This window comes from Hippopotamus amphibius, chromosome 12, assembly GCF_030028045.1.
Source record: "Hippopotamus amphibius kiboko isolate mHipAmp2 chromosome 12, mHipAmp2.hap2, whole genome shotgun sequence".
NCBI lineage: Eukaryota > Metazoa > Chordata > Mammalia > Artiodactyla > Hippopotamidae > Hippopotamus > Hippopotamus amphibius.
The window spans coordinates 99311146-99433041 of record NC_080197.1 but is presented as its reverse complement, the minus strand read 5'-3'; the positions used below and the strand labels follow the sequence as shown (position 1 = coordinate 99433041).

The following is a 121896-nucleotide window of genomic DNA, read 5'->3' as shown; positions in this document are numbered from 1 at the left end:
CACATTAGAGTCACCCAAGGAGCTCTTTTTTTTAATATACTTTTTAAATTATTTATTTAATTTTTTATTTATTGGCTGCATTGGGTCTTCATTGCTGCGGGTTGGCTTTCTGTAGTTGCAGAGAGTGGGGGCTACTCTTCATTTCAGTGCTTGCGCTTCTTATTGCAGTGGCTTCTCTTGCTGTGGAGCACGGGCTCTAGGCGCATGGGCTTCAGTAGATGTGGCACGTGGGCTCAACAGTTGTGGCTTGTGGGCTCTAGAACGCAGGCTCAGTAGTTGTGGCACACAGGCTTAGTTGCTCCGAAGCACGTGGGATCCTCCCAGAACAGGGCTCGAACCCGTGTCCCCTGCATTGGCAGACGGATTCTTAACCACTGCACCACCAGGGAAGCCCCCTGAAGGCTTTTAAAATCCCAATGCTAACAAAAAAATTCCCAGTGCCAGAGAACTAGTACTACTTGACTTCAAGACTTGTAAGCTACAGTAATCAAGACAATACAGTGCTGGCATAAGGACTGACAGATCCATGAGATAGAACAGAGGGCCAGAAATAGGCTCACACTTAAAGGTCATTTAATTCTTTTAATATAAATTTATTTATTTATTTATTTATTTATTTATTTATTTATTTTTGACTGCGTTGGGTCTTTGTTGCTATGCAGGGCTTTCTCTGGTTGTGATGAGCAGGGACTACTCTTCTTTGTGGTACATGGGCTTCTCATTGCTGTGGCTTCTCTTGTTGCAGAGCATGGGCTCTAGGCTCGAGGGCTTCAGTAGCTGTGGCTCGCAGGCTTAGTTGCTCCGTGGCATGTGGGATATTCCCAGACCAGGGATTGAACCCGTGTCCCCTGCACTGGCAGGCGGATTCTTAACCACTGCACCACCATGGAAGTCCCACAGGTCATTTAATTTTGATGAAGATGTCAAAGCAACTCACTGGGGAAAGGAATATCTTTTCAATGAATTTTCTGGAACAATTGAATATCCATATGGGAGAAATAAGTGAATCATGATCCCTACCTCATACCATATGCAAAAATTGATTTGAGATTAATGTTAGACCTAAGCCATAAAAGCTAAAATCATAAAGTTTTTAGGTGAAAACACAGAATATCTTCACAACTTGGAAACAGGCAAAATTTTCTTATGTCATAGAAAGCAATAACCATAAGAGAAAAAAATTGATAAAAGAAACAACAAATTTGAAAACTTTTGCTCTTCAAAAGACACCATTAAGAAAATGAATAAGTAAGCCAAAAAGTAAGCAAAATATTGGTCTCACAAAGAACTGGTATCCAGGATACATAAAAAAGTTCCTATAACACAGTAATAAAAAAACACCCCATTTTTAGAAAATGGACAAAAGATTTGAACAGCTACATCACAAAAGAACATGTATGAATGCCTAATAAGCACAAGAAAAGTGCTCAATATCTGTAGTCATCAAGAAAATACAAATTAAAACCATAGTGAGGGACTTCCCTGGTGGTGCAGTGGTTAAGAATCTACCTGCTGATGCAGGGGACATGGGTTCAAGCCCTGGTCTGGGAAGATCCCACATGCTGCAACTAAACCCATGCACCACAACTATTGAGCCCGTGTGCTGCAACTACTGAAGCCCATGAGCCTACAGCCCGTGCTCCCCAACAAGAGAAGCCAGCGTGTTGCAACAAAGAGCAGCCCCTGCTTACCGCAACTAGAGAAAGCCCATATGCAGCAATGAACAGACCCAACACAGCCAATAAAATAAAATAAGTTTAAAAAAAAAAGGATAAACAAACTATGGCATATCTGTACCATGGGGTACCACTTAGTAATGCAAATGGACACATTATGGATACACACAACAACATGATAAATCTCAAGACATGGTGAGTAAAAGAAGCCAGACACAAAAGCACATGCTGGTGGTGTTTTTTTTTTTTTTAATTTTTTAAATTGGAATGTAGTTGATTTGCAATGTTCTGCCCATCTGTGCTATACAGCAGAGTGACTCAGTTATACACATATACACATTCTTTTTTATATTCTTTTCCATTATAGTTTATCAGAGGGTACTGAATATAGTCCCCTGTGCTACACATTAGGACCTTGTTTATCCATCCTAAATGTAACGGTTTGCATCTACCAACCCCAAACTCCCAGTCCATCCCTCTCCCTCCAAAGCACATCCTGTTTTATTCCATTTATATGAATTCTAGAACAGACAAAACAAATCTATGGTGGAAAAAATTAGAACAGTGGCTCCCCCAGGAGATGGGGTGAAGATACTAACCTACATCTTGATAGGGATGTAGATGTCATACAGCAACCAAGTGGTAGGACAAGGACTTGAACCCAGGTGGCCTGGCCCCAGAGGCCATGGCTTTAGCCACCATGTTACATTGCTTTGCCCTGCATATGCTGCAGCCTTGAGCGTGGATGAGATTACAAGGAAGGGTAGCCTGTGAAGACAGGAGGCTGGGAAGGAGCTCCCAGACAGGTAGGAGGAAGACTAGGAGAGAGGGACCATGAAAACCATTGGGGGGAGGAGCTTACTCAAGAGTGGCTAACCGTGCTGAATACTGCTGAGCGGTGCAGCGAGAAAAGGACAGGGGCAGGTCATCATTCTGAGACGGCACGTGTGACATGGGTCAGAACAGTTTCATTGGACTGGTGGGGGCAGTAGCCAGCTGGCAGTGTACTGAGGAGGTAAGGGAGGGAAGACAGGGAATGTGAATAACTTTCCCAAGAAGCTTGGCTATACCGGGGAAGAGAGAAAGGAAAGACAGTAATGAGACGGCTGGTTAGAAGGCTGGGATTTCCTTGCAGAGGCTCAGTCCTGACCGCAGCTGGCTCCATCCAGAGGTGCCTGCCTTCGCCCACTCACCAGGGCCCTCCTTGTCCTTCTGTGTGGTGAAGGTCTGCTGGCCACAGTAAGCGCCTGACAGCCACATGGCTTCATCTGGGACCTTGAGATCAGCTGACCCCACCATGGCTCACATCCTGTCATCCTTGGCAGGCCTAGTGGGTGTCCACCCTTCTCTGCTCAGCCTAGTGCTTCCTCTTCCTGACCACCCTCGCACGGCTCCCTTCCTTGCACAAGGCCCTAGGCCACCCTTGGCTCAGATTATCCTTGCCCCTCTTTGCTCGCCTGAAACATGGCTCTTCCCCGAGGACTCTTCTTTTTTAAAGAGGTATCACCTACTCTCCCAAGTGAACAAGTCAGGCGGTGGTGGGAGCGTGGCCAGCCCACCTGCTCTGTGCTCTCCCTTCCTCAGTCAGTGTGGCTCCACCCACGCCTCAGTTAGGGGGTGCATGTAACAAGACCCAATTAAAGTGGACTGAATAAAGCGTTCTAGAACAGATCCAGGGCTGGTTGATTCATGAAGAGGTTTTTTTTTTTTTTAAGATTTGTTTATTATTTATTTTTGGCTGCATTGGGTCTTCGTTGCGCGCCGGCTTTCTCTCGTTGTGGCGAGCAGGGGCTACTCTTCATTGTGGTGCACGGGCTTCTCATTACGGTGGCTTCTCTTGTTGTGGAGCACGGGCTCTAGGTGTGTGGGCTTCAGTAGTTGTGGAACGTGGGCTCAGTACTTGTGGCTCATGGGTTCTAGAGTGCAGGCTCTGTAGTTGTGGGGCACAGGCTTAGTTGCTCTGCGGCCTGTGGGATCTTCCCAGACCAGGGATTGAACCCGTGTCCCCTGCATTCGCAGGTGGATTCTTAACCAATGTGCCTACAGTGTGATTAAGACTCCATACTCCCAATGCAGGGGGCACAGGTTTGATCCCTGGTCAGGGAACTAAGATCCCATGTGCCGCATGGCACAGCCCCTCCAGAAATATTAAATAGTCACAAATGGCTAGTGACTACCGTATTGGGCACATAGTTCTATTTCATAGTATTGTTGTAGGATAAAATGTGCAGTACTTAGATTATTTAAAAAGTAGGAATGAAATTAACACATGAACCCTCACTAAAGGTTGTTACTTTCGCTGCCATCTGCTCATATCCTGGTCATTCACCCGCTCTCCTTCAAGAAAGACTGGCACCTGACTCACTGTCCTCCTGGCCACCTCAGGTCTTTAAGCAAACCCAAGTGGCTTCAGTGTTCGTGCAGGTAGCCCAGCGGCTCCCTGGCCTCTTGATTCTTGACCTCCTCAACTCCGATGCTCACCCCCACGTTGCCACGGCCACTCAGTCCCATCCCGCAACCTCTACCACGACCCCCCAGGGGAGCTCGTCGGAAATCTCACCCCCTTGTCTCCTACCAGCCCTTGAGTTCCTTCTTTCCCTTGCTCCCAGGAAGGCTGGTCTTTAGGTCAGCTGAGACTTCCAGTTCCTTGACTCTGTTCTTTCCCCTCCCGCTGGCTCCTCCCTCACGTCTTCACTTTTCCTTCTACCAGTCCCCAGCTCCACAAAGCTTCACTTCTCCTCCTCCACCAAATGATCTCCTTCATTATTAACCTCCTGAACAGTTCTCCCGGCTTCAGACTTACTCTTGAAATCCACCTTCCATGTTGCAGCCAGGGTGGTCTCTCTACTAAATCTCATCATGTTACTCACCTGCCCTAAATGCGCTAATGTTCCCCATCGCCAGCTACTACCCGTTTCCAGAAGATGCCATGCTCCCACAGTATCCATGCTTTTGCACATGCTAGATCCCCTTCCTGGTTTAACTCTCCTCTTGTTCTTTGCCTGAATAACTCCTGAATCTTAATTTCCTTTAAGATTCAGTTCCGGGATCACCTCCCTGATCTTTCCTAACCCCTACCGAGCTTAGGTGCTCCTCCCGCGAGCTCCCACAGCACCCTGTGCTTCCCTGGAATCACAGTCCCCGTTGTACTGCTGGATCACTGGTAACAAATCTGACTCCCCTCCTCAGCTATAAGAGCCTGAGAACAGACACTCAACGTTTTAATTGAATTAACGGGACATAGATTCCGGGAGAATTGCTTTTGTTTGCTTGCTATCGGTTTGATGCACTTTTCTAACGGTGGAGGGGTTTGAACATGTTTATATGCTGAGGGTAAAGAGCTGTAATAGGGAATTCCCTGGTGGCGCAGTGGTTAGGACTCGGTGCTTTCACTGTCGCGGCCCAGGTTCAGTCCCCGGTTGGGGAACTAAGATCCCGTGAGCCGTGTGGTGTGGCTGAAGAGGGGGGACATATGGAGACAGACTTGCATACGGGGAGAACACCATGTGAACAGGGAGATGGCCATCTACAAGCTGAAGAGAGAGGCCTGGAACGCATTCTCTCTCCCAGCCTTCAGAGGGGACCACCCCTGCTTGATCTTGGACTTCTAGTCTCTGGTACTGTGACACAATGAATTCCTTTCGTGGTTTAAACCTCCCCCCTCCCCCAGCTTGTGGTGCTTTGTTACGGCAGCCCTAGGAAACCAACACGCACCAAGTTGATTTTGTGGCTCACAACTGGGTTGCAACCTGCAGGTCACAGCCTACAAAGTTCTTTTTTCCTCTGCTTTCCCGCATGCAATCTTTAGAGCAGCTGGTGGGATGGCGGGGCCTGGAGGAGGGTGAGGCGAGCAAGGCACTCTCTCTCAGGGTCAAGCCGTTGGGGGCGTTATCACCAGTAGTCCAGCCAACCATGCACTTGTACAGCCTGAAGACCAGTGCCTCCTCCCATTCGGCACCCTCGACACCTCACCCTGACCTAGGCCCTGTCAAGTACGGATAACTCTTACCTCCGTTTGAGGGCTTGACCCACAGTCACAAAGCTTTTAAGTGGAGTCAGACCGATGTGAGATATGCCTCTGAATCCTTCGATGGCCTCACAGCACCCCACCAGTGCGATCCGTTAGAGAAGATGATACGTGTTATTTCACTACCGGTACGTGCTCCTCACCTTCCTACCCCCCAAAAGGAACCAAAGCTAGAGATGTGACGTCCCTCCTCCCCTCCTCTCGCCAAAGTTCCAGGGGACCTGGCCTCCCGGAGACCCTTAGATGGCGAAGCCCGAATTCAGCCACTGTCGGTGGATGTCTGCAGGCAGGGCGGGCGCCTGGGAGCACACACAAAGTGCGTGTGTCGTGAGCCCTTTGGCGCACACACTGCGATCCTAGCGTCGCCTGCTGTGTAAACCCGTGGACAGACTCCCTGCCTGCCTTCCCCACCCCGGCTCTCAGATTCCCTGCCTGCCTTCTCCACCCTGCCTCTCCCTCCTCTTCAATTGGCTGCCTTCCAGACACAATAAATACATAAACATACCTCCAATAGCCTCTGCCTTTGTGGCAGTAATATTACCCTCAAATCTGGGGAAACTATGTAGGATGGAGGCCCTTCTGTCTTCCTCCTGCCTGGCTAATTCTGGGGCATAAAAATAGTGCCTACCATTTACTATGTGCAGGGAATTGTTCTAAGCCTTCACATGTATTATCGCATTTCACTCTCACAACTTTATAAGTTACGACTATTATTTGCTGCATTTTACAGATGATGAAATTGAAGCACAAATAGTAAACTGCCCAGAGTTGCGTAGCTAGCAACGTTGGAAGGACCTGAACCCACGCAGCCTGTCTCCAGAGGCCAAGTTCTTAACTGCTACCCTCTGCTGCCTGGCTGGACCACACCAGCCCGTCCACATGGATGGGAGGGGGAGGAGCTGGGGGCTAGGAATCAGTTCAGACACCAGGGGGCAGCATAGGCCTGGCCGTGGCCCCCGAGCCCAGCTCTGTTTGGGGAGGAAGCAGGGGAGCAGAAACCTCTTCCCATCTCCCCCCTCCCCCCACCATAGACCACCTTTTCCCCATACCCCTCTCTCAGGTTTTGGGGCTTGCAGGGCTCTCTGGGTCCTTTGGCCTCCGCCAGCTCCTCCTCCAGCCAAAGCTGCAGAAACCATCCTCTAGTTACGATGATGACTCAGAAGCTGAGCCAGCCTTGTGTATGTGAGTGTGTGTATCCTTGTAACTGCCTGTGGCTCTGGGCACAGACACGTCTGTGAGCCTGCCGGCACATCTGTGGAAGCATGGGTGTGTGCAGGGGGTGTCCTTCGGGCCGGGGAAATTGTGTATGCGTGTGTTTCTTTCTGGGTGTGTCTCCCCCAGAAGCAGACAGGAACTTCGCCAAGGTTGCACAGCAGATTCACAGTCACACTTGCCCCTTGGGAATCTATAGGCAGCAACTCCAGCGTGTGCCGGCTCCCACTGGGGCCTGAGGAGTAGGACCCTGCGAGGGGGGCAGGAACGACTTTCGGTCCGAGGGACCCCTGGAGTCCTACAGAATCGTGAGCTTCAGGGTCCCCTCCCCCACACCCTCTCATCAGCGGTCACGAGACCTCTAAGGCGTTCCCCACCAAGAAGGGAGGGGGACCTAGGCGTTCCAGCTCCCTGGCCGCTTTCAGGGTCCTCCACTGGAGGGAGCACAGAGCCTAGAGGGATTTCTTTCTCCCGAGGCCCTGGGGGAGCCCAGTCCCTTGTGAGCCCCAACCCCTGCCCCTGCGAAAGTCTGAGCACGGGAGAGGCAGTGTGGCCCGGCACGTCTCTGCTTGATAGGAGGCGACTTTCTGGGGGAAAGCTGATCGCTTTCGAGGGGGCCAGGGAGTGGGGCATTAGCCTCCCCTCCAGCCTGGCCCCAGGGACCCCAAGCCCCAGTCCTGGCGCCCCCCGCACCCCATGCTCCCCTACCCGGTACCGGAGGCACACACGCTCACCCCACTTTCTTCCTCTTCCTCCTCCAGCCCACTTTCTCTTCTCTGTGTCGTCAGAGCTCCAGGGAGGGACCTGGGTAGTCGGAGAAGCCGGAAACAGAGGGCCGGGGCAGCCGCTGCTCATACTGAAGAGGAAGGACGGGAGAGGATTGTGTGTGTGTGTGTATGTGTGTGTGTGTGAGCGTGTGCGTGTATTTTTTTTCTTTTTGCTGGTGGTGGTGGAGGGGGCGGCTAGCAGGGCCAGCCCTGAACCCGCTGGACAGAGCTACAGACCCATGGGGCCTGGCAGTGCCCGCTGAGAGAGGGAGAAGACAGCAGAGGGGTTGCCAAGGTGAGGGGATGCCTCCAAGGAGGGGAGGGGGGGGGGCCTCTGACTAGGAGTGTGGGGGTGATGGGTTGGGGGGAGTGCCTCCCAGGACCCTCCCTGGGCAAAGTGGATGGTCGGCAAGACGTTGTTTCAGCTGGTGGTATTGCATTTTGGCAGTTTCGAAATCGCAGCGGCATCGGGGTGGGCGCAGGCCCAGCACTTCCTTCCCCCTCCCCACCGTGGGTCACTTTTCCCACACACCTCGCCCCCTGCACGGAAAGGCAGGCCAAGGAGGCCAAGGAGGTGCCCCTCTGCCCTCTGGACTGGGGGGAAGTGGCCGCTCCTCCCTAGAAGGCCGATGCCAGAGGGCAGCGGGTCCTGGACAGGCCCCTCTCTGGGCCCCCCCATCAAGGTTCCCGTTCAAGGGTGTGGCTAGGGGGTGAGAGAGCCCCAGATGCAGACCTCATGGTGCCCCAGAGGAGGGGGAATTTCCCCCTCAAAACTGCTCCACGCTTGGCCCGGCCGCGTCACGGAGTTAACCCTCCTCGTGCTGAACTGGCTCCGCCTCCCCGCCCCCACCCCCCCCCCTCGCCGCGCACACCACTGGGCAACTCAGAGACGCTCTCTCGACTTTTGATCCTGTGGTCCCGCGGTCAGAGGGCCCAGGAACGTGGGGGGTGAGCTTTAGGCCACGAAGCGGGCTGATGAAGATCCCGGACCTAGGGTTTCCCTTCCTAATCGGGAAGGGAACACGGGCCCCGCCCCCTCCGGCGGAGGCTCCTCCCCCCCTGCCCGGGTCCAGGGGGTTACAGCAGAAGGGGCCCCCGGCCTGGCGGGCGACTGACCCAGCCTGGTTTTTGGGTGGGGGTGGGGGAAGGGCTGAACCCCTGCTGTCTGAGGATGGAGTGGCGGAGATCTGAAGTCAGGGCCATGCCAGGAAGCTGGTCGCTCAGCAGGGGGCTATAGAGGAAAGGCGGGCTGCCTGTGGCTGAGGGATCACGTCAGTCCCCAATAGGGTAGGGGTAGAGGTCAAAGGTCAGAGCACAGTGAGAAACAGGAGAGGAAGAGGGAAGAGAGGAATGGAGTCGTCACAAACAAAAAGGTGCCTCACCCCAAGATGGGTGTAGAGAAAGGTCTGTTAGAGGACCCTGAGCAGGACGGGGGGAGGATCCTGCCTTTGGGAGAGAAGAGCTCAAGGGGATAGGGACTGGGGGGAGGGGCAGGAATCTCCAGAAAAAGGGGCCCCTCTGTCCTCCATCCCTCTGGGAGTCCTGGGAGAGGGGAAAGGCTGAGTGCAGCAGGAGAACTTGGGGTTATGGGGTTGGGGGAGCCCAGGGAGTTTCCACCCCATCCTTTCTGTCCTCTCTGGGAAGAGGAATATTTTGAGAAACATGAACTGAGAGACCCCTGGGAAACGACTGGTTTACCCACCCCAGCCTGCAGCCCACCCAGAAATGGGGAGGCAACGCTCCCCTACTCTCCCGTCTCCTTTCCTCTCCCCCACTTTTCTTCTCTTCCTTGTAGCCCTCTAGCCTCCTTGCCCCTCTTTTAGGCTTTTCCCTGCAGGCTTATTCACTCCACTTTTTCTCCAATCTCTCACCTTCTTCCTGAGTTCTCTCTACTTTTCCTTTTGTTCAATCTCCTTTTCTTCAGTTCTCCTCCCATCCCCCCCACCCTCCATTTAGGATTATGGGATTTGGATCTAGAAGGCATCCTAACAGCACAACATGGCGGTTAATCCCCTCTCAGGTTCAAATCGCTTGCTGAGTGGCCTTGGCAAGTTGGAGAACCTCCTTGAGTTCAGTTTCTCTACCTGTGAAAGGGGATAATTCTATATTTTAAACATTGTTGCGAGATTTTAGTGAGGTAATGAGCTCAGTGTCATGCCTCATGCGTGGTGTTTAATAATGGGTAGCTATTATCACCATACCACCCTCTTCATCGTCTAGCTGGGTAGTTTTCAGATTCTCTCACGGAGCTCTGAATTTTGAGGGGTTTCTTCAGGGACACCTTTGGGGTCAGGCGGTAGGGAGAGGGAAGTAAGAAGCAGGCCTACCACACTTACTTTCAACAGAGAAACTCCAATCTTATGTAAATGGGATTCCACAGGTTAAAACTAAAATTGTCTACTGCTTTAAAAAGCTTGGAAAGTTCTACACGCTTTCCAAGCCTTGTATTTTATAGATGAGAAGATCGAAGTCCACAGAGGGGAGGTTTCTTGCCCACAGAACCAGAGCCAGGCCTAGAACTACCGTCCACATCCTCTGCCTTCTCTCAGAGAGATCCCCCTACTGCCCCGTCACCCCTGTCTCCCACCCCACGTCTGTCTGCAGCTCCGCTCTTCCCAATCCATCACCCCTGTGTCTGCCCTTAAAGGAGTTACCTTCTCAGGCATTGGCCAGGGGTGTCTCTGGCTGCGCCCCAGCCAAGGCCAACTCTCTTGGGCACCTCTCAGAGTGCCTGAGTAGCCTTGTTCCTTTTTTCCAGGCACCCTCCAAATCCCAGATCATGTCTCTGTGGGGTCTGGTCTCCAAAATGCCCCCAGAAAAACTGCAGCGGCTCTATGTCGACTTTCCTCAACATCTGCGGCATCTCCTGGGTGACTGGCTGGAGAACCAGCCCTGGTGAGTCCTGGTTGCCCCATGTCGGTCACCCAGGTCCTCCCCCACCCACCTTCCCTCTCATTAGATTTTCTTCATCCCATTTCGAGACGTGGGACTTGTCATCCCGTGCGCGGTGGTCCAGATTTAGCTGGGAGTCTGTGCTGCGTGTGGACCGGACTATGCGTGTTGACACGTGGAGTCCTGCACCCCCTTAGGAGCCTGAGCCAAAGAGGGGGGAGGTCAGAGCCGGGGCAAGGGCACTACCCACAACAGCTGGAAAACTGGGGAACAAGGGACACCGCCGAGGGCTCCAGAGGGCTTGGATGGAGGATAAGAGGAGGAAGGAGCCGCTGAGCCGTCTGCTGTGGGGTAAAGGGGCAGTGAGGCTGAGGAGGCCCTGGCCCGAGGCTGCCACATCCTTGATCTTCCTGCAGGGAGTTCCTCGTCGGCTCGGATGCCTTCTGCTGCAACATGGCCAGCGCCTTACTTTCTGCCACTGTCCAGCGTCTTCAGGCCTCGGCTGGAGAGCAGGGGGAGGGGAGCACCATCTTGCAACACATCAGCACCCTGGAGGTGGGGGCAGGAGAGAGGGGACAAGGCTGGGTGGGGCCTGGAATGGAGCTGGGGTGAGCATTGGACGCTGGAAGCAAATTGGTGTTCATGTGGTTAGCTGTCAGCTAGCATGCAAATTAGATTTTAAAAGCATGTAAATGCATGAAAACTTCTGGAGTCTACAGCCGTGCTGCCTCTCGGTGCCTGGTGCCTGTGTGAATGGGGGTGGGGACTGGAGGGGGAGAATGACATGGATAAGAGTCAGGCTCACCCTGTCCACCGCCCTTCGTTTCTATAGAGCATATATCAGAGGGACCCCCTGAAGCTGGTGGCCACTTTCAGACACATACTTCAAGGGGAAAAAAAAGCTGTGATGGAACAGGTATTGTGATACCCACCTCCCACCCCAACTCAACTCCCTGGGGCTTTAGCTTGAACCATGAGAAACTGGAAGGAATTCGAACTTCAGGGAAAGTTCAGTGTTCTAGGCCCAGGATGACCAAAGGAAGTTCCTGGGGTCAGAGTGAGTCCCAAGTTAAGCTCAGAGAAGTGTCCCGTGAGGGACTGAGGGTAGTGAGGCCTGGGAAGGAGACAGCAAGTGATAAGGAGCTGATTCTGCCAGGAGAGAGGTCTTAGCGCCAGGAGATTCCAAAAGGTCAGGAAGAACTGTCGAAGGAGAGAAGGTGAGTGGTCTGCTTTCTGCAGAGCGCGGCCGTAGCACCGCTTTAGGGAGTGGAGGCTGAGTGGAAGGGGCTGGGCAGAGGGTTTCACTTCTTGGCGTCTGTCCCTCCGGTGCAGTTCCGCCACCTGCCGATGGCCTTCCACTGGAAGCAGGAGGAACTCAAGTTTAACACGGTCCTGCGGAGGCTGCAGCACCGAGTGGGGGAAACCCGCCTTCTTCGCGAAGCTCTGCAGCCCGGGGCTGAGAGTCGCCAAGGTGGGAGCCTAGGCCTGGAGCCCTACGAGGGTTCTGGGGCGTGTGGGGGAGTGACCCCTCTTGGATCTCAACCTTGACGGAACCTCACCTCTATCTGCACCCCTGATCTCTGCCCCTACCCTCAGTGTCTTTGCACAGCTTGATAGAAACGCCTGCCAATGGGACTGGGCCAAGTGAGGTGAGTAATGGACTGAGACGTGGAGACTGAACTCCAAGTGCAGACGGTGAGGGTCTCCGATCTGTGGAGGGACGGAGGTTAGACCGCAGAGAGGTGAGGACGAGAGCCTTGCGCTCCAGAGCGGGGTGAGGAGGAGGCGTGCGGCCCCGGCTTAGGCCCTTTCTGCCCGCAGGCCCTGGCCACGTTGCTGCAGGAGGCTGTTGGGGAGCTGGAGGCGGCCCAGGGCCTGGTGCTGAAGAGGATCCAGATCTGGAAACGGCAGCAGCAGCTGTCAGGGAACGGCGCACCCTTTGAGGAGAGCCTGGCCCCACTACAGGAGAGGTTGGGGCAGGGCTGACAGGGAAGGGCGGTGGGCTCAGGGTGGGCGCGTGCTGTCCCTGCTGCAGGGCCCGCAGGTGTGGGAGAGAAAAGCCAGGCCAGCGGGTCTTGGGGGTGGGCCGAGGCTCAGAGAAGCCGGTCCCAGCACAGCCACACACACCGCTGCTCAGCTCACGTCCTGTGTATGTGCGACCGGCCAACAAGGCACAGCGGCAACTCCTCCAACCCACACTTTTCTCCTCAAGCCCCATGCCCAGAGGAATGGGAAGTCTATTTGGTCTACTGGGCAGGGCACCTTTCGAAATGCACAAGAGCATTGTTTGTGCTGGCAGCTGACCTGGGTACCAGAGCCCTGGGGAAGAGGCGGCTGGGTTTCCACAGGGCCCCCGGGCACCGAGGAGGAACCGCCTCCCCACAGCCAAGGCGCGTCCCCCAACCCCTTCAGCCCAGGTGCCCACAGCCACACCCACTGCTCATCCCCCCCCCCCCCCACACACACACTGTCCTGCTTTCTTCCTGGGTTTCGGGATGGGGGGTCTAAATCCTGTGCCCCCTGACCACTGTCCTGGCCCCAGGTGTGAGAGCCTGGTGGACATTTATTCCCAGCTGCAGCAGGAGGTGGGGGCAGCTGGTGGGGAGCTTGAGCCCAAGACCCGGGCAGCACTGCTTAGCCGGCTGGATGAAGTCCTGCAAACCGTCGTCACCAGGTATGAGCCCCTAGCCGGGCTCAGAGCAGCCCCTGAGGAAGGGAGAGGGTCAGCGCTGTGGGGAGGGCGCCCGGAGGGACCCAGCTCTTAACTCCCCGTGTGTCCTCCTCACTCCTCCCAGCTCTTTCCTGGTGGAAAAGCAGCCCCCGCAGGTCCTGAAGACTCAGACCAAGTTCCAGGCCGGGGTTCGATTCCTCCTGGGCCTGCGGTTCCTGGGGGCCCCGGCCAAGCCTCCGCTGGTCAGGGCCGACATGGTAACGGAGAAGCAGGCGAGGGAGCTGGGCACGCCCCAGGGGCCCGGGGCCGGAGCGTAAGTGGGGCCGGAGAGGGCCGGGGGCGCGGGGGGGCAGAGGAGCCTGGGGCACCGGCCCCACCCCGAGCGGGGTGATGACGGGGCGGGCGGGCCGTGGATGTGGGCGCCCCACCTCACAGTCAAGGCAGAGGAAGGGGAGGGGCGCGGCAGCACTGGGAGGGGGCGGGGCGTCACGATCCGGCTGAGATGGGGGCTTCTCCCTGAAGACCCCAAGTGGGGAGACGGAGACTAGGGGCCGGCAGTGCAGGCCGTCACCTGTGGACTCGAGCTCCTGGCACTCCTGGCCCCGGCGGGGTGAGCCTCTCTCTGACTTGCCCCGGCAGAGACAGCACTGGGGAAATCATCAACAGCACCGTGCCCCTGGAGAACAGCGTTCCCGGGAACTGCTGCTCCGCCCTGTTCAAGAACCTGGTGAGGCCGGCGGGGGGCGGGGGCGGGGGTCCCCGGGCCAGGCGCTGCTCCTTACAGAGGGTGCTGGGGGCCCAGCAGAAGCCGTGTCTGCCCTCAGCCTCCTCTCCCTCGCCCCACCCCCAGCTTCTGAAGAAAATCAAGCGGTGTGAGCGGAAGGGCACCGAGTCCGTCACAGAGGAGAAGTGCGCCGTGCTCTTCTCCACCAGCTTCACGCTCGGCCCCAACAAACTCCCCATCCAGCTGCAGGTGAACCGAGGCCCCGGCCCCGCCCGAGGTGGGGCCCTGGGTGCCCCTCCAGGCCGCACACCGGGGTCCTGGGTCCTCACCCCTCATGACCGCCCCACACCCTGTGTGTCTGGGGTTTGCGCACGCCGGGGCAGTGGGGAGGCACAAGAACCGGAGCGCGCACGCCGGGGATGCCAGGGTGGGAGCGACTGGCACTCACGCACTTCCCACAGACCTGGGCACGGGTTTACGTCACACACACGCATACACACGCGTGGCTTTCACAATAACATTATGAGGTAGGTATTATTACTCGCGTCATTTTATAGAGGAGGACGTTGAGACTCAGAGAGATTGAGTCATTAGCCCAGGTCACACGGCTACTGGATATTGGAGCTGTCATTTGAAACCTGGAGGTCTGACTCCACAGCTCTGACGCGTAACCACTTCTTGGCAGTAAGGCCCTAACTGAGCTTCAGAAAGCACTAGGTAACACACCATGAATGTGTAACTATGTCGTGTGAGGCCAGTAGCTTCCCTGCACCCTCAGAGCCAGTCCTCTGCGGAAGCCCCTGACCCCACTAAGAAGAACCCCCTTTGCTCACCCCTCTTCAGGCCCTGTCTCTGCCCCTGGTCGTCATCGTCCATGGCAACCAAGACAACAATGCCAAAGCCACCATCCTGTGGGACAATGCCTTCTCTGAGATGGTGGGGAAAGACCTGGAGCTGGGGTGGAGAGCCTCTAATCTGGGGGGCGGGGTGCAGGCTGGCAGGGGAGTTCAAACGAGAGACTGTAATTCCTCCTCATAGCCCTCTTTTCATGCTTCTGACCTCTTTTCATGCCAACCTTAACAGCTAGGCTGCCTGCAGTCGCACCCTAGACTGCTGTCGGAAAGGCACCATCTTTGTTGAGCGAGCTCAGGGGGCAGGGCTGGGGAGGGGTCGCCTTGGGAGGTGGGAAGGATGAAGGCCCCCCTGAGGAGGAACGGGGATGTCAGCCCGAGGCTCCCTCCCCTCCTCCCCTTCCCCCCAGGATCGCGTGCCCTTTGTGGTGGCTGAGCGGGTGCCCTGGGAGAAGATGTGTGAAACGCTGAACCTCAAGTTCATGGCTGAGGTGGGGACCAACCGGGGGTTACTCCCAGAGCACTTCCTCTTCCTGGCTCAGAAGATCTTCAACGACAACAGCCTCAGCACAGAGGCCTTCCAGCACCGTTCTGTGTCCTGGTCCCAGTTCAACAAGGTCATTCCCCTGCCCTTCGGACCTCCCGCCCCCAAGCTCTTCATTCCTGGGGCACTCGGGGCCTCCCCAACCTCTGCCCAAGGGACCGACCGCTGGGATCGTCACAGTGTCCCACCATGTTCATTAGGAGGGCCTCTGCCGTGGCCCAGGCAGGAAAACCCCTCATCTCTCCGGCATCCCCCAGTTTTCGTCTGGGGGCCCTCTGTCCTCCCTCCTTGCCAGTGGTTTGCATGACTCACCCAGATGGTGTGTAAACACAGCTTTGATTCAAAGTGACTTTGACCCATTGGGAAAATAGTTCTTATTGCAAAAACCAACCGGGACGAAATACCACAGGGACACGTGCAATAATACCAGCGACCGTGTGTCGACAGCTTACTACATGCCAGGCACTGTGCTTTAGCACCTCATGTATGTTGTTTCATTTAATCACCCCAACATGCCTTTGAGGTAGGTACTACTACCCCCATTTCACAGAGGATGAACCACCTCAGAGGGGTTAAACAGGGGTTGACTGCTCAGGACTGGATCTGTTACAGGAACAGGGGAAAAAGAGGTCTGGGTGTCTTGGCTGAGGACCAGCGAGGTAAAAGCAGTCATGCCCTGATCTCTTGTTTACGAAAAGGAAGAAAGAAAAGCCCACACGCCCAAGGGATGTGTTAGCAAGAGGAGCAGGACACTCACAGCCCGCAAGCTGCCTTCCCTGGACACCACGTCCGCCAGGCCTCGTTCGGGCGGGGGTGGGGCACAGTGGTTACGAGGGACCCAGCCCACCCTTCCCGGGCTAAATCCCAGCTCTGCTTCTCATCAGCTGTGTCAGATGCAAGTTACTTGACCTTTCCAAGCTTCCATGTATTCACCCGTAATACGGGACACTCATAGGACCTACCTCCACAGGCTTGTAACAATCAGAGACCTTAATTTATGAAAAGAGCTTGGAATAGTTCCTGGCACGTGGTAAGCTTGAGAGGTGGCTATTGTCATGGATGGGGTCTCAGGTCCCGTGTGGTCCCTCAGTCCTGTGACTTTGTCGTGGAGGTACTCACAGCCCAGTGCCTGCCCTAACTAGGCTTCCTGTCCGACCCTCCTGTGCTCACATCAGCTCCCCTCTCCCTATAGGAGATCCTGCTGGGTCGTGGCTTCACCTTTTGGCAGTGGTTTGATGGTGTCCTGGACCTCACCAAACGCTGTCTCCGGAGCTACTGGTCAGATCGGTGAGTCCCTGCCCCGGGTGGCCTGAGCAGCTGTCCCTCCAGCTCCTGCTCCATACCCTGTGCCCCACCCACACCCTCTCCTCCGTCCCTGCCAGGCTGATCATTGGCTTCATCAGCAAACAGTACGTCACTAGCCTTCTCCTCAACGAGCCTGACGGAACCTTCCTCCTTCGGTTCAGTGACTCAGAGATTGGGGGAATCACCATTGCCCACGTCATCCGGGGCCAGGATGGTGAGGTCACCCCAGTCAGTGCTCTGCCTCTGGGCCTGTGCCCTCTGGGGTTTCTTCCAGGAAGGAAATGTCCTGGGCTTTCTTGGTGCCAAACTTGACCTTCAGGAAGTTATTCCTTAGGTTCAACGTCTCTTCTTCCTTCTATGGTCTTAACTTCTAGCTTCTCCCTGTGAGCTCTGTGGGAATGGAGACGGGTGGGTCTCCCTCTCTGAGGACCCTCACCCTAGCTCCTCTCCTCCTTACCTTGGTAGATTGAGAGTGAGTCCAACGGTGGTGGGAAGTCGGGGAAGGGGAAGAAAGTCTTGACAGAGGGGACTCAAGGCCTCATTCCTATTGTAGGCTCCCCACAGATAGAGAACATCCAGCCCTTCTCTGCCAAAGACCTGTCCATTCGCTCCCTGGGGGACCGAATCCGGGACCTTGCTCAGCTCAAAAACCTCTACCCCAAGAAACCCAAGGATGAGGCTTTCCGGAGCCACTACAAGCGTGAGCTGGGGCTGGCAGTTCTGACTGCTTCCTGTTGTCTACCTCCTCCCTGCTCCCCGCCGCCCCTCCTCACCCGCTGTGTGTCATCCCTGACTTCTCTCTCCGTTTCCGTCTCCCTGCTTCTGTTACCTGCCCGTCAGCCATGCCCACCTTTTCCACCTCCCTTCCTCCCTAACCCAGAAGCACTCCATGGCTCTCCTTTCCTTCCCACAACAGCTGAGCAGATGGGTAAGGATGGCAGGGGTTACGTCCCAGCTACAATCAAGATGACTGTGGAAAGGTAAGTGCGCTGGTGTGGACGGAGGGTGAGGCCCGGTACTTACTTGTAGCAGGAGGCGGTGGCATCGTCACCTGGTCAGTGACACGTGCCTCCTCCCCTTCTCCAGGGACCAGCCGCTGCCCACCCCAGAGCCCCAGATGCCTACCATGGTGCCCTCTTACGATCTTGGAATGGCCCCAGACACGTCCATGAGCATGCAGCTCGGCCCAGATATGGTGTAAGACGCTTGAGAGACGGGACTGGGAGGGGTCTGTGCCAGCAGGCGTTCAGCATGGGCAGCTGGGAGAGCTGGCACTGGGGGCTGAAGGAGCGAATTTCCTTTCCTTGAAAGGGATTCCCCATCTTGAGGCAGGGGGTGGGAGTGTCCGGGAGAAGGGCTGGCATGAGAGGTCTGCCTTCTTTCCCCAGCCCCCAGGTGTACCCTCCACGCTCTCACTCCATCCCCTCATATCCACCCCTCTCCCGGGAAGAATCAGTCCACGTGGTGTCAGCCTTCCAGGAGTAAGTGGGGGCACCTCTGGGGAATGGGGTGGGACACCCACCTGCAAGGGGGATGGGCACCGACATTTGGTAGGAGAGGCTCTTCTGCGAGAAAGGGGTGGCAGAAAGCCAACACCTTTGTCTCTTCCGTCCACTCCATTGAGGCGTGAGTGGTTAAGATCAAGGTTGGAATTCCAGCTCCACCACTTGCTGACTTTGGGCAAGTTACTTAACTCTGATGCATCACCTGTAAAATGGGGAACACGATAGTAATGATACCTGCCTTCTAGGATCATTGAGAAGGTTAATTGAGTTAATAGTATGTGTAAAGCTAAGCATAGTACCTGGCTCCTAGCAAGAGCTGTGTAACTATTAGTACCGTCTCTCCCGCCTCTGAAATCTACTGCCATGTGTCTGCTGTCTTGGTTTTTATTTATTTATCTTTTTGGCCCTGAAGTGGTACAGACATTTTTGTTCTCCAGGTAGCACGCAGGTGCCTATTAACTCTCAGTCAAGGCGTGACATCTCCCCTCCCAGAGTTGAGGCGGGGGTGGGGACCGGGGTACTTAGAGCCAGCAAAGCTCAGAGTCCAAAGAAACGTTAGAAAGTAGCTCCATCTTCCCTCCTCTCTGCCCGGCCCCCAGCCCCCAATGCATACACGTTTACACGGATAAGACCCAGCTCACAGGCAGAAGTGGTTTGCCCCATGCCTGCTGTCAGGATGAGGAGCTGGAAACACTGTTTCCTCGCTGGGTGGTCTTGACGTCACAACGCCCTGCCCTCCTCCAGCTTTCCTTTCTGACTGTGCCCTCCTTTCTGCTCCCAGACTTCACCTGCACATGGCCCCCGGCCTGAGTCAGATGGGCCTGCCCTTTGACCAGCCTCACCCGCAGTGAGTGACAAGCCCCACCGCATCCTGGGCTCATGCCCCACGTTCACTCCCAGCCTGGGCACCCCCGACTCCCACCGCCCCCTCATCTCCCTCTCCGGGCCTGGCAGGGGCCTGCTGCCGTGCCAGCCTCAGGAGCATGCCGTGTCCAGCCCTGAGCCCTTGCTCTGCTCCGACGTGACCATGGCGGAAGAGAGCTGCCTGAGCCAGCCGGTGGGAGGGTTCCCGCAAGGCCCCTGGTGAGTGTCAGCCGGGGCCTGAGGCTGGGTGGGGGCTGAGGAGCGGGTGCCACGCCTACCCCACTGCTTCCCCCTTCCTCCCTGCAGGGTCGGTGAAGACATGTTCCCGCCCTTGCTGCCTCCCACCGAACAGGACCTCACCAAGCTTCTCTTGGAGGGGCAAGGGGAGTCAGAGGGGGGGTCCTTGGGAGCCGCACCCCTGCTGCAACCCTCCCCTTATGGGCAGTCTGGGATCTCCATGTCCCACCTGGACCTAAGGGCTAACCCCAGTTGGTGATCCCAGCTGGAGGGGGAGCCCAGAGAGACAGCTCTCCTGCCCCCACGGACATGCTCTGGACACCTGCCCGTGCTCCTACCACGCAGCAGATGGGGAGGGCGCCCTCCTGTCCCCACCTACCCCCCCGGTCAGGAGGAAAGGACTTTGCCAGGAGAATGCACAGTGGGCAGAACGTATCTACTCCTCCCCTCCCACCACGCGACCCCGCCCTCCCACTTCCAAATACTGGAAGGAAAATTCAGGTGCCAAGTGAGACACGCTCCAACATGCCTGCACACGCAGCACACACACACACACGCAGCTCTCCTTGGAAGGCAGGGCTGAGCGGGGAGGGGCTGGGCAAGAGCACCGGTGAGGGCACAGGGGGCTTCTCTGCTTGCCCTGATCCAGGGCTCAAAACGCACATGTGGAGACACTCAGACATGTGTACACACCTGCTCCAGAGGCCGGGGGGGGGGTGGAGGGACGGGCTTGGGTCCCAGCCCTAGGGAGTTGGGAAGCAGTTCAGGAGACCCTGGGAGCAGGTGGGGGCCCTGGACATTTGGTTACCGATGTTGGGTTTTGCCCAGATTAAAAAACAAATCCCAAACAGCTCCAAATTCTTGTCAGTCAGATGGAGGCTTCTGGATACGTGTGTGAGACTGCGCGGAAGTACAGGGGTTGACTTTGTGTACAGCCGTGTGAACGTGTGTGTACCTGAGACATATGAATATATACACGTCACACACATTAGTTGTATGGCTACGTAGAACACGTACTTCTCTGATTTTGCCTGTACGACAACCCAAGTTTGGAAGTGTGAGACACGGCACAAGAGACACCAGCGCGCATGCTGGCCTCTCAGACGTACGTGAACGCAAATGTCCTCAGCTCTGAGCGTGACCGTGCCCAGGTGGGTCTCTGCGGCTGCGACAGCTGCACACGGCTGTGGCTTCGGTGGCTCACCGCCACCAGTCCGGCCCAGAGGCAGAGGGCGCGTCTCGGGTGCAGACGCGTGTGTGGTCCTCTCGGCGTGCTGGGGGCCCTGCCCGCTGCTTCTTTTCTATCTTCCCACCCCCACCAGCTTCCCTCCGTTCCTGCGTCTCATGCCACCCTTTCTCCATCTTGCAGGTCATAGATCCTAAGCCATAAAATAAATTTTATTCCAAAATAACAAAATAAATAATCTACTGTACACGATCTGAAAAGAAAGACGCTCTAACTGCTCGGACAGGTGCTGCGGCCCAGCCCCCAGCTGAGGGAGACCCTGAGTCCCCCCAGGCCTCCCGAGGGGGCCGGTGAAGGGGACCCCGCACCCCCCGAGAGAGGGCGCGAGGGGGAGGACCGCTGAGGACTTGGGGGGGAAGATGGCGATGGGTGGGCAGACTGCAGCACGTGTTAAATTAAAGAAACAAACTAGAAGCACAAAAATGGGGGAGGGGAGGAGCAGGTCCAGTGTTCCCAGGCCCCCAGAGCTGGGGGGAGATGTTTCCATGTTTAGCTGCTGGACCCTCCCAGGGAAGCTCCCCTTTCCCCCATGTCCAAACGGAGCCCAACTGCTCACATCACTGGTTCAAACTGGAGAGGATGGGAGTGTGCTGTGTAGGGGAGGGGAGAACCCCACGTGCCTGGAGGCGGACTTCTTGCCTCCCTGCTCTGGGCAAGGGGGAGGGGCACCACACACCCTTCTTGCGTCCTCTCGCCAGGCCCCTGCTCGTTATTGCTTGAAGCCCCATAGTTCTGTGCCCATGGGGCAGGTGGGGAGGCAGGAGAAGGGCGGCGGGAGGATCCAGGGCTGCGACGAGGTGCCAGGCGTGGAGAGTGTGGGGGTCTGCGGGAGCCAGAAGCCTGGGGCCCTGGGTCTGAGGACGCCCGTCCACCCCTCACTGCCGGCTGGCCTCGGCCTCCACTTTCACGCTGCTCCTTCGACCTTCCACCAGAGCGGGATGGGGTCCTGGGGCAGGGCAGCGGTCCAGCAGCCCCTCTTCAAACTCTGCAGGGAGACGCGGTAGGTTAGGGGGCTGGGGGTGGACGCCGCGGACACGGGCGGCGGAGAACACAGGCGAGGGTGGAGAAGGCTGCGAAGAGGAGCGCGACGGGCTGACTCCCGCCCACCTCCTGCCCAGGGCGGGTTCCGCACCAAGTGGGCGCCCCCTCCCCTAAAGGGCTGTGTGTAGCTCTCTGTCTCTGTACGTGTCTCTCCCTCTCTCTGTCTCTCCCGCCTCCGTTCTGCTGGAATTTCTGGTTCTGTCAGGAGCTGTGGGGGCGGCTTGGCTCTGACCTCTCCCCCTCCCCCCCTTCGCAGGCTCTGCCACCCCCACTCATCCCTGGCCCCCTCCCAGGCCCCGCCCGCCCTAACCATGTCCCCCAAGTTCCTTAGACGCCAAAACACGGGGGACACAGGAAGCCAGCCTCCCAGCTCCTCCCCCACGAAGAGCCCCCCTGTCAGTCCCCGCCCCCACTTCCCACCCACACACAGTTTAAAAATACCAAGCTAGGGCTGGTGGCTTTGTCTGCTGCGCCACTCTCAGCCCAGCCGATGCCCGGGCCTCTGTCGGCCTACGTGCCCACTCCCCCTTCCCCAGCCACACACCAAGCATCCCCCCTCGGGCTCCTCCAACTCCACGCTGGCAACCCCACCCCGACGCCTGGCCTGCCCCACCCTCCTGCACTGGCACAAGTTCTAGCCCAGCTTCCCTTCTTGGTGGCTCTCCTCTTCCTGTTCCTCTTCGCCACCCATTCTCTGCCCCCCAGCTCCCCCCACACATCGCCGTGAGGCATGGGACCCTCCCCGTCGAGAACAGCCCCCCCCCAACCGAAGGCCTGGTTGGCTGGAGCCCCACCACCCGACGGCCTTCTCTGGTGACGACAGCCCTCGTCCTCCCACCCGGCCCCAGGACACCAGGTGTGCTGTGTGGGGCCTGGGTGGCAGGGGTGCTCGGGGACAGCACTGCTGGCTGCCTCACCTGCGAGAGGTGGCTTTGCAGGCACACAGGGGCTGAGGCGGCCCACGCGGTCGTGGGAGACGAGGCGGGCTAGCCGCAGCCCCTCGTCCATCAGTGTCTGCTGCAGGATGTGGCGGCTCCACAGCCCCGGGGCTGGCAATGCCAGAGGCAGGTCAGCAGGGGGCGGCGTCAGCCTTGGGCATGACCCCACAGCTGTGGGCATGGGCACGGGTCAGGTAAGGGACCACGGTCAACAGAACCCCCACCCTCAACCACACAGCCAGTCCCACAGGCCCAGGCCCATCTGCCCCCATCCAGCCGGGCCTCCCAACCCTGTTTCAGGCAGGCGCCTCCTGGCGCCCTCCTCCCACGCCTTCCACCCCCGCAGTGAGAAGTGTTCTGGTGCACACTCACCCTGCAAGTGTCCATCCAGGCTCTCCCCGGACAGGCTGGCGCTGTCTTCCTCCAGGCTGGGGCGGTATGGGGTTGCGTAGGACTCAGGGCCTGGGGGAGGCTGCTGGATTTCAGAGTGACTTTGCTCTCCAACCTGTGGATGCCCCAGATGAGGAAATGAGGACTGGCAAGGGAGGGGCCTGCGGAAGGCTGCCCTAACCTCCATACGCACCCTGGAAAACCCACCTCTTGTTTCAGTTTCTTCAGTGGGGGACCTGCCAATTCTTCAGGGTGGAGTCTGCAAAGATGGAGAGGAACAAGGAGGGTGAGACTGAGGAGAGACACACGGTGGACAGGACACAGAACCTGGTGGAAAGCATGCATTATTTCCAGAATCTAGAAAGATGCTAGCTAAGCAGGAGTCTGCAGCTTAGGCACTATTGCTGTGGGGGGCAGAGGGGACCTGAGCTGGATGCGAGGAGGGACCAGAACTCAGAGAAGTGGACTTGGCCAAAGGCAAGGACATGCAGGTGGGTGGGAAGCAGGTCTAGAGGCACCGGACGTGGAGGCTAGGACGTGACCCAGCTCCTTGGCAGGATACTGACCTAGGAAGAACGTGGAGAAGGGGGTCTCACCTGGAACCCTTCAAGGAGGACAAGTAGGTGCTCTCTCGGGCTACTTGGCGGGACAGGGAGAAGAGTTCCACCCTCCGCAGTAAGAGAGTGTTGTCCCTCATGCAGAACTGGGCAGCAGCCTCGTTGATGGTCAGCTGTGGAGAGGGCCCCAGAGCGGTGAGAATCCTAACGTGCGCTACCCTGCCCAGACCTCCCCACCCCCGACACCAGCAGACAAGTGAGCCCATCCATCAGATGTCCGCTTGGGTCTGCACTATGTGCAGGAGCCTCGAGGGAGGAAGACAGGTCCGCACCCGCAGCTTCCTAGGAATGCCTGGGGCCCCCGCCACTCCTGCTGGGTCCTAAGTGGCAGGGAGCCGGACAGCTGGGCTCCTGCCTGTGTGTCCGCGTCCCCCTCCGTGGAGCAGGGGAGCACGGCAGCAGCTCAGGTTGGTGGGAGAGGGGATGAGGGCCTGGGGTCCTGGTCATGGGGCCATGAAACAGACCTGGGGAGCGCAAGGAGTCTCAGAGGTGAGGAGGCCGAGGCCTGGGAGTCGGCAGCAATCCTGGGAGGTGGGGGTCCTCACCTCATGCAGGCTGAGCTGCTTGCCCTCCCGCCGCCTGGAGTCAAAGCGGCCATAGATGATGCTGTATTTGCGTATCTCCTCTTCCTTCTGGCTGTCGTTATCGTCCATCTCAAAGATGTGGCCCACGCTCCGTGCCAGCTTCTTGTTCAGCTTCAGCAGGGACGTCACCTCCCCAGCATCCCCCCTCGGGAAGCTTCGGAAGATCCTCTCCACGCTCTCCACCACCGTGCGCACCATCTCTGGCTCCAGGCGATCCGGACCCCCCCCAGCCCCAGCTGCTGCCAGGCCCCCAGCCCCAGTCCCCTCAGGGGCTCCTCCCCCTGCAGGTGGGGAGAACGGGGGTGAGCCAGCCTCCTCGTCTCCTCCTGCCCCAACGTCGGACTCTGGAGTGCTCCGGCCTGGCCAGATGCGGGGGTCCCCTGCCCCAGGTCCCCCAGACAATGGTGACAGCTTCTCTCCAAGTTCAAGGGGGCTCTTGGGGCTAAAACTGCGGGCACTGCCCGCCTTTTCTCCTGGGCTGCCATGCCCGTTGCTCATGCCCCCTTTCCGGGTCCCCGCAGTCTCAGAGATCTTGAAGAGCGGAATGCTGGAGACGGGCACGGCGGGCACGGGCTGGCTGAAGAGCCCTGGGTTGGTGGCCCACTCTCTCAGTGCCTTCTGTAGGCGACGGACATGGAGGGGCTTGGTGGCCATGCCCACGAGTGCCATAATCTCCAGGAACTCCTCCTCACCCGCCTCACACAGCTGCTGCACGTCGTCCCCTCCCTGCTGGATGAAGGTCTCATAGTAGGAAAGGAGGTTGGCGCGCTGCAGGACCCGGTACAGCTGCAGCTCCCCCAGTGTCCGAGGCAGGGCCATGGCTCGGGCACCGGGCCTGAGGAGGAGGTGCATAAGGGAGGGGGCCGTCAGCGCAAGTTCCCCTGCTGGGTACCAACTCACACTCACAATTGTCTCCTCTTTCCTCCCTGCTTCTCTTCCCCTCTTCTGAATGCTCTCTGCCCAGACCTGAGCACAGGCTAGGAGAATGGGGCACTGCGCAGAGGCATGGCTACACCAGTGCTACCCCAGACTGGCCAGCAGGACCAAAAGTCAGGCCAGTCTTTGCCGCCGTCAAAGGCTCCAAGCCCCCATCCTCAGCGTTTACCTTTCTGGCCTGGGGCAGAGGTCAGCCAGCACACCCTGGGATGGCTGGACCAACCTCTCTTCCAGAACACAATCGTCACCCTCCACCCTGAACACCTACCCGTCTCGACATCACACAAGTGAACGTCCCACACTGAGGTGCATGGAGGAGCCCCATCCTCCCTACAGTGGACACCTAGGACCACGACTGGCCAGCTTTGTTTCCTGGTGCCATCCTGCTCGTGTGGCCGACAGGCAGGGGTGTGGCCCCCTCCCCTGCCCTCTCCCCCTCAGGGAGCCAGGCGGACCATCCTCTGCTCCCCTTTTCCCACCCCTGCTCAGCTCTTCCCACAGATTAGGCATTCTTTGCACACTCCTGCTGTCTCCCCCCAGGACCTCCCCTCCCGTCCGGACGCCCAGTGCCCCTCAGTTGGCCCCTCTCCCAGCAGTGACCTTCCCCCCTGCTCCACAGGTAGACCCATCCCTTCCGCTCAGGCACGGGGGAGGGGAGGAGTGCCTCAAGTGTTCTGCTCTGGGGCCCAGTCGGCCCCCACACACTCCCACAGTGGTAGCGTCTGTGGGCGAAAACCGCCGGGGGGCTCCCGCCTACCCTTCTCTCCCTCATTTTCCACCCACATCTTCAAGTGCTGTGGGGGAGCTACTCAAGGCCTCTTGAGGGAGGGGCTGCACACTGAAACTCCCCTCCCCACCCTGTAAATAAAGCTACAGAAATGGAAAGACGCCTAAGGCATGCCCTGCTTCTGCAAAGCTTCTCCGATGCTCTCTTGGTTCAAAGACACCGGCTTCTCCCGGACCGGAGCCGCGCGCTCCGTGCCACGACGGCCTGAGCCAGCTGAGCGGCCCTCCCCGGCACTGTTGCCAGCTAGAGCTCCAGGGCTTCCCCTGGCGCTTGGGAGCCCCCACATTCTTTGCAGGGGGCTTACATGCTAGGTCATGCCCACGGAATAAACGGGCGCTGTCTTTTCACATCCAGCTTCACCCGATTCCTGCCTGCTCCCAGGGCCCCCTAAACCGAAGACGCACCCCCTTTCCATCAGTCTCCACCCCCCACCCCCGTCCCGCTTCCCCTCGTCCTCTCCTCGACCTCCGCCCTCCGGACCCCCTCCCCGAGTCCAGCTCCACCCATCTCCACTCCCCGCCGCTTCCCTTTGCCCACTAACTTGAGTCTGGGCTGCGGGGTCCGGCGGGCGCTGTCCCCTCCGCCCGGCGGCTGCTCAGCTGTGGGGGAGGGAGCTCTGTGCATGGACGGCTGGAGACCACCCGGGACGCCCTTCTCGGTGCCCGGAGCTCAGCGCCCGCTGGGCGCTGCGCTCTTCCTGGCGCGCGAGGCCGCGTCCGCCGCTGTCCGGGCTCCGTCCCTCCCTCCACGTCTCCTCTCTCCGAGCCTCCGCGCCTCTGTCTGTGCCTCTGCCCCCCCCTCCCCGGCTGCGCTCGCCGCCTCTCCGCGCCTCCGCCCCCGCAGGACGCACGGGGAGCGAGGCCCGGCGCAGCGCTGGCTGCCGGGCGGGCGGAGGGCGTGGGCCGCGCCGGGGGCGGGGGCCGGGGGCGGGGGGCGGGCGCCCGGGCCTCTCCGCCGGCCGTGGCGACGCCGCGGCGGAGAGCAGGGAGGCGGGGCCTGGGGGGGGGTGGAGCGGGAGGCGGGGGCGGGGCCCTGGAGCCGGGGCGCCGAGTTGGGGACCGAGGGGACCGAGGCCCGGCCGTGGCAGGCGGGCTTGGGGAGCCGGCAGGCGGGGCGAGGTCGCTCCGTGCCGCCCACGCCGGATGCACAGCCGGCCTTCTCCGCGCCCACGCACCCACGTGAGCGCCCAGCCGGCGACATTCTTACTCCCACGCCCCCTTCCCCTCCGAGCGGAGAACGGAGTTTCACAACCACGCACAGGTACACAAAGACACGGAGAGGCGCACGGACGCCTGCTGCCCACGCTCGGGCCTGGCGCTGCTGGACTCGTGAACGTGAGGAGTGAGCCGGGGAAAGTTGGTGGAGACTCGGGGTGCGCGGCTCCTTTCGCGCGTGCATCCCACTCCCATAAGTGTGCACCGGGGGCAGGCCCGTGAGCGCGGGGCTCTGCAGGAATCTCTTACATATCCTCGAGCTCTTCCCCAGCCCCAAAAGGAGTTACTTGAAGAGGCCGTTCTCGGAAACCCAGGCGTCCTTGCGTCCCTGCCTTGAGTCCACGTCGAAGTTTGGGGAACGGGAATGGGCGGGGCTTGCTAGAAGATACCACTTAGACGCGCGGCGATTAGTCGCGTCGAGGCGGCGGTGGGAGGGGTCCCCCGCCCATCTCTACTCTGCGCGCCCTGTCTGCTGAGGATGGGGACCTGCTGCTGGGGAATTGTGTGGCAACCTCGGGAGAGGGACGATACCCTTCCCGGGGTCGTCCATCAGGGCACTTCGCCCGCCAGAGTCCAGTGGACGCTGGGCAGGAGACCGGGTGCCTTCAGCGTGGCTCCCTGCAGAGGAGTAGGAGGGAGGAGCTTCTTCAAGGAGCCGAGCCCCTCTCCGCACCCCTCCTCCCGCTTTGTTTCTCCCAGCCCCATCTGCTTCCCATTACACTCCCGCCCACGGCTGGGAGGGCGGGCGGGCGGGGGCTCTGAGCGCCTGGCCCGGCGGTTCTAGGCCCCGAGGAAATGAAGGGCGGGGGCCGGGAAGCGAGCGGACCGGCCCGGAGCAAGGTTCCCCCTAGTTCGAAGCCCCAGCCCCACCCGCCGTTCCGCACTTCTGAGTGGCCCGGCCCGGCCAGGCCAGGAGTGGGCGGCGTGGGCCAGGGCTGGTTCTACATTCCGGCCTGGCGAGGGGACCTTTCGGCCTCCGGTGGGGCCGGAGAGGAGGGGGGCGTCACTGGGGGGGATTTCTGTAGCCAAGATGCTCTCCCCCGTTCCATTAAGCCGCCAACACGGCGGTGGCCAGCGACAGGAGCGGGCCGAGTCCCCTGTCCCGCGCCTGGAGGGTGCGGCTACACGGGGTCCCTCTGGGGGCCCTCCCCGACCCCTCGTAAGTGTGGGGGCGCCCCACGGCCCCCGGGGGTTATTTTAGAGCCCGCGCTGCCAGCGGCTGGCCCCGGGTTTCCACGTGCCTCCTCCCTCCCTCGGCCCACGCTCCCCGTGACGCACATCCTCCGCCCCCGCAGCCTCTGCGCGAGGCGCCCCCCTCCCTCCCACCGCCCCGCCCCCCCCGGGGCGGCGCTGCGCCCCCGGATCCGGAGGGAGACGCCGGTCCTGCCGGGGAAGCGGGCGGAACGGGGCGTGAAGCGGAGGGGCGGGAACCCCCTGGGCGCCTGGCGCTTGGGTCCCGGCTCGGGGAGGAGGCCGTGAAGGAGCGCATTCCGGGGCCTCGGCTCGGCGGCCCGGGGCCGGGCCGGGCTGGGCCGGGGCGGGGAGCGCGGAGCAGAAGCCGGCGCCCTGGCGGCCCCCTCCCCTGGGGGTCAGAGGGACTCTGTTTGGGTGCGAACGTGTGTTTGAGAGAGAAACTCCCGAGTGTCTGAATCCTTGTTTCTCAGGGTTGTCGTGAGGTTCAAGTGAGAGGGTGCGTATGAAAACTCTGTAAATTGTGAAATGCTAGGAAGCACGTTTAAAACGCTATTGCCAGTTTGTGCCTCTGTACCCTGAGGTTATGTAGTTCTGGTTTCTTCACATCTACCTGTGTGTCTGTGTCTCTGTCTCTCTCTAGGTTTGTGCGACCCTCTGTGTGGAGTTAAAAATATGTACGTTTAAAAAATCATTGGCTTGTCAAGCCCCGCCAGAGGCCCAGACGCCCCCGCAGCTGGAGCTGCTGAGATGTCTGTTCTTCGCTTCCCTCCCACTCCTACCACCTCCAACTCCCCTCCTACTCCCTTCCGTTCAGAACAAGGAATTTCCAGCCTTTAGCGAATGGAGAGAGGCACAAAGAGACCAAGACTATGAGAAACTACGGAAAAACAATAACGATAAGAGACAGGTGAGGGGAGGCTGACAAAAAGGGGGTGCGGCAAATTAAAAATCTTAATGTCTTCTCTTTTTCTTCTTGAGCCCCGTTCACCCCGGTGTGGCTCAAGCCCACTTGCCTACCTCACTCACGGGCTTACCCCCACCCCCCCACCCCGGTGTGCTCAGAGGCACACAGAGCTGAGCAGCGGAACCCGTTTAATCAAGGATTAGTTGAATGCTACACTGATCTCTTCCAGGAAGGGAAACGATCCTCAGTCCCAATTTTCCAAGAACAGAAAAAGATTGTGAAGAAAGTGAGTGGGAAGAGAAGTGAGGAAATTGCTTACCAGAAGGATTGTCATTCCTAGGCACGGGTAGGTTTTCATCTAGCAGATTGCACTACGCAACGACCCCGCACCCCAAGTTTTCAGCAGGCCAAACCCAGCTCATACAGCAAGATCTGGCTCAGATGTCAACTGCCTGGTCCCTCTCCTTCCTGTGCCTCCTCTAGACAGAGTTCATTCCTCCCCTGCGGTCAGTGGCCCGATGGCTCTTTGTACGCATTTCATTTATAGTTGCTCGTTTCACCTTTAGCCTGGGACCTCTCCTGATCTGGTATCTGGTGGGCCCTCTGAAATGAGTGAGTTGATGATGTTATTTCCAGGCCTGACCAGCTTTGAAAAGGGCAATTGACACAGATTTTACTCCAGAGGGGGCTGAACCTGGGCAGAACTGTTCAAGTGGAGATGGTTGTTTTCCATGTCTCCTTCCTTCTCAGAGTTTCCAGTGACTCTTACAAGTCTGCTCCTTGGCCTTCTAAAATGTCTACTAGTCTGGTAAATTAATTCATACCCAGGTGCTAAAGACAAAAGTCTGAAATCCTTACTGGTAACAGAAAAATATGAGTATAAAGTAATAATTCTCTCTTTACTCTTTCATTAACATGTTAGAGTAGTTGTCAGAGTATTGTCCTTCAATTTACTTATCTTACCAGAGGTGCTTCACCTCGCAAAGACAATCCTGACTTCTGCCTTTAAGGAACTCGTAGATTAGTTGGGGAGATAGACACAATTACAATGTAGTGCAATAATAGGGGTACACACTATGATAGAAGTATGGGGCGAGTGATACCTTCTGCTCAGGGTTGGGAGGGACAGGTTTAGACAGGCATCCAAAGGGGGTGACGGTGAAGCCTAGGATTTTGAAGTATAAATAGATTTCCAGGAAGAAGGGACAGTCAAGGCAGAGAGAGCAGAATTTAAATTTATATGAACGTATGAAACAGAACGATATGCTTGAGACTAGAAATTGTTCATTATTGCTGGATGGGCAGGAAGGTGTACAAGGCCATTGCATTAAAGATATTATATGTTGTATAACAAAGGGAGCCCAACTCGAGGATGGAAGATGCCTTAGAGGACTGGGGCGGGGAGGGTGGGGGGGACTCGAGGGGGGCGGGGAGTCAAGGAAGGGAGGGAATACGGGGATATGTGTATAAAAACAGATGATTGAACCTGGTGTACCCCCCAAAAAATAAAAAAAAATTAAAAATAAATAAATTTATTGTTGATGAAGTGCTCTTCAAAAAAAAAAAAAGATATTATAACCAGTGCTTCTCAAACTATAGTAAAGGACCAATTTTCAAAACAATTTCCAATCACTGTGGAGTCCATTACTCTATAAGATACACTAAAAGTGAATTATTAGGAGAAATAAAATTCCCATTTTTAGTAGATTCACTAAATATAAATTTTCTCTGTCAAGTTGCCATGAAAGTTTCTTTTTATGCCTACACAATTTATGAAATCGTTTTGTTGCAGATTGGTAACAAACTTTGAGTAGCACTGTTGTAGTTAAAATTTGTTTCTTTATGTCTATGTTTTAGGTCATATAAGGACCATGGACTTCATCAAGGAGATACCATGGAACCATAAAGACTTTTTAACACAGGAGTGACATGGTCCCATCTGCATTTAGAAGTACTGTGGAGGAAGGGTTTTGTGGCTGCAAAAACAGCAGGGAGGCCAACTTGAAGAAAACTAAGGTGGTCCAGGAAAGCGATGATGGCAAGGTGCTAGACTAAATCACTGGTGTAGGGTGGAGAGGAAAGGATAGATTCAAAGGATAGGCAGCAGGTAAAATCAATAGGACTTGACTGGCTAAAGGGTTGGGGGAAGAGTCTGGGGTGACTCTCAGGCTTCTAGCTTGGGTGAGTGTGTGGATGGAATGGAGCATCTTCATTAAACGTTCACCACCTGCAGTCTTTTTCCTAAATTAAGAAAGTTATGAAAAACAAAATTTTTCATATGTCATATGGCCGCAAAACCTAATGTGGGGACTTCCCTGGTGGCGCAGTGGTTCAGAATCCGCCTGCCAAGGCAGGGGACACAGGTTCGATCCCTGCTCCAGGAAGATCCCACATGCCAGGGAGCAACTAAGCCCTTGTGCCGCACTACTGAAGCCCAAGAGCCTAGAGCCCGAGGTCCGCAACGAGAAGCCACTGCAAGTGCTGCAAAGAAGAGTAGCCCCTGCTTGCTACAACTAGAGAAAGCCCGCACGCAGCAATAAAGACCCAACGCAGCCAAAAATAAATAAATTTGTAAAACAAACAAAAAAACCCCCCTAATGTGACCTTAACTTATTTTGTGGCAGACCTCCTAAACTTACATGAGGTTATTTATAGTTTCATTTATCCCACTTTCATTTATACCAATGTGAATATTCATATCTCTCATTGTAGAAATATTAATTTGTTTATGAGGTGCTATCCCAGACGCCATTGGAATTGCTGCTTTATATATTGTACATGTATAATATTACATTTCGAAAATCCAAGAAAAGTTCTGAAACACATTTACTCTCCAGATTTCCCGCCCCGTTTACTCATCATTCTTGGCCTGAGTTCTTCTGGCTCTTTGCATAAATCAGATCCACCTGCAGATAATGAATATTCATTGCAGTGTGTGCTATACACTGTGAAGATGATTCTCAGAGTGTTTTGAGCAGCGTCCTTATTATTAAAACAGGGCTAAAGGCTTCTTGAGTGACTACCTGGAAGTGACAGAACTCATTTGGATGATAAGGTATGATGTGTTTATAGACAGCCAGTCTCATTACTGTACAATTCATTTACGCATTTTAACAATTAGTGCTGGGAATTCCCTGGTGGTCCAGTCATTAGGACTCTGTGCTCTCACTGCTGGATCCCGGGGTTCAATCCCTGGTTGGGGAACTAAGATGGCACAAGCCACATGGTAGAGCCAAAAACAAAAAGACCCCAAAAAACCAAAACAAAAAACCAGCCAGTGGTCAGTGACCCTCTGGAATTAATTCCCCTGTTCTCTGGACTTTGTTCAAAACCAGAGAGCGAGCTCTGAATGCTGAGAATTTGGGACCTGGTAGAAAATGAAGTGTGTGTGTGTGTGTGTGTGGGGGGGGGGGGGGAGCTGTGGGTTGGTGTGGCTGTGGGTGGGTGTGTGGGTGTAAAAATTATTTTTTAAAACAGTTTTTGACTTCCTCAGAAAAATTGAGAAGATAGTACAGAGTTTTCAGGTACCCCACATCCAGTTTCCACTATTATCTTACATTCGTATGGTGCATTTGCCACTATTAATGAACCAGTGTTGTTGATACATTATTATTAACTAAAAGTCTATAGTTTATTCAGATTTCCTTAGTTTTTACTTAATTTTTTCTATTCCATGATTCCATACATGATCCCATATTACACTTGGTTTCATGTCTCCTTAGGCTCCTCTTGGCTGTTAGTTTCTTAGAGTTTCCTTGTTTATGACGACCATGAGGCCGTACTGGTTAGGTACTGTGTAAGTTGCCACGCTCTCTCTCTCCCTCTTTTTTTTTTCTGGCCGTGTGGCACGCAGCTTGCGGGGATCTTAGTTCCCCGACCGGGGACTGAACCCGTGCCCTCAGCAGGGGAAGCTCAGAGTTGTAACTGCTAGACCGGCAGGGAATTCCCTAGGTTGCCTCTTTATTTGAATTTTTTAAATGTTTACCTCATACTTAGATTAGTTTTAGGGATCTGGAGGAGAAAAACCACAGAAATATGATTTTCTTCACACAATATTAAGGGTACATTGTAGCAATGAGATTAATTACTGTTGACAGACCTTTTTAGGGCAGCCAGGGGAGTGTGTGGTGTACGTGTGAGAGACATAGGATGACCACTGCAGCAGAGGTGGCCTTGACTTTTTTTTTTTGGCACACGGACTTAGTTGCTCCGCGGCATGTGGGATCTTCCTGGAGCTGGGATCGAACCCGTGACCTCTGCATTGGCAGGCGGATCCTTAACCACTGCGCCACCTAGGAAGCCCTTGACTTTTCTTTCCGAAGATGAAATGTCTTCTCTTGCCCATGGCTCAGCCCCATTTTGGCTCTTAAAAAATCCCTTGAACAGCTGATTCACTTTGGTGTACCTCAAAAACTGGCACAAGAGTTTAAAACAATTATATTCCAATAAAGAGCTTAAAAAAAAAAATCCCTTGTTTTGAAAGCTTGAGCCTTCCCCAGCAGTTACCTCCTCCCCTGACTTTCCCCTTAACCCCCTAGGCTCCATCATCTCTAGTATTCCTACCCTCCACTATCAGAGCCTCTAAAAAATAGGATGGTTCAATTTCGACCAACATTTACTGACCCCCTGTTATGTGTTAGGCACTCTGCTAGGCCCTCCCTGTGTAATTCATTTAATGGGAAGCACCTGATGCATAGAACGAACTCAGGCTGTGGGTAAGGCTTGGGTTGGAACCACAGCCCAGCCCAACGAACTATGCAATCTTGGGCAGGTTCCTTTGCCTGTTTTAGTCTTGGCTTCTTCATAAATGAAGCTATTTATCTCACAGGATGTTGTGAGGAATAAAAAAGTTTCTCTTAATCCTCGCATGCATTTTGCTTCCAAAAAAAAAACTACCCTATGACTACATTTTTTAAACGTTCATGTTTATTCCTTATAAAACTGTCAACACAATTTTTTGTGTTATTTCCGTTTTAAATCATTTAGGACGTTGGAGGACACAGTCGTCTTACTTAAGTTTCCCACAACTTAAAGATCGTGGTGAGAAGAAAAGAAAGAAAAACGAAGGAATCTGAGACAGTTTCGATGGCAAGATCAAGTTTGCTTAAGAAGGCCTCGCCCATTCTGATTTTCTATTGGTTAAGCTTACCGTCAATCGCTGCAGTTGTAAATAAACTGGAGACGGAAGCATGTTGTTAAGGGGTGGGACCTTCCTGTCGCCCTTGCTAAGGTGAGACCCAGTTTTCTAATAGGCCGAAAGCCGCGTCTTTCCGCCCCCGCGCCTCAGTTGCTAAGAGGCGGGACTATAGGGTCCATGAAGGACTGGCTGACTTCGCTCGTCCAATTGGTTGGCAGGGGGCGTGTCTCGCAGCGGATAGGCTGCTGGCCCTGCCAGTTCCGGGTTAGTTGCCGGGGAGAGGCACGTGAGGAGGAGGCGGTGTGAGGCGAGCATGGCGGGAGGAATGAAAGTGGCGGTCTCGCCGGCAGTTGGTGCGGGTCCCTGGAGCTGGGGGGCCGGGGGCGGCGGGGCAGTGCGGCTGCTCCTGGTCCTCTCCGGCTGCTTGGTCTGCGGCTCAGGTACCGCCCGGGCAGCAGCTGCCGAGGGGGCGGGTGCCGAGGGTTATATTTAGAAAAGCGGGGAGTGTCCCCAGGGCGCGGGCCGTTATTCCGCGGAGCGGTGGGAGAAGCTGCATCCTTGGCGAATGGGCTCCGGCATGGAGGGGCCAGAGCCCTGGCGCGGCCCGCGGGGCCACCCAGCGTGGCGGGGGCGCTTGGAGCCCTTTGGGCGGAGGCGGGGAGGCCTGCGCTGGGAGGGAAGCGGGCCTGGGGGCTGCGACCTGCTGCAGGGGCCTCCTCGACGTTTTTGTTGAGAGGAAGGTGACCCGAGGACCGAGTGGGCCGGCAGAGCTGTCTCTGGGAAGGGAGCGTCCGGTTCATTCAGAAAATTAGCAGCATCTGAGCGTATGCTGTCGGGACTCAGGGCCCGGGTGGCTGAACAGATAATGACAGGTCCCTGAAGCGCAGTGATCTCTATCAGCATGTTATGCCCTTGTGAGGGCCTGGCCCCTACCGTCCCTATAGAACCGACCTGGAGCAGTTAAATTTTCGTTTCCAAAAAAAGATACAAACCTAGTCAGCATCGAGTAGCTGTCTTTTGGAAATGTACTCACTCAAGCAAACTTTCTTGATACCTGCTACTGCATCATTGGCTCTGGACTGGGGTGAATTGTTTTCCTTTTCCGCTCTAATTCAGAAGACCTAGAGTGTGTTTGTAAAAATCCCCCTTCTACCCTTGTTAAATGCACAACAGAAAGATAAGTGAAGTTTCCAAGCTTCCACTGGAGGGAGTTGAGACTCGTGGGGTTAAGGATAATCGTATCTTGTAAACACATATGCTCCTTCACCTCTTCCCAGTGTCTTGCTGTCACTTATGATTATCCTTAGCTGCAGCTTTAAGGTTGTCTCAGAATCCATAGAACTAGTTTCAGAGTGCAGCGTCCCTCTGAAACATTTTTTTTTTTAGGGAGAGGGGAGTAGGTGTCCAGGAAGTTACTTTTCCAGAGGCAGTGCCCAGAGTAACAGTTGAAGGGGAACATATGGTCTGAATGAACTTTGATCAGATGTTTAACCTTAGAGGCTATGTACTGTGGAGATGAAACAGAGTGTTTACACCAGATTGCTCCTTTGTAGTCAGTGCTCAATCACCAGTCTCAAAGTTTCTTTAATAAGGAGAGGAACGGGGACTGTTTGGCTTGGAGAAGGGTAAACTCAGGATACTTGTTCTTTGTGGCCTAGTAGATCATGTAGGTGGCAGCTACAAAGAGACAGTCATATAATAGAGTAGAACTTTCTAAAAGTGAGAGGTACCTAAAGAGAGAATGGAGTATTTCAAACGGCAGGGAGTTCTTTCTCACTGGAGGTTTTTGAGGAATTTGATTATAAAAATAATGTGAGTTTATTTTAGACTATTTGGCAAGTACAATTAAGTATAAAGAAGTAGAAAAAACACTGTTTATTCCATTCAGGGGCAGTCTGTTAAAGCACACTGTCTTCTGATCTTTTTCCACGTGTTTTCAATTAAAATGTTTTGTTCGAATTGATAATTCATCATATGTCTGTCAGCAATCCAGTTCTCTTCCCTGGAGGCCACCAGTTGTTACCAGAGATGGTTCTCTCATTTGGCTTTGTAGCATAAGCATTTTCCTATGTCATTTAAAATTCTTCATAAGTGTTATTTTTACTTTCATCCTATGGACAGATTTTTTTTTTTTGGGATAGATTCTCAGAAATGGATTTATTCAATCAAAAGCTCAAATATATTTAAGACCCTTGAAACACCTTGCTAAAATATTTTTTCTTGAAAGGTGTGCCACTATCAGCTGTATTTGCTTGTGACTCATACCCTTGCCAGCGGTGGATATTCCAGACGGAAACATCTTTGTTAATTTGATAGATTGAAAGTGGTATCTTAATTTACTTTGCATTTCTTGTATTATTTATGAGGAAGCATCTTTCAAATATTTGTTAGTTATTTAATTTTCTGTTTCGATTTTACATTTTTTGGAGTGTGTGTCTTTTGCTCTTAGCCTGTATTTATTGTGATTACTATTTATTGGGACTTTTGTGTACTTTTAAAATCAGTTGATGAACTTTTTAATATGTTAAAGATATATATTTTTATAATCTGTTTATTATTTAGAGCTTTAATTTGTTTGCTCCCCTTTATCTTTTTTTTAAATAAATTTATTTATTCATTTATTGGCTGTGTTGGGTCTTTGTTGCTACATATGGGCTTTCTCTAGTTGCGGAGAGCGGAGGCTGCTCTTCATTGTGGAGCACAGGCTCTAGGTGCACAGGCTTCAGTAGTCGCGGCACACAGGTTTAATAGTTGTGGTTCACAGCCTCTAGAGCACAGGTTCAGTACTTGCAGCACACGGGCTTAGTTGCTCCCCGACATCTGGGATCTTCCTGGACCAGGACTCGAACCCGTGTCCCCTGCATTGGGGGGCAGATTCTTAACCACTGTGCCACCAGAGAAGTCCTCATTTTACTTTTTAATCAGTGGTTAATGTTAGCATTTGGTGTGAGCTGAGTAGATAGGTAGATTTTATTTTCAAAATAAACAGTCAGCTGTCCCAGCATCCCATTGAATAATCTTTTGCTAAGCCCACTAATTTAAGATGCTAGTTTTCAAGGAGCATTTTAAGATGCTTTTAAGTATGAACTGGATTACCTCTTGACAGAAGTGAATAGAGGCTATTTAAGAATTAGAAGAGGTGGTTTTTCATGACTTTTTAGAGTCTTTTCTGGTCCTTGCATACTATAAATCATTTTCGTTACCTTCTGTCAGTAGATGTTAAGTGATCAGTGTTGTTGATTGATGAATATAAGTAAATATGAAGTTACTAACTTTTAAGTAGCTGGTTTATGGGTAAATATGATAAGTTGTGATTCACTAAATTCCAAGGAGGCATTTTCCAAGAAGAACTAGATCTTTGGGCTCAGAAGGCATTTTTTAAATGTTTAATTCATTCTGCTTTTTATCATGCTGGCTAACTCATTTTGGGGAGGGGAAGAAAAGAGTTGTATGTCCTTTTGCTATGGAAAGCACAAGATTGTAAGATGAGCATTTTGACAGCTTGTATAAGTTTAAGGTATCGGTTTAGTTCTGTTTTTTCTAACAATTTAAGCTATAGCTGGAGTGATGATGTTTCCACAGATTATCCTCTTAGGCTGATATGGTATATTTTCCCTCTCAGGAATTTCCAAAGATGTGGCTGGCCAAGGTGCTGATTTCTGTAGATGGTTGCTATTAGAGAGGTTTGTTTATTTATAGTGCTTTCCTTTGAATGATGTGGAACTTGGGAAAAGGGAGAACTAGGTTTAAGAAAATGTTGCTTGTTAAAGTGTTTATTATTTATTTATTTGGCATGCAGGATCTTAGTTCCCTGACCAGGATTAGAACCTGTGCCTCCTACAGTGGAAGCATAGGGAATTCCCCCCCAAAATGTTGCTTATTATAAAAGTTTTATTTCTTTAGGAAAATGACATTGAAGAATTTTAAAATTGGTTTAAAAACACTGATGTCTTTTCTTGGCATTAAGTTTTTCAAATCGTCTGTGCTATTGACATGTTATTTGTGTCTTACTACCCTCTTTATAATAATAATGGCTTGAAGAGATGTGTTATATTACTTGGTGCTATGGAAGAGAAGTAGTTAAAGTGTGACTCGTGGGTTTTTAAAAATTTATTTGTAAATACACTAGTTTTAAGCTTCACATAATCTTACTCTCTTAGTGTCTCCAGAAGAAAATAAACTCTGGACCCATATTTGCGAGTGGGTGTTCTTTCGGTATATTTGTGGCTTTGCTAGTGAAACAAATGTCAATAGGATTTCGGAAAGGTTTCATTTTATGAAAAATCCGCTTGGAGGAAATCTAAATTACTATTGAATTAAACCCTGGCGAGAAGCTGCTAGATGGGGTTCAGGACGTGCTGCTCCGAAGTATGGCACCTGGGCATAGTGAATATTTTAAGTTGAGGGAGTTTGAGAAGACAGCGGAAGCTGAAAAGTCACTCAGACCTCCCTCACTTTGCCCTTCTTCCTTGAAAAAGGCCATAAAATCCTCATGTGAGAGGTGCCCTCCCTATACGTGGAGGAAAGGAGCATCCTTATCTTTGAAGACAAAGCAGCACAAAGGAGAATCCTAATAAACAGGCCTTGCTCAGTTTCCCCCAGCTTATTACACTTACCTCATACTGAACCTATTATACTCCTCTGTGATTGTCTACTTTTCGTCAAACATAGCATAAAAGTAGGTGGGTCTGTTTCTTTGGGTCTTTATTTCCTTAAAGGCTTTCATGTCACATAAAACATTAAATAAATTTGTATGCTTTTCTCCTGTTAGTATATCTTTGTCAGTTTAATTTTCGGACCCAGCCAGGGACCCTAAGAAGGCCAAGGAAAATTTTTTCCTCTCCTGCAATATCGACTGAATTTTAAAATATTGAGGTATGATCCACATACCATAAAATCCACCCTTTCATTGGTTTTTAGTATACAGTTGACCCTTGAACGACACGGATTTGAATTGCATGGATCCACTTATACGTGGATTTTTATTTCCCATAAATACATACTACAGTACTACCTGATCTTTGGTTAGTTGAATCCACAGATGCGGAACTGTGGATCCAGAGGGCTGACTAAGGTTAAACACGCTGGTTTTTGACTGAGCAGTGAGGTGGCATCCCTAACCAAGGGTCAGCTGTATTCACAATGTTGTACAAGCATCACCACTAATTCCAGAATGTTTTCATTACTCCAAAATGAGACCCCACACCCCTTAGCAGTCACTCCCCATTCCCTTCTCCTCCCAGCCCCTGACAGCCACTAATCTGCTTCCTGTGGATTTGTTTATTCTGGACAGTTATATAAATGGAATCATTTAATATATGGCCTTTTTTTTGACTGGCTTTCATTCAGCATGATGTTTTTAAGGTTCGTGTTGTAGTATGTATCAGTACTTCTTTTTATGGCTGAATAATATTCCATTGTATGGATAATACCACATATTGCTTACCCATCAATCAGCTGATGGCCATTTGGGGGAGTTTCTACTTTTTTGGTTATTATAGATGTTGCTGCCGGGAACATTTGTGTACAGGTTTCTGTGTGAACATGTTTTCAGTTCTCTTGGGTGTGTACATAGGAGTGGAATTACTATATCATAATAACTGTGTTTTAGTTTTTGAGGAACTGCCGAGCTATTTTCCAGAGAGACTGCACCATTTTCTATCCCTACCAGCAATGTAGGAGGGTTCCAGTTTCTCCACACCCTTGCCAACACGTGGTTATTGTCCTCTTTTTGATTATAGCCCTTGTAATGAGTGTGAGGTGGTAATTCATTGTGGTTTTGACTTGCATTTCCATAATGGCTAATGATGTTGAACTCTTTTTCGTGGTGCTTGTTGGCAGTTTATCTTCTTTAGAGAAATGTCTATTCAGATCCTTTATGCATTCTAAAAATTGCGTTATTTCTCTTTTTATTGTTGAGTTGTAGTTGTTCATTCTATATTCTGGATACTAGACCCTTATCAGATATATGATTTGCAAACATTTTCTCCCACTTCGAGGGTCGTCTTTTTACTTTCTTGATAGTGGCCTTTGAAACACAAAAGTTTTAAATTTTTGAAACCATTTCTAATCCAAGGTCAAAAAAGTTTACACATCTGTTTTCTTCTAAGAGTTTTGTAGTTTTTGCTCTTAACATTTAGGTTTAAGGCCAAATTTAGGGCTTCCTTGGTGGCGCAGTGGTTAAGAATCCGCCTGCCAATGCAGGGGACATGGGTTCGATCCCTGGGCTGGGAAGATCCCACATGCCGCAGAGCAACTAAGCCCATGCGCCACAACTACTGAGCCTGTGCTCTAGAGCCTGCAAACCACAACTGTTGAGCCCACGTGCCAGAACTACTGAAGCCTTCGCTCCTAGAGCCCATGCTCTGCAACAAGAGAAGCCACCACAATGAGAAACCCATGCACCACAAGGAAGAGTAGCCCCTGCTCAGCACAACTGGAGAAAGCCTGCACACAGCAACAAAGACCCAACCCAGCCAATAAATAAATAAATAAATAAGACCAAATTTAACTTCAAAATTAGTCTTAGCTTCACTCTAAAACCATTTTGAACTGATGGATGTCATCGCCTTTTGTGTGTGTGTAAGTTTGGCTTTGTAAGGTTTGGTTGAGGTTTCTGTGTTTTGGGGTTTTGTTAGTTTATTTAAATCTACCCACCTGTATATTAAGAACCAAAGAGATAGCCAGGTTTCCTCTTAGAATAGCAGTTAATGAGTTGGTAAGTACAGTGTAGAGCAAAGCAGACGTTATTCAAATGTTTTGTGGTAAAGAAGGTGGCTTGTGCAAACTTGGGTGGGCAAATATGAGAGCGGTCACTTGTAAACTTTAAATTTGCTGAGATTGAACATTAATCCTGAGGGGAGATCTGTTTTGGAAAAATCAGAGAGACCACATATGTTCATTGGCTGCTCTTAAAACTTGAAACAAAATAGCTGGAAGAAAGCAACTTTGCAGTCTTTTACTATCTGCTTAAAGTACTCTAAATACAAAAAAAAATAAGTTGCTACTTCTGTTCATCCTACTCAGGAAAGGGATAGAGAAAATCACCAGATGGGGTTGCTTTAGCTATGCCTTTATAAGAGAAACAGGACCTGGGTGTGAATCTCAGTTTAGCTGTTTACTAGCTGTGTGACTTTGGACGAACTACTTAATCTTTCCTCAACATCAGTTTCCTCATTTGTAAAATGGAGATTATGAGAGTGTCCACTTCATAGCGTTGTTGGGAAGGTTAAATGAGACAGACAGCATATTGTCTGTCTTAATAAACACATAATAGTGGCTTTTATTATTACTTATCCTGGATTAGTGACTGTTTGTAATATTTAAATAATTACATTTGACAGAAATAAGACTCTGCCTTACTTCTTTTCTCACCTCAGCTTTCTTCTTTGTGTCTTAGTCGCTGATATTTTAACCCCAGCTTTAAGAAAGTGGTCCGTTTTAATTCTTTTTATGAAATGAGTTATAGTTTTTAACTTGTTCTGTTATTATACTTAATTGTTATTTTATTTCTTTGCATAAAGCTGGAATTGATTTAAACGTGGTCATGCTTCAGGAATCCAAAGTTTATTATATGAATACCAGTCAACAATCCTGTTATAAAAATGTGCTTATCCCAAAGTGGCATGATATATGGACACGGATACAGGTAATGATTTGGAGGCTCCTGGCGGGGCAGTTTCTGTGAATATCTGTCTGTCTGTGATTAGTGAGTACTTTGACACTTTCTTCCCTTCTCACATACAATTAAGAAATATATATATTTGTATGTATATATAACAACCTCGATAAGATTGTGATTATTCTTAATCTTATCAGTGTTTTCATCAGTAAAGTATATATGCCTACTTTGTGTTCCTCTCTGTTAAGTGACCTTCAATACTTGACCTGAGGTAAACATCCTTCCTCCTTTTCCCCAAGAGACTACTTTCTTCTCTTCCCCTCGCTCCTTTTACACACACACACACACACACACACACACCTCTTTCTTTTTAAAGGTCTTATGCCTTCTTTGGGCTGGAAACTTGCGTGCCTGTCAGGATGTAAACTCTTGCCTTGCTGCTCCTATTCTGTTTTGATTCTACAGGAGATATTGCATAAATGCCCTGAGCTGAAGCTTCCCCTTGATAGAATGACTTTGGTCTCATTTATTTCATAACACTGTTGAGCCACCTAGCAAACAAGAGTGTCTGGCTATAATGATTGAACAAAATGAGTCCTTTGGAAATATTTCTGTTGCTATAAGCATAGTTACTGATAAGGGCATTTGTTCACATCAGAAATGTAATGGTGGGCTTGTGGGTTTTTTTTTTAAAGTCTCTTATATCACTGTCTGATATAAAGATCATATTCCATCTGGGGCACATTATAACCAACATTTACCTATAATCAGTGATTTGTGACAAAGGGTTGAACTTCTCAGCCTGTCATTATGGGAAACATTTTTGGTGCTGTTTATGCCTGGCAATTTTCTTAATATCCTAGACTCTTGCTTTGTATGATCTCTCATAAATAGCTGTATTGGTAAGTCTTTTTTCCCCCTGTGTTCTGGCCTAAATAGTAGACTCAGATCATGTTAGCAATAAGACATTCTAACAGCTGCCTCTCTGTACCATGTGCAGTGTTATTTGCCCAGTTATCTTTTAGCTGCTGTATCTCTGCATTTCTCATAAGCCTGTGGAAAGCCGTGCCATTATTGATTTAGCTATTTACTCTAAAGTTTGTTTTTTTTAATTGTTTGTGAAGATTTTAAATTCCTACTTCCTCCTTTCTCATCCTGATTTTACTTATGTTACAGATCCGGGTAAATAGTTCCAAACTGGTCCGAGTCACCCAGGTGGAGAATGAGGAGAAGCTGAAGGAGCTAGAGCAGTTTAGTATCTGGAACTTTTTTTCCTCCTTTTTAAAAGAGAAATTGAATGACACCTATGTTAATGTGGGTCTATACAGCACAAAAACCTGCCTCAAAGTTGAGATTATAGAGGAAGACACCAAGTACAGTGTCATTGTGACCCGGAGTAAGTCTTACCTCTGTTTTTCTGATGGATTCTATGGTGAAAAGGGACTGAGCTTTGGAGGGTATAATTAGAGAGAAAAGTCAGCCCAAGACAGCTCCGTTGTGGTTCTGATTATAACCTGAATATGCCACTGCTGCAGACAGTTCAGAGAGCCTCCACCCCTCATAAAACCCTTTAGGCCTAGATTTGAGACTTCACCATAAGTCATTCTGAGTACTTCCTTACCTGGGATTGTGAAGACTTGCATTCCTAATACTTCCAGTGGCCCTGAGCTGATTTGTCTAGTATTCTTCAGCGTAAGATAGATGTATTCCTGTCTTCTGAGCACTTATAAACAAAGATAGATGTCTCGTAATGTACAGGCCTACATTTGAAGACATGAATGGTTAAACAATAAAAACTGGAGAAAGGTAGAACTGAATATTAATACCTCACAAGCAAAAGAATATATGTGGAACCATAAATAAATATGAAGATAACTGCAGTTTCAGGCTTATTCAGCGTAACTGGGAGTTCTCCCTTCTCTGATTTGTCTGAGAACGTTTCACAGAAGAGTGGGATCACTATCCTGTTGAATTCTCTATGGCTTTTGGTCCCTCCTTGGTAACTACTCTCTCAGGAGAGTAATGCTGTGAGTAGTAGAAATGTTCCTGGCTTTTGCTGCGGAATACGTCGTGCCCTTCTAACTGCCCTAGGTTGGTTGAACAGGACCAGCCTGTTGTGGGTGTTCCTTTTGCGTTTTCTGGTCCCTGTCATTCCTCTTCTGTTTGTGGGCCTCCCCTAGACTCAGAGCTCTTGGATGTGAAAGCTGTGGGAGTGACTGGTGTGCCAGCGAGGGGCCTCTGCTTGGGCCCCCTGAGAGCAGGCGTTTCCAACACAGTGCTTATGTAGTGGAGAGAAGTAGGTGGTGGTGGTGGTGGTGGTCGAGAGAAGCAGCCTGTTAGAGAACAACAGAGGGCCCTGGCCCGAGCCCTGGGCGGATCTGCTGAACCTGAGCCTGTGTGACATAAGGCTTGGAAACCAGAGTGGTGGGGACCTCTTGTGGGCGACTGTGTGAAGTGCTGATGGCACCATGGCTCCGTCCAAAGCAAGGCTTAGCTTCTTTTAGCCTTAGCGTAGGTAGCCAAAATAAAAATAAGCTCTTCAGGGAAGTACAGGTTAGACGGAGACCTAATTATACTTTCTCTTTGGAAGGGTGCCCAGGCTTTGTGTGGAATTTAAAATGCTGTTTAGGTGGGCTGTTTGCATTTGATTAGCTGACCAGCGATGCCAACGTTGCTTTTTATTCTATAATGCCTTAAATTGTTTGGCGCCCCTATTGAGCAGAAGTCTTTTATTTATTTCAGGATTTGACCCCAAACTCTTCTTCATTTTCCTCCTTGGACTTATGCTATTCTTTTGTGGAGACTTGCTGAGCAGGTAGGTTCCAAGGCTAGAGGGCAGGATGAGGAGGCTCAGACCTACCCTGCTTGACGTTTATCATAAAGATTTGAAGTGCTGCCGTTCCCGTTTCCAGGACCTTTACGGATGGCTAGGCCACTGCTTGCTTCATTAATTAAAAAGAAACTTTAATATGCGTTGTAATTATTATTCTTTCTTATTTTAAGATTGGCAATAATGAAATTCCCCTGTTAGGTTACCCATCATGTGTTGGATTTAGCCGCTATATCACTACCTTTTCCACCATTGGAAATGTTTATCCCTCATTTTTACAGGGCTCTGTGTTGATGAGTTTCATGCTGTTCAGAAATAAAGAAACAAATATCAACCACTTACTCATTTCCTGCCTTTAGGAACCTACTAGCTAAGTTAGGTGAAACAGACATGTACACGTATAATGAAAACATACAGATAACTAAACAAACATGGAACAAAAGTAGAATTAGTGTTAACTTTGTACACAAGGAGAATATTTGTGGAGTAGTGAATGAAAGCGTACCAGTTGAAGTTCAGCTAGAGTAAGGTTGGTGGAAGTTGTTCCTTATTTTGGGGATTCTGAGAGAAACTCAAAGTGAGGGAGGAATATCTGGTAGAAAGAACCTAGAAGAGTAGGAGCTCTCTGTTCTATGCCCTGTGTTTGGTTTATCCTTGTGGGTAATCAGTTCAGTTCTAGTTTCCTGTTTCCACTTGGGCAGTCTTCTTACCCCTTCCTTCTCCCCAAAGAAGCTGTGCAGTTCCCAGAAGAAAGATTCTCATTAAAAATTGGGTGGGGAGAGGTACTGGGGATGGGAGCGGGAGACTAAGCAGAGGTTTATTATTGGGATATATTTGAGGGGCCCTCATTGATACTAATCCTCATATCTGGCAGCAATTACATTGTACTAGTCTCTTCAGTTTTCTAATCTCAAGTTCTGGGCAAATGTCTGCTCTCAGCTTTTACCGTTTTTCTGTCTTCTGGCTGGGGTAGTTGTCTAGTTTGAACAATGCCATGTATGAAGAATACACATGTAGTCATGAAATGAATTTTCTCTCTGCAGAAGTCAAATCTTCTACTATTCCACTGGAATGAGTGTGGGAATCGTGGCCTCTTTACTAATCATCATTTTTATACTGTCCAAGTTTATGCCCAAGGTAAGTAACAGAATCCTCACATGCAGTTAGGATAAGCTTGAATAGTTGAAGGATTGTTTTCCTGGGTAATCTTACAGGACTGAAAATTTGCATTGATGGCTGACAAGTCAATGTCCTACTCCTTCTTGATTCAGAAAGGTACTTTTCCGTGATGAAACTTGGAGCCTGATTACTTACAATCTCTTCCTTTTTATTTGAAATCCTGTGTATAGTGTGTGTGGGGGGAGTATTAAAGTCTTCTTCCTGTTTGTTAATTACATAGATTATATAGCCAGGCTTTTAAGTTATTTAGCATCTCATTTTCCCAGTGTTCTTTGTAGACTGTACCATTTTAAATATAAAGGACATCTTTTTAAGAGATGTGTTTTGTGCATTTTTAGTAGGTTGAATTTTTTTTTTTTAAATCACAGTTCCATTTTAGTTTTTTTGTGTATGGAAAGCCCATTGTAACTTTTTGCTTTCACTTCTACTCTGTCTTAGAAAAGTCCCATTTACATCATCCTGGTAGGAGGCTGGTCCTTTTCCCTGTACCTCATTCAACTAGTTTTTAAAAATTTACAAGAGATCTGGAGGTGTTACTGGCAGTATCTTTTAAGTAAGTGTTATTGGTTTTGCTTTATTTTTTATATGTTTATAGGCTATTTTAGTTAATTTTATCATGAAAAGATTTTGCTTGCTTACAGCTTACAGGAGTTTAATAGTCTGTGCCATTTTATTAACTGTTAAGAATCATAGTTCTTTACTTATTTCTAACCCCTCTATAGTTGTTGCCATCTCTTAAATTAAGATGATGCTGCTAGGAAGACTTAAATTTGTTGGTGTTTATAAGTACATCTCTCTTTACACCGTAGGCATCTTTCTGAAAAGCTGTAAATTGACTTTATGAATATAATTATATTTTAAATACACTTGAGGACCTTAAGAAATAAAGGACTCTACAGTGAACCTTATCTATAAAGTGAGAATCCTTTGGTTATAAAGATAGTAAGCCATAATCTATCCTTTGAGAATGGATTAATCTGGATTTTCATATTTTAGGTTTTTTAAACAGACTATTTTAGAGTTGTTCAACATGCAGCTTTAATTCTCCATTTGAGAAATAAATTCAGGACAACAGAAAGGATGGAAACTTAAAGAGATTAATATATTTGGATGATGTAAAAAGTATGAATAATTGAGTAAAGATCTTACCCATTTTCCTGGCTCAGTAGGTGCTACATAGTGAATTTACTGCTACTCCCCACACAGGTCATTTTTACCAATTGTAGATAAAAAGGAATGTCTTCTGATAACTCTTCTCATAGGCTATGTCCTCGCAGTTGGATTCATGAGTTTTGCAGTCTGTTACAAGTACGGGCCCTTGGAGAATGAACGAAGTATCAACCTACTGACCTGGACCTTGCAGCTGATGGGCCTGTGTTTCATGTATTCCGGTGTCCAGATACCACACATCGCCCTTTCCATTATCATCGTTGCCCTGTGTACCAAGAACCTGGAGTACCCTATTCACTGGCTGTACATCACCTACAGGTGACTGAAAGGCATTGTAGCTTTGTACTGAAACGTGCAGTATGGGATGCAGTTGCGGCAAAAGGAGACAGAGGTGTTGACCTGGGAGCCTCTTTGTTAATGAAAATTTATTGTATTATGCTTTGCTTTTGTTTCTTTCAAGTCTTTTTAGATTCTCTGTAGGCATTTTATAGAACTTATACATTCTAGTCATTTTATATATAAAATAAAAACATCTAGTGAAGTGTCATGTGTTCCTGTTACCACTAGGTGGTGCAAAGTATATCACTTTTATACCACATGCCTCAGGTCACCTGGTTTCAGATTATTTCACATTGACTTTCAGATTGCTCTGGGAGTCCTCGTCTTAGTTTAAGATGTAATTCAAAGCATGTTGTCACTTTGCATGGTGACTGTGGAATGGTCATAGGTTCTGAGATTATCAATGGCTGTTCTTTCTATTACAGATAGTCAAAGTAATGCCTTCTGTTCTGGGGGACCCAAGTTAATGGACCACAATCTTATGCCATCATTTCTTGTGATTTTTCCACTTATTGGGAAATAAATATTTTGTCTGTTACTTATTGGAAAATAAGCGAACTTATTCACATTCTACTCTAACTTGTCACTCATGGTCTAATGTGCCAAGGTACATTATAACTGAAGGTGTCTGTAGAAGAAAGGTGGGAGCAGTGACTCTTAATGTTCAGGCTCTCTGCTGTATGCTTGACCCACTGAAGGGAGTTGGAGGTAAGGCTGGATGTAGATTACTGATTAATCATTCATGATGTTATTTTGGTGAGCACAGAAAGATGTGTAAGGCAACAGAAAAGACTGTCCCCCCTCGTCTTCTGACAGAAGAAGAATATCGGATACAAGGAGAGGTGGAGACCCGAAAGGCTTTAGAGAAGCTTAGAGAATACTGCAACAGTCCAGACTGCTCGGCTTGGAAGACTGTTTCTCGAATCCAGTCTCCAAAGAGGTAAATAAACTGTTGACCAGAAGTGCCAAGCATCTGTTAGGATAATTGTGACCTTGAGTTATAGCAGAGATTATACTTCTGTAATCAGTTTGTATTTGCGCCTTTGTTTTCCTGTTCATCTAGGAGTAGTCAAGAGAAAGGTACGTATATCATATGTTAAGCAGTAGCCTATTTTCTAATTCCTCAAGGAACTATTTAACTCTAGCTTTGATTGTAGTATTGAGATGAGAAGATTTTAATACCGTATTAAGTTTCCTCTCTGATAGTTTTGCATTGCTTTCTGTGTGGTTTTTTAAATATTTTTTTTTATGAGGGGGGATCCTTTTTATTTGGAAACATATGAAGCTTCAATTTAGAATCCTGATGACATAAAGTTTATAGGGCCATAAACACAAATAAACGTGTAATGCCCTCAATGTTATCAGGATTATGGATGAGTAAAGGAACTTTAGCACTTTCATAACTAAAAAGGGTAACTAAAAGTCCATAACTAAAAGTGCTTATTAAGCAGGATGGGGTTGCAGGGGATGTTGGCCTATGATCCCCGCTTTCCTTTTCTTCCGTTCTTATTTTGAAAGAAAGCAGGACAGAAGGCAAGTTCCTAATGAGTATTATCTTCTCTTTTCCAGATTTGCTGACTTCGTGGAAGGTTCTTTCCACCTCACACCAAATGAGGTTTCTGTCCATGAGCAGGAGTATGGGTTAGGGAGCATTACTGACCAGGATGAACTCGATGAAGAAACATCCTCTGAGGAGGACTCGGATTCTCAGTACCCCCATCTCACACAGCAGAACAACTTCCTGACTTAGGTGGTCATCAGTTATTGTTCTGTGGATTGGCTTGGTACCTTTATGGTCCAGGTTGCATGTGTTGTGCAATTACTTCTCAAATCTTTGAAGTAGGGTGGGGTAGTGCCGAAATTCTCCCACTGAAATTAGAGGCCTGAGTCGACCTCCCTCTGGAAGTGATCTTGGTGGTCTTTTTGGGGTCCTGAGGAAGCAGAGTGGATAAAGTAGTGACTGCTTCCCAAGGCATCCCATTGGTTAAGTTCTCGGCCCACCTTTATATTTCTGAAGACACTGGATTGCCACAGCTAGCAGGGCATTCCAGCTCCTCTTTGAAAGTTGATTCGATCGTGGCATTTCAGACTCGGAAGTGATAACTGTTGTATGTGAAGTAATGCTTTCAGACTATAGGCAGCATCTTCCAGAGACAAATCCACAAATCTGAGCCTCTTTTACTTCTGCTTTTGTTTCAGTGACTTTAGCATAATCCTTGTTTTAACTGTTTTAAGAGGAAAATAGATTATTATTTGTCTTGTTTTCTAAATGAATACGTTAAAAAAAACCTGACCAACTCATGTTCCAGAGCCAGCAAGTGCCCCAGAGTGACCAGCCGCACAGGCCCTACATATTTATTCACATGGATTCTCCATTAAAGCCCTTGGAGTGTCGTGCTGAGCCCTGGGTTAGTTCTCACACCCGTGATATTCTACGTCCTGCTTACTTTTAGGAACATGCCTGCAGGCCCCTCTGTAAGATGAGGTCTGCTGGGATTTTTATGATACTTAACTTTCAGTTCTATTTTAAAAATAGGTTTGCATGCTTCCCTTCTAATTCCTCTTTGCCCCCTGTGCCTTTCAGGAAGGGTCTATTCCTTCACCTCTGAAGTATGTACATTTCAGTTTGTTTCATTTCTTATATTCTCTTACTTTTGGTTTATAGCATTATTACTGCTAGTTAGGAGAAGTGATCTTATTTAGGAAATGTAAATGCTTTTTACAGGTTCTCCATTTTTCTTGTCAGTGGGTCACGTATCTTTGAATTGCTGTGGGATCAATAAACTGTCTCCTTTTCCTTTTCCTTCCGTTGTCTACCCATCTGCTTATTCTTTTCAGCCTTTCCTTACCACCTCTCCCCCTGCCCGCAGGAAGTCTGGCTAATTTGTGAGCCCTGAAATTATCTATGAAGGCTCTTGATACAACATACATGTTGTAGCTATGTGGCTGCCCCAGTTTGCATTGACAGCAGATAGACCTCCAGATAACCCTTATGCCTCTGGGTGCTTGTTCAGCCATCAGGATTAGATGCACTTTTCTATGAATTTATTGTGCTTATTTGCAGTTCCATTTCTGACCAGAGATTCATGCTGCCTCTTATTACAGTGGCATTGGTGTCACATTCTTTTGCCATTGGAAAGTACCCTTATAAACCAGCAGTGCCATTTATGAGGGAGCAAATTCCCAAGTCTCTTGTCATTCTCTTGGTTCTGTCTTTGTGATCTTCACCCTCGTCCCTTGGAAAAAGCTGTAATTACTTTAGCCAGGAAGATAGACACTGATGGCAGGAGCACAGCATTGGACTGACTGGCTTACCATGATCATGGGGAAGGCAGATGATTTTTTAAAAAGCTGTAATGACTCCTTCAGACCAGCCATTTAACAGATAAGTTTGAAAGGCTCTGGCCTCCATTACTGACTTCCAGAATGTCAGCTCTGAGACTCCCCTCCAGGTGGCCAGTTGATTACTTTCTGCCAGTGTTTCCCACAGCTTTAAACTGTCCTAAAGTGACAACTACCTCCATTGGCAGCAAATAGATACATAGCAGAAAGTGAAAAATAAGCAGTATTTGGACAGATGCCATGGGTTAAAGTTATTTTATATTAGGAAACCTTTCTACTTTTGTGCATTATGTACATGGTGACACTTTATCCCTCTGCAAAAAACTGTTAAGGCCTCTGAAATTTACTATTTTTTGCCTCATTTATAGAAATCAAGGCAGCATATTTGAGCATAAGTTTATTTGAAAAAATAATTCGGCTGTACAAGGGGTCTCAGGATTCCCTGGAGACTTTGGTGCCTTCCCCACGTTGCTACTTAGGGACATGGTCGCGTGCCTCCAGGGTGACTTTTCCTGACTCATGTCTTTCTTTCCGTGAGAAAGCATGGTGACGTAGAGAAAGATTCTCATCTTTTCTGTTCAGTAAACTCCTTGTGATATACAGTTTCCACCTCAGGATGAGTTTCTCTCACTGTGTCTGGAATTCGGGGTGAGTAAAATCAAACTGGGTTCCTCCCCCCGTCTGGCAGCTGGAGAGCTGAGCTGTAGGCAGCATCAACGCCAGCGGGTCCGACAGCGTGCGCGCTGCTCTCAGGCAGTGGAGGACGGCGCCTCTGGTGTGCTGTGTGTCCTTGCTCTGCCTTCCTGTGTGGCTTTGCCCCAGATGCTTCAGAGCCTCTGTGTGCCCGGAGAGGGCTTGACCCCGTAAACCTTCTTCAGGAGCTGCTCTTCCCTCTTGGCCGCTTAGTCTGCTGGCTCAGTCACTGCTTGCAACCCCCATTTCATGTCCTTTGGCAGGGACAGCTCTTGCAGTTTCAGCATAGTCTCATCTCTCAAATCGATCTCATCAAGAAGGATTGAAGGGATCACTGTGAGTGAGCTGGACGTTGGAGCCACGTCTGCTGCCACGTCAGCGTCTCGTTCGGCACACATCAAGCTGTAAATGAGCCCTAGGGCTCGGGGTCTCAGCATCTGAAATCTGTTGCCTCTAATGGGTCTGACCAGGTTGTGTAGAGCGTGACTCCCGTTAATGGAAATACAAGAGCCAACTGGCCTAAAGCCACGTCCCTTTCCCTTTCTCACGTGGATTACTTTCCTCAGCCCAGTGGAGCCAATGTCTGATAATCAACCCAGGAACATCTAGCACCTTTGATCTCTTCTGATAAGCACTTCCTGTCAGCCACCTCATCCCACCGAAGCTAGTTTATCTCTCCCCCGAAAGTCATGACTTTTATGTTGGTTACAGGATTCTGCTGATGATAGACTTTGGGTCCCAGTGTTCCATTTTGTGCTAATACCTCCCATTCTAGGGCCTAGCCCTCTCTTCCCTGACTGTGTTCCCTTCAACCCAATCCCCACTTCCCATGTACGACAGAGATTGGATGAATGAAAGCACCCAGATAGTCCAGATAGTCCCCCCAGGCCCTGATATCCATAAAAGGCTTGGGAATGGATTATGCAACTGCCCTCAATCGTTTTGTTGTTCCAGGAAAAAAAGACGGGCTCAGATGGATGCCTACGTAAAAATGGTTCCTAGCTGTGTACTCATAACTTTTCTCTGAATTGAGTAGTGAAAGTTGAAGTAGGAGGAAAGGAAATTAAATGTCCTTCTAGTATTCTTTTGGACTCAGGTCTGACATATGAGATAATAACCTATATTGAAATGCCAAGAATTTTATCTCAACCAAGGAGAGGACAGTTTGACAGATTTATTATGCCTTCATGTTACATAGTCACTGAAACCAAGTAATAAACATAAAATAGCCATTGCACGAGGCAAATGCACCTAAAACCTTTTGTTTATGTTTTGATGTAGCAGAAATCGATCATTATTTTTTTAGGGAAACCTATGCAATTGCGGTGTTCCAGTGGTGTTTCTTGGTAACTTAGCTTATGGATTCGGTTGCTGTTGAGTTGGATTCGAGACAGTTATTACCTTGAAAGGGAGTTTGGTGCCTTATGTGATGAGAGCCAGAGCCTGCTGGGAATAAACAAAGCAGAGTCACGCCACTGTCGATGCCCAGCTTTAGTGGGGAGGGGATGGCACACAGAATCCCCGGATTTGGGGCTTTTGGCTCCCACACCCCCCGCCCGTGTGTGTGGTCTTCCTTTTCACACTCTTGACAGTAACTTGAAAATGGTGAAACCACCTTCTCCGAAATTTTCTACAGCGTGGACAACATTAGCATAGTAGATAGCTCATAATGTGAGTGTCAGAACTTGTCACAGCCTGCAATTGCCTCGGTTTATTAAGTTTCTAGAAGTGATGGTGAAACAGGGAGTTACTGGGTAAGTTTTAGCCAGTGGGTAATGCCTTAGTGTTATTTTAAAAGATTCGTCATTTATGTTTAAAATAAGTGTTCGTGAATGTTTGAAAGGAACAAAATAATCAGGGATGACTCTTTGCCATGGGTCTCATTTTCTCTCTTTTTCTGTAAGAAAAAATAATGATGTCATATATTTTTTCATTTTTATTGTACAAGTTTGTAAGTAATCCCAATTTTAATAAAGTTTTATAGACTATTTAGTGGTTTCTCTTAATGAGCATGTACTTTTCTTGTTTGACTCTCTTGTTTTCAGGTAATCAGCACTTAGCTCTTCTGTTTCATCTTTCTAATGAGATGGTTTTGCATGCCATTTGTTTTCCTTTTTTTCTTAACCACTGCTCCCCATCCTGGGTCTGTCTTGGTCTGCTTCCTTTGACTGGATGATTCTCAGGATGCCAGATCTCTAAGGGCCTTCTTGCAGGAGTAGAGGGTTGTACCACTGTGCTATCTCATAGGAAAACAATGTATAGGTTATTCCTGGTGCAGGGAGCTACTCTGTACTTTAGCTCTTTTCTTTTTTTAATGGCATAAAGTATCTCTTGTTTCTCTATTGGAGTGAGGAGAAGACCTGTGGATCCATCTGTGAGATGCTTGCCGAGGGCTTTATGTAGGGTGAAAGGGAGCAGGGCTGTCGTGAGTATCGGGGACACGGAATAAAAACTTCAGTTATGACTGGGCCCAGCTTCTGCAGTCAGAAGCAGCCTGGTACCTGTTATTTTTTATGTTTTGGCTGTTATCTTTGCTCTGGGAATCCGTTATAGCATTTGCATTAATTCTGTCTCTTCTCAGTTATTTTGACTACATGGGAATCCATTGTCCATCTTTCAAAGACTGTTGGTGAAATAGGAAAAAAACAGGGTGTGGACCATATGTAAATTTATGTAGATTAATGCACACTAATGACATCTTTTCCCTTCTTCCTTCTATAACCAGACTAGGTAAATAAGAGACATTGGATGATCATCAGTGGTTTGCACTGGCAAATAAAAACTTAAAGCATAATTGCCAGGTTTGCAAGATCATAGGGTTTTAGTGAGGATAAAAAGAGATAAGGTTTGTAAAGCAGTTCTTCTCAAGCTTTAACACACATAGGAATCATCTGGGGAGCTTGTTAAACTGCAGACTTCTGATTCAGTAAGGCCGGGTTGGGGTCCAGGATTCTGCATTTCTAATAAGCTCCCAAGTGATTCAGATGCTGCTGGTCCGTGGACCTCATTTTGGACAGCATTTAGCTTGTTGTCTGGCACGTAGGAGTACAGTTGACTCGTGTAACCTTGGGGTGGAGAGGGTCAGGGGTGCTGACTCTCTGTCCAGTGGGAAATCCACTTACAATCTTACAGTTGAAGGCCCTCTGTATCTGCGGTTCCACATCTGCAGACACAGGCACCCATGGATCATGTAGTAGCAGTACTTACTTATTGAAAAAATCTTGAGTATACGTGGGCCAGGGAGTTCAAACCTGTGTTGTTGAAGGGTCAACTCTACTTGATCAATGTTATTAATTGACACCAGATAATTTGTGAGAGTCAGAAAGACCCTCTACCACCAAATATCTTCTCCATCATATCTGAAAACTTCTTTGTTTTTATTGTGTAACGTCTTTTAAAAAAGGTGAACGTCCCTGGGAGGACTGGTGAGTGTGAATTAGACCAATGAGTGTGAGAGCAGATTGCTGCCCTCACAACTCTCAGAAATTAGCATTAAAGGGTTTAGAATTGTTGCTGCTGCTTCTAGTTCTTCTTCTTTGCCAGCTTTATTGAAGTATAATTTATAAAATTATACAATACAGTAAAAATTCACCAGTTTTAAATTTTGCTCAGTTTTGACAAATGGAGGCAGTTGTGTAACCGTCACCACAGTCATGATAGAGAGCATTTCCATCACCTCAAAAAGTTCCCTCATGCCCCTTACACAGACTAGACATTTTAATGGAGGGGGGGAGGAAGGGGATTTCATAGTCAGAGTGGAGGAAGACCAACAAGCTCCAGTTGCTTCAGTTTTGCCTGGGAAGCAGGAGATCACAGTCCTGCATCCCCATGCCTCATCCCCACCCCAAGAATGCTTTGTCAGATCTTGAAATCCCAGCTGAGTTGGATGTGTATTTTTGACCCACTCATCCCCGTTTGCCCAGAACGTTCCTGGTTTTAGCACTCAAATACCCATGTCCAGGAAACTCATTTCAGGTCCCAGACAAACCAGGACGGTTGGTCACCCTAGCTGTGATGTTCATGCCGTTGTCTCTAAGCCTGAGGTTGCCATCTCATTTTAGAGTCGCTCCTCTCGTGTGAGCACGTAGTAGGCGCTCAATAAGTGAGTCTGTGGGTGGACACAAATGAACCTCAGCTGTAGGCGGCTGCAGATTCCAGGCCTGGAGAACAGGAGGCCTGGGTTCTGGTCCTGGCTCAGCCAGGTGTGCAGCGCTGTGATCCTGGGAAGGTGGTTTCTCACTCTAGGTATGTTTCCTCTACTGCAAAATAGGGGCTCTTTGGTCATATCTGCCTCTGCTGTGGTTCTGCTCTACCTCTACGTGGGATTCTCTATTGGTAGAGCAGTATCACTTCCAAGAGGATGGCACTTCCAGTCAGCTTTCTGTCTCTCTCTCTCGCCTCTTGCCTTTTAGCCCCTTCAAATGTATATAGATGTAGTAGATCAATAAATTATGTAAGGGCAGGTTGGTAATGGAATTGTGGATGGGCCAGGCTTATGTAGAGTGCTTCTCTGAGAGCAGTAGAGTTTGGACCTTGAACCAAGCAGCTGTGGCGAGGAGTTGGAGAATCAAGTCTCAATCTTCAGCTAAGTGTTCGTAATTACCTAAGTTGCTCTTTGTGCGTGCCTGGGAGGGAGGATGGTGGGCATAGGGAGCCCGCTGTTTAGGAATTTTCCTGGGTGGATGAGGGGTACCCTGGAAAATAGAATTTTATAAGCTTCTTATCTTTAATCTTTGGATCTGTATGATGGGGTCTGATTCATGGGGGGAGGGGCGTGGAGAGAAATTCGAGGATTTTGTCTGCTTAGTTCTTCCAAAAATGTCATCAATACCCCCTGGCTCCCAATAAGAAAAGAAAGGTAGGTTTGAGGGAGGTACTAGTCTTTTGGTCAGAAGACACCCCAGCTTGCCTTCCTCTTTGACAATATTCCTGACTTTTTGAAAAAGCTTTTCCTTGGCTGTAAAGTCTGCTCCTTCTGCCCTCATTTCCAGATTTTGTGGGCAATGGAGTGAGAACTCTGGCTTGAACCCCTCAGCTAAGGCCAGCCAGATACCCTTTCCTACCTGGAGGGGGCTTTCTCACGTGACTGCCTCCCTCTGGGGCTGCAGGCCTGTGAAGGGTTAAGCGAGCCGCACCCTCAGCCGGAACAGCCTCGGACTTTGTGCTGAGCAGCCATCTCTGGGCTCGCCTGGCTTGACTGGCACCGAGAGCCTTGGCTGGAGGAGGCAGCACAGAGAAAGGTCAGACTCCTGGACACTGGCAAGAGGAGGGCAGAATTTTCCCCGACACCATGGACAGCTCCCATTAACAAGGGCACCTCTCTACCCCTGGGGCCTGGGGCTCCTGTGCCCCCTTCCTGTCAGGTTGGGATTTCACTCACCATTCTCCAAGAGACGCTGAAGTTACACCCTAGTTCCAGTGTTGGGTGAGTCCTGCCTTACCCTGTCACTGCTCATCTTTGGGTGCCCCGTGTGGGGGCTGCTTTTTTCCCCTCTTCCCTACCTCCCACCAATCTTACTCCCATTCTTTTCAAATCTAAATCCAAAGAAGCTGCCTTCTCCCAGCTCTGCTTCTGCTTCTCGCCCTTCCTGACCCAGTTATTTAAAATCTTAACTTTTGTTTTTAATCTAGAAAGTGTGGGGCAATAGCAGGACCTACTTCATGGGGATGTTGGAAGCATGCAGTGAATGAGTGTGTGTGCACAGCGCTTAGTGCCTGCCCCGCCCGGAGCAAACACCCCCTGGTTGCTAGAGGCTGCTGTAGTTCTTGCTGCTCCCTCGGTTGTGACTTTATAGGAAGTGACAAGTGCTTGCTTTTCCCCGAGCTCGGGGAAAGCAGGGTGAAGGGAGAAGACAGCCTGTGCCCCTTTCTTGCCCCACCTTCCCTTCCTGCTTCCCTCCCTTCCCCCACTCAGATTCAGCGGTGCAGGAGAGGAGGATGTGGCTCTTTTATTCCTGTTAGGGAGTGGCATTGACCACTGTGCTAATAGCTCTGTCCTGCACCAGGTCACCCTGCCTACTCAGTCCCACAGGAAGGCCTGAGGAGGGCTGGGCTTCCTCCTCAGAGAGCACCTGCCGTGTGCCTACTGCGCGGGGGCCGAGCCGCACCATGCTCCCTGCCCCGACTCTGCTTTTCTTTGCCCACTCCCAGCAGCTACTGAAAAGTTAGGTGTGTCCCTCTGGGGCAAAGTCCAGCTAGAAGCTTATGGTCATGGGTGTAAAAGCTGGAGACGGAAAAATAGGAACAGATGTGTAGGCACATCCAGAGGTCCTGATAGCTACTTGCTTGTTGGGGAAACAAACCTCATGTTCATTTTCTTTGGGGTATTCCAGCCTTTTGCGGAGGAACTCCTGCCTCTGTCCTCGAGCTCATCACCTCATCCAGTCCCCATTTAAAAAATGAATCTCACTGTAGCAGTGAGAGGGGAGGAAGGACTTGGCGACAGCTTTTGAAGTGGGTGTGGATGCGCTGGGTGACTGAAACACGGGCTGTGAGAGAGAGGGAGTTGAGAAGGAGAACGGGGCGGGGGGTGGTGAAGAGGGAGTCCAGACCCCGGCCAGGGCCTCAGGGCAGGAGGGAGGGAGCGTGCAGTGCCTGGCTGTGGCGTGAAGTTTGCGTACCCTTTCCCCCGCAGCCCTCTCCCCTGCAAGCTCAGGGGTGCTCCTCCTGCTGCTGCCTGCTGGGTGCCTTCTCTACCCTGGTGGTCGGAGGCGGGTAGTCCTGTCCCACCCGCACCAACCCTAACTCAGGGAGCAGAGGGTTCCCCCATCTCCCGCCAGGAGTTTCTGCAGCCTCCACAGTTAGCTTGGACTGGTCTGGAGGACTGTCCCAGACTGGGGGCTCTCTCTAGGGCCAGGACTAAGCGGGGGCGGTGGGGGCGGGGGGAGGGAAGGCTCCCTTAGGCCCTTCTGCCTTCCCTCAAACAGTTACGGGCCCCTGAAGCGGAGCAGACATCAACCAGCTGACTCCAGGATCAGCAGCTCCTCTGGACATGACTCTCCTGGAAAGGTCTGTGGGGGTGGAGGACCTCGTGCTGCTGGAACCCCTGGAGCAGGAGTCTCTGATCAAGAACCTTCAGCTGCGCTATGAAAACAAGGAGATTTATGTGAGTGTGCACGGGTGCTGCTGGCTGTGGGTGTGTGACCAGAGAGTCCACGTGCCTCCCCCAGCCCCCACCCTCGCTCATTCCCTTCATCTTTCCTGGCTCCAGACCTACATTGGGAACGTGGTGGTCTCAGTGAACCCCTACCAACAGCTGCCCATCTATGGCCCAGAGTTCATTTCCAAATACTGGGACTATACTTTCTATGAGCTGAAGCCCCATCTGTGAGTAGAGGGACTGAGGGAGGGTGACAGGGCCCCAGCTTGCTATGATGAGACATCCACATTTCCTCTGTCCTTTCTCCCGAAGGAGGTTCTCCAGCTGCCCCCTCCTTTCTTGGCCCTCTGGAGGCCCCTTCCTAGGCCTGTTGCTTGCCTTCTCTGGTCCAAGTGGGGAGGGCAAATGAGTCTGGGGACCGGGGATCGAGTGAAAGATGTTGTCTTGGACCAGCCACACACTAGTCACCACCTACTTCCTCCCCGCAAGCTATGCACTGGCAAATGTGGCGTACCAGTCACTGAGGGACCAGGACCGAGATCAGTGTATCCTCATCACGGGCGAGAGTGGAGCCGGCAAGACGGGTGAGGCACCGGGTCGGTCGGGGGAAGCCATGGAGTCGCTGCTGCAACTGCCCCCTTGTCTCTTTCCAAAACAGGCCCAGTCCTGCCCCCACCCCCTGAAATTCCTTCCCGGGTTTTTTCTAACTCTGGTGTGAGGCACTGGAATGCGGGAGGTTAAGGGCATTGGGGGGGATCCACGTGCAGGTTTCTCTTGCAGAGGCTAGTAAGCTAGTGATGTCTTATGTGGCGGCCGTCTGTGGGAAAGGGGAGCAGGTGAACTCGGTGAAGGAGCAACTGCTTCAGTCAAACCCAGTGCTGGAGGGTGAGAAGTCCAGTCTCTGCCCTCTCCACCTCTCCCCACACCCGACCGTCCCCAAATCTCTGTTCTCGTTCAGCCTAAAAAATCTGAGATTGGCCTGATGGCTGGAGGACCTTCCTCTCCTCTGGAGTCCCTTTCCTCCCCTCAGCCACCTTACTTCCCCTCCCCTCATCTCTGCAGCTTTTGGCAATGCCAAGACCATTCGCAACAACAACTCCTCTCGATTTGTGAGTGAGCATCTCCCCGGCCTGTGATGAGAGGGTGTGGGGTCTTGAGAGGGAGGAACGTGGCACAGATCCCTCTTAGACAGGGTGGCAAGAAAAGGAGGAAACCAAGTCTCTCTCTCTGGTCTCTGAAGGGAAAATACATGGATATTGAGTTTGACTTCAAGGGATCCCCCGTCGGTGGCATCATCACAAACTGTACGTGTCTCCCCATCCCCCTTACCCCTCTTCCCACCTGCCCCACGGTGTCCCTTTGTGCTAATCTGCTGCCATAGCAGGGAAGAATATCAGACCACCAGGCTTCCCAACCGCTAGGAACACCAGGGATGAGGGCAGAATTAGAGGGCAGCTGTGGTACCTCCCAGATCCTCAGGATGTTATTTTTGAATTCTCTGCCAGATCTGCTTGAGAAATCTCGTGTGGTGAAGCAGCTTGATGGAGAAAGGAACTTCCACATCTTCTATCAGCTACTGGCTGGAGCAGATGCACAGCTACTGAGTATGTGCCTGCCCCCAACACATGGCCGGACATCCCTAGCCTCCATTCAATCCCCAGAGCCCCAGGATTCCCGTAGCCCTCTTCCCTTGAACCTCAGGGCAGTCCCCACCCTGAGTCTCATCCACCCATTGTTGGGAACAAGTCCCTTGATCTCTGTGTTCTCTCTCCTATTGCTAGGAAGAAGCCATCTTACCTCTTCACTGCTCTTATTTCTCTGTCCTGCCTGGATTCCTCTTTCCCCAAGCTGGCTTCAAAAATGGAACACTTATTTCCATTTACCATCCTTTCCTATCTTCAATTTAAGGGACTTTATCCATAGATCAGCAGAAGTCAGGCAGGCTGTTACAAGTGTTCAAGAACTTTCAATGAGCTCTAGTTGGAGTTCCTGGGTCTGCATCTGCTTCTAAGGATACAGAGTTGAGTAAGGCATGGACCTTGTCATTGAAGAACTATTACCCTAATAACGGCTACTCTGTGCAGTGAGGCCGAAGAGAAATACGGAGACAGAGATTTTGGAGGAAGAGAGAGATGGCTTTATTTTTGTGCCAGGCAGAAGGGAAGACACAGCAGGCTAGCGCCTCAAGAACTGTGCCCCCCTTCCTTGGGAGTCGGGGAAGATTTTATATGTGGGGCTTGCAGTCCGGGGTAAATGAAAAGGATCCAGAGAGTGAAGGCCTTGCATTCTTTTGCCTTTGCATTATTTCAAAACAGTCATAGCTGGCGTCGGGGTCCAGCAGTCTGTTGGTTTACAGGCTGGAGACCTTCTTTCTGAAATGCAAGCACAAAAAAAAAAAAACCCAAAAAACTACAGGGGTGATTTGTTACAGTGGTCGTGTGGAAGGCAGGTGCCGAGTCATGAGGATGTTAGGGAGTGAGAGGCAGGATGGTGCTCACACAGAGTTAAGGATGATGGATGCTGCGCAGGTATCAGGGCATTGGCTTTGTGAAGTAAAAATCTGGTTACTACAGAGCAGTGACACCTAAAGTAAAACAAGGAATGATTAACTCTTTCAGGCCAGGTTATCTTCCTCCTTTAGCCTGTTCTCTGTTCTCTTTTTTTCCCTTGCTGTCAAGAAGAAAAGGAACAATCACTTGTGTTTGCATTGCAGCAGAACTTATAGTCTTGTAGGGATGACAGATGTGTGAACAGATACACGACAATACAGTGTGGTTAGTGCCAATAGGCTCTGCAGTTGGCTGTAGGGGCAGAAGACGTGGAGCACCTTGCCTTGTCGAGGGGAAGAGACCACTCAGCCTGGATGCTGGATGGGTCTCAGGTGGCTCTGGATGGGCAATACTGCAGAGTCTCATGGGACGTAAAGCCCTGCCAGAGCTTCCCCACTCGATCCCCTCTCTAGCTGTGGGCACTGTGGGTGTCTGGCCCCGAAGAGCCTCTCCCTTTGGTTCCCGGTTATTCTGTGCTGGACTTTTGCCTATCTCCATTCCGCTCCCACAGATCTCATCCTCCCTCCTGGCTTAATAGTCTTCATTGTATTCAATTTGTCTGAATCATAGGCACTAGAGTCTTGCTCTGGCTGATTCTCACTCATCAGTTTAAGTTGAGTCTGGGGGCCTCCCTCCCTGGTGTCATCATCCCAGGGCCTTTCTGACTTATTCTCCTCCTGGACACCCATCTTTAGCAGGCTCTTGTTTCAAAATTTGTATCTCAGGGGAAGTTGTCATTAAACTGTAGTTTGAGGGTCACTCCCTGATCTTCAGATCATTTGAATAACAGATAACTGATACCCTTCAAGCTTCATGAGTAACCCATTCCTTCCTATCTCAGGTGAACGGCTTTGACTATTCCCTTGATTCATTTATTAAAAAGAAAAAAGTTCCTGCATGTCAGCCAGGCACACAGAATGTGAAGATGAAAAACACAGTCCCAACACACAAGCTGTTCATTTGTAGGAGGGAGAGAAAAAAGAAACCCGAAGCCCAGCCCATGTGCTGTGGCCTGGGGTTGAGATGCACCACGCGGGAACACAGGAGAGCCATTTGACTCAGCCTCACGCCAGAGGAAACCCTCCATAAGGGGGTCAGGGTTGGGTCCTCCCAGAACCACTGAGCAGGATGGAGGATTTGCTTGTTTGTTTTTATTGTTTAGAACCCTGAGGGTGGGGAGAAGAGTAGAATGAGGCTTTTCTTTCGTAAAAGTTGGGGAAAACCTCAACAATTATGAACACCCAAACCCTAAATACCACTTAAAAATGTAGTCGATCATCATAGGAGTTAATGATCCCAAAACCAAGGAGGCAGGGGAAGAACCTAAAATAAAAACAGCTCCTCTGAATAAATGAACCAACCTAGGGTAAGGGCTGTGAGGGTCTCGGCTGGAGGACTCCAGAAAGCCTGGGTGCTGACCCCTTTCTCTCATGCTGGCCCTTGCAGAGTCCCTGAAGCTTGAGCAGGACACAAATGGCTATGCCTACCTGAACCCAGGGGCGTCCAGGGTGGATGGCATGGATGACGCAGCCAACTTCAAGGCCCTCCAGGTGGGTACCCGTGATGGGCCATTAGGCCGTGTCCTGAGCCCAGGCTCTGGCTTTGAGAAGGGAGGCGTTGGACTGGCACTGCAGTTCAGCTTTGGACTTCTCCTTTCTCCCCAAGAGTGCGATGACTGTGATTGGGTTCTCCGAGGAGGAGATTCGACAGGTGCTAGAGGTGGCGGCCCTGGTGCTGAAGCTGGGGAATGTGGAACTGGCAGATGAGTTCCAGGCCAATGGGGTACCAGCAAGTGGCATCCGTGATGGGAGAGGTCTGTACCCAATCAGCTCCCTGAATCTCCTCCTCCAATTTCTGTTCTTGCACCATCTCCAGCATAAGAGACCTCACTCTGATTCAGTCCCCCTCTGCCCGCTCAGGAGTTCTTCCCCAAACGTACTCATTCAGAACTGCCCGTGAGGCATACTGGAAAGAGGGTTTGACGTTTGGGAGACCTAGGTTCTAGGACCTCTCCGAGTCTCAGTGGATTCTTTGCAAAATGAGGATGATTACACCCATTTCAGTAGATTTTCATATTAAAGGAGGTAATGCATGCAAAGTCTCAAGACCTCCCTTCTCTCCTCCTCCTCCCCAGCAATTCCTCCAGGGCCCTGTTCTGGACTGGCTGTGAGGACTTTCCCCAGTAAGACCCCGGAAGAGCAGGCTCTCAGTGGCTTGTCTTAGCAGCCCTGCCCCCTCTCCTGGGAGCAAGCCCCCTCTCAGGCCGTGTTGTATTTCCTTGTCGCTCAAGGTGTGCGAGAGATTGGAGAAATGGTGGGACTGAATTCAGTGGAACTAGAGAGGGCTCTGTGCTCAAGGACCATGGAAACAGCCAAAGAGAAGGTGGTCACTGCACTGAATGTCGTCCAGGTGAGGGGCCTTGTGGGAGGAGGCTGGGTTTTGAGTCTGTTCTGTGGCTGCCACACTAACCGATTGGCCCTGCCCTGCAGGCTCAGTACGCTCGGGATGCTCTGGCTAAGAATGTCTACAGCCGCCTTTTCAACTGGTTAGTGCATCGGATCAACGAGAGTATCAAGGTGAGAGACTGCCCGTCCCTCAGCACTCTCCTCTGCCTGCCCCAGGCCTTGAGCTCTGCGATGAACAGAGTGGGGAGGATGGTGGACATGTGTGTATGTATGTATCTGTGTGTGTGTTTTTGATAGTGTGTTTTGGAAACCTCTCTCTTTTTTTGAGTTCAACTCTTTGGGTTCCCTACTTACCAGCTGCGTGGTCTTTCCATTTCACAAAGATTCTGAACCTCGGTTTCCTGATTTGGGAAATGAGACACTAATGCCTACTTGTTTCACAGGATTTAGTGAGGATCAGGTGAAATTGTATATGTGGTTACCATATAACCCAGCAATTCTACTCCTAGGTACCTTTCCAAAAGAATTGAAAACAGATGTCCACATAAAAACCTGTGCATGAATGTTCATAGAGGCATTATTCATAAAAGCCAAGAAGTGGAAACAACCCCAGTGTACATCAGCTACTGAATGGATAAACAGAACGTGGTATATCCGTACAGTAGGGTGTTATTTGGCCATAAAAAGGCATGAAGTACTGATACATGCTCAACATGGATGAACCTTGGAAACACGTTGAGTGAAAGAAGCCAGACATAAAAGGTCACATTTTGTATGATTCCATTTGTATGAAATGTCCAGAATCAGCAAATCCATCGGGCTGGGAAGTAGATCAGCTGTTACCAAGGGAATAAAGAGTGACGGCTGCTGGGTTATAGGCACAAGGTGCACTTGAGGAGGATGAGAAGGCTCTGGGATTTAGTGGTGATGGTTGTGCACCTTTTGAATATACTAAAAAAAATCCTGCTGAATTGTATGCCTTTAAAGGGTAAATTTTATGGTGTGCAAATTAGGTCAAAATAAAGCTATTATTTAAAAATTCTGTACGTGAGAGTGCCATCAGTTTAGAAGCTGTCACTGGAAGGCAGCGGGGTAGAATAGGGTTTGAATCTAGATTTGGGTAAATGCGGAGCTCTTTTGAAGTTTGATTTTGTTTTCATCTGTAGAACGGGAATAATCACACCTTATAAGGATATACAGCTTAATGAAATAAGGTCATAGGATTTTTTGTAAAATGCTCTACAAATATAAGGGATGGTTATTTTCCTGAGACCGTCTTGATGTCTTCCTATTTGGTACCATGGGAGCATTTCCCTGGAATCTATTTGCGTCTTCCCTTTCCTCCTTTCCTCCCTCTCTGCTTGTCCTTCAGCATATAGAGGAAGAGTGAGAGTAAAATCACACCCGTTCCTTTCCAGCTTGATCAGGCTCACCCAAGTTCTGTTTGCCCCCTGCTTCACTCACATCCATCCCAGAGGGGCCTGGCCTGGTGTGCAGAGGGCCGGTCCTCAGATTTATCTTTTCTTCCTCTTCAGGTGGGCGCCGGGGAGAAGAGGAAGGTCATGGGGGTCCTGGATATCTATGGCTTTGAAATACTGGAGGTGAGAGAGCTTCAGCAACCTGAGCACCCCGCTTCCCGAGGGTGAGGGGTGGCAGGCTCAAAGTGGGGCGTGAGAGATGGGAGGTAGGGCTAGGACAGAGGCAGGGTGTTGGGCGGAGCTGGTCTCTAACCTGTGTACCCACCTCAGGTTAATAGCTTTGAACAGTTTGTGATCAACTACTGCAATGAGAAGCTGCAGCAGGTGTTCATAGAGCTAACGCTGAGAGAGGAGCAAGAGGAGTACAAGAGAGAGGTAAGCGAGTTCCCTGCCTCCCCGCTCTCAGACGGCTTCTAGGCACATGCCAGATCTTTCCTTCTCCTTGCTCACAATTTCCTTTCCGTTGTCCCCAGATGGGAACACCAGGGACAAAAAGTTTCCCTTGCACAGCTGAACATTCCAGCATTATGAAGAAGCCCTAATTCTCTGCTCTCCACCCCCAGTTCCCCATCCTCCCCCTGCAGGCCAGGCAAGGAGGGGGCAGATTGCTGGAAGGGGGTCAGGGGTGGGTCGGGGTCAGGGAGAGTCCTGACGAGAGTGAAGTGACCGCTGTGCTTGGCCCAGGGCAGGCTGAGCCGCGCTTAGAAGGGGCATTTCCCCTGGGCTCGGCACCCCACCACATCCCTGCCACAGACTCCCTTCTCTGACGTCTCACAGGCCTCTGTCTCCTCCGGGCTGCACTGATGTTGCTGTCCCTCCTGTAGCACCCTGACCCCAGACTTCCTCACCAAAAGTGCCCGTGGCTCAGCATTTCCACACTCCTTCCCCCGCTCAGTGAAAACCCCCATTTTCTCTGGCCCAGTGTTAGAAAAGCTCTTTGATTGAGCTAATTCATTTCAAAGTGTGAATGGTTGCGTCTCACTCATCAGAGCCCTCCTAGGGATGTTCCCTGTGAGCTCTCAGGAGCTGGGAGAAATTCTGTGGCAGAATTTCAGGCAGTGTGGTCACAACTAAAAGTTTTTTTTAGTTTTGGATGTTTTTACTTTAAAAATTTAAATTATCAAATAGATAACACATTCCCATGCTTCAGGTCAAAAAGCTTAAAAGGGTGTGTAAAGATCTCCCTTCCACCCCATCCCAGCCTCCTAGTTCTCCCCCCCATCTCGAGGCAACTGAAGTTGGCTTCCTTCGAGAGGTCTTTTATGTGTAATCAAGCAAATCTGTAAATGTATTTCCCCACAAAATTTATTCAGGTGGCAATGAATACACTCTGTTTTGCATCTTGCTTTCACCAGTTCACAAGAGACCTTTCTGTATCTGTCCATAAAGATGCTTTTCTATAACTGCATAGGCTTTTCATTTAGCCAGTTGGGGGAGGTATTTTTGGGATGACGTGGGAGGGCAACTTTACTTAATTCCACTCTGCATTGCCTGAAGACCTGTGAGGGAGGAGGAAGAGGAAGGCTTGTGTTCCCCAGCCACACCTGGGAATGGCCTGAGCCTGGGAGGTCTGGCCGGCCCTTGGGTGGTCGGGAGCTCTCCTGTCTGTAGGCCTGGTGCCCAGCAAATCTCTACGTTAGAGATGTATGGTCTTTGGGTCTTCTGCTTCTATACCACTCTTGCTTTTTAGAAAACAAATTATATGGCGCCGGAAGTATCATGTAGATCAGTGGTCTTGGACCAGCAGTAGCAGCAGTGTCCCCGGGAACATGTTAGACAAATTCCCGGGCCCTGTTCCAGACCCGCTGAGTCAGACACTGGGGGTGGGGCCCAGCCGTCTGTGTTTTAACAAGCCCTCCAGGTGCTTGCGATGCACACTTGAGTTTGAGAATTACCAGTGAAGGTCTTTGAAGATATCAAATTAGTTTTGTTGTTTGATGATAAACTCGCTTCCATGCTTTGGGTCTATAGTTTGTTGCCAGAGCAGTGTGGCCATATGCTCTTCCACATACTCAAGGATCCTTCCCCACTCCCACAGTGGGGTAGTCCCTATCCCAGCCTTCACCCAACATATTCCACTTCCCTCTCCAACCTACAGGGCTCGCTGCACTGTCTCACTCCCTCACAACTGCTCTGGGTCCTCCCATACGTTTGTCCATCCACCCCACAAATTCTCCATCAACACTGAAGGGATGAGGACGTGACAGAAACCACACCAAGGGCCCCTCTGAACTGTAGGGCTTTCTGATGGTCCTCTGTGGGGTGGGTGAAGGGGGCCTGGTTCTGGTGAGGTCTTTGGAGACTTGTCTTGGACCTGCTCTGTATAATTTGTCATGTCTCCCTTGCCAGGGCATACCGTGGGTGAAGGTGGACTACTTTGACAATGGCATTATCTGTAACCTCATTGAGCATGTAAGTTATCCTCTCATCTCTGGGACCTCCCCCTCCAGGCTGCTGGAACACCCTTCCCCTGTCTCTCTCTCTCCCCCCTCCCCCATCCCACTTGATAAGGATGGTAAAGAGGGCAAAGGATGAGGGGGCAGAGGGGCAGCAGTGAGGATGTGGACGTTTTGAAGGACCAGGTCTAGGTTGGGCTGATCTCGTTCCCCTGGCCAGAACCAGCGAGGCATTCTGGCCGTGCTGGACGAGGAGTGCCTGCGGCCCGGGGTGGTCAGTGACGCTACCTTCCTAGCAAAGCTGAACCAGCTCTTCTCCAAGCACGACTACTTTGAGAGCAAAGTCACCCAGAATGCCCAGCACCAGCACGACCGCAGCATGGGCCTCAGCTGCTTCCGCATCCGCCACTATGCGGGCAAGGTGATGTCGTGGGGCTGGAGGATGGAGACTAGGGCCCGGGCGCAGACCAGAGGCAATGGGGGAGGCCCTGGGGGGAGGTGAGAACCAGGAGCACTTCACAAGGAGACTGGGAGGGCCAAGTGCACGACAGACAGTGTGGTGGGCTCTTCCTGTACAGGTGACCTACCAGGCGAGCAGCTTCATCGACAAGAATAACGACCTCCTCTTCCGGGACTTGTCCCGGGCCATGTGGAGGGCCCGGCACCCGCTCCTTCGGTCCTTGTTTCCTGAGGGTGATCCAAAGCAGGCATCTCTCAAACGCCCCCCAACTGCTGGGGCCCAGTTCAAGGGTTCTGTGGCCACTCTCATGAAGAACCTGTATTCCAAGAACCCCAACTACATCAGGTGACATGCTGGGCACACAGGGGAACGTGCTGCGTTTGTGATGACATGTGCAGGGTCCATGCGTGGTAGAACATGTCTGTGTGGGGAGGAGGGGTCTTGGGAATAAGGGTACCAGAGGCCTTTTCCTCATGGAAAACAGAGCCAGCTGAGGAGCTGAGAGTCCTGTAGTGCAGAGAGCATCGTGGTCAGGTAGGGACCATGCTCTAGTGAGTGCAACTGGGAAGCCCGGTGTGTCTGCTTCCTCTGAAAATTTCCAGCTAACGGGAATGCACAGAGAATAGGGGTGTGGAGACCAGGATGGGTGACACTGGCAAGGGTGAAGCTCCTGTAGCCCGGGCCTTGTCCCACCTCCCACCAGGTGTATCAAGCCCAATGAGCGCCAGCAGCGAGGTCAGTTCTCCTCGGAGCTGGTGGCCGTCCAGGCTCGGTACCTGGGACTGCTGGAGAATGTGCGGGTGCGACGAGCGGGCTATGCCTACCGCCAGGCCTACAGGTCCTTCCTGGAAAGGTACCGACTGCTGAGCCGGAGCACTTGGCCTCGCTGGAATGGTGGAGACCGGTAGGACTGAGTGGGAGACTGAGGAGTGGGGAGGGGCAGTGCGGGGAACCTCTGTGGGGGAAGGGGCCAGGTCCACATCACCGAAGCTCGGCGAATGGGTAGTTGGGGAAATGAATTGAATGGTCCCTCTTCAGAGGCTCTGAAGTCTGTTTGAGCCCTGAACTCTGCTCTCGGGGTGAAAGGGGGTGGGGAAACCCTCCCCTGGGATGCCCCTCAGCAGCTTTCCCCACCTGCTCCTGTAGGGAGGGGGTGGAGAAGGTCCTGGGGGAGCTGAGCGTGTCCTCAGAGGAGCTGGCCTTTGGGAAGACGAAGATCTTCATCAGAAGCCCTAAGACTGTGAGTTGGATGGTGCACTTGTGGGGCTGGAAGGTGGAAGAACTGAAGAGCCCGCCAGAGGGAGAGGGAGGCTGGGAGAAGGGAGCTTCTAGAACCTGGAACAGATTGTGCATGAGGAAGTATCCTCTCTGCAGGGACTGTCCCTGGGAACTGACTCCACCAGAGGGAGAGGGAGGCTGGGAGAAGGGAGCTTCTAGAACCTGGAACAGATTGTGCATGAGGGAGTATCCTCTCTGCAGGGACTTTGTCCCTGGGAACTGACTCCACCAGAGGGAGAGGGAGGCTGGGAGAAGGGAGCTTCTAGAACCTGGAACAGATTGTGGATGAGGGAGTATCCTCTCTGCAGGGACTGTCCCTGGGAACTGACTCCACCAGAGGGAGAGGGAGGCTGGGAGAAGGGAGCTTCTAGAACCTGGAACAGATTGTGCATGAGGGAGTATCCTCTCTGCAGGGACTTTGTCCCTGGGAACTGACTCCACCAGAGGGAGAGGGAGGCTGGGAGAAGGGAGCTTCTAGAACCTGGAACAGATTGTGGATGAGGAAGTATCCTCTCTGCAGGGACTTTGTCCCTGGGAACTGACTCCACCAGAGGGAGAGGGAGGCTGGGAGAAGGGAGCTTCTAGAACCTGGAACAGATTGTGCATGAGGGAGTATCCTCTCTGCAGGGACTTTGTCCCTGGGAACTGACTCCACCAGAGGGAGAGGGAGGCTGGGAGAAGGGAGCTTCTAGAACCTGGAACAGATTGTGGATGAGGGAGTATCCTCTCTGCAGGGACTTTGTCCCTGGGAACTGACTCCACCAGAGGGAGAGGGAGGCTGGGAGAAGGGAGCTTCTAGAACCTGGAACAGATTGTGCATGAGGGAGTATCCTCTCTGCAGGGACTTTGTCCCTGGGAACTGACTCCACCAGAGGGAGAGGGAGGCTGGGAGAAGGGAGCTTCTAGAACCTGGAACAGATTGTGGATGAGGAAGTATCCTCTCTGCAGGGACTTTGTCCCTGGGAACTGACTCCACCAGAGGGAGAGGGAGGCTGGGAGAAGGGAGCTTCTAGAACCTGGAACAGATTGTGCATGAGGGAGTATCCTCTCTGCAGGGACTGTCCCTGGGAACTGACTCCACCAGAGGGAGAGGGAGGCTGGGAGAAGGGAGCTTCTAGAACCTGGAACAGATTGTGGATGAGGAAGTATCCTCTCTGCAGGGACTTTGTCCCTGGGAACTGACTCCACCAGAGGGAGAGGGAGGCTGGGAGAAGGGAGCTTCTAGAACCTGGAACAGATTGTGGATGAGGAAGTATCCTCTCTGCAGGGACTTTGTCCCTGGGAACTGACTCCACCAGAGGGAGAGGGAGGCTGGGAGAAGGGAGCTTCTAGAACCTGGAACAGATTGTGGATGAGGAAGTATCCTCTCTGCAGGGACTTTGTCCCTGGGAACTGACTCCTTGGGTTCCCACCCTGCCTGCCCTGAGCCCGGGAAGTTAGGTGTGCTTGCATGGACCATCTGAGCACCTCTGCCTGAAGCAGGACTCCTTGAGAGTCAGGGTGTCTGAGTTTCCAAGTCCTAGTACAGTGCCTGCTAAAGAGTTAGAGCTCAGTAGATGCTTATTAAATGAATCAATGCATAAATGAAGAAACTAAGAGGACAAAGGAATGACTGAGTAAAACGCTGGCTGGGAAGCCTTTGGTGCTGTGGGGCTCCTCTAGGCCATCCTCTCTGTGCCCCCTTCCACCCCTCCACAGCTTTTCTACCTGGAGGATCAGAGGCGCCTGCAGCTCCAGCAGCTGGCCATGCTCATACAGAAGGTGTATCGCGGCTGGCGCTGCCGCACCCACTACCAGCTGATGCGCAGGAGTCAGATCCTCATTGCCTCTTGGTTTCGGGGCAACATGGTACCCGTTATCCCCAAAGTCCTACCCAAAGTCCTACCCCACCCCAAAGTGGGAAGCGGAGAGGTGGTTCAGGAGGTGGAGTTTTTCTAACAAGTCCATTGTTTTCTACAGCAAAAGAAACGCTATGGAAAAATGAAGGCTTCAGCATTGTTGATCCAGGCTTTTGTGAGAGGGTGGAAGGTAATGGGGAAGGGAGAGGGGTTTCCTCCCCTCCCATGGCACCCCCTGGTCACGCCAGCTGCTGCTGGTGGGGAAGAGCAGGGGAGGGGAAGTCCTGCCCGCGCCGGGGCACATCTCTGGCACATCTGTGTCTGTGTGTGTCTGCGAGTGGGGATGCATCTTGGGGAGATCTGAATACGTGCCTGAGTGTGTTTCTGACTTGGCAGCAGAGCTCTGCCTTCTGCTCTGAGTGTCCTCTCGATTGCTGGCTTGTCTGACTGTACTCTCTCCCTCAGCTCTTTATCTTACTCTGTTCTTTGTGTGGCTGATAAATATTAGAACCTCTTCTAGGCCTGTCTTCTGTCTCCCAGATATAACTCTGTCTTTACTTTGGCTCCTTTCTTGTATGTCCCTGCCAGGCCCGCAAGAATTATAGAAAGTACTTCCGGTCAGGGGCTGCCCTCACCTTGTCAAGTTTCATCTACAAGAGCATAGTAAGTGGTGGGGATGAGGGTGGAAACAGGGCATTGCGGAGGGAGGGACAGGTTGGGAAGAGGAAGTATATGAGGTTTGAGAGGAGGTGACTCAAATCTTCTCCCCAAGAGCCTCTTCTGTCTGATGTACTTAAACCCTGGGAGCAGCAGGGATGGGGTAGCAGCCTGCAGTGGGAGGGCCCCAGTGTCTCGGGGCCTAGGGACAGAATCAGAGCACATTTTGGCATGAATAGATACTGCAGGCAACCTTGAGGCAGGAAGGGATCCCAGCACACCCACTGACTGGTCCATGGGGAATAGGCTGGAGAAAAGACTGGGGCTGGGTGGTTAGCAACAGTTGAAGAGGCTGAGCCTTATTGAAGAGCAGAGAGAGGACACACATAGGGTTAAGTAACCCACCCTCCTGAGATTCATTTTAGGGTTGGGTGAAGGTGGAGGAATCATATCTTCCTTCCATCTCTTCTGACACGGCAGCAGGCCAGGCTGAAACTGAATCTCAGGAAGGATGTTAATTCTGGAGGACTGGGGTCGGGGTGGGCAGGAAGAAGCCAGGAGCAGGCCTGGACATTCAAACTATGGACTATGGATGGTTTCCAGTGAGAGGAAAATAGGGACAGAAAGGGGGTGATTTCCAGAGACACGTGTCTGATAGCCATGGTGCTTCTGAGAAGTGTTGGAAGGAAACCAGACAGAGGGAGAACAGCATTTCCAGTGAAACCTGGGGAAAGACCAGAGAAGAGGAGTGGGAGATCTTGGACAGAGGGCTGGAGTGAATTAGAACTGACCTTGGCTGATTTGGTTTTTGACAGTTGTTAGGACTCTTACTGACTTTCCTCGTAAGGACACGAGATGCGTTCACTGGCGCTCCTCTCTGTTCCCCGGCTAAGTTGAGGAATGGGGGCTCCGGGCCTCTTGCCTGCCTCCCTGAGTCTTCATGTGTCCTCCTCCCCATCCCCGGGGAAGCTCCGTGTCCTAGGCCTCTTCTGTTGCCTGGGCTCTCCTCGGGCAGGCTCCAGGGTGTCTGCTTTACTAGAGTACGTGCTCTCTTGCTGCACACCTGAGACCTGTAATCTGATTTTGCTCTTATCTCCTGACTGACCTCTCGTCGACCTTCTCTTTCACCTGTATATCATCAGGCATCTGCTGAATGCCACCACAGGAGCTGTTGAGTTTAAACCAGTATTTCAATAAATCAAATCCACTGTGGAAGTCTGCGTACAGGGGACCACTGGGCACTGACTGCCCCAGTGTTTCTGACTAGTCCATATTTTGCCATTGCCTTGCCTATAACTAATGCTAATACCTACTATTTTTTGGTCACTTACTATGCACTAAGCCCTTACATGCATTAACTCTAATGCTTTCAGCAACCCTGTGGGGTGGGCCCTTATCTTTCCCTCATTTTATTTTATAATTAATTAATTATTTAACTGAACTTTTTTTTTTAAAGCACAAAACCCTACGTACTAAAATTGTACACATCAAGTATTGGTCTAATCTTGTATCAATCTATTTACAGTTAAACAGCACCATGGTTTTCTCACCTAGGTTAGTTAAACATGCCCAGAAAATTGTTATTCAAAGTATATGTTTCTTCAAAATAAACTCTTTCTCCCATTTTACTGGTAAAAAACTAAGGCCCAGGGAGGCTGAATAACTTGTAGGTGTCCCATAGCTGGTATGTGGTAGAGCTGCAACACAAACTATTTGACTCTAGTTTTAACCACCACCTATGACTGTCCCCCTCCCCACCCTCAACACATACACACGCAATCCAGGCATCTGTGGCTCTGGGTAGACTTGGGGTCAGGAGAGCTGCATAGGGAAAAGCAGAACTTTTTTTAAAAATTATTTATTTATTGGCTGCGTTGGGTCTTCATTGCTGCACGTGGGCTTTCTCTAGTTGCAGCAAGCAGGGGCTACTCTTTATTGCCGTTCATGGGCTTCTCATTGTGGTGGCTTCTCTTGTTGCGGAGCACGGGCTCTAGGGTACATGGGCTTCAGTAGTTGCGGCCCGTGGGCTCAGTAGTTGTGGCACACCAGCTTAGCAGCTCCATGGCATGTGGGATCCTCCCGGGCCAGGGATCAAACGCGTGTCCCCTGCACTGGTAGGCAGATTCTTAACCGCTGCACCACCAGGGACGTCCCAAAGCAGAACTTTCTAGATCTAAAAAAAGCAGAAAAAAGAAAAACCTCAGAAGCTGCACATCAGTTGGAACGTGGTGGATTATGGGAGATGCTTGGGAACGTTTATTGAATTAAATCAGACCAGGCCAAGGACTGGGGACGCCAGGGTGGTTAGACCAAGCCCCCTAGACCTTTGTAGTGGAAGATACAAAGAGCTCGGGTAGTTCCTGGAGAGTTACAGCAGTATACTGTGTGCTCTGCCTTTTTCTATTTTAGTTTTTTAACTTAATGTCTCAGTAAAAAGTTTTCATAAAAATTCAAAAAATTTGGACGTATTCAAGATCAAGTCATTTTCTATACCTGCAATAATTCTATCCCATACACAAACAGGGTGCTAGGTGCTCCCTGGGATATAAAGACTTGAGTCCTTGTTCTAGATTGGGGGAGACTAAACAGTCAGATGCCATGGGTGAAACTTGCTTGGATCCTGGGTCAGGAAAAATAAAGTCAAAGAGGACATTTTTAGAGTTTATAAAGGACATTTGAAGAGATTTGCCGTGCATTGCTGTTGGGTGAATGTGTCTAATGTTAATTTTCTTAGGTGTGGTGATGGAATTATGATTGTGTAGGGAAATATCCTGGTTTTTGGGCAATGCATGCTTAAGCTTTAGGGGAAGATGTCATGATAACTGTAACCTACTTTAGGGTGCTATAGCAGCCAAGATTTGTACATATGTGTGTGTTTATATATTTATATGCATTTGTATATACGTGTGCATGTGTTGGAAAGAGCACAGAGATAGGGGAAGATGTTAACATTATCAGTTGGTGAATTTAGGTGGGCAGTATATGTTATTCAGATGTTCATTATAATGTTTTTTCAGCTTTCATGCAAATTTAACAAAAATTTCAAAATAAGAAAATAAATTTATTAAATTTTAAAAATTAAAAAAAATTAAAATGTAAACTCTTAAGTCAGATTATGTCACTCTTCCCCTAAAACCCTGTAATGGTGTTTCATTTCGCTCCACATAAAAGCTAAATGTCCCTACCACAGCCTACAAGGCCCTTCATGATCTGTCCTTGGCCAACTGACTCTCTGATCTCCTCTTGCTTGATTCAGGCCAGTCACACTGGCTTTCCTTCTGTGTCTGGAGTATGCTACCACTCCTTCCTGTCTCAGTTCTGCTTTTTTTTGCATCATAGTGTATATAATTATTTGATGCTGCAGTCTGTGTTTATTTGCTTGTGGGCTGTCTCCTTCTCCACCCCCAGTATCATGTAAACTCGGTGAGAAGAGACTTTGTTTACTCTGTCCACTGTTGTGTCTCCATACCTAGAACAGTGCCAGGCACAGAGCAGATACTCGATGTTGATTGGTGAAAAAACTCAGGACCTGGGATCCTGACTCCCAAAGACTCACGCTGTAGAAGCGGGAGAAGAGGGAGAAGATTTCCATGCAAATAACAGTAGTGCAAGAAGTGTAGACAAAGTGCCATGGGGTTTCAAAGAAAGGAGAGACACCCCTGGCCCAGGGAATCTGGGAGGGCTTTGAGCTGCATCTCGAAGGATAGGTAGAGTCTGGGCTGGTGGAACTGAGCTTGAGGGCACCATGAGCTGAGGCCCAGAGCGGCGATGCATGGGCCGGGCAGGGTTGAGGCGGGGAGCCTGGTGTGGCTGGTGTGCAGAGTACTGCTGGCTCCTGTCGCATGGGGTTGGGCTCTGAGCAGAGGACTGTGAATGCCAGGTAGAGGTGTTGGGCTTCACTGAGCAGAGATGGGGGAAGATTTGGTACCCGTCCAATAGCTAACACAGACAGTGGGGCAGCCATCTGTAGGCAATTATAAGCCTCGAGAACAGGAAGCTACAGGAGCCAAATATTAAGGCCAGTTTTCATATTGGCTCCTCCCACCTCACTACCCCTGGTAGAAGGTATCTGCTTGGAACTAATCCTCTCCGTTGCATCTCCTGTTCCCGCTCTTACTGCCCAGCCTCAAGTCTACTTTCACACTGAAAGAGATCGGGAGGGACTCCCTTCCATCTCCTTAGCTCTACTTGTTGCTTCTCCCTGTGGGTGGCCTGCACCCTTGAAGTGGCAGGATCTGGGTGCCAGTTTGCCTGTCAGGAGGTCTTCTCATCATCCCACTCCCAACCGCCCGCTCCCAACCCAGGCACAGAAATTCCTACTGGGGCTGAAGAACAATTTGCCGTCTACCAATGTCTTGGACAAAAAGTGGCCAGCCGCCCCTTACAAGTACTTCAGCACAGCTAACCAGGAACTCCAGAAGCTCTTCTACCAGTGGAAGGTGAGCGGGGCCTGGGCAGCCTCTCCTGGCACCCAGACAACTCCTCTCTCATTTGTCTTTTTTTTCCTCCTTTTTCTCTGATTTTCCTCTTCCGCCTCCTTCTTCCACTTAAAAAATTTTTTTTAAATTGTGGTAACACAAAATTTACCATTTTAACCATTTTAAAGTATGCAGTTCCGTGGCATTAAGCACATTCGCACTGTTGTGCAGCCATTGCCACCAGGCACCGCCGTACCTTTTGTCATCAGCCCGCGCTGAGACTCTGTGCGCGGTAAAGCCCGCGCTGAGACTCTGTGCGCGGTAAGCAATAACTCCCCGTTCCTCTGTCCCCCGGCCCCTGGAACCCGTAATCTACTTTCTGTCTCTGAATTTGACTCTCCTAGGTACCTCATGTAAGTGAAATCATACCGTATTTGTCCTTTTGTCTGGCTTACTTCACTTAGCACAGTGCTCCTCTGCTCCGGAAATAGTTCCGAACACCTGTCTGGGGCTAGGCCGCGTGCTGGGCGCTGGGCACACAGCCTCCCGGGCTTGTATCTGATTGTCTCCACCCCGCCCCAGCATCCCTCGGCCCCCTCCCCTCCTGCCCACTCTGAAGTGTCTGGTGCCTGCCCTTTCCCTCTGTCTCTTTCCAGTCCCTGCCCCTCTCCTTCCATGTCTTGGTGTTCTCCCCACCTCCCACCCCAGCTCTGCCTTCTTCCTCCATGATCTTAGCTCCTTTCCCTCCCCATCACAGTGCAAGAAATTCCGGGATCAGCTGTCCCCGAGGCAGGTGGAGGTCCTGAGGGAGAAGCTCTGTGCCAGTGAGCTGTTCAAGGGCAAGAAGGCTTCATACCCCCAGAGGTGAGGGCCTCCCTGCCCCTGCGCAGTGTCCTCAGGAGCAGAGAGGATTCCCCAGGTGGTTAGAGCTGTGGTTCTCAGACTGCAGTGTGCATCAGAATCACCTGGCAGACTGGATAACAGCCAGATTGCTGCATGTCCTCCTCAGAGTTGCTGATGTAGGAGGTCTGGGGCGAGGCCCAAGAATTTGCCTTTCTAACAAGGTCCTAGGGGATGCTGGTGTTGGTCCTGGACCATGCTCTGAGAACCACTGAGACAGAGGATATGGTGGAGGATGGGGGGTGGAGCACGGGAGGACTAAGCCGGGAACCCAGTGGGAGAGGTACAAGGACCTTGGAGGTCAGAGGTAAGGACCTTGTCTCCACTGCGTCCCTCCTGTGTGTCCTCAGTGTCCCTGTTCCGTTCCACGGTGACTACATTGGGCTGCAAAGAAACCCCAAGCTGCAGAAGCTGAAGGGCAGGGAGGAAGGGCCTGTTCTGGTGGCCGAGACTGTGATGAAGGTCAATCGTGGCAACGGCAAGGTGAAGGCCCACACCTGCCCTCCGTGGCGCGGCCTGCTCCGGAGCCTCGGCTGGCAGCTGGACGGGTGGGGGTTAACCACAGCCTCTCCTCACCCTTTCCTCTTCTGTCCCTAGACTTCCTCTCGCGTTCTCCTTCTGACCAAGGGGCACGTGATTATCACAGACACCAAGAATTCCCAGGCCAAGACTGTCATTGGGCTGAACAGTGTGGCTGGGGTGTCCGTCACCAGCTTCAAGGATGGGCTTTTTAGCCTGCACCTGAGTGAGGTATCAGAGCTGGGTGGGGGCAGGGCCCCAGGCTGGAGAAGGTGGTGGGCGTCCCAGGGCTGGGGCACGCTGGAGGCCATGGGGGCCAGACCTCTCACTTTGGGCCTTTGATGTCTCCCAGGCTGCTCCTGAGGAGAAAAAACAGTGACTCCCTTCCCTGCTGTTTCTCCCCTTCCTAAGATGTCACCGGTGGGCTCCACGGGGGACGTCCTGCTGGTCAGTGAGCATGTGATTGAACTTTTGACCAACATGTACCGTGCTGTGCTGGACACCACGCAGAGGCAGCTTCCAGTCACCGTGACTGAGGAGTAAGGCCGTGAGCTGGGGCTGGGGGATGGCTTAGGGCACATGACCAAGCCGGTGGTCACTGTGACCGGGAAATTGTGTCCTGTCAGAAAGTGAAGTGTACTGTGTCAGGTCAGGGCCACCCAAGTTCTCTGTGGCCTTGAGTCTTCTGACATAGGGGGCTGGTGGGAGGATGCACTTGGCTCAAGAAGGGGAGGGAAAGCCACCATGAAAATATAGGCGTAGGGGTGGGGGATGAGGGCGCTAGCTTTGCCTTTCTGTCTGTTCCCCTCCAGGTTCTCAGTGAGGTTCAAGGAGAGCAGCTTGGCTGTCAAGGTCATCCAGGGCCCCGGGGGTGGTGGAAATGGCAAGCTGAGCTTCAAGAAGAGGGGGAGTCGTTGCCTGGAGGTGACTGTACAGTGAGGAGGTACAGCAGTGTCTTCCTCCTGGACCGGCACCAGCCCCACCCCCACCCACCCACCTACCTTTGTGGGGGGATCTCATATCTGAACCCTCTGATGGGGGATGGGGTTCAGAGACTGAAGGACCCTTGAAGAGGACCTTACTCCTCCCAGACCTTTCCAGTCCTCTCTCCAGACTTAGCTTCCTCCCGCCCTCAGCCTCCTTGGACACTAATAAAACAGGAGACTTTGCTGTTTGGTGCTGCGGGTGGGTCCCTGCTCCCCTGTCTTTGCACTGGCTCGTACTTAGACCCTCTGGCCTCCCTTTGCTCCTCAGGCTCCTTGGAGCCAGCGAATGCAGGTGATAAGAGTGAGGAAGAGGGAAATTGCCTGCGGGCTCCTTGACCGGCTGAGCCCTGGCAGATCTGGAGAGACTGGGGTAGGGGTGGGGTGGTCGGGGATGGGGCCCAGGTCGCAGGTGGCCAATGAACTGATTCATTAAGTGTGTCCCTGGGGGGAAGAAGTGAGGATCCCTGTCTTGGCAGAAACTGGGATCCTTTGGAGATGTAGCCCGTAAAGAGGCCCAAGGCTGGAGGGCTCATGTGAGCTGAGGTAAGCCGGGGAATGCAGCGTCCCTGCTCCAGAGCTCCCTCCACCCGAGGCTCAGCACTGGGCCTCCGCACACCTGCGCCCTGGCACTGCTTCCTTTCCGGGCTGCTGCCCGCAGTCACCTTGCTCGTCACTGCCCCACAGCCGGGCCTGCAGCCGGTGGCACGCGACAGGGGGACGCGCCCCCACCCAGATCCCCCAACCCTGTGACTGACCGCTTCCCTCTTGTCTTCATTTATTTTCCATGTGTCATTGTCATTATTTCTTTCTTGGTCTCCAGCTGTCTCACACCATCTTGTTGTCCCCGTTTCTGTGGGCTCTGGCTAATGCTAACACGTAATAGTTTGTATAATGCTTTAAATATCCCCCCACTCCCTTCATAGCTATTTCCTCCTAGACTCTGTCTTGTCTCAGCTTTTCCCTCTCTGGTCTCTACCTTTAGGGAACAAGCAGCTCCTGTGATTGCAGTAAAGTGTCCATCTGAGCTCTGTGCAAGCAGACAAATGGCTGCCTTTGTTTCTGTCTGGATGGCTTTGCCTCCTTTCACCATCTCTACCTTCCCTGCCTCTTCCCTTCTCTGCTGAGCTCACTGTGCCTTGAGGCTGGGGTCTCCCTCCACCTCAGCTTCCATCGGCAGGCAGCTCACGCCCCAGGTAGTCACGCTGGCGGGAGACCTGATTAACTCCTCGTCTTGCCTGCAGATTAATGTAGCTCTCAGAGCGCCAGCCAGCCCCGGGCTCTGGCACACCCTGCTCTGAGCTGAGCTAGGACCCAGGGAAGCAGCTCTTCCCAGGGGGTGAGGGGCTAGAGCTGTCGTGGGGGCTGTGTCCTGAGTTGGGGCTCTGGCCACCCTTCTTCCACCCCCAACACTGCCCCCTTCCTTGACTTCTCAGAATCAGGCTTGAGAGGGGGGTGATGACCAGAGCCTGACCGCCCCCGCTCTCCACCTCATCTCCTGCTCCCAGGGCCCAAATTGTCGTCACTTTCCCAGTGAAGTGTCTGGTCATTTTCAGAAGCAATTTCAGGAGAACATGCAGCTGCTGCTCCCTCTCCTGCTTTTCCTTTCCCAGGGCGGAAGGCACTGTCAGCTCTCTGGGCTGGTGATGGTGAGAGGGGGAAGGGCTACGGCCCCTGGTGTCCTTCCTGTCCTCCCTCCATCAGTCATGTGGATGGATGCTAGGCTGGGGAAGGTTGGGGGGGGGGTGTCCTCTCCTCTTTACTCTGCCATCTCTCCCTCCCTCTGCTTCTCTTCTCTTCTGGAGCTCAGGAGTGTGTGTTTTTGTTCCTGCAGCCTATAGGGGCCCAGTTTCCCCACGTGTGTTATAGGGCTTGAATTGGCTCCATCAGGACGGGAGAAGCTGAAGTTCCGCTGCCCACTCCCCCCCTTCAGCCAGTCCAACTCTCGAAGTCTAGGCTGTTTGAGCCTCTGAGGGGCACAGGCCATCCCGGAGTCCCCGGACCCCCACGAGGGGCCATTCTAGCATCTCGCAGCGCAAACCAGCTCCCGCTGGGCCCTCCTGGCTGGGGCCCTTGCTTCCCCAGGCTCTGAGGGTCTCTTCTGGTCCTCGTGCTGTGGTCGTGTCCCAGCTGTGGCCCGACCGCGGGACTCGGCAGCCTTCCATTCCTCACCGGTGCCTCCGCCCAGGGTCACACGTGGCCCCGCCCCTCCCTCGGCACTCACAGCGCCCCTCCAGGATGTCGGAGGGGTCCCCGTGTTGCAGCCAAGCTGTGGACGTGTGCAGGCCGCCTCGTGCGCACAAGCGCGTGTTCTACCTCGACCCTTGGGAGTGGCCGGCCAACCCATGTCGTCTCCGCTCGGCATTTTCCTGGCCTCACCCCCAACCTGTGCCGGCAGTAAAGAGGGAGGCTCTAGAGGAAAGATCCACTAGGGACCCTGCTCCTCTAGGCCAGCGACAGTGTCTAAGGTATGGCTCAAATAAAGAGTAAGTGCTCAAAGGAAAAACACCTAGGTTCTTTGTAGCTGTGGCACCTGCTTTATGTGCCACTGTATATAATTGGTGGGCAAAGTGAAGCCCAGCCAGCCCTAGCCCTCCGAAGCCTCCCTGCTTCATCACCTCTGTGACTTAGCATCGGCTCTTTCAAGTCTTTGCTAATCCCAGAGATCAAGGGGTGATCAATTCTCCCTGCCATTCCCTTGCTCCTCCCATCCTTGGCTCCTGCCATCCTCTGTGAGATGCCTCATCATCAAAGGACATTATTCATGGTGGACCTTTGCCGAAGCCTTGCTTCCCTGGTACCAGGGCTTGGGGGCAGGGGTGGATGGGTTGGTGGGGGAGGGAGGCTGAGGTAGAGATGGGACCCAGGAGGGTTTAGTTCTTAGCCCTCAGTCTAACACCCTTTGCCTCCTGCACCCCCAGTTTGCTCCAGCCTGCCCAGCTCGGACCTCCTTTTCCAAATTGGTGAGAGGGGAGAAGGGGAGGAGGTGAGAGATGGCCAGGTCCAATTAGGATTAGCACCTGAGCTTCTCAAAGGCATGAACCAGTCATGCCATTTATGTGTAAACAGCCTTCCACTTCTACCCTTTATCCCACTAAAGGCTCCCAGCCTGAGTCCTGGGCCATGGTTGCCCCACAGAGCCCTGTAATTAGCTGGGTAATGGGAAGCTTTTAATGAGGCCCCATTGGCCTCTCATATAATTAAGGGGCCTTGACACCTAGCTGCTGTCCTCGCTCGGGGATGAACATGGGGCCTGTGCAGCCAGAATGACTTCTCAGTATGGCCCAAGCCCCAGGGTGGGTGGGGTGGGGAGACAAACATTTCAGGCCCCTAGCGGTGCTGGAGAGGAGCCACACTGCGGGCTGCAATGCACGAAGCTGGCCTCGGGCTTCCTTTTTTGTTTTATAAATTTTTATTGAGCACCTATTATATGCCAAACATTATAGAGCCAGGAATCCAATAGCAAAGAGACAAAGTCCTTGTCTCTGCAATGCTGGCATTCTGGTGGGAGGTGGGGTAGACAGACTATACGTAAAACTGTAGTATGTTTGATGTAGTATGTGAGGAAAAGACGTGAGGGGATATGGAGAATGGAGTGGTGGTAGTTTTAAATAGGGTGATTGGGGAAGGTGCTGGTGAGCAGGCGTCCTTGTCGTAAGTACGCAACAGAGCTAAGATTCTCTTCCCAATCCCAAGATGTAGATGTGTACCAGGTCCCAAACCTCCAGGTCTTTTGGAGAGGTGGACCCCCACTCCCTCTGGGAGACGTAACTGTTCCCTTCTACTGGTCAAAGTACAGGCCAGTGCAGTAAAATGAAGGGGAGGTTTCGAGTGAGAAAAACCTGAATTTGAGGCTGTTCTCCAATGGCTCTATAACCTGGAGCATGTGACTGAACTTTTTTTTTTTTTTTTTTTTGGGGGGGGGTACACCAGGTTCAATCATCTGTTTTTATACACATATCCCTGTATTCCCTCCCTTCCTTGACTCCCCCACCTCGAGTCCCCACCACCCTCCCTGCCCCAGTCCTCTAAGGCATCTTCCATCATCGAGTTGGACTCCCTTTGTTATACAACAACTTCCCACTGACTATTTTACAGTTGGTAGTATATATATGTCTGTGCTACTCTCTCGCTTCATCGCAGCTTCCCCTTCACCCCCCGCCCCCTCCCATACCTCGAGTTCTCCAGTCCATTCTCTGTATCTGCATCCTTATTCTTGTCACTGAGTTCATCAGTACCATTTTTAGATTCCGTATATGTGAGTTAGCATACAATATTTGTCCTTCTCTTTCTGACTTACTTCACTATGTATGACAGATTGTAGTTCTATCCACCTCATTACATATAGCTCCATCTCATCCCTTTTTATAGCTGAGTAATATTCCATTGTATATATATGCCACATCTTCTGTATCCATTCATTTGTTGATGGGCATTTAGGTTGCTTCCATGTCCTGGCTATTGTAAATAGTGCTGCAATAAACATTATGGTACATGTTTCTTTTGGGATTATGGTTTTCTTTGGATATATGCCCAGGAGTGGGATGACTGGATCATATGGTAGTTCTATTTGTAGTATTTTAAGGAACCTCCAAATTGTTTTCCATAGTGGCTGTACCAACTTACATTCCCACCAACAGTGCAGGAGAGTTCCCTTTTCTCCACACCCTCTCCAACATTTGTGACTGAACTTTTTGAGCCTCAGTTTCCTCATCTGAAAATAGGATTATTTCCTACTCACACGGTGGAGGTGATGAAAATCAGCCAGATTGCTCTCTGCCGAAGCGCCTTGCAAATGTTCAAATTCTGCACCCATTATGAACGTTGTGTCGATAGCTCTGAAGCCAGCTTTCACGTTGCCTCCCCTCATCTCCTACAGCAGCATTTTTTTCTCTCTGAGTCTGTCTCAGACCCCGACTCTGGCTCTGACTCTCCCCTGGGACTCTCTTGGGGTGTGAAGTGAGCAGAATAAGGCCCCTCAACTGTCGGGCATGAACTAGAGGCTTGAGAGTTCAAGGGAGGAGATGCCTGAACTGTAGGGAGACCAATTAGAGTGGGAAAAAAATGCAGGTGAGGAGAGACGCAATTAAGAGATCAATTCCGGAAGCGGGGCCTAGGGTAGGGGAGCAGCGCAGCCATGGTGTTCTGTTCCTCCTTTCAGACATGACAGCAGGAAGGATAGAAGCTAGAACCCTGGAAGGGTGCAACGACATCAGGCTGATGCAGGGGTCAAGAAGTGGGGTGGGAGGCCATGGGGAGAGGCACTGGCACTGGGGAGGTGGTGGAGGGAGGCCGACGCTGGGGGTTTCTGCATCCACTAGTGGGGAGAAGTACCGACCCTAATGGTCTGAGGACCAACGTGATGGGTCAGCTCCAACTGGGAGGAGGACTGAGGGAGAACTGAGGACTGGAGGGGGTGCCAGACTCAATTCCCAGTCCTCAGGGACCTGAGCCTGGTTGTCCTGATGCTGGGAGGGCCAGAGAAGCACCTGCCAGAAATTGTTTCGGCCTGGCAGTTGAGGCTGGAGTTTAAAGGGCAAAGAGCTGGTGGGTGGACAAGGAGGAGAAAGAGCCCAGGGGCGGCACCTATTGAGTTGGCTCCGGCATGGAAATTCTGTGACAAACCATGTTCAACGTCATCCCTTAGCATGCCCGGCTCAGAGGCTGTTGGACTGTGGGCTGCTGGATAACCCAGCTCACGGCTGGGTTTGTGGTGCGCGCGCGTGCATGCGTGTGTGCGTGTGCGTGTGTGTGTGTGCGTGCGTGTGTGTGTGTGTGTGTGTGTGTGTGTGTGTGTGTGTGGGGCTGCAGCCTATATCCCCCTTCCCCCCACCAGCCTCCCCCTCCCCTCCAGCCACCCTGGGATTGGTGATTCTCAGCCCCTCCCCCGGCTCCCCCAGACCCTCCCAGAGCCTTTATCAGAGAGCTGGGCCAGAGTTCCTGCCACACTCCCCGAGCCCCTCCACTCCCCGGTTCTCTCTTCACGGCAGCACCAGCAGCGTGTGTGGGGAGCGGGCAGTGCTCCGGGCCGGCTCCCCGATCCTGCTAGACCATCTGCCCCAGGCTCACAGCTGCTCCACAGGTGGGCACAGACGGGGGAATGCTGGACGGACAGGCCCTGGCAGGAGAGGACGGGGGCAGAGGCAGGAGGGAATAAAGGTGGCAGCCTTTGACGGGGGAGACGCTGCTGGGCAGGCGAGCAGGGTCAGTGGGGGTTGATGCAGCCGCGCTTGGAGCCTGTGGGCACAGGCTGACTCCTCCAGGGTCAGAAAGCCTCTGCCTAAGCCTTGGGGTACCTGGGGCTGGGAAACAGCACCCAGGATCCCTCCGCAAGCCGACGAAGGAAGTAGATCCACGCTTGTCCTATAAATCTGTCACCTCCCTGGGAGGCTAGAGTCCCCCACACTGTTGCGGCCTTGCTCATTGCCAGGTGAACATCCTGGGGAAATGTGGGATGGGGGAGCAGGGAAACTGAGCCCCTCCAGCTCAGAGACTCTCCCAGACCACGGCTTGGGCGGGAGAGTTGGGGGCTGGGGAAGCAGGGTTAAGCCAGGCTGCTGGCCGTGAATGTCCCCCACGTTTGCACCTGTGTCGTGCCCTCCTCCTCCCCACTTTCCCTGTCTTGCCCCCCGACCCTCCTAGGCAGCATGCGGAGCGCCCTGCTGTTTGCGGCCATCCTGGCCCTCAGCTTGCCTTGGAGTTTTGGCGCCGTCTGTGAGGAGTCTCAGGAGCAGGTGGCGCCCCGTGGGGGCCACAGCAGGGTAAGGCAGCCCCTCCGGCTCACCCACCCTGGCAGAGTAGGGGCGCCATCGTGGGGGCCGCGCTCTGCCCGTCCCACGGCTGTCGGGAGGAAGGTGGGACGGGCGGATGGGGAGCTACCCATCCGAGGGCTGGACCGCCCTGCCTCTCTGGCGGCCTCGTGTTCTCCCAGCATGTCTGTCCGTGTCTCTGTCCCTCTGCATGTCTTGGACACCTTGTACATAAAAGGTGCCCTACTGATCCGTTGTTTGGTTGTGATTGTCTGGTGACATGATGATTGGATGGTACTGCGAGGGTAGGATTGGGTGGTCTCAGGTTCCCTATGGTCCAGCTCAGGTTCTGTCCCTTTGCAGGGGCAGATCTTCCCCACTTCCTGGATGGTATGAAACACACTCAGAATTTCTCTCCCAAATGGTCATTTGTATGCTCTTTTACCTCAGTTATATGTATTATTTTGTTTTCAAAATTCAAATACATGCCCTTATCCCCTGCTCATCCACCCCCAGTAACCTCAGGTGCTCCTAAGATCCCAACCCCTTCTTCCTCTCCCGTGTCCCCCTCTAGCCTCTGCTTAGTCAGGAAAGGGAAAAAAAAATCCCATAAAACAGTTCGGCCCCCAATTTCCGAAGTTCCTCTAAGAAAAAGAATAGGAGTTGTCAGGGTAGGGGTACTGGGGGAGAGCAGGGAGGAAGTCTTTTCAAGATTTTGAAAAGACAGCAATTACATTGGTACAAATGCTTTTAAGATGATTACAGGTGGAACTTGTTACAAATTCAGTGTGTGAAGTCTAACTGCCTCTCCAGCTCAGATCTGTTTAGCATCTCATTACAGGAGGTGCACAGAATATTTGAACAATTTGGGGAAGTGGCTGCGTGGGAAGCTGTGGCCTGGGCAAAGAGAGAGATCACCAGCCTTCGTCCAGCTGGCGAGGTGTCCCAAGGCATGATAGGCTGGCAGCCTTGCTGGTGGCAGCAGTTGTAGCAGCTCCAAAAGACCAGAACCAGTTAAAAAAAAAAAAAAAAACGAGTGCCAGATATGGGCTGGACACTGTGTTTGGAGCCCAAAGTTCCAGCTGGAGACAGTCAGAATATCTGGGTCTGTTCCTCTGAGACAAACTTGCTTCGAGACCTTGCCCCTCTTGGTCAATAAAAGAGAGACTGCCATCCTACCCCTTCTCCCTGCAGGTCCGTGAGGAGGAGGGAAGTTGGGATGGGATGGGGCTATGATGCATGTGTGCCTGGGAAGTCAGGTTGGCACGTGTGTGGGTGCATCCTGGGTAAATGCACATCTGCGTGTGCTCAGTCACCCGAGGACCCCTGGGCTCTGGAGAGAGAGGCTCCACTGAGCTTCAAGGTGAAAATCTCCAAACATGATAATTGTCACTGTCTCTCTGCAGCCACAATGAACTGGGTATGTGGCGTGTACCCACCGACCATCCTGCTGTGCCCAAGTTGTTAAAAAAGAAACCACCAAGATGATTAAGAACCCCTGCTTGGCAGCAGGTCTAGAATGGGGTTCAGTGTGGAGGAGGAGAAGAGGCTTCATTCTGAGCATGCTGCCTTCCTGAAATTGTAAATCCAGGGGAGAGAGGGGAGAGGGCGAGAAAACCAGAGGCAGAAACTGATGAAGAAAAGAGAGGGAGAGGTGGTGGGAAGCGCAGGAAGAGAAACATCCACGGACAGTGCAGAGTGGGGCAATTTCAGGATTGCTCATGGCCCCAGCTGCCTACCCTCACCTGTCCCCAGGACTGAATCCTGTCTGTGGCTCAATCATGGAGCACAGACCAGAGGACACTAGCTCTGTCTGATGAGCCTTTCTTGGGAGTGCAGGAATTCCTGGCTCATTCACTTCGTGGGACAACCACTTCCTTGGTCAAACCGGTTCCAGATGTGCCAGGGAGAAAAGAACCAATGGCCCTTCTCACTGAGAGGTGGCCGGAGCTGGGAGCGGGCCCCAGGGGTCATTCCCCTTCGAGCTTGGGAGATTGCATGACCAACTGTCCCAGTTTTCCTGGGACTGTCCCAGCTTGAGCACTGAAAGCCCTACATGCTTGGGCAAACCGGGACAGCTGGTCAGCCTACAGGGATGCCCAATGTGTTCCCTTTGCATGTGCTTCCGAAACCTTGCTGTGCCTAGGAATCACCCGGGGGCCTGGTTAAGATGCAGATTCTGTCTCAGTAGGTCTGGAGTAGGGCCAAGATTATGTATTTTTCACAAGCTCCCAGCGGTGATGCTGGTCCCCGGACCACACTTTGAGAGCCTACTTCTCTTCTACGGTAAACCTGAAAGAAATAGGATGTCAGGTTCAGCTTGACAGGCTCCAGAAGAGGCCATTTCTTGTGAGGAAAGAGTGAATGGACTGGGTGTCAGCCTCCTCCTCAGCCCTGTTTGTTTCTCTCCCCTAGAAGGACTCGAATCTCTACCAGCTGCCCCCGTCGTTGCTCCGGAGACTCTATGACAGCCGCTCAGTCTCCCTGGATGGATTGCTCAATATGCTGAGCAAGGCTAGCGTGGGTAGGACGCAGCCCCCAGGGAGAGAGGCATGTGGGGCAGGATTCTGAAGATTGAGGAGGCCTGGGAGACCCCTTCGCGTGGGAAGGAGACTGGAGATGGCTTAGTGAATTATTGAGGGTTGGGACCTGAACCCCCTCTAACTGTCACTTTGCAGATGCCATTCCCCAGTTACATGCCTGTTCTTGCTTCACAGGTCCTAAGGCGTCATCACTTCCCCAGAAACGTGAGTAGCCTCCTCTCCCTCCCGATCTCTGCCGACCACTTGCCCAGAGCTCCCATGGGCACAGGGCCCAGTGACTGTTTTGGCTGGCCCCGGCTCAGCTGGTGCAAAGAACATGCCAGCTGCAACTGCTCAGCCAGCCTTTCCTGAATGTGAGAGGCCGCTGGGAGCAGAGGAAGCAGGTGTGAGGGGCACGGTGGAGTCTCCCTCCACTGGTGGGTTAGAGGGAACCAAGAGGATCTCTTGGCGCTGTGAAGATTCTAAGCTGGATGGGAGAATTTTAGCGCGTTCTTGAAATGTGGGGGAGGGAGAGGTAGACAGAGAGGGTGGGCTTAGGGGACAGGCTGATAACTGTGTGGAGTCAAGCTGTGGTGAGACACAGAAACAGAGACCAGAGACCCAACCTCAGAAGTCTTGACACACATCTGGAGAAATGTATCAGCCCTTCATCAGTGCTGTTGACGGTGTCGGCCCTTTTTCCGCAGGTGACATGCATGACTTCTTTGTGGGTCTCATGGGGAAGAGGAACATCCAGCCGGGTAGGAGCACGTGGAGGTCGGTGGAAGGGCTAGGGTGCTGGCAAAGATGCAGCAGAAGGCAGTTGCTTCACATGTGTCACCAGAGGGAAAGGCAGGACTTTTCTCAGCTACAGTGAGGGTTCCTCCACCCCTTCTACCCAAGTGGCTTGGATCCACGGTCCAGCCCTCCCAGGGAGCAGGAGAGGGAGACCTTTATAAGACAGTCCCGCTGCAACGGGGAGGGGGTCAGGGAGGCTCTGCTTCCTGCCCCTATCTCCCACACAGAGCATCCCTCTTCTTCCCAACTCAGTCTTCCAAAGCTGTCCTGCACAGTCTGCCCTTTGGTTTTGGGTCAGGGTGAAGGTCATATTCAGAAAGATCCCTCCTAACTACACCGTTTACTTTGCCCCAGATACTCCTATTGACATGAACCAAGAGAACGCCCCCCGTTTTGGTACCTTCAAATATCCCCCCAATGTGGAATGAGGTGAGGACTTAGGGGAAGGAGAGGGGACTGCGGGTGTGTGGGGGGGTTGCCGAGGAGCAGTCCCTCTGATGCTTTGGGTTATTAGTGCTCATAATTAATGCCCTAAATATACTGCCAGTGTCCGGCACTTAGGAGGGCATGCTTGTCTGTGAACACACACACACACATACACACACCACCCCCACCCCCCCGTCTTTCTCATCTCTTTTCAGTCTCATGGACCCCGGCTTCCTACTGAGCAGGAGTGAGGGGTGGGAAGTATCAAGGGAGGGGTTTCCCCTGGGTCTCTTTGATGAGCAACTTCTGTTGTTTGGACTCCATTCTCTTGTGATTTGTGCAAAAGATGGAGAACTCATCATCTGATAATTACAGGTACCACATCTATTCACAGGTGAAGCATTTTGCTTCCCAGCCAGGCTGAAACAATTCGGATCATTCAGAATCTCGGGTTATCGGGTCCACGATATAGCTCTCTGCAAGGGTGATTTGGGAAGAAATGCAACAAACTCTGAACTCTAATGGGGAGTAGCTGGAAACTATATCTTAATCGCTCTGTGCAGAGCGATGAATAAGAACATGGCGTGCGTCTGAATCCTGGATCTGCCACTCGGCAGCTGTGTCCCTTGGCCAGCTTACAAAACCCTCATGTGCCTCCATTTCCTCATCTGAAACATGGGGTCATAATATTATGTCGTAGGACTGCGGTTTTGAGTCTAGGTAAAGTGTTCAGAACAGTGCCTGGCACACAGTGCTGTGTGTTGGCTTTCCTGTGATTGTTGCAGTCTGGGAGGTGTGGGGAAGGTCCCAGTGTTGTCCCTGATGGGCCCTGGTCTGTCTGCCTGGAGCTATCTGGGCTGGACCCTGGGCCTGAGTGGGCTGACAGCTCTTCCACTTGGTATGTGAGTGTGAGTCCCCCGGGGAAGTGTCCTGTCAAAACACGGAACCATCTGCCTCGCCTGGACACCATCTTCCCACACACAGCAGCAGCAGCGCATCTGATGGCTTTCTTTGCACCACGACGGAAGAAGGTGTAGGGAGGGGGATGGAGAGGGACCAGGAGGCCTCCGTCTCTGCAGAGACTCCTGCCCCTCGCCCTGTGGCCCTGTTATCCACACTCACTGGTCTCAAGGGAGCCCCAAGGACCGAGAGCCGGCTCTCCGTGAAGCTGCCTGTGCGTGACTCCCCCAGCCCCGACTGGGTCTGGCCCCCCATTCAGTGTTGGGCGAGAGGGCACAAAAAGCTGTAATAACCGTAACTCGCTGATTACATGGTACTTACGGTATCATTTTGCTCTCATTAGATTGTTATTTCAGTCCTGCCGACGGCCAGATAATTATACGGGCAGCTATATCTGGATGACATACTCTCCCCGACGTTCTGCATTGGCCATAAAGATAATTACAGTGCAATTTTGCCATAGTATTTTATACAAATGGCAGAAACAAGCACATTGTGGAAATCTACTTTTAATGCTTTCTAGTGAATCTAGGCTCTTTCAGAGGGACCAGGCCCATATTTGCAGCCCTCATAATCTCACCACTGATGGTGCATTCTCACCCTATTAGGTGCCGGGAAGGATAGACACAGGGTCCCTGGGGGCTAGCATTTAGAGGAGATTAGAGGAGATGGATCAACACAGATCATTGTGCCCTCTTATTTCACTCATGTGAAACTGCTGAAAAAGGAAGTGATCCCTGGGCTTGTCCTTCCTCTGGGAGGTTTCTGGCAAGAGGAGGAGGGACAGGGTAAGGCCAGGGGAGCATTTGCCCCAGGGTGCACTGGATGGGCTGAGAGTTTGCCTGGCTCACGGGGATGCCAGGATGCTATGAACTCTGCCGCTACAGCTTTGTGCACGGGCCCCCAGGCCACAGCGTGATAAACACGGCAGCTGCGAAGATGCACGCACCCGCGGCTGGGAGCATTCAGCCCTCTGGTTCAACGGCCACAGGGAGCGCTGAGGGTTAAGACTTCCATTCTCTCTTCTGCTCCCTTACAGATGCCGCTCCCTTTCTCCCCCGCCTCCCCAGTGGGTGGTTGGTGGGCGTTTTACAGGACAGAGATGTAATTGCATCTTTTTCTGGTCCTTAGCACTCCACTTCTGGACTCCTGGGCTGCATCGTGAAGACACCTGTCGCCCTCTCCCAATCCCCAGGTGCACGCACTCCTATTTCCCTTCCTCGTCCCCATCTTTGTAACACTCTTGTGGTTTGATTCCCTCTCGATCCCTCTACCCCACCCGCTGTAGAAACTGCCTAGTGACGATCCCCAGTCCCTGCAGGCATTGACCACAGATTGCCCTGGAGTTTCTGTAACATCCTAAAAACATGATGTCTCTCCCCACCCCTCAACAATAAAGGATTTTCACATATTATGACCTAGGGTGATGTATCTGGTTGGTGGGTGGGTGGGTGGGTTTTTCTCTTTCTTGACTCTTTAGGCTCCATCATACGTGCGCGCGCACACACACACACGATACACACACGTATATCATATATAAATGGAAGAATCTTTATTTTGTACACATATCAGTTTTCCCAAGTGTCTTACTCATTGCTTCATACAATTATTATCATAAGATTCATTTAGTAATTAAGAAATGAATTTGGAAGATGGTTTCTAGCACTCAAAGACGTTCACAGACCAGGTTTAGATAAAAAAAAACCCACCAGATAGTCTGGAGAGCGTGTCTGTATTTGCAGGATGGGCCTGGGGGCTATCAATCCCTGGACCCTCCTCTATTTGGAGAAGGGAGGTGGGGATCAAGGCTGTGCAAAGACCCAGCGCCAGAGGAGGACGCACCTGCAGCACTGTGCTATTTTTCTATCCCCAAACACTGAGCTTGGGTCCCGAAACAGGTCATGGGGATGAGACGGGGACCTGTAAACAGAATTTACAGTCTAGCAGGGCTTTGGGCAAGCAAACGGTACTTGATCTTGCGAGGATGGGGCATAGACAGGGAAGTTACTATAGGGGCCAAGAAAGAGGAGCGTAGTTCTCTTTCGTGTTAACTGGCATCCTTAGTTATTACAAAGGGAACACATCTATTTCCTATTCTTCTGTACTGTTACCAGCCCCTGTAATGCGGGTCTAGTAGTCTGTCGCGTACATAAGGCACTTAAATGAGGTATGTGTGGGTGTCTTTTATGAATCGGACGTTCCAACTATCACAGCCCACTGATCCCAAGGCGGGGTTCTATACCCTAATGGGACAGCCTGGGAAGTCCTCAGGCTCCCTCTCTTAGCCTGGTACAGGGGCTTGCCCCTGAACTACCCTGATAGAAAGTCAACACTCAGCGCTCCCAAGGGTTTGTAAAGACAGGGTCATAGAGCCAGAGACCACTTCCTGCAGGTCCTTTACCCCAGTGAAAGTTCTCTCTTTCCGGAACCTGACTGGGGCAACTTTGGACCCACAGCTCTGCGGTGGGGGCGCTCATCTCAGCACCCCTGGTGTCAGGTTTATCGCTAGAGGTCAAAAAATACCCGCACCCCAAATCCTCAAGCCTTTCCCCAATGCGTTACCTTGTTGGCTTTTCAAAATTATCTAGCTAGGTGGTTTAAAAGGGGAGTAACCTTTGCAGAGTCTGGGGAATTTATTTTTGTCATGAGAGCTTCATGAGGTGGTTCTGCTCAGGGCATGCCTGGGACGTCGGGCATGTGTGCTGAGATGAGACGTGCTTTGCCAAGTAGGAGCATAAATGCAGAAAGGTTGCTCTCTGGTGGGACCGACAAAAATTGCAGTACTGGGGATTCCAGGAAAAATGAAGACAAACTTTAAATCAGATTCCTGTTTTTGTGCTTGGAGAATGCGTGAAGGAATCCTGGCCTTCCTCTTCTTGTTGTAAAGACATTGATGACTAAGAGGACCTGGTCAACAAGACCTTGGGCTGAATTCCTGGCCCTTCTCCATTTAGCTTTGTGCATGTGTGTTGTTGTGATTACATGGTGATTTACTTTAAAGACTTCAGTATTAAATGTTCTAGACCCAACTCAATGTGTGTGGAGGGGGGGACTTCCCACACCAACAAGCAGTGGTCCAACACTATCTACCTGGAGATAGTATCAGATTCCACAGGTTGAGGGCGCCGTCCTATAAGACGCCCCCCACCCCCACCGCTTCAGATGCCAATCTTAAGCGCAGGTAGTTAACTGTCTACAGATGCGAGGTTCCCACAGCCCTCTCCTTGAATTCCATTAATTTGCCAGCGTGGTTCACAGAACTCAGCAAACTCATTTACTCACTAGATCACCGGTTTATTATAAAAGGGTATAACTTAATACCAGACGGAAGAGATGCAAAAGGCAAGGTATGGGGAAACGGGTGTAGAGCTTCCATGCTCTCTCTGAGCATGCCACCCTCCTCCTTGAATCACTACATTTTCACCAGCCTGGAAGCTCTCCAAACCCAGGTCTTTCAGGATTTTATGAAAGATTTATTACATAGGTGTGATTGATTAAACCATTGACCAACGGTAATTGATTCAACCTCCAGCCCCTCTTCCCTACCTGGAGGTCAGGCGCTTAGGACTGAAAGTTCCAACCCTTTAATCATAAGGTTGGTTCTCCTGGCAACCAGCCCCCATCTTTAGGTGCAGTCTCAAAGTCACTCAGTAACATAACAGAAGACATCTATATGGCTCTCATCACTTAGGAAATTCCAAGTGTTTTAGGACCTCTGTGCTAGAAATGGGGGTCATGACCAAATATATATATATACATCTTATTGTAAATCACAATATCACAAGTATAAACAGTATAAACTTTAATCCTCACCTTTCGAGGGTTTGTTAACGTGTGAAGTACATTTGCTGGGGTCAACACTCCAGAGATGATTAAGGCAGTTAGTTGGGTAGAAAGATTGAACAGGCCCAAAACGCTTTCAAGTCCTGCAGCCTAATGTCTCAGAGTCTTGCTGGAGGTTTGGAGTCTTTTGGTTGTGTTAAAAAAGTAACAGGACCCAACTGGAGTCACTTGCACTAAGCCCTATGTCAGCAAACCAAGACTTAATGCTTACCCTAACTGCAGTTTCAGTGTCTCCCAGGAATGTGACCTTTAACCAGGCAATCTGGAATTACCTGGAGTTATCCAAAGGAAGGTGACCTTGCCTGAAACAATCCACTCTGTTAAAATACAAAATTTGGGACTTCCCTGGTGGTGCAGTGGTTAAGAATCTGCCTGCCAGTGCAGGGGACAGGGGTTTGAGCCCTGGTGTGGAAAGGTCCCACATGCCACAGAGCAACTAGGCCCGTGTGCCACAACTACTGAGCCCATGCACTGCAGATACTGAAGCCTACACACCTAGAACCGGTGCTCTGGAACAAGAGAAGCCACTGCACTGGGAAACCAGCGCATCGCAACAAAGAGTGGCCTCCACTTGCCACAACTAGAGAAAGTCCACATGCAGCAACAAAGACCCAACGCAGCCAAAAATAAATAAATAAATAAAAAACAAATCTTAAAAAAAAGAAAGATAAACTGAAGCACATTAAATTAAAAAAAAATTTAACTGACTAAATTTGAAGATCTAATTGGCTTTATTCAAAGAGCCACAAATCAGGCAGCATTCCATCTAGCAAAAAGAAAGAAGCTCCAAAGAGTTGTAGAAAAGGAAAGGTTTTTAAAGGCAGGAAGGGGATGGGACAAGGAAGTCACAAACAATAGAAAGGATTATTTCAGGCAAGGTCACTTTCCTTTGGGGGAAGGCAAGTGTCTATGAGGTGGATTACCTCACTAGTGCTGGCCAGGTAATTTCATATTGACAGGTTAAAAGTCATGTTCCCGGGAAAGGCTGAAACTGCAATTAAGTCTTGGTTTGCTGACATGGAGCTTAGTACAAGTGACTCCATTTGGGGCCTGTTTCTTTTCTTAACAGCTCTTTGCTAGAAACTTCCTTTTCTGGAATGCTTTTGCCGTATAAAAGCCTTCTATATTGCACAGCTGTTCAGGGCTCCTTTCTAATTGCTAGATGGGATGCTGCCCATTCCTGAACTGTTGAATAAAGCCAATTAGATCTTCAAATTTACTCAGCTGAATTTTTTTTAAGAGATTCGGTGTCATCAGTAGGACTGAGGGAGACTTCTGATGGCTTCAGGGGCAACAGGAAACATGGCCATGGTCCCTGCAAACACTTTTGAGTTCTCTGCCTCTCTCCTTGTTTCCAAGGGCCATGAGTAAGTTCCTCTCAGTTCTAAATTCCACTCTCTGTGTCAAGCTCTTGATCTAACTGCCTTTCCAATCTGGGGCAGGTCAGCTTGAGCTAGGTGATTCCATCCAGAACCCAATCCCCTAGCCCTTGCTTCAGACCACAATTCCCGCACTTGAGCGGAAACCCCCCGCTGTCGGTTTGTCCCTAGATTCCACGTGGGGAACTGCTGGTGGTTTGGTCTGCAGTTTCATGTTTGTTTGGAATCCTTCCCCAGATTCCACACTGGGAACTGCTGGTGGCAGCTGCAGTTCCTCATTTGCTAGGAATCAGTCTGCAGTCCCCATTGTTTGGGGTCTGCTGGTTCAGTCCTTTTTCCAGTCGCCAGTTCCGTGGGAATTGTTGGTGGTGCACACGGGGACTTTTCTTGGCCAAGCTGCAGTCACATCTCTTGGTTACTGCTGGTGTGTTAAGATGCACACGTTTGTTTGTCTTGCTTAGTGTAGATCAAGGCTATAGTTAATGGGAATCTTGGAAGCCAAAAAGTCACAGAAATTGATGAGCACTGAAAAGCTGTTAGAGCCCTCAGCACCCAACCCAGAGACTCCTGTGTCAGGCTGGTTTGGTCATAGAATGGATTAGATTGATGCCAACCTCAATAAAATTTCCATGCAACAAAGTACACTTGTAAAACACCACACAATCTCCAGCTCAGTGGCACATCCCTCTTAAGTATTAATTTGGTTCCAAGAGACCCAAAATCTAAGCTAAATATATAACAGGATCCTTAAGCTCCAAAGAGTCAAACATGCCACCTTCTGGCACACCTGCCTATTTTCTGTCTAAGAATGATGATTCCAAAAGCTATAAATATGGCAAAATCTTACTAAAACCACAAAAGGTATCTAGAACAATACCTAGACCTCCCCTAATACATCCTCCTAGGGGTCCACCACCAAAATGCTGCCCCAGGAATTAACGTCTCAGTTGTGCTCAATGGGGACACTGGAAAAGAGATTGTTCTGAAAGGCCCTATGCAAATTCTTCAACATCAACTGCAAGAGTACTTCATTTTCAAGGAGATTCATGGAAAGGACTTTAATAAGTACAGGTTTATGATAACTTTAAGAGCATATTACTGAACTAGGTAAGAATTTCCAGAACTAATGGAAAAACTGGATTTAAGCAGAACAAGTATTACTGACATGGAACTGAATAACGGAGGAGAACTAAAATTTTTATGACTTTTTTTGTTTGCAATATTGCTGGTCCCTTAATGTTTTGTTTTTCTAAATTTAAGAAAAGTTTTTTTTTCTTAAGCTATCTATGATTTACAGCAATTTGGTAACTTATACCTTTGTAAACAAAGATGAAATGTGCTTTTCCTCCCTACCTTATCCTGTCAGAATTCAGAAACTCTCAAGTATTCTTTTCATGGCAATATGATTAGTTATTTGCATAAGTTCAATAAGAATCTGCTCTCCTTGTAATGACGCAATTGGGACAACTGGCTACATTATCAATGCTTTGACTGAAATGTCATATTTGAGAGAGATGTGCGTAGACTCAGATATGACTAGGTAGCTTTAAGGAACTAAGGTTGACTTTATAAAGCCAGTAAAGCCCCTTAGAAAAATTGGCTTGGTACTCTGCTTACAGGGTTCCTGGCAGCCTTACCATGTGAATAAGGAAAGGTATTTCCTGGCATGTCCAGGAACCCCAGGATATTTTCAGGACCTTGGGAAGAGGAGAATTCATCCAAACTACAGGTTTTGCAGGTAAAATCTGATGGTAATCCTTGGCTTGGCTTCCTGGCCTTAGAGGCTTTTAAGAGTTCAATCTGAAACTCCTAGTAAAGCAGTCTTAAAAAGAGCTTATATGGTCAGTCACTACTCTTGTTGCATTTATGTAACTAATCAGGCCAAGTTAAATGCAAACAAATTGGTGTGTTATCTTTGGGGGAAAATGGAGGTGACTGTAGAGAGAAAAATTATGTTTGTAAATATTAGATTCTAATTCTGTTAATTATCTTTGAGGCTTTATAATATACCTATAAACTGGACTAGATCCTGAATTCTAATTTCCTCAGATATCTGGCTACAACTCTCCAAACTAATGTTTCCAATTTTCTCCCACTCTTTTGATTTGGGATCACTAATAACGAAGAATGCCCTTGAAACTCCTTGGAAGGAACTATACCAGGTCCTACCCAGATGGCAGCCAAACTTCAGGGACTTGGACCTTGGGTCCACATCTCCCAATTAAAAAGGGCTCCTTCAGATTTTAGGAACTGCACACCGCTGGAGACCTCAAAATCAAATTGACAAGAAAGAGGGGTACCTGACATTGATGTAGACTTCTTCCACACAAGACACCAGATCAAGACTTCCTACTTTTACTGAACATGAAACTCTTACTTCTTTTCTTTCCTTCCTTTACTCTGCCATTGGTCTGGAAAGATAACACCATCATCTATATGTCCCAGGCCATTGCTAAGGGGGGTAACATTTCAGACTGCTTTTTTTTTTTTTTTAATAAAAACTCTGATCTGTCCATTAATAGTGTCATCGTAGCAGAACTGGTTTGTGCCCCGACAGAATTTATCTCTGTCTATGGTGGTTGTCATTCTCTTTGGGCCTAGGAACATCTGGACAGCTAGTGTATAACTGGGCAATGCCTTTTAGGTTATCTAACTGTGCCCCTAACTGTTCACAGACAAACTAAGACACCTCATTGGGTCAACTCCCCTGAATTTACATCATGAAATTAGAAAGGGCCTACCAGGAGGATTTTACGACTCAGGATTTGCTTCCTTTAGCAGGTCCCTCTTCTCCTGGTGAGGAGTAAGTACAGGTGAGGCTATGATCAGGAATCTCTCCTTAACTCCTAAAGATTTTGCTGAATGTGCGGCTAAAGGAATACCTGCCCAACAGACTCTCTGGCCAAAGTTGTTCTTGATTTCCTTTTAGCCGAACAAGGAGGTATCTGTGCTATGGCCACCACCACCTACTGTACCTGTATTAACACTTCTGGGGAAGTGGAAACTCAGCTACATAAATCACTGAAGAAGCCACTTGGCTTAAAAAGGTGACTCCTCTAATGGGGTCTTTCTCTGACTTGTTTGATTTTGATCGCTTTGGGTGTTGGGGACCATGGCTCTGAATTACGCTCCAGACATTGGGAATTGTCTGCTTATAAACATTACAGTAGTCTCCCTGGTGCCCTGTATTCTCTTAGAAGCTTTAAATGCATGTTTCCGACTGCTAACCACCAAGCAAGTGATCCCCTGATACTGGAACGCCAAAAAGGAAATAAAAAAATACGACTGACTAAAAAACTGGGAGCTTGAAGTCGTGACCTGTGAATACCACAGAGATTCAGCCAAAAACCCTTCATGACCTGTGCATGTCACAGTAAAAGCTGTGAGGAGAACTTCAGAGTGACAGCTGGGGATGGTGCCACGGCCTTACATTTTGATCACCGCTCTCAGTTAAACTCAGGTTTGGTAACAATTCTTGGTCAGGAGCAACTGGGGAGAAGATTTGGAGGGTAACTGCTGCACTAAGTGAGACGGGTGGGTGGCAGCAGAGAAACTGAGCTCTGGAGAGAGTTGGGGAGGTGAGGGAGGAAAAATAATTCCCCCCTACCCTTTGAGGTTCTTGGCTGAGTAAATAATAAAAGACAGATTAACAGGAAAAAAGAAACAGAAGTTTAACAACATGTATATTTCCTGTATACATGGGAGATACCCAGGAAAACTAAGAGTTTCTAGACATTTAGTAACCGTTCTCCTCCTGGTACAGAGATGTATCTTACAAATGGACATTTTCCTTATAAGTGTAAATGTCTCTTACAAAAGGGTAACTTCTACTCACTTTTCAGAGCTTCTCCCCCGTCCACTGCTTCTTAAAAATAATCCTTATGCCAAAGAGGCATATTTTGGGGTGTCCAGTTCTGCTCTGCTCCAGGGTGGACAGGCTACCTAGGTGCGGTGGGATCTTGTGAATTCCTTCATTTGGCCACCTAGCTGGAAGGAGGGTCCACAGTGAACTTTCAGAGGGTGGTCCACCAGGGACCCACAAGTGCTTGTTCATTCTTGCAAACAGGCTTGGTTAAGCGCCGGTCACATGAACCAGAAGCCTGTGGTTAGTGCGGGGACGTGGTGTGCAGAACCACAGACCCTGCCTTCAGGAGGCTCACTGCCTAGCGCAGGAGACATAAATTAATCAAACAATCTCGCAACTTTGCGTAAAGCTTCAACAGTAGACGTTTTGACAGTAAACTTCTGGGAATAAGAGATGTGGAACCGGGGAGGCGATTTACGCTTTGAGTTGGGATGGGTTTTTCACGCCTCCAGGTACCAGAGCGAGGAGGGAGTGGTCCTGCGCCCGGAGGATCAGCGCCGCAGGGACGCAGGCCTGGGGTGGCGGTGGGGGTTGGAAATCGTCCCGCAACCGCCCGCGGGGCCCGGCGGCGGCGGTCCCCGGGCCGCGCGGGGCTTGGAGGTGGGGCGGGGGGCCCGGGAAGCGCGAGGGCCGGGCCGGGCAGGGCGCCGGAGCCCGGGTGCCTTCGGCCCGCCCCGCGCCCGGCCCCGCCGTGGGGGGGCGCTGCCTCCTCCCGGGCGGCGGGGGGCGCTGCGGCCGAGCGGCGGGGGGCGCTGCCTCCTCCGGGACGGCGGGGGGCGCTGCGGGCCGGGCGCTGGGGGCGGCCCGGGCCGGCGCGGCGAGCGGCGCGGCGGATGGAGAGTCTGGCCGCGGCCGGCGGCGCCGCCTCCTCGTCGGGCCGGGCACGGCGGGCCGGGGCCTTTGTGTGAGGCGGCGGCGGCGATGGTGCTCGGGCCCCGCGGAGCCGGGTAAGCGCGGCCCGGCCGAGGGCGGCCCCGGCCGAGGCCCGACCCCCGTCCCGGCCTTTCCCTCGCTCTCGCTGGGCTTCCCCCTGCCCGCTCCCCTCGGCCGGAGGCATCCTTCCCCGCCGCGCGCCGACCCCGGCCGGCCCCGCCGCAGATCCCTTCGACCCCCGTCCGGCCCCGCGCCCCGCCGCCGCCCCCACCCCGCCCGAGGTCGCCCTGAGGAATTCCTCGCTGTCTGGGGAGGGACCGCGGTGCTCGATGCCTCGCAGCTGGAGTGCCCCAGCCGGCTCCAATGCCCTTCCTCCCGGACTCGACCCTCCGGAGGGGAGACGGCGGCGCCGCGGGAAGGTTGGGGTGCCTTCTCGGAAGTTCCGAATCCTTCCCCTCCTGCTGCCCACTCGGGCTTCCCGGTGCCCCCGACCTGCTGACCGCTGATGTGTGGCCACCTGGGCCCGGGGGATGCTTGGCTGGTACCCAGCAATGCTCAGAAGCTTCCTGGGCCCCAGAAAAAGTTGGGAGTTAGTGGAATGTGGTGCGGTGGAGAAAGGGGCTGCATTGCACAGGGCGCGTCGTGAGGCTGAAGGAGAAGGCAACTAGTTTGTCTTCTTTCTGGCGTGCAGTTCTTAAAAAGGGGAAAAAGTGGTACTGAGCAAGCCTTTAGGAATTACCTGTGTAATACTGTGCCTTCTTATGGCATCAGGTAAATCTCTTAGTTCTGGTCAACATAAGCATAAATCCTGAAAAGGGTGAGAAAAAGACTTGAAGCATCTTCAGGTAATTTTTTTTTAGCACTTTTATTGAGATACAGTTAACATACAATAAACTGCGTATATTTAGAGTGTACTATTTGGCGTCCCAATCTCCCAATTCTTTAGGTAATATTAAATGCCACAGTTATGTTCTGCTTTGCTTTACTTCTCTGGCTTCTGAGTGTTTTAACTTCATCCGCAGCATACAAAGAATGTGATAGAGCAGTATCCAAATGGCTCTGGGCTACGGAGAGACAAGAGAGGAGGCAGGTAGCATAGGTAGGGAGAGACGGGAACTCAAGAATAAGCAAGAGATTTATTTAGGGCCAAAAGAACATAGCAATGATAGGAGACTAAAGGATAGAGCCTGCTTACCATTTCCCCAGTAGCTAATGGAGCTCAATAATTGTGTTCAAGTGTGTATGTGGCATTTGGCACCGTAAGGGAGGAGAATATACTCAGTGAAATAGGAAGGCTTACATTCAGGAAAAAATTAGGAAATTAATATGGGAAAAACTTGAACCAGTTGCTCTGGTAATGAAGTGTAAGACTGTGTCAGGAGGATGCTTCTGGCTTGGCTTTAAGGCACTAGCTTCTGTCCAACTAGGCCTGCAGCTTCTCTTACTGACTCTTTTTTTTTTTTTTTTTCTCTTACTGACTCTTAAAGACCAACTTATCACATTGTTTTCAATACTTTTGGATTTTGTTGTGACAACTCTGTCTTTGGGAGTAGGCAGGGAGAGAGGTCACTGTCCGGTCACTTTTGCTGTCCTTGCCCTCAGCAGAATGGAGCAGGTGTATGTCCATTCACTCCTGCTCTCCGCCCGGGGCTTGGAAATGTGCAGACTGGTGGTGTTTCGTCGTGCGGAGCTGCTCACCTGCAGGGGTGTGTGTGGCCATCCATCTTTCCCTCTTGCTGCCCACAGGTTAACCGTGCTGACAAGGAGGCAACTTCAGAGGCGCTGCTAAGATGGGCATGAGGATCAAACTGCAGAGCACCAACCACCCCAACAACCTGCTGAAGGAGCTCAACAAGTGCCGGCTCTCGGAGACCATGTGCGATGTCACCATCGTGGTGGGGAGCCGCTCCTTCCCGGCCCACAAAGCCGTGCTGGCCTGTGCAGCTGGCTACTTCCAGAACCTCTTCCTGAACACTGGGCTTGATGCCGCCAGGACTTACGTGGTGGACTTCATCACCCCCGCCAACTTTGAGAAGATTCTGAGCTTCGTCTACACATCAGAGCTCTTCACGGACCTGATCAACGTTGGGGTCATTTACGAGGTAGCTCAGCGCCTGGGAATGGAGGATCTCCTCCGGGCCTGTCACTCCACCTTTCCGGACCTGGAGAGCACAGCTGTGGCCAAGCCCCTGACCAGCACCAGTGAGAGCCACTCCAGTACCCTGAGTTGTAGCTCAGCAGAACCCGCCCATCCTCTTGGAGAACTCCGGGGTGGCGGGGAGCACTTTGGTCCTGATAGAAACTATGTGTTACCTAGTGATGCTGGAGGAAGCTATAAGGAGGAAGAGAGAAATGTCACCAGTGACAGTAACCACAGCCTGCCTCTGCCGCAGCAGCCACTGCCGCCAAAGACGGAAGACCACGAGGCCCCAGCTCCATTCCCGCCCGTTCCCAGCATGGCCACCCCGCCAGTCCTCGGCACAGTCAGCCTGGGCATCCAAACCAGCACAAGCTCCTGCCAGCCATACAAAGTCCAGAGCAACGGAGACTTCAGTAAAAGCAGCTTCTTCATGCCTGACAACGCAATAGACGTTACCACTGGGACCAACTCCTGTCTGAGCAACAGCGACCACTCCAAAGACCCAAGCTTTGGGCAGATGGATGAGCTTCAGCTGGAGGACCTGGCGGATGACGACTTGCAGTTTGAAGACCCTGCTGAGGAGATAGGCACAGCTGAGGAGGTGATTGAATTGAGTGACGACAGTGAGGACGAGCTGACTTTTGGAGAGAGTGACAACCGAGAGAATAAGGCCATGCCCTGCCAGGTATGCAAGAAAGTTCTAGAGCCCAACATTCAACTGATCCGACAGCATGCTCGGGACCACGTGGACCTGCTGACCGGCAACTGCAAGGTCTGTGAGACCCACTTCCAGGACCGAAACTCCCGGGTGACCCATGTTCTGTCCCACATTGGTATTTTCCTCTTCTCCTGCGACATGTGTGAAACTAAGTTCTTTACCCAGTGGCAGCTGACCCTCCACCGACGGGATGGAATATTTGAGAACAACATCATTGTCCACCCCAACGACCCCCTGCCTGGGAAGCTGGGTCTCTTTTCAGGGGCAGCCTCCGCAGAACTGAAATGCGCTGCCTGCGGGAAGGCATTGGCCAAAGATTTCCACGTGGTCCGGGGCCACGTCCTTGACCACCTGAACCTGAAGGGCCAGGCCTGCAGCGTCTGTGAGCAGCGCCACCTCAACCTCTGCAGCCTCATGTGGCACACGCTCTCCCACCTGGGCATCTCGGTCTTCTCCTGCTCTGTCTGTGCGAGCAGCTTTGTGGACGGGCATCTCCTGGAGAAGCACATGGCTGTGCACCAAAGTCTGGAAGACGCCCTCTTCCGCTGCCACTTGTGCAGCCAGAGCTTCAAGTCGGAGGCTGCCTACCGCTATCACGTCAGCCAGCACAAATGCAGCAGTGGCCTTGACGCACGGCCTGGTTTTGGGCTACAGCACCCAGCTCTTCAGAAGCGGAAGCTGCCGGCAGAGGAGTTCCTCAGTGAGGAGCTGGCACTGCAGGGCCAACCCGGGAATAGCAAGTATAGCTGCAAGGTGTGTGGCAAAAGGTTTGCCCACACGAGTGAGTTCAACTACCACCGGCGCATCCACACGGGCGAGAAGCCGTACCAGTGTAAGGTGTGCCACAAGTTCTTCCGAGGCCGCTCGACCATCAAGTGCCACCTGAAGACGCACTCGGGGGCCCTCATGTATCGCTGCACCGTCTGTGGCCACTACAGCTCCACCCTTAACCTCATGAGCAAGCACGTCGGCGTGCACAAAGGCAGCCTCCCGCCCGACTTCACCATTGAGCAGACCTTCATGTACATCATCCATTCCAAAGAGGCCGAAAAGAACCCGGACAGCTGACTGGGTCCCAGCGGAGCCAGGGGGGGCTCCCAGGCAGCAGCCAGGACGTTGGTTTTCTAATGGCTGTTGGTCCCTCCCCAGCCGAAGCTACAGTTTTGCCTTGCTAGGAATTCTGTTCTGTCCTGGGTTTAAAGAAGAAAAAAGAAGAAATAGCACATGAACACTGTTAACTGTTTCTGAGAAGCAACGGCCCTATCACGTTTACCTCCTTACCTGCTCTTGCCCATGGAGGGCTGTGTTTTTGGTTCTTTTGAGGCTGGTTTTGGGATCTTGTCAGGCAGTTGGTGCCAACTAGATCCCCTTCCCCAGCCTCTCGAGTTTTAGTTTACTGATAGGTTTTATGCTGCTAAGAATCCAACCAACAGCCTCACTGAACAGAGGAGGTGGAGAGAGGTTTTCACTGTGGGTGTTACTGCCAGACCTCCAACTGGGACAACCAGCTTTTGAGAGAGATTTTGGGAATGTGGTCATTCAGAAAAGACTAGTCAGCAGGGCAGCTCACCTCAGGGGCCAGTCCCAGCCCTCAGCAGGGGACAGGTACCAGGGATGGGGGCCATGCTTGTTCCATGGCTCTAATCTGCTGATTGGACAGTGAAATCTCTTGGCAGCTAGATCCAGACTGGGGACAGAGCTTTCTGTTTCGGTCAGAAAGCTTTGGGATGAATCCTTGCCAGCCAGAAGTGTCCTGCAGTGCCGCTGGAAGTGGCAGCCTGGATGGGCAGGAAGGAGGTTTCTCTTTTCTCCTCAATTCCAAAGAAACACGATTTTATGGCGTGATGGCCCAGGACATCAGGCCTTCCCTGTGGGCAGAAAGGACAGGGCGTCACTTTGATGTAGTCTCTGTCACCTGGCCACCGCCACGGACCTTGAGTTTCCTGGTGGGGAGGTGGGGACGTCTCTGAAGCAGCAGCCTTGCCTTAATTGAGATCCAGTCTCCCACCTAGAAGTGTGTTTGGCCTGTAGTGTCGATGAGAAGACCCCATGAGGTGGAGTGGTGGACTGTGAGCCCTTCAGGATTAAAGGGACCCGAGTAACTGGTGGTTTGTAGCGGGATGTGCGTCTGTCTGTCCCAGTCAGGTAACCTGTTGTTTACTGTGTGCTAACTGGGCCAGAGCTTTGGCAGCTCATCTTTGACCTGCTGGAACTTATCCTGATCTGTCACAGCTTCGCCACCAGGGGGCGCTCTTGGCCGGCAGCCGGCTCAGGCCCTCCCTGGGGGCCCGCCCAGTCCTGGGGTGCTGGTTGGCTCCGTTCTCAGTTGCCTTTTGAGGGGGTCTTGCCCAAAGAAGGCTTGAGGGAGAGGGCCCTCGGGTCTCGCATCTCCCAAGGTGGCGCCTCAGTAACCCCTACTACCTCACCTGCGCAGGCGAGCGCTGGCAGCCCCTGGCCGCGGCCCTGACCCTGCCCTTGTGGCACTCGGCAGCGCCCCGGGCTGTTTGACAAGCAAGTGGTTTGAATTAACTCACAGAGCCTTTCTGGACATTAATATTTATTTATTTTTGTGTTTCGTGTACATATTACCCAGCATCTCTTTTGGATAAGAGACTTCAGGAAAATGAGCTTCTCCCCAGCAAGTAGCCATATCCCAGGGGACAAGCCTGGCCAGATATTTGGGAAACGGGCTAGAACTAATGGAGCATGGGTGAAGGCTTTAAACAAGCAAATGCTTTTCTTTCTCTCTAGAGAGTCTCTTGCAGAATAAACCCAGGGAACCCTTTAGGTAATGGATGTAAATTCTAGAAAGTTGACGCTTGTTAAATCCCCAGGCCTTTCATCCCCTTTCCATCCTTTGGTTGAGTAGGTTGGGGACTGGGTTGAGGGGGTGAAGTCATACGAAGGACTTTTTTGCTTATTTTCTCATCCTTCCTAAAGTTGGGAAGCTATAATAAGACATACATACCAAAGCTCCGTCCCTGTTGGACCCGCTGCCTCTCTCCCCAGCCCTAAATTGAGAAAGCCTCCGAGTTTGTGTGCATGGCTATCTGGTGGGCTGACCATTACATGAAGGGACTTGTCAAGTGGCCACCTTTCACCATCTGAATCCAACTAGTTACCTGTTCCCTCGGGACATTCTTGTCAGAGAGCAGAGCTGAGACTTTTCATCCCTGACTGACTGCTCGCTTTCTTCCCACGCTGACCATTAGACGTTTAAGAAGGAGAGTGTGTAAAAGACGACAGTCAGCTATCTGCTAAGCTTTTCAGGCCTGAGTGGTTTCTCCCAGATTGTTGGTAAGGACTGAGTTTTGAACAGCCAGGTTTGAGAGGGGGGCTGCTCACTGGAGCCCAGGCCGGTAGCTGAGAACGGATCAGTGTGCTGGAGAAACCCTTTTCCTTAACGGAGGGTGTCATGGATGCTGGGTAGTCTGTATACTTAACCTGAAACTGTGAAGTTTGCCCCTTTTGCCAGTAAACCAAAAAGCAAATCCTTGAAACTTTGCCCCTAGAACGCTAAACAAAAAACTACACCCCCGATCCTCCTGTGGCAAAGTGGTCCGACAGGGTGGCTCGGCTGGCTGCAGTCGGACGTGTAGCAGGCTCAGTGCTCATGAGGCTGGTGGACCAAACCCTGTTCCCCCGCGTGTCCTCCGTATTCGCAGCTCAACCCTTCCTCTGTTTGGAGTCATGTTTGCTGTCTCTGCCACCAGCTCACCTTTTCTGCACTGTTTTACTTGAAACACTATATTGTGGCAAAGGGAGCTCTAGGATACTTGGTGGAAGGTATTAATTTTATTTTGAACTTAAACTTTTTTCAACTGTCTGTTCGTTGCATTTTGTTGCCGTCTGCGCCCTGGAGCCCAGTTTAGCACTATTCCCTGCTGTATTGTTCCAAGGTTCTGTTTGACCCTTGGATGTCTTTTCTTCTCCCTTCCCCCCTTTTTCTTGTTCTGTACTCAGGACCAGCTACATAATTTACAGAGCCCTTCGTTTAAAAATGATTAAGAATTTCAAGATGGCGACTAGAGCATTAAAGCAAACATGAGGCCGTTCCCAACTTTTTTCCTAAGGGAAAACAGTGATACTCTAATAGCACACTGTGAACAGCTGCTGTGGCCAGAGGAAGGGATCAGTATCCTGGCACTCCTCTGACCCACCCGCAGCTCATGGGTGCCACAGCACCTGCTGGGGAGCTCTGCTGTACCCTGGTATTTGGTCCTAAGTTTTAAGACTCCATGGAGTCTCTCTAGTTCATGGCTAGTTGGGAAGAAAGGAGGTGGGGGGGGGGGTCAGGAAATGGATAAAAATTCTTTTTTGACTTTCTTCTGATCTATCAGTAGCCTTTTGTCTCTAGGACAACCTTTGTGCTTAAATCCTTCTCCCCAGTCAGGTTTTGCTGCTGGTGAATTTTCTTCCTCTTCTGGCCACCTGCTGTGCCCTATTCCCCAGACTACTCAACTTTGGAAGTGAATTTAAATTCTTTCATAGATGGGCATGATTTTGGTGGCATGGAAGTGGGCTGTGTGACGAAATCTGCCCATCTGAGAGTCCTCACGTGTCCTCTTTCCTAAATCCTGCACTGAATGAATCAGGAAGCAGGGCACACAGCGTTCATTTTAATGTGATTACTCATGGTAAACTTAACATCAGAATGAAAATGAAACTTTTACTTTGGATGTTTCAACAGCCTTCCCCTGTCCAGTGCACCCTGCCCTCCCACCTCTACTAGCTAAATCTCTTACGAAACCAAGAAGAGTTGTTGACGTCTAACTCCTTCCATTAAATTAATAAGTACTGACCTCCTAATATTTAAGTGTTTACTATCTATTGCTGTAAAGTTTTGTATATTTTGTAAACTTTTTTTCCCAAATAGTAGATGTCTAAAATCGTTGTACATCTGATTCTTTTATATTCCATTGTTCGGCACAAAGTGTGGTTTTTATTTAGAATAAAAAAAGGAAATTTGAAATGGGAATTCTTTTATTTACTGTGATCGTGCTCATTCCTCAGAGGTCAGAGCATCTGGGCCATCACCGTTCAGTAGCTGTGTTCTGCTCAGCAGATGCCAGAATTCTTTCAGGTAGCACATTTTCCTTTCCTGTAGCTGGAATTCCCCGGGCTTGACCTGATCTGTTGTTAGTGGAAAATTAACTCGACGACCCAACCTGTTCTGGGGGGAATCTTCTGTGGGCCCAGAGGAAGCAGTGGGCCTCTGCTAATGTCTGGCTGGACCTGAGATCTGGCCACAAATTGTCTTGCCGGCGCCGCTTTATCCACTGTGACGCGGTGTGTCAGAGTGGAGAGAGGCAGATTCAGGGGGGGCGGAGGTTTGCCATAGTTTCATGAGGTTGCTAACAAATGTGTCCCCGCAGAGAGGAGACAGACCTCTACAAGGTAGGGTGTGATGTGGTTCGTTTGCTCTCAGAGCACATTGCTTGGGCCTGGCCTCCATCAGTGCTCTGCAGATGTAGAGCAGGGCCTTGCTGCTGTCAGCACACCAGCTCTCTCAGGCCCTGAGGAAGCATTTGTGCTGCCAGGGTGATCACTGATCGCCAAAGTGGAGTCCCTGAGAAGAGAAGGTATTGGGCAAGTGGCCTCAGGTAATCTGGGGTGTGACAGATGTAAAACTGGGCTTCCTTGAGGGAACTTCTGGAGCCTGAGTGAGCGGGGGCCGTGATGAGGGCGTTGGATCTGGGCTGGGTTTTATGTGGGCACAAGGGAGGAACGTCTTTCTAACACATTCTCTGCATTGTTAGGTTCAGCACGTACTCTGCAGCCCCAAGTCACAACCCGGACTCCCCTGATTGAAAACGTTTTCAGCTCTGTGCCACCGAGCAGCTGTTTGTAGCATAAAGACCCTTAAAAAAAAAAAGCCCCCTTTTCAGGTTTGGGCCCAGTGAGCAGAGGGAGTTAGACACAGATTTCCCTCTGCGCTCCTGACAGACGGGTTCAGCGTTCAGGCTGAGAGTCGGGAGTGGTGCTGGAGCACATGTTTAATGCATCTGGTGAATACAGTCTCAGATTTCTAAGTGCAGAGGAGACGGCACTCCAGGTCAGCACGTGGTTATTCCAAATTACACATTCCTGACATACAGAGCGCTTGAGCAGGACAGAAGGTCTCCGTGACTGTGTCCACACGCCGTTCACTCTCCACAGGCAGGCTGGAGAGGCCGAGGGCTCAGGACGGGTGGGCTGGGACCTGCTCTTAGGCTTTACCTCAGTCAGAGTGCTTCAGGGACGTGGTCCCAGTTTCCCAAACGGATAAACGAGCCCTTTCCAGAAGACCTCCGTGTTAACAAGAGGACTTCCTTTCCTGTCTATGGACAAGTGTTAATAGAAGTTGTTAGACAGGAAAAGTAGAAAACTTGGTCAGGAAGAAAGAAGTCTGAGGCTGAGAACTGACTTAGGAGAACACCAGAACTCTGCCCTGTGACAGACCTGGAAGATTTCCACGTTCCTACCCCGTGCAGGGGCACAGGCTGAGGGACAGAGCGCGTGTCAGTGCCAGCTGCTGCCTCTCCCGAAGCCTGCTCCCGGAATGGATGTCCCTTGATATTTTCCTATGATCTGGAGAGAAAGGGAGGGACTGAGGGTAGACGTCCGGAAACATGCTAGACCCAGAGCTGGGGGGAGATGGGCTATGGGGAGCAGGGACCCTGGGAAGTTCTGCTTTGAGGGGAGGGGGATCAGGATGGACGATGGGGAGGGTTACGGGGAGACTTATCAGCGAGGAAACGGAGCCCTTGCCCGGATGGTGGTGGTGGAGAACCCTCGCCGGCCCAGCGGCAGGGTGCCTGTCTGTCTCAGACCTCGGCGTCACCCGCCCCTGCCGTCCCCACCCCTCCGTTTATCATCGCACTGAGGATGCACTGCTAGGAAACAGCCTGCTGAGGCCTCCTGGCTCCTTGGCCTCTGGCCTCTTGTCCCTGCAGCCTACATGTGTGCTGGGAGATCAACAAGCACAAACACAAAAGGAAAGTTGTGTGGGGTTCCTGTGGAGCTCACGCTTTCCGGTTCGGTTTCTGCTGAGCATCTCGTTTGCCTCAGCTCCCTTCCCGGTCCCAGCTTGCAGTGCAGACTTTTCCAGAGATCCAGAGTCATGTCTGTCTCTATTCTTTATTTCACCTTTTCCCCTGTGTGTCTCCCTTCAGCACAAAGACCGTGTCAAAAGTACAACGCCAAGGACCCGTTCCCTCTTCCTCCCTCCCTCCCGGTCCCCATCTCAGTATTTGAAGACATATTCAACATTGGCCATGACTGCTCTGACCCTCTCCCCCCACTATCTCCCCCCACCCCGATCTCTCACCTACATTTCCAGCTTTCTACTTCGCTGGTAGGTGAGACTGGAATCTTCTTCAGCTGGCTATAAGAGATTGAGGAGCGGAGGTGGGTGGGGTATTTGCTGCCTGGAAGTTCAGGCTTGGGTGGTGGTGGGGCCCGGCTGCAGGGGGCTGGATGCTCTCCTTGGTGATGACGATGGAATGCTGGGTGGAGGAGGAGGAGGAGGAGGAGGAAGCACGTCTGCCCTCCCTGGCCTGGACCTTGGGAAGGTAATGGACCACAGCATTGAGCAGCCGGCCCCGGAAGCTCGGACTGAGAAAGTTGTAAAGGATGGGGTTGACGACGCAGTGGAGCATGGAGAAGCAGTCAATGATGTCATAGAAGAAGTAGAGCAGGTGGGCCAGGTAGCAGTGGAGGGAGAGGTGGGTCCCGTGCAGTGTCGTCAGCAGCAGGCTCACGTGGTAAGGCAGCCAGCAGATGACAAAGACGGCTACGTAGGCACACACCAGCAGGCAGTGGCGCCGGCCCTCGGGCTGTCCCGCCCGCCGCAGCCGGCAGGCTGTCAGCACGTTGAAGACTGCGATGAGGGGGAAGGGCAGCAGGAAGCCCAGGACGGTGGTGGACAGGGTCACCGTCAGGGCCCAGGTGCTGTACGTTTCGAAAGGTGCCATGAAGAGGCACATGGGCTCATAGCTGTCCACCAGCTGGATGTGCACCACCTCGGGCAGCGGGATGAGGGCCGAGAGGACCCAGACCCCGGCGCACACGGCCCGCCGCCCCCGGTGCTGGTGGCGCTGCCAGCAGGGAGAGGCGTTGGTGAGGGTGACGTAGCGGTCGACGCTGAGGCACACCAGGAAGAAGATGCTGCTGTACATGTTGGCAAAGTAGAAGTAGTGAGTGAAGCGGCAGGAGAAGCTGCCCCAGAGCCAGGTGTAGTCCAGCGTGACCTCCAGCATCCACACGGGCAGAGACAGCACGATGCCCAGGTCGGCGATGGCCATGTTGAGGACGTAGAGGCGCAGCAGCCCCGCGCGGGCCGCGCCGCGCCAGTTGACGCAGATCACCAGGAGGTTCTCCACCAGCCCCACCACGAAGATGGCCAGGTACAGCACGAAGAGGGCCACGCGCTTGGTGCTCTCGCTGAGCTCCATGTGGCACTCGGGCAGGGTGTAGTTGAAGAAGTGGAGCAGCTCCGTCCAGTTGTGGATGTCTCCCGCGTCGCGGGCGGGGGCCGCGCTGGGCCCCGGGGTCGCCATGGGGACCAGCAGGTGCCTGCTGGGGAGGGGGGGGGCGGAAGGGAAAGGAGGCCTCGGGGGCAGCTCGGTGTCCCCGAGGTCGCGGGCCACAGGGGCCAGGGGCCTTCGGGGAAAGACCGGGGTCTGATGTGGAACCTTCAAACCGTGAATAAACAACACGCAGCTCCCTGCCGGCTTTTACCCGGGAACAGACGTGTTTCGTTAACGGGCGTCCGTGGTGGGAGCGGCAGAGCCCAGCCGCCTGCCTCCCGGCCTGGCCAGGGCCGCCCTCTGCCAGCCCAGGGGGCCTTCACCTCTTGGCCCTCTCACACAGGCCTTCCTTAGGGGCGCCTGCTCTGTCTTGCTATTTGGGCCTGTGGGGGGGACACACGTACACAAACACAGACACACACACATCCCTCCAGTCCATCCCCGGGAACAACTGTGGATCGTGCAGGAGCACCAAGCGTCTCCAAACCCCACTGCCTTCCTCCCTGAGAGAGGGTGACACTCACCTGAGCTTCCCTGTGGGAGCACCTCAGGTCCTGGGGGGCCGGCAGGTCTGGACGGCTGGGGAGCTGCAGGGAGGCTGAGGGACGGTGGCCGTGGGGCTGGCTTTGCTGCGGGCTTCGGGGCCGCCCTTCTCATCCGGGAAGCAGTGTCACTGGCTGAGGCTCTGTGGGAGAGGGTCGGGATTTTTCCTGTCTTCCCCCAATCCCGTTAGAGGGGAAGTCACAGCAAAAGATCCAGTGTGGTGGTGACAGGGAGGAGTCAGGCTGCAAGCATGAAAACCCAGACTCCTGTAGCTGCGTGAATTTACCTCTTTAAGCCTCAGTTCTCTCCTCTGCAAAATGGGACAGCAATGGTATCTACTAATATAGGTGTTTGTGAGAATTCAACGAGCCGTCAGAGGGATGTGCTAGTGCTTTACAGATGTGTGTGTTTTCCACCTGGTAGATTGGGCTGGAATCCCACTCTGCCCTGTCTGTCTTGATTCCTACTGAAGCAGAACTGGGTGGGGTGGGAGGGCTAAAATAAATCTGAAAATCATTCAAATGTAATCCCTCTGGCCCTCCTGCTCAATGGCCACCCCTGCCGTTCCCCCAGCCTTCATTCTGTGGTCTGAGGGGAGACTCTGGGAAGAGAGAGAGGGAAGGGGATGAAAGTGGGTGCGGAAGGGGCTGTGTTGAGCTTCCTGGTTGGGGAGAGGGAGAGAACAGCAGTCTCCTCCCCGCACCCCCACCCCTGACCCCCACAGCGCCATACGGCTCTGGCCAAGTAAGGAGGAGAGAGAGGGAAAGAGAGAGGAGACAGACAGACACCAGGCCTCTCTCTCCCTCCAAGCCAAGGAGAAGGCTCGGAGCCCGCGGGATGTGTGCTGTGGGTGAGCATCTCGTGTCAGCAGAGCGTCCTGCTTCTCTGAGCTCAGTCATTTGATCCCTGAGGTACCCCTGCGGGGAGGGAGGGTGGGCTTCCTTTTCCAGAGATGTTGCCTCTCTCACACAAGCCACACAGCAGCAGCGAAAAGAGAGCAGAGCTGCCTGGAGCTGGGCCCATGTTTTGTAGGCTGTAGGGCCAGGGTTGTATTGGCTGGAGGGGATTAAGTTTAATTGAGGTGAAATCCCTCGATTCTGCTTTCTGTCTCTGTGGATTTACCTATTAAGGATATTTAATATCAGCCGAATCATACGTGTGACCTTTGTGTCTGTGTTTTTTTCACTTAACATAATATTAAAAAAATTTTTTTATTGAAGTATAGTTGAGTCACAACGTTGAGTTAGTTTCTGGTGTATACCAAGGTGATTCAGTTATATATATATATGAAAGAATATGAAAAAGATTATATATATATTCTTCTATATATTATATAATTATTATATATATTTATTATATATAAGTATTATACATATAACATAATATATAGAATATATATAAAAGAATATATATATTTATTTCTTCTCATATTCTTTTCCATTTTGGTTTCTTTTAGGATACTGACTATAGTTCCCTATGCTGTACAGTGGGACCTTGTTGTTTGTCTATTTTATTTGTTTGTTTGTTTTTTTGTTTGTTTTGGCACACGGGCTTCGTGGCTCCGTGGCATGTGGGATCTTCCTGGAGCAGGGATCGAACCTGTGTCCCCTGCATTGGCAGGCGGATTCTTAACCACTGCACCACCTAGGAAGCCCTGTTTGTCTATTTTATATACAGTCATTTGTATCTGCTAATCCCAAACTCCTAATTTATCCCTCCCCCACCGCCTTTCCCCTTTGGTAACCATAAATTTGTTTTCTATGTCTGTGAGTCTGTGTATGTTTTGTAAATAAGTTCATTTGTATCATATTTTAGATTCCACGTGTAAGTGATATCCTGTGGTATTTGTCGTTCTCTTTCTGACTTACTTTACTCAGTATGATAATCTCTAGGTCCATTCACATTGCTGCAGATGGCATTATTTTGTTCTTTTTAATGGCTGAGTAATATTCTATTGTATATACGTACCACATCTTCTTTATCCATTTACCTGTCGATGGACATTTAGGTTACTTCCATGTCTTGGCTATTGTAAATAGTGCTGCTATGAACATTGGGGTGCATGCACCTTTTTGAATTAGAGTTTCCTCCAGATATATGCTCAGGAGTGGGACTGGTGGATCATATGGCAACTCTGTTTTTAGTTTTTTAAGGAACCTCCATACTGCTCTCCATAGTGGCTGCGCCAATTTACATTCCCACCAACACTGTAGGGGGGTTCCTTTTTCTCTACATCCTCTCCAGCATTTATTATTTGTAGGCTTTTTAATGATGGCCATTCTGACTGGTGTGAGGTGATACCTCATTGTAGATTTGATTTGCATTTCTCTGATAATTAGCAATGTTGAGTATCTTTTCATGTACATATTGGCCATCTGTATGTCTTCTTTGGAGAAATGTCTCTCTAGGCCTTCTGCCCATTTATTGTTTGTTTGTTTTTTGTTTTTGGCCATGCTGCATAGCATGTGGGATCTTAGTTCCCCGACCAAGGATTGAACCTATGCCCCCTGCATTGGAAGCATGGCATCTTGACCACTGAACCACCAGGGAAGTCCCCTTCTGCCCATTTTTCTATTGGGCTTTTTTTTCTGTTATTGAGTTGTATGAGCTGTTTGTATATTTTGGAAATTAAGCCTTTGTTGGTTGCATCATTTGCAAATATTTTCTCCTATTCAGTGGGTTGTCTTTTCATTTTGTTTCTGGTTTCCTTTGCTGTGCAAAAGCTTATAAGTTTGATTAGGTCCCATTTGTTTATTTTGGCTTTTATTTCTATTGCCTTAGGAGACTGACCTAAGAAAACATTGTTACAGTTTGTGTCAGAGAATATTTTGCCTGTGTTCTCTTCTAGGAGTTTTATGGTGTCATGTCTTACATTTGTCTTTAAGCCATTCTGAGGTTTGTGTGTTCGTGTGTGTGTGTGTGTGTGTGTGTGTGTGCATGGTGTGAGGGAGTGTTCTAACTTCATTGATTTACATCACTTAGCATAATATTTTTGAGGTTCATCTGTGTTGTAACCTTTATCTATGCTTCATTCTTTTTTATGGCTGAGTAATATTCCATTGCATGGACATAACACATTTTGTTTATGCATTCAAGAAGGGGATTTTCTAAAAGTCTGCTAATTGACTTTTTAGTTGTTTTCTTTTTTAAGATTTATTATTTATTTATTTATTTTATTTTTGGCTGCATTGGGTCTTCATTGCTGTGCACAGGCTTTCTCTAGTTGTGGCAAGTGGGGGCTCTTCATTGAGGTGTGCTGGTTCCTTACTGCGGTGGCTTCTCTTGTTGTGGAGCACGGGCTCTAGGTGTGCGGGCTTTAGTAGTTGCAGCACATGGGCTTGTTTCTCCTCGGCATGTGGGATCTTCCTAGCCCAGGGATTGAACCCATGTCGCTTACATTGGCAGGCAGATTCTTAACCACTGCACCACCAGGGAAGCCCGACTTTTTAAATTGTGGTAAAATAAACATAACATCAAGTTTACCATTGTGGCTATTTTAATGTATACAGTTCAGGGACTTCCCTGGTGGCACAGCGGTTAAGAATCCACCTGCCAATACAGGGGACACAGGTTCGATCCCTGGGCTGGGAAGATCCCACATGCCGCAGAGCAAATAAGCCCATGTGCTACAACTACTGACCCCATGAACTGCAACTGCTGAGCCCACATGCTGCAACTACTGAAGCCCGTGCACCTAGAGCCCATGCTCCACAACAAGAGAAGACACCACAATGAGAAACCCGCACACCGCAATGAAGAGTAGCCCCTGCTCGCCACAACTAGGGAAAGCCTGCGTGCAGCAACCAAGACCCAACACAGCCAAAAAATGAAAATTAAAAAAGTAATAAAGCATACAATTCAATAGTATTAAGTACATTCACATTGTTGTGCAACCATCACCACCAACCACCTCCAAGGAAGGGGATATTTCTAATTTTCAATTTTCTTAAAGTCTCCTCTAGAAAAACTGTTTATCTACTCACGACACTTCTGACACCAAATGTGTAGAGTTTCTCCCCCAAAACCAACCAATATTCCAACTCTCCATATATCAACTGGGTGTTCTGTAATTTAATTCAATTCTGACACCAACCACCTGGAGTTAGTGTCAGACTCCACAGGTTTAATGGCTCAGTCTCACAAGATTGTCCTCCCTTTAGATGCAAGCAATGGGTCCCCCTAGGTACCCACACCTCTGTCCAACGTAACTACGGAGATGGGTGTTCCTACAACCCGCCTCCTGCCAATTTCGATAATTTGCTGGAATGGCTCACAAAACTCAGGGAAATATTTTTGTTTACTGTTTTATTATAAAGGATACAAAGAAACAGCCAGATAAAGAGGTACACAGGGTGAGGTCTGTCCCTGTGGAGTTGGAATGCACCACCCTCCTGGCATGTAGATGTGTTCACCAACCCAGAAGCTCTCTGAACCTCACAGTTTAGGAATTTTTATAGAAGCTTCATCACAAAGGCACGATCAATTATTGATTTAATCTCCAACCCCACTCTTCTTCCCAGAGGATTGTGGGAGTGAGGCTGAAAGTTCCAAGCTTCTAATCAAGGCTTGGTCTTTCTGGCGACCAGCCCATCCTGCAGCCATCTGGGAGCTCACCAAGAATCATCTCATTGAAACAAGAGGCACTCCTATCACCCAGGAGTTTCCAAGGGATTTAGGAATTCTGTGTACGATGCTCCTATCATTCCCATCACTCAGGAAATTACAAGCATTTTAGGAGCTCTGTGTGAGGAACTGGGGGCAGAGACCAAATATTTGTTATGTCACACCTCCACTCACATATCAGACCACTCCTAGGTCAAGAAATCTGTCATGATGAGCTGTGATGATACAAAATGGGTTTTGGTTGTTTGTTTTTTAAGCTCTTGATTGGAATATAATTGCTTTACACTCTTGTACCAGCTTATTAGGTACACCAAAGTGAATCAGCTGTGTTTATACACATATCCCCATATCCTCTCCCTCCCAGAACTCCCCCCCACCCTCCCCATCCCAGCTCTCTAAGGCATCACCCATCATCGAGTTGATCTCCCTTTGTATATATACTACCAACTGTAAAATAAATAGCTAGTGGGAAGTTGCTGTTTGTTAGGTTTTTTGCCACGCCTTGCAGCTTGTGCGATCTTATTTCCCCGACCAGGGATCAGACCTGGGCCCCTGGCAGTGAAAGCATGGAGTCCTAACCACTGGACCGCCAGGGAATTCCCTAAAATGTGGTTTGCTTTGATTTTTCAGACAGTTGACTTTCTCTGTTTAGGATCTCAGTTTCTATCCTATGGCTATCTTTTCAGTAAGGAGCCTTCTGAGAATTTCCACTTCCTTCTCTATGCCTTTAACCCATGCAGACGGAGGCTCTACTGGACCAAGCACTGTCCAGAAAGACCCTAGTTCTGGCTTCTGTTCTCTCCTTATGGACCACACATTCTGACCCATGGTCATTTCCATTCCTCTCAAGACTGAGTTTTAGTGGCTCAGTCCTGGGTCTCTGAATCTTCTACCCAGGACCTTTTCCCTCCACATGGGTACATCCCCCCGTAGCCTCATCTCCACCTCCTCCCCAGCACATACACCCCCTCCCCCTGCCCGCATCACCCAACGTGTATTTGCAGCAAGAGGAAGTGATGGTGGTTCCTTCTGGCAGAGGCACAGAGGGAAAGCTGCTCCCTCAGGAAGGAATAAGTGATAGCTCTGCAGTTTTCATGGGGGTGTTTTTCTTTGGAGGGAGGAGGTAGGCAGCTGGATAGAGAGACTGGAAGGAAGGGAAGGAGGGCGGGGCAGGAGCCCAGGATCCTTGCCAACCTGGGCAGGAGGAGTGGGGGCCAACAGCTTTGCTCCAAGCAGCAGAAGCAGCAGCCGCCGCAAAACAATTCCTGGAAATTCACTCTTTCTCCTTCCTCTCTCGCCTCCCCCCCCACCACCTTTTTTTCCCCCAAAAATATAGACAAGACATTGTAATCAACAATCAGAAAGGAAGGAAGGTACCAGGAAGGAGTTATGGGGAGGCACAGATAAAGGCAGGCAGCTTCCCAGGGTCGGAAGGGCCAAGGACTTGTGTCTGGACCTTGGAGGAAGGGGCGGGGTGGGTTGTCCCAGGGATCGCCCCCCTTGCCCGGCCTTTGTGGCAAAGGACCCTACCTCGTGTGGGAGGGCAGGTGGATTGTGGACAGGTCAAGGCTGAGGAATTTGGCAACAATTGCTCTTCCTTCCCCAGCCCGAGCTTCCAGAATGTCACTGAGTGCAGAAGCCAAGTCCAACCTCGGAAGTTGCTCTGCCCCCCTGCCGTGGCGTTCCCACACCAGGGAGGCAGCCTGTCTGCCCAGGAACACCAGATCAGATGCTCCCTGGGCTTCCCCAAAACAGATATGTCCCAGTGACCCTGTCCTTGCTCTACTCAGCTCTTCCCTGCTCTCTCCCTCATCCCAGAGACAGTAGAGAGAACACTAGCTTGGGGACCAGACCTGGTGTTGACACCTTGTCCCACCACTTAGTGGCTGTGTGACTTTGGGCAAGTCACTTTATCTTCCTGAGCCTCACTTTCTTTACATGTTAAATGAGGATAATGGTGCTTCCTTGCAGGGTTATTGTATGAGATACATGACATTGTATATGTAAAGTGTTGGCATAAGCACGCCCACTTTCCCACTTCTTGGGGATGAGGAGGGAGAAATCTCTTTTTTGTGGAATTGACCTTGAGATCCTCTACCTAGTCCCACCAACACTAACCATTTTTTCCCTCTGAATTGGATCAATACCAGCTTCCTCACTTATTTAGTTATCGGGCATCATGTTTCTTACATAGAAGGTCAAGAACCCCAAATGCTACTGTGACTTACCACTGAAGAGATGCAGTAATGGTAACAGTTCACAGCTTTTACTGTTACATTTGCCAGGCATGATTGCAACGTGCTCTGCAAATATCACCTCATTTAATCCTCACAAAACCTTAACAAGGTGGGTCCTATTGTAGACAAGGAAACTGAGGCACAGAGAGATTAAACAACTTGCCTGAGTCACACTGCTGGTAGTTAAGGAAACTCTTATTGCAGGCGTTCTTGACCTGGATGCTGGCACCTAATGACTTTAGGTGGTCTGTGAACTCACTGAAAAGCAAATACAAAATCCTGCCTGTTGGGACTTCCCTGGTGGCGCAGTGGTTAAGAATCCGCCTGCCAATGCAGGGGACACGGGTTTAAGCCCTGGTCCCGGAAGATCCCACATGTCGCGGAGCAACTAAGCTGGTGCGCCACAACTACTGAGCCTGTGCTCTAGAGTCTGCAAGCCCACATGCCACAACTACTGAAGCCCACGTGCCTAGAGCTTGTGCTCTGCAACAAGAGAAGCCACCGCGATGAGAAGCCCACACACTGCAGCGAAGAGGAGCCCCCACTTGCTGCAACTAGACAAATCCTGTGTGCAGCAGTGAAGACCCAATGGGGCCCCCCCAAAAAATCCTGCCTGTTGTGTTATCATTTTTATGGGGCTTTGAGTCTTCCTTGGATGCTCAAAAGGGGTCCATGATGTCCAAAAGGTTAAAAATGATCACCCTGGAAGAGCTTCTCATGGATAGGGGCTAGGATAAGAAAGTGGAGTAGGACCTGCACTTCTGTGGAGGGAACTCAGCCCTGGGAGTTCTGCGACATTTCTTGACTGGGGAGAAGCCCATTTATAGAGGCTGAGAGAAGCATGGGATGATGTGGGGAAGGGCTTGAGAAAGGGAAGTTGAGTTGTCTTTGCTCTCAGCCCTTATCCTTCTGTAAGATGGACAACTCTTTCCTCTCATGGTTTCCCTCTTGGGAAAGCGTGTGTGGGGGTGTGCATGTTAGTCTAAGGAAGAGGAAGCTTCGAGAGACTGACAGAGCCTGGAAGGGCCCTGGGTACCATTCCCCCAGGGAAACTGGCCCCACCCACAGCCTCCTGGAATGCCTCGGCACCCCCCCACTTCACTTTTCCATCCCTCAGATTCCCCCCCTCCTGACCCGAAGCACCTTCCCTGGGTCTCTGTAGATGTGCTGACAGTCTCTTGCTGATTCCAGATTTATTCAGTTTCTACTAACTTGTCTTGAGCACCTAATGAGTGCTGGACAGAAATTCTCCTTGAATTTTCCGGTGTTTCCTGAGGCCCAACTTCCTAAAGTTTCACTATTTTGATGACAACATAGGGATTCTTAGACTCCTGGAGAGTTGCAGTTGAGAGGACTCACTGAAGTCATCTGCATTCCCCTCCCTCATTGTAAAGATGAGGGAGGACTTCCTAGGTGGTGCAGTGGGTAAGAATCTGCCTTCCAATGCAGGGGACACGGGTTTGATCCCTGCCCCAGGAAGATCCCACATGCCTTTGGAGCAACTAAGCCTTTGAGCCACAACTATTGAGCCCATGTGCCACAACTACGGAAGCCCATGTGCCTAGAGCCCGTGCTCTGAAACAAGAGAGGCCACGGCGATGAGGAGCCCGTGCACCACAACGAAGAGTAGCCCCTGCTCTCTGCAACTAGGGAAAGCCCGCTTGCAGCAACAAAGACCCAACACAGTCAATAAAATGAATAAATAAATAAATAATAAATTTTAAAAAATAAAATAAAGGTGAGGGAGATGGAGGCTTCGGGGAATTTCATCTCGTCAGACAAGGTAAGAAATGCGGGGGGAAAAGGAGAGTGGAAGAGGATGTGGCGGTGCATGTTCATTCCTCTCTGTGGGATGCTAGGTACTGCCAGGTCCTGGAAATATAAGATGATAGGACTCAGCTGTTGTCCTCCAGGCACTCAGGCAGCAGTTCTCTAGAATTCAGCACACACAGCACAGTCCCTGCTGCTTCATTAACATGAAACCGTTGTTTCAGGCTTAACCTGGAGCGGCTGGATTTCTGCCATTTCTCTTCGCCTCAAACAATGGTTATTGAGCCATTTTGTAGCTCCGTGGGGAAAGGTACTCAGGAGGTCTGGGCCCACCTCTGGGAATCCTCTCCAGAGAGTCAGGGAACAGTGGACTGATTAGGACTCTGGTTTCTGCTAGACTTGCTGAAGGGCATAAACACTGATGCTTCCTTAGCCCTCCTGTATCTCCCTTCAGGAGCCAGTCACAGTGGAGGGACAGCCAGACTGATGAAGAGGTCCTCCTCCTCAAAGTCCCTCAGAGCCTCTGTGTGCCTGGTCCCTGTCCCAGGTCATTTTTGCTGGGGGGCGAGGCAGCTCCAGTTGGAGACTTGAGCAGAGACCAGAGCCCAAGCATCAGAGGCCACGGGGTGCCGGAAGGAGGCGCCCCACTCATCATAATTCCACCCCCATTACTGAATGGTATCCTCACCGTGAAAGCCCCTCCATGCACAGCTGTTCTGGGGTCCAGTCTCTGGTCCTCTCTTTAGTCTCCTGAGGGGGCGGTTCTCTCTTCCTTTCCATCATCACCCTGATACAAACTGAGCTAACACCTTTCCCATTATTGGGCTTTACAGCCCTCCCTGCCTGGGGAGAGGTCTGCACACCCCATCCCATAGCCCGAGTTCAAATCAGTCTTTTCTGCCAGTCTTTTCTCCATGTCTGAGTGGCCTGGGTTGTGGGTGTGGTTCCTGTCAGGGCGGGGGGGCCTCAGCACGGGAGGCGCAGAGGGCAGTGTAGCCGGGCACCCAGGGCTGTGGACAGCGCATCTTCACGGAGTGAGAGGGAGCAACTGTTAGACCAGCTTTGTGTGCGTCCTTGCAACAACCGTCCCAGCATCTGGGAGAAGTCTCACCTTTGTGTGTGTCCCGTCTGTCCCCTTCTTGTCCCCTTTCTTTGCCTCTGAACTGAACATCTCTATGCCCTCAGAGAAACACTTTATCAGGATAGACCTTATTCTCTTTTGCTGTCTCCTTCTAATCCTAGAGAGACTGAGAGGAACTTACACTTTCAGGAGTGAATTCTGTGTGCTGAGCCAGAGGAGGAAACCAGGCTCAGAGACTAAGCCAGCTGCCCAAGGTCACACAGCTAGGGGGCAGCAGAGCTGGGTTTTGAAGCCATGTGTGTCTTGATTCCAAGTGTATTCCCTCTGTAAGAATCTCTAGGACACAGGGTTCAATCCCTGCTCCAGGAAGATCCCACATGCTGCGGAGCAACTAAGCCTTTGAGCCACAACTATTGAGCCCATGTGCCACAACTACTGAAGC

At 51.1% G+C, this 121896-nt stretch overlaps 7 protein-coding genes and 1 long non-coding RNA gene across 15 annotated transcripts; 5 read left to right on the top strand and 3 right to left on the bottom strand.

Annotated features, from left to right (window-relative positions):
- Positions 1 to 3417: 3417 nt before the first annotated feature.
- On the bottom strand, positions 3418 to 8501 carry LOC130832551 (uncharacterized). Its single transcript, XR_009048322.1, has 4 exons — positions 8416 to 8501; positions 7650 to 7771; positions 5686 to 5850; positions 3418 to 3606 (listed from the first exon to the last, which is right to left on the bottom strand). It is a non-coding gene; the product is annotated as an uncharacterized LOC130832551 (long non-coding RNA).
- Positions 7735 to 20659, top strand: STAT6 (signal transducer and activator of transcription 6). 2 transcript variants are annotated; one of them, XM_057700910.1, is made up of 22 exons: positions 7738 to 7977; positions 10441 to 10577; positions 10991 to 11129; positions 11407 to 11490; positions 11907 to 12045; positions 12171 to 12223; positions 12396 to 12544; positions 13117 to 13248; positions 13370 to 13558; positions 13885 to 13972; positions 14096 to 14218; positions 14813 to 14905; positions 15231 to 15437; positions 16557 to 16651; positions 16747 to 16883; positions 17223 to 17369; positions 17586 to 17649; positions 17756 to 17866; positions 18058 to 18150; positions 18956 to 19021; positions 19129 to 19257; positions 19345 to 20655. In XM_057700910.1, exons 2-22 carry the CDS (start codon positions 10462 to 10464, stop codon positions 19532 to 19534), a joined length of 2544 nt encoding a protein of 847 aa, XP_057556893.1. In that variant the 5' UTR covers positions 7738 to 7977; positions 10441 to 10461; the 3' UTR covers positions 19535 to 20655. The 2 variants fall into 2 exon arrangements, with proteins under 2 accessions (XP_057556894.1, XP_057556893.1); XM_057700911.1 differs by lacking the exon at positions 18058 to 18150 and having other exon boundaries at positions 7735 to 7977; positions 19345 to 20659.
- On the bottom strand, positions 20653 to 26594 carry NAB2 (NGFI-A binding protein 2). Of its 2 annotated transcripts, XM_057700912.1 has the most exons (7): positions 26356 to 26594; positions 24053 to 24926; positions 23487 to 23620; positions 23098 to 23149; positions 22873 to 23005; positions 22480 to 22671; positions 20653 to 21506 (listed from the first exon to the last, which is right to left on the bottom strand). In XM_057700912.1, exons 1-7 carry the CDS (start codon positions 26436 to 26438, stop codon positions 21397 to 21399), a joined length of 1578 nt encoding a protein of 525 aa, XP_057556895.1. In that variant the 5' UTR covers positions 26439 to 26594; the 3' UTR covers positions 20653 to 21396. The 2 variants fall into 2 exon arrangements, with proteins under 2 accessions (XP_057556895.1, XP_057556896.1); XM_057700913.1 differs by lacking the exon at positions 22480 to 22671.
- A 351-nt stretch (positions 26595 to 26945) lies between these two features.
- Positions 26946 to 53425, top strand: NEMP1 (nuclear envelope integral membrane protein 1). 6 transcript variants are annotated; one of them, XM_057700918.1, is made up of 13 exons: positions 26946 to 27074; positions 28863 to 29129; positions 29356 to 29472; positions 30984 to 32181; positions 34113 to 34356; positions 41787 to 41911; positions 43061 to 43280; positions 44627 to 44699; positions 45758 to 45851; positions 46332 to 46446; positions 47156 to 47381; positions 48169 to 48342; positions 48972 to 53425. In XM_057700918.1, exons 6-13 carry the CDS (start codon positions 41810 to 41812, stop codon positions 49150 to 49152), a joined length of 1185 nt encoding a protein of 394 aa, XP_057556901.1. In that variant the 5' UTR covers positions 26946 to 27074; positions 28863 to 29129; positions 29356 to 29472; positions 30984 to 32181; positions 34113 to 34356; positions 41787 to 41809; the 3' UTR covers positions 49153 to 53425. The 6 variants fall into 6 exon arrangements, with proteins under 6 accessions (XP_057556901.1, XP_057556902.1, XP_057556900.1 ...); XM_057700919.1 differs by lacking the exon at positions 26946 to 27074 and adding an exon at positions 27086 to 27148; XM_057700917.1 differs by lacking the exon at positions 26946 to 27074 and adding an exon at positions 28410 to 28718.
- Positions 53426 to 58419: 4994 nt separating this feature from the next.
- On the top strand, positions 58420 to 78425 carry MYO1A (myosin IA). Its single transcript, XM_057702164.1, has 27 exons — positions 58420 to 58542; positions 58648 to 58763; positions 59026 to 59120; positions 59317 to 59421; positions 59599 to 59645; positions 59777 to 59840; positions 60042 to 60140; positions 62532 to 62635; positions 62751 to 62898; positions 63376 to 63494; positions 63575 to 63661; positions 65026 to 65091; positions 65239 to 65343; positions 67318 to 67380; positions 67585 to 67785; positions 67943 to 68169; positions 68528 to 68728; positions 68971 to 69064; positions 70801 to 70950; positions 71062 to 71130; positions 71529 to 71603; positions 75902 to 76036; positions 76773 to 76879; positions 77266 to 77398; positions 77513 to 77665; positions 77846 to 77973; positions 78247 to 78425. Exons 1-27 carry the CDS (start codon positions 58429 to 58431, stop codon positions 78371 to 78373), a joined length of 3132 nt encoding a protein of 1043 aa, XP_057558147.1. The 5' UTR covers positions 58420 to 58428; the 3' UTR covers positions 78374 to 78425.
- Positions 78426 to 84410: 5985 nt separating this feature from the next.
- TAC3 (tachykinin precursor 3) lies at positions 84411 to 91286 on the top strand. The gene is made up of 7 exons (XM_057703207.1): positions 84411 to 84499; positions 85060 to 85178; positions 87582 to 87690; positions 87884 to 87913; positions 88396 to 88449; positions 88841 to 88915; positions 91004 to 91286. Exons 2-6 carry the CDS (start codon positions 85065 to 85067, stop codon positions 88912 to 88914), a joined length of 381 nt encoding a protein of 126 aa, XP_057559190.1. The 5' UTR covers positions 84411 to 84499; positions 85060 to 85064; the 3' UTR covers position 88915; positions 91004 to 91286.
- An 8491-nt stretch (positions 91287 to 99777) lies between these two features.
- ZBTB39 (zinc finger and BTB domain containing 39) lies at positions 99778 to 107623 on the top strand. Its single transcript, XM_057703812.1, has 2 exons — positions 99778 to 99906; positions 101579 to 107623. Exon 2 carries the CDS (start codon positions 101623 to 101625, stop codon positions 103756 to 103758), a length of 2136 nt encoding a protein of 711 aa, XP_057559795.1. The 5' UTR covers positions 99778 to 99906; positions 101579 to 101622; the 3' UTR covers positions 103759 to 107623.
- Positions 107624 to 109793: 2170 nt separating this feature from the next.
- On the bottom strand, positions 109794 to 111838 carry GPR182 (G protein-coupled receptor 182). The gene is made up of 2 exons (XM_057703340.1): positions 111725 to 111838; positions 109794 to 111246 (listed from the first exon to the last, which is right to left on the bottom strand). The coding sequence occupies exon 2, from the start codon at positions 111228 to 111230 to the stop codon at positions 110049 to 110051; it is 1182 nt and encodes a 393-aa protein (XP_057559323.1). The 5' UTR covers positions 111231 to 111246; positions 111725 to 111838; the 3' UTR covers positions 109794 to 110048.
- Between the last annotated feature and the right edge of the window lie 10058 nt (positions 111839 to 121896).

Coding starts and splice junctions, on each gene's coding strand:
- STAT6 (XM_057700910.1), top strand. CDS start 10,462: ATGTCTCTGTGGGGTCTGGTCTCCAAAATGCCCCCAGAAAAACTGCAG. Junction 16,884..17,222: donor CGTCATCCGGGGCCAGGATG/GTGAGGTCACCC, acceptor TTCCTATTGTAG/GCTCCCCACAGATAGAGAAC. Junction 17,867..18,057: donor CAGCTCGGCCCAGATATGGT/GTAAGACGCTTG, acceptor TTCTTTCCCCAG/CCCCCAGGTGTACCCTCCAC.
- NAB2 (XM_057700912.1), bottom strand. CDS start 26,438: ATGCACAGAGCTCCCTCCCCCACAGCTGAGCAGCCGCCGGGCGGAGGG. Junction 23,621..24,052: donor AGCAGCTCAGCCTGCATGAG/GTGAGGACCCCC, acceptor CCCTCTCCACAG/CTGACCATCAACGAGGCTGC. Junction 23,006..23,097: donor TGAAGAAACTGAAACAAGAG/GTGGGTTTTCCA, acceptor GGGCATCCACAG/GTTGGAGAGCAAAGTCACTC.
- NEMP1 (XM_057700914.1), top strand. CDS start 34,577: ATGGCGGGAGGAATGAAAGTGGCGGTCTCGCCGGCAGTTGGTGCGGGT. Junction 41,912..43,060: donor ATATATGGACACGGATACAG/GTAATGATTTGG, acceptor CTTATGTTACAG/ATCCGGGTAAATAGTTCCAA. Junction 43,281..44,626: donor CAGTGTCATTGTGACCCGGA/GTAAGTCTTACC, acceptor TATTTATTTCAG/GATTTGACCCCAAACTCTTC.
- MYO1A (XM_057702164.1), top strand. CDS start 58,429: ATGACTCTCCTGGAAAGGTCTGTGGGGGTGGAGGACCTCGTGCTGCTG. Junction 58,543..58,647: donor ATGAAAACAAGGAGATTTAT/GTGAGTGTGCAC, acceptor TCCTGGCTCCAG/ACCTACATTGGGAACGTGGT. Junction 77,399..77,512: donor TCAATCGTGGCAACGGCAAG/GTGAAGGCCCAC, acceptor TTCTGTCCCTAG/ACTTCCTCTCGCGTTCTCCT.
- TAC3 (XM_057703207.1), top strand. CDS start 85,065: ATGCGGAGCGCCCTGCTGTTTGCGGCCATCCTGGCCCTCAGCTTGCCT. Junction 85,179..87,581: donor CCCGTGGGGGCCACAGCAGG/GTAAGGCAGCCC, acceptor TCTCTCCCCTAG/AAGGACTCGAATCTCTACCA. Junction 87,691..87,883: donor GCTGAGCAAGGCTAGCGTGG/GTAGGACGCAGC, acceptor CTTGCTTCACAG/GTCCTAAGGCGTCATCACTT.
- ZBTB39 (XM_057703812.1), top strand. CDS start 101,623: ATGGGCATGAGGATCAAACTGCAGAGCACCAACCACCCCAACAACCTG.
- GPR182 (XM_057703340.1), bottom strand. CDS start 111,230: ATGGCGACCCCGGGGCCCAGCGCGGCCCCCGCCCGCGACGCGGGAGAC.